Genomic DNA, 131,968 nt, shown 5'->3' with positions numbered 1-131,968 from the left:
CAGACCTCTAGTCCTTTTTGTTTTAGTTATTTTCCCAATTGGGTTTGGCTATTCTCCCTGGACCATCCTGGCTCACTATTCTTATTCAACCTATGGACCTGGCATGACAGACATGTTATATATCACTGCACCCACTTTTTAGAATTGGTTTAGATGGGGTCTTTAGAACTTTTTCCTAAGCTGCTCTTGAACCTTGGTTCCCTGGATCTCAGCTTTCCAAGTACCTAGGATTATAGGCATGAGCTGTTCATTCCTTTTTTTTTTTTTTAAATTGTGTTTAGGGCTCAAATGATCTTTTTTTTAAAGGAATATTTTTTTTTTATTGTAAAGATACTATACAGAGAGTTACAGTTACATGAGTGAGGTAATGAGTACACTTCCTCTTGAACATTGTTACCCCTCCATTGTTTTCCCCCTACCATCCCCTCCCTCCCTCCCTTCCCCAGGTTCTTTTTTTTTTTTTTTTTTGATTGTGATTAAGTGATTACATAATTTCTGGAAATTCACAGTATTGTGGAATAATGATGCTCATTTAAAGTCACAAGTTCATTCTAACTTTCCTGGAGCAAATTGTCTATCACAGTCTGTAATATATAACGGTGTTCACATGTTATATACCATATATGTGATCAGCAGCATGGGGATATTTAGTAGTGGTTCAACCAGATGAGTGGGAGTTCTTTGTTTCTTAAGTCCTGTTAGTTTTGTCATATCACCTAACATTTTGGATTTAGCATCCACTTATCAGGGAGACCATGTACCGTTTGTCTCTTTGTTCTTGGCTAACCTCGCTCAACATGATTCCTTCTAGCTCCATCCATTTCCCTGCAAATGCCATTATTTTGTCATTTCTAATGGCTGCATAATATTCCATTGTGTATAGATACCACAATTTTTGGATCCATTCATCTGTAGTGGGGCATCTAGGTTGTTTCCATATCCTAGCTATTGCGAACAGTGCTGCAATAAACATGTTCATTCCTTTTTAAAGCAGTTATTTCCCACTGCATGCACATACCATGTGGGATGAATGGTTGGTCCATTCACCAGCTGATCGTGTTTGGACTATTTTTTTGGCTAGATTTTTGTATAAGCATGTTTTTTCTGCTTGTGGCTGTACGTCACAGAGTAGATTGCTGGGTTATATGTTTTATTTTGTTTTGTTTTGTTATATCCTTTTCCCTATGGTGGCACTGAGTTTGAACTCAGAGCCTCATGCTTACTATGCCAATACTCTACCACCTGAGCCATGCCTTTTTGTCAGTCATGAGGCTTGAACTCTGGACCTGAGCGCTGTCTCTAAGCTCTTCAGCTCAAGGTGAGGGCTCTACCACTTGAACCACAGCGCCACTTACAGTTTTCTGGAAATAAGAGTCACAGACATTCCTGCCCAGGCTGCTTTGAACCAATATCCTTAGATCTCAACCTCCTGAGTAGCTAGGGTTACAGGTGTGAGCCCCTGGTGCCCAGCCCAGTCTGGCTTTTTGCTGATTATTTTTAAATAGAGTATTGTGAACTCTTCTGCTTTGGGCTAGCTTCAAACCATGAGCCTCCAGATCTCAGCCTCTTGCATAGCTAGGATTACAGGTGTGAGGTACCAGTTCCAGTCTGGTAACTGAGCAAATGCCTGGCTGTTTTACAGAGAGACTGTATTATTTTACATCCCTACTAAAGATTTTACTTGGGGCTGGGACTGTGGCTCAGTGGTAGAGTGCTTGCCTAGCATGCATGAAGCCCTAGGTTTAATTCCTCAGTACCACATAAACAAAAAAAAGCTAGAAGTGGTACTGTGGCTCAAGTAGTAGAGAACAAAACTTCAGCAAAAGAAGCTCAGGGACAGTGCCCAGTCCCTGAGTTCAAGCCCCAGGACTGGCAAAAAAAAAAAAAAAAAGAGTTGACTTTACTTGTCCTGGGCTGAAGGTACAGCATGGTATTCGAGTGTTTTCCCAGCATGCACAGGGCTCTGGGGTCCATCCTCAGCCCAGAAGGATGGAGGCAAAACCAGCTTCTCTCACAGTGGCTGGGAAGCCACAGAGCACGCTTGTCTGTCCATTGCAATCCTCTCAGCACTTTACAATACACAGACGTGTAAGACACCAAGCCCCCCCCCAAGTACCAGGCAAGGAACAGGCTACACGGAGACAACCTGTGGAAGTTTGTCTTATTCAGTTCCTTAATGTTGGGCCTCCAGCCCCAGCCTTCCTCTGTGCCTTCTGCAAGTGGCTGCGATCACGGCCTCTGGGCCAATGGCTCTCTTGCCACAAACCTCAGCTCCTGACCAGAGCTGCAGCGGGAGAGGCCACCACCTGCTCTGCCACATCTCCCCAACATGTCCCGCCGGCCCTCACACACACAGCGCGGCCCCACGCGAACCTGTCACATCTTCGTGTCCCTGCTTCCTCTCCCACCTGCACATTCCCACAGCGTGAACCCCTGGCACCCATTCAGGGGGGTGCTCCCCTCACTTGTGGCTCGGGGCTGGTCCTCAGGAATAGTCTCCTGAATGCATTCATTCAACAAATGGGCACAGAGGCCTACTGCAGCCACAGTACCAGGATCTGGACTTGTCTGTGTCTTTCTCCACTACCTCACACACTCTGGCCCTCCCTCCCTTCCTCCCTCCCTCCCCCGCCTCTCCATTAAGATGAGTGCCCCCCCTCCTCCCAAAAAAGATGAGTACCAATGGCACCTGCAATCCTAACTACCCAGGAGGCTGAGATCTGAGAATTGCGGATCAAAGCTAACCTGGACAGATGCATCTGAGAGACTACCAGCCCTGAGTAAAAAAAAAACTAAGTGCTAGTGAAAGGCTCTTGAGTTCAAACCCCACTGTCAGACAAAAGAGAGAACAGAAAAGGATCACCTTTTTAATCTGTTTATAGTAGTTATATAGGAGAGGATTTCACTGTTAACATCTCCAAACATTTTATACTCCAATCAATCTCATCCCCTCTATCACACTCCCTGCACCCTTTCCTTTATTACAAAGCATCCACTTTGAGTTTTCTGGTGTGTTGGGTCTTCGTCCATCCCACAAAAGACAGACGGGTGTGAGGAAAGGTAAGTGCGGCGCTAGCGCCCATTCCCCAGCCTCCCTCAGCCAGGGAGACAATCAGACACAGAGGGAAGGCAAATCAAGCAGGTAGAAAACTCGTTTATTAACACAGAGCAGCCCTTTTTAAAGCCAAAAAGGGCGGGTGGGGAGGAAGAGGAACCAATCACTGTCAAGGTCACACCCTATCATGCACCTAAGCTTTCACGGACTGGTTACACATTGATCTCGTAAGGCAAATTGGGCTCTGCCCACTCAACTCCCTCTCAGCGCCATCTTTGCTGCCTGTGTTCCCCACACTGGTGGTTGGAGATTATAGTCTCATGGACTTTTCTGCCCAGGCTGGCTTTGAACCTCAATCCTCAGATCTCAGCCTCCTGAGTAGCTAGAATTATAGGCATGAGCCAGGCACCCAGCTAAAGTAGATTGTTTCTAACTATGAAAACGAAACAAGCTGAGCACCAGTGGCTCACACCTGTAATCCTAGGTACTCAGGAGGCTGAGATCTGGGGATTAAAGTTCAAAGCCAGCACGGGCAGGAAAGTCTGTAAGACAGTTATCTTCAATCAATTAATCACAGAAATGGTGCTGTGGTTCAAGTGGTAGAGCGCTAGCCTTGAGCAAAAAATGTTCAGGGACAGCATCCAGGCCCAGAGTTCAAGCCCTAGGACTGGCAAACGGAAGGAAGGAAGGAAGGAAAGAAGGAAGGAAGGAAGGGAAGGAGAAAGGAAAGAGGGAGGGAGGGAGAAAAAGAAACAATCTATTTTGTCAGCAATCTTCTTTATCCTTTTGAGAGTATACCTCTTTTCCCCATCTACTCAGTCTGTTTCTTTTCTTCTCATCCTTTACTGAGCATCATCTTTTGCTGAGTTTCTCTGTGCTGTTCTCATAAACATCTGCAATGTGTTCCATTATTCACTCTCTTGTTTTTCCATTCTCCTCTTGTTATACCGAAATTCGGGGACCCCCAGAAGACCACCAGAGACCACAATCAATATAAGCAACAAAAAGCCGGTTTATTGCAAGCTCGAGCTTGGTCCTCCACGCACACGGTAACCGGTGACGCTAAGAGTCCCTGAGCATAGAATCACTGCAGTTTTTATAGTATTGAACAAACAACTTTTTTTTTTTTTTTGGGTCCGGTCATGGAGCCTGTACTCTGGGCCTGGACACTGTCCCTCAGCTCTTCAGCTCAAGGCTATCGCCCTACCACTTGAGCCACAGCACCACTTCCGGCTTTTTTCTTTTTGCTTATGTGGTGCTGAGGAATCGAACCCAGGGCCTCAGGCATGCAAGGCAAGTGCTCTACCACTGAGCCACCTTCCCAGCCCTGAACAAACAACTTTAAGGAACTTTTACATAAGAAATTACATGATTGGTTAACATTTACATTTAAAGCAAGCTAAACTGGGCAAATAATGATTGGTTGATCTTTACAGAAAAAATGTCCTTGGTCCATAGCTTGACTGAAAAAGGTTACGAGTCACACCCAGACCAACAGAATGCATGGCATGTCTCGCCCCGGGCTCTGAAGAATGGGTTGGTTAGAAACTCTTAGTCCTAGGTGGGTGGGGGGCAACACCACTTGGGGGCTAACACCTGCCTTAAGCAAACGCCATCTATGGCTCCAAGAATTGTGCATGGCTTTCTGTCATAAATTCCTAGCATTGGGGCTAAAGTGGATCACGAGTCAAGTCGCAGAACTAAGATGGAGTGTTAAACAAAAATGGAGTTGCTTAGGTTTCTTAAAACTTATATTTCTTCCCTAGGGCCTTACAGCCTCGGCCTCCAGGAGGGGCGTTGCAGCTGTGGGGATAATTCTGAGGACTTTGCCCCCTTGGTCAGGGCTGTAAACCCTTTGAAGTCTTTTACTAAGCAACTCTAGGCTCCCAGGCTGACATTCCACTACTGAGTAACTAAAACCAGTCAGTTAAAATCATACAAAAACCATACAACCATCTAGCACAAAGCAGTTCATACAGAAGCAAAAATGGGTGTTAGGTGCTGTCATATATATATGTATATATATATATATATATATATATATATATACATATATATATATATATATATACACACATATATGTATAATTATTTTTTTACGTTCTTCACTCTCTCCTTCTGAGTAGTCTCCTAGCTTGATTCATGTTCTGTTTCATCATATAAGTAATTGTGTTTATGGATAATTATATTCATGTCAATGTCCATGAATATGTATCTTTTATTGGCCCAGCTTCTACACATGAATGAAAACATACATGTTTTATTTTATGAGCTCAGCTTGGTCTTGCTTAGTCTTGCTCAGGATGTCCTCTAAATTGTGCTCGTTTTCTGGATGGCATGATTTTGTTTTTCTTCCTGGCTGTGTAATATTCCAATATAGTCCATCTTTTTTATTTTTTTTGTCAGTCATGGAACTTGAACTCTGGGTCTGGGCACTGTTCCTCAGCTCTTCAGCTCAAGGCTAGTGCTCTACCACTTGAGCCACAGCACCACTTCCAGTTTTCTGGTCGTTAATTGGAGATAAGAGTCTCACAGACTTTCCTGCCCCAGGTGGCTTTAAACCATGATCCTCAGATCTCAGCCTCCTGAGTAGCTAAGTGTGGGCCAATGTCACTTGGCTAGTCCATCTTCTTAATCCATTCATCTGTGGTGGAGTAATACAGCTCAGTTTGGCCTTGAACTGTAATCCTCCTACTTCAGTCTCCCTAGCACTGGGATTATAGCACCACCAAGTCTGGCTTGGGCTCTGCCGCTTTGTTCATGGGCAAAGTGTTTAGTCTCTCTGTGCCCCAGTTTCTCATCTTTAGAACGGTAACTAAAATCATATCCACTCCGAAGACTGGAGTGAAGTGATGTGTGGCCCATATAGGAGTCTAGACAAAGCTGGGTGCTGGTGGCTCATGCCTGTAATCCTAGCTACTTGGGAGGCTGAGATCTGAGAATGGTGGTTCAAAGCCAGCCTGGGTAGGAAGCCTGTGAGGCTTTTATTTCCAATAAACTACCAAAAAACTGGAAGTGGAGGTGTGGTTCAAGTGGCATATCACTAGCTTTGAGCATTAAAACAAGCTTAGAGAGGGCTGGGAAGGTGGCTCAGTGGTAGAGTGCTTGCTATGCATGCATGAGGCCCTGGGTTCGATTCCTCAGCATCACATAAGCAGAAAAAGCCGGAAGTGGCGCTGTGGCTCAAGTGGTAGAGCACTATCCTTGAGCTGAAGAGCTGAGGGACAGCGCCCAGGCCCAGAGTTCAAGCCCCAGGACTGACACACATAAAAAGGTGTTGGGGTGACTGTTCCCTTTACTGAACCAGCCATAAGTATCTATGAAGCTTCACTTAGTGGTGAATCCTCACCACTAAGTTCTCAAGTGTTGCTACACCTGGCATAAATATCCACCATTCCACATGAAAGGGGTGTGGGTTAGAATGAAACATGGCTTCTGAGAACACAGGCCACCCACTGGGGTGGGCCTCCCCGTTCTGGCCCACTCCAGCATCTCTTCCCCGGCTATACCTGGCCCTGGTGCCCTCCCGGCTGATGAGATGACACCACCTGCTGGTGGGAAGCTAGGTGTGCAGCCAGATCTGCCCTTGTAGTGTTGGGTGATTCTGGTCCTGGGCTCTCAGGCAGTGGGGGGGTCAGGGAGCTCTATTACTGATGGGCCTCCATACTACACTTTCTCCCTTGCCAAATCCAAACCATTTCTCCTTTTTGCCTGGGAAAAGGCTCGGACTCCTAGTCTTCCTCCCCTGCCTCCTATTCTGTTTGTTTGTTTGTTTGTTTGTTTTTTGGTCGCTCGTGGGGCTTGAACTCTGGGCTTGGGCACTGTCCCTGCGCTCTTCAGCTCAAGGCTAGTGCTCTACCACTTGAGCCACAGCGCCACTCTGCCTCCTATTCTGTAGCCAGAGGATCTTGCTACAATAGTCCACACTGGCCTTGAATGCTCCTGCCTCAGTTTTCTGAGTAACTGTGATAACAGGGTGCATCACCATGCTCAGCTCAGACTATTTCAAAGATGATTCTGGCCATCGAGATTTCTGCTTACAACTTACTGGTCTCATCTCAACAATGTCTAGGGGCTGTGTATCTGTAGTGAGCAAAAAAGACAAGGCCAAGGGCATGGGAGTGGGGTGGGGGAGCCAGAAAGACCAGAAGTGAGGATTCAGCCTGCCATTGTTAGTTAGCTTTGGAGATTCTGTCACAGAGGCAAAAGCCAAACTCAAATTCCATTTCTCCATCTCTGTTGTCACAATGAAGTAGACAGTGACCTCTCTAGGCAAAGGCACATTACGGCACCCAGTTGCTGGAAGGTAGCGTTCTGGGCCCCCACCCCCCCACCCCCTATCAGTTGCCAAAAAGTGGCCAGGTGGGAATGTGGAATGCGAGTTGGGTGGCCTAGGCGGCGCCATCTGAATGGATAGTAGGAACTCCACAAGACATTATTCTAAATAACAATTCAGAAGGGACAATGACAGGATGGCATAATTTCTGCACAATTAGAAAGGGATTGCCTACCTTTCACAAGTTGATGTCTTCTGCCTGACCTTTTGTATATCTGATTAATGCCTATTTTGTGTATAACCCAGGGTTATACCCAGGTTTTCCCCTTCCTTGGTATCTGAACTTCTTTCTGGCACTATCCTGGTTGGGTCGCTAGCAATAAACTTTATCCTCTCTGAAAAGTGGTCTTGATTGTGCTGGTCTGCATTGCTGTGACAACAAAACAGGTTACTGTGGCACTTTGGACAAACCCCACCCACCAAGAAACAATATAAATTCAGCCAGGTGCCTGTCCCTGCATTGGGTTCAGTTCCAATTCTTCCCTGTGGGTTACTGTAGACCCATGGGTGGAAGGCTCAGTCCCCAGCACGCCCCTCCCTACCCCCACCCCCAGATGCCAGTGAAAAGTGCTCATTGGTTTTATCTGCAGTTCTGAACAACCAGCATCAATTAGGGTTCCCATACCTCTCCTTGGGTTCAACTAATGTACTCAGGGAAAGACAAGTTTTCTGGTTTAGTATAAAGAATGGATACAGGTAAAGAGAGGAACAGGAAGGCCCACGGGGAGTTGAGGAGCTCCAGTGCCATGTGCTTAGCTTTGGGCCATGTGCTTTCCATAGCTTTCTGGGCCATCCTTTTGGGGTTTTATGGAGTCTCCACACATAGCATCGATAGCCAGGGAAAATGTGACTGTACAATATGAGTGTGATCTGGGTCAGCAGAACAATCCAGCAAGGCCTGTCTAGACAGCATTCCTTCCTACTGGATACCAGTAACAAGTTCAGGGAAGGGCCTCACCTGGGGCAGTCTTTGATCTGCTGTCAGAGCTGGGGTGCAGCTCCATATGGACAGCTGGCCTAAACCTCACAGGGCCCTGGGGGTCCATCCCCAGCACACAAAAGAAGAAGGAAATTATGGTCATGTCTAAGGCAGAATATAGGGGAAAAGTCTAAGATATGCTCTTAATTTGCATGGCTCACTTTAAAGGAAAAGAATTGTAGCGTCTACAGCCTGCCTTAGAGAGAAAAAAAAGGGCAGGAAAAAGGAGGCTGAGAGAGAGAGAGAGAGAGAGAGAGAGAGAGAGATTCTTTATTTCTGAGGCCTAACTTGTTCTTAATATTATAGCAAAAGACTGCTCTGAACTGATTTCTAACCTGTGCTCAGAATCAAAACCAAAATGTTAAGAGTTTTAACCTTAGGGTATCATGACCAAAACCCAAACATCAAACTATCACAGAGAGGCAAGACAAAGCAAATGCTAGTAGAAGCTGGAAAAGGGAGACAATAGATGTCCTTAAAACTGCCAGAAAGGATTCTGGGACCCCAGTAGCTCATATCTATAATCCTAGGTACTCAGGAGGCTGAGATATAAGGATAGAGGACTGCGGTTCCAAGTAAGATTTCCAGCCCAGGCAGGAAAGTCTGAGATTCTTATCTCCAATTAAAGACCAAAAAGTTGGAAGTGGAGCCCATAGCCCAAGTGGTAGAGCACCTTGAGCAAAAAAGCTAAAGGACAGTACTCAGGGTCCTGAGTTCAAGGCCCAGGACTGGCACTGGAAAAAAAAAATGAATAATTTGATATGGGAACTTTATCCCAACAAATTCATTCTTTCATGGTGAAGACTGAGAAAGTTACTTTAAAAAAACAAAACAACTTTGCCTTGTTTTCCCTCAATGAACTGAATTTCTAGGTAAGCATATAAGCTTAGCTGATGAGGCAAATTCTTGTTTCTAGAAGAATTCCAGGAATGGGGAAAGAATAATAGAATCAGAAATGCAGTGAAATCGTTGACTCCAAAGAAGATCTTCAAAGCCAGGTGTGGTGCTCCCACCTGGAATTTTAGCTACTGAGGACCTGAGGATCTTGGTTCCAAGCTAGCTCAGGTGGACAAACCCAAGAGACTCTATCTCCAGAACCACCAAAAATCCAGTAGTGGAGTTTGGCTCAGGGGGTAAAGCACCACCAGCCTTGTGTGGAATAACGCTGTAGAAGAATGCCCAGGCCCTGAGTTCAAGCCCCAGGACCAACACACACACACACACACACACACACACACACACACGCACGCACACTTTAGGGTAAAGATTGGTGTAAATATGACCAAGTATGCAATGAACTTCGGGCTGGGCCAGGCCATGGTAAGCATTGAACAAACACGTGGAAACTGTTACTGTTCTAGTTGGGACAGGAAACCGAGGCAGGATTATAACGGGGACAATTCTAAGAATAGAAGTACTGAATTGTAGAACTTTCCCCCCTCTTTGGCGGTTCTGCGGTTTGAACTCACGACCACGCTCTCCTTAGGTAGGCGCTCCACCACTTGGGCCACGCCCCCAGCCTAGAAGGTTGAACTTTTGGATAGCCAAGCGCAAGCGCCAATCTGCTGTGGCACGCCGGGCGCGAGCTCTGCGCATGCGCCGGAAGTCGCAGCTGGGAAGCCGGCGAGGTCGGTTCCGCCCGACTCTAACATGGCGGCGCCCTTTGTCTGCTCTGAAGTGCTGTCGCCGGCCTTCTCGCGGCCCTGATGCACCTCCCTCTGCGGCCGGGTTCGGGACATGGCAGGTGAGGGTCGGCCAGCTCCGCGGTCCGGCGGAGTCGCGGGGGCCGGGACCGAGGCGCCGGAGGATGGGGCGCGACGGGACGCCGTGGACGGTTGTGTGGGGGAGGGGAGGGAGGTGGAACGGGACGGGAACCGGGGCCCGGGGGCACCGCGGGGCGGCCGGGCGGCGGCGGGGCGGCCGGGCCGGGAGCGGGCGGCCGGGCCGGCCCCTCGGCGCGGCGCGGGGCGCTCGCGTCGCCTCCCGGGCCGGTGACACCTCGGCGGGCCGCCCCTCCGCCCCCGCCGCGGGCTGTCACCGCCCCCTGACCCCGCGCGCCGCGGCGGGTGGGCGCTCCGCCGCCGCGAGGGGGCGCCGGGCCGGGCCGCCGCGGGCCGCCGCGGGGCGGGCGCGGGCCGCCCGGGCCTCGGAGGTGGCAGCCCGGCTCCCGGGTGCGGTGCTTCATTCATTCGCTCGCTCTTGTCGCCGCGGGCCCTGCTCGGTGCTGCGGCGGGGAAGAAGTGAGGCCGGCGCGGTCCCGGGGTTAGAGCGAGCCCGCTTCCCGCCTCCCTGCCCGGTCTCCAAGCCAGCACTCCACGCTCGCCCGCCCGCGACTCCGGACCCTTAGGACCGGAGGTGTGGCTCAAGCAGTAGAGCCCCGGCCAAGCAAGCATGGTAACCAGACTTCAAACTCCAGTACCGCTCCCTCTCCCACCCCCCACAAAAACAGCGCAGATGATAACAAATCTGCCTCCTGAGAGGGTTGAGGATAAACTGAGGTCATAGGTGGAAAATGCCCACAACACTTAGGGCTGCCTAGTGAAGGCTGTGTAAGTGTTGCTGTTGCCAATTTAAGTGATCAATACAACCACTACCACCCAGAGCAGGAGACATAAAGGTCCCCACTGGGCTAAAAGGACTGTCCAGGCTCTGGAAACACAAACTAGATAGATCTCGCTCAATCTCTAGGTGAATGCAGAGACTTCTGTTCCCTAGAAGACTGATAAAAATGCTTAGCTGGATGCAGGTGGCTCATGCCTGTAATCCTACTTACTGAAGAAGCTGAAATCTGAGGATTGAGGCTACAAGCCAGAGCAAGAAAGTCAGTGAGACTTTTTTTTTTTTTTTTGTCGGTCGTGGGGCTTGAACTCTGGGCCTGGGCTCTGTCCCTCAGCTCTTCAGCTCAAGGCGAGTGCTCTACCACTTGAGCTACAGCGCCACTTCCGGTTTTTCTGGTGGTTTATTGGAGATAGGAGTCTCACGGTCTCTCCTGCCCGGGCTGGCTTTGAACCGCGATCATCAGATCTCAGCCTCCTGAGTAGCTAGGATTACAGGCATGAGCCACCAGCGCCCGGCTGCGCCACTTCCAGCTTTTTTTCTTTTTTCTTATGTGGTGCTGAGGAGTAGAACCCAGGGCCTCGAACATGCAAGGCAAGTGCTCTACCACTGAGCCACCTTCCCAGTCCCAAGTGAGACTTTTTTTTTGGTCGTCTCTTTGTGGGACTTGAACTCTGCTTGTCCCTGAGCTAGTTTTGCTCCAGGTTAGTGTTCTACCACTTAGAGCCACAGCTCCACTTCCAGTTTTCTGGTGGTTAATTGGACATAAGAGGCTCACAGACTTTCCTGCCCAGGCTGGTTTGGAACCTCAATCCTCAGATCTCAGCCTCCAGAGTAGCTAGGATTACGGGTGTGAGCCACCAGCACCAGGCTAGTTCAGCTTTGTGATTTTTGCTGATCGACATTGTACCTTGTCTTTCATCAGGCTTGAGTTCCAGTTGGGACTGAGACTGAGTTTTTCTCCTTGTGTCCCCTGTGTGGCAAGTTGTCTGTCATGCAGCAGGCCAATGATAATACAGTCTAGCATGTATTGAGCATTTAACTTTGTGCCAGACTCTATGCCAGATACTCTGCATTTGCCTGTGAATGAAAAAGCTCTTAGGAAGCCAAGTAGGACCCTTGCAAAGTTCTCACCAGAGTTTTTACTTGGGTATCTTTATTCAGGTAATGAGCTGGAGGAAGGGAGCCAAGCTGGAGTTTCTGCAGACAAACTGTCAGAGAAGAATAGCCCGGGCGATTTGGAAGTCTGAGGTATGTCTGTAACACTTAAGAGTGGAACATTGAAGTGAGTTTTGTCATCCTCTAGACTCAGTAGCATTCCAGTAACCTTTTCTTCTCCTCCTCCCCTCACTTGTCTTCTTCCACCCCTCTTTTTCAGTATTGAGGATTGAACTAAGTCACACTAGTTAAAAAGCACTCTGACACTTGAGTCCTAGCCCTTCTGCATTTTAGTTTGTTTTTTCAGAGAGACTCTCTAACTTTGCCCAGGCTGGCCTCTAGCCATAGTCCTCCCTCTACTTCCCACCATGCTTGGCTTCTTTTTGAGATAGGTGTCACTAAAGTTTGCCTGGGCTGACCTCTTGTCTATGCCTCTGGAGTGGAAAGGATTATAGGCTTGGGATATCACACCCAGCCTCAAATAATTCTTTCAAGTTAGCTTTTTCTTTAAAATCACTAATGACGGGCTTGGAATGTGGCTTAGTGGTAGAGTGCTTGCCTGGCATGCATGAAGCCCTGGGTTCGATTCCTCAGTACCACATACACAGAAAAAGCCATAAGTGTAGAGTACAAAGCCTTGAGCAAAAAAGATGCTCCGGGACAATGCCCCGGCCCTGAGTTCAAGCTCCAGGACTGGGGGGTTGGGAATGGAGGGGTCAGGGGGGAGGGAGAATCACTAATGACATCCTCATTACAATTTGATTGGGAGATTGTTGATACTACTTGGTACTACTTCTACCTCCTCCCCACACAGTGGATTATTTACTGTGCCTGCTTACATCTCTTTGTTTGGTGCAATCTGAAATGCTCTAACCAGCTGGGGGCTAGGGGTTCAGGCTTAAAAATCCTAGGTATCAGGATGCTCAGATCTTAGGATCATGGTTCAAAACCAACCCAGACAAGAAAGTCTATCAGATTCTTAGTGAGACTCATCCCAGAAAACCAGAAGTGGAGCTGTAGCTTAAAGTGGTAGAGCGCTAGCCTTGATCATTTAAAACCTCAGGGACAGCACCCAGGCCCCTGAGTTCAAGCCCCATAACTGACAAAAATAAATAAAATGCTCTAACAAGGATGGGGTATAGCTCAGTGATAGAACTCGAGTGTGTGTGTGTGTGTGTGTGTGTGTGTGTGTGTGTGTGTGTGTGTACACGTGTACGTGTACATGTGTACATATACCTGTACTTGGGTTTGAACTAAGGGCATGATACTCCCCTTAGCTTTTTTTGCTCTGGTCTGGTGCTCTACTGCATGAGCCACAGTTTCACTTCCTTCCAGCTCTTTGTTGGTTAATTGGAGATAAGAACCAGCCAGGTCTGGCTTTGAACCTCAATTCTCAGATCTCAGTCTCCTCGGTAGGCAAGATTACAGGCACAAGCCATGGTTCAGTAGTAGAGCTCTTGTACAAGGCCCTCAGTTTGATCCCCAGAACTGCAAATAAATTAAATAAAATGCTCCAATAAGCAGTCACAAATATTATAGCTGAAGTAAAATAGTAGTTTTATTCGCCCTCCTCTAACAGTGTAGAAGTATACAATCCAATACTGGTAAAGCAGGTCACTTTACCATGAGGCCTCGCTGGATACAGTACTTCTTTAATCACATGGCTCTTGCTCAAACCCAGGCATCCATTTCATGGTCCAAGATGGCTGTTCCAGGTCCTGCCATCATGTATGAATTCCATGTGGCAAAAAAGGGAAAGATAGTAGGGAGTACATGCTCATTCCTTTTAAGGTTTGAAAGTTTAAAGAGACATATTTTTGTATTGCGTGGTCACCAAACATAAGCTAGTTATTGCCTCTGGTATGTACCCAGAAAATGAGTCATGTCTCTTCAGTGCTGGAAGAAAAACCAGCTGAGAGATGGGATCACTGAGGTGGGCTGGACCTGGCAGGAAGTCCACTGAACTGGTAAGGGAGGGAGGGAATATGGATGGATGGATGGATGGACGGATGGATGGACATACAGATTCACTCACTCAGTGTCACCCGCTTACTCGTGGCCAGGCTTCTATCTCTGCATGTCAGGCTGCTGTGGCTTTTAGCAGGTTTACGATGCTTGGATTAGAGGGCTTAGGCTTGTTCATACATGTAGTGTGGACTGTGTCTGCTGTGTGTCACACGAGGCTTTGTCAGGAGCACAGTCCTGCATAAGATTGGGTCCCAGGAGCAAGGTGCTCCTAGCCACATGGATAACCACATGCCATGCAGAAACACCATCAAAGCTAAGAGTGTGAGGCCACCTGGGAGCCTGACCAGCTGATGCTGCAGGAGTCCTGGGCGCTTGGAAAAGACCAGGTGGCCCGTTCCAAACAGTTAGGGAATCTTCAGTTTATACTTCAACCAACAAACAGTTCTGTCTGTGTCACATACTGAAAAAAACAGTTGTTAAATTTTCACTGCACTGATGAGAGTAACTCATATTCGGGTTTTTTTTTGTGTTTTTGTTTTTTGTGCCAGTCTTGGGGCTTGGGCACTGACCCTGACCTTTTCTTTTTTTCCTTAAACTTTGTGTGTCAAGGTGACCTGGTGTTGGGTGTTGTTCCTCACAGCAGGGAGCTCCAACCCTTAAAACCTAAAGGTCTAGGTGTGTTTTGACACAGACACATTGTTCTGAAAATTGTAGTGATCAACCCAAGAGTAAAACTGTTGGTATGTAGTGATCTGAGCATATGGGGCATGTGTGTGTGTGGCATGTCAGCATGTGCTTGGCACGATCCTAATGAGTGTCTGTAGCAAGCTGAACCATCCCAGGGCCATTAAAGCTGACCTCAATCCTGTCATTGGCCTTGACATATGAAAAACCAGGGCTTACTCTTGTTCTGCATGGGAGACAAACGTGGTTCTCAAGCTTAGTAAGGAAGCAGCAAAGTGCAAAGTGAGAGTTGGGAATCTCTTTTTCCATCCAGATCACAACAGGGACAGAGGCCCAGCCGTGGGAATCCAGCAGACAGGGAGAGACAGGCCAAAAAGCTGTCCTGGGGGGCTCATGGTCACATTCGGCATATGCCAGCTTCTGGTCCTGAAAGGTCTGGGGGTAGAGTCTACTTCCTGTGCTAGAACTGTCAGTAAGGGTCATTGTTCTGTCCTAGGTGAAGGCTCTGCTCCAGGCTTACTGCCCGGCCTGGGGGGAGCTGGGTCTCGCTAGCTCAGAAGGCAGAGAGCAGAGAGGACACTGCAGTGGGCCTTTCCAGTCCCCTGTTGCTCCATAAGCTGCCCTTGCTCTCCAGTTTCCATGCAGAATAATCTTCAGAAGGAAGAACAAGCAGACATGCCCCCATCCCTCCACCACCCAGCTTATAAAAATGCTACCCTGACCTGCAGGCCATCCATCACCCTGCCATCATGAGCTTTCCTTCATCTGTCCTTCTCTTTCTTTCCTTGGAGTAGTTTTACTACAGCTGTGTTGCTAAACTATGTGTCTTTAACTTTGTACATTTTGTGTGTGTGTGTGTTTGAACTGTTATTTGAACTAGAGGCCTTGATGTTACTCCTTAATGAAGGCTGATGCTTTACCACTTGAGCCACACCTCCACTTCCAGCTTTTTGCTGGTTAATTGGAGATAAGAGTCTCATGGATCTTCCTGTCTGGGCTGTCTTTCAACAGTGATCCTCATATCTCAGCTTCCTGAGTAACTGAGATTATAGGCCTAAGCCACCTGTGTCCAGCTCTGGCTGTACAGTTTTTGAATTTAATATAAATGTAATACTGTGTTCTGCAGTGACTTAGATTTTTTGCTTAATGTATGTTCTTGAGCTAGTCCACATCTGCTTCATTTTCACTGATGGAAATGTCCCTATCATCTTGGTGGCCATTTGGATTGTTTGCAGACTGTGCTGCCATACTGGGGTGCATATGTGGTTTCAGGGTACATACCTGGGGTGAACTGAGTCACAGGGTATCTGACCAAATGCACATTGTTTCAAAAGTTGTTTCGTGAGATTATACATCAACCAGTATGTGTCTGTGTCACATACTGAAAAGTTATTAAAATTTTTACTGCATTGATGAGAGTAGCTTATATTGGTTGTTTTTTTTTTAACTCATTTTTGTTTTTTTGTGGGGCTTGAACTCAGGGCCTGGGCCCTGACCCTGAGCTTTTCTTTTTTTCCTCAAGGCTAGCACTCTACTACTTGAGTCACAGCTCTACTTCTGGCGTTTAGGTGGTTGAATGAAGATAAAAGTCTCCTGGACTTTCCTGCCCAGGCTGGCTTTAAATCACAATGCTCAAATCTCAGCATTCTGAGTAGCTAGGTTTACAGGTGTGAGCTACTGACACTAGGCTTTTGTTGGTTTTTTATTTTGGAGACTGACTTTTGTACAGAATATATGGCAACTATTTATTTCCAACTTTTGGTCTATTTTCCTTTAGGGTTTTAGGCTTTAAAAGAAATTAATGGTTTTTTAAAAAAGTGTATTATTTTAAAGATGATATACAGAGGGATTACAGTTATATGAGTCAGGTTATGAGTCAGGTTATGAGTATATTTCCTTTTATATAATGTCTTCCCTTCCCTCACTCTCTCCCAGTTCCTCCACCCATGAGTTATATAGTTCACTTTCATCACTGTCCAATGATCACTGGTGTTGCACTTTTTTGGTCAATTTCTGTACCCTCCTCCCCACCCTCCAGGAATTCTAAATTTTTTGTGCCTGTCATGGGGCTTGGACTCAGGGCCTGGGCGCTGTCTCTGAGCTTCTTTTGCTCAAGGCTAGCACTCTATCACTTGAGCCACAGCACCACTTTAGGCCACATTCCCAGCCCCAGGAATTCTAAATTTTAATTTAATTTATCAATTTATCAATTATTTTTATTTTATAGGTGACACTTTAAGAACTTCCTCCCAGAGCTGGGAAGGTGTCTCAGTGGTAGATTGCTTGCCTAGCATACATGAAGCCCTGGGTTTGGTTCCTTGGCACCACATAAACAGAAAAAGCTGGAAGTGGTGCTGTGGCTCAAAGGGTAGAGTGCTAGTCTTGAGCAAAAGAAGTTCAGAACTTCTTCCCTATATGTATATGTATATTGTCTTGTGAACATTTTCTTATTTTATCTTTTACCTCAAATCTTTTAATCCATTCATAATAATTTTTATGTACGGTGTAAGATAAAGGATTGATTTCTTTCCTTTTTAAAAAAAAGCCAGGTGCTGGTGGTTTACACCTATAATCCCAGCTACTCAGGAGGCTGAGATCTGAGGATCAAGGTCCAGTTCTAAGACAGCCGGGGCATGTGACTCTTGACTCTATTGGAGGTAAGAGTCACATAGATTCTATGTGACTCTTATCTCCAGTAAACTACTCTGAAAAAGCCAGTAGTGGTGCTGTGACTCAAGTAAGGGGTAGAGCGCCAGCCTTGAGCACAGAGAGGGGACAGCACCCAGGCCCCAAGTTCAAGTCCCAGGGCTGGCCAAATATTAAAAATAAAATGGTTTGTACCAATGATCAAAACAAACAACAAAAAAACCCACCAATATCTCTTCACATGGATCTGATCTGTCACCTAACCAGCAACCATCAGTATCAAGGGTTCACAGCTATGAGCCTATTTGTGTCTTTGTGTCAGTGCCATGGTGACTTCATTATTACAGTTTTCCTAATAGCTCTTGTTGTCTGGTAAGGCTTTACCTCCCTTTTTGTTCCTTCATGTTCATTTTATCAATTGATTGACCGCTTAATTAATTGCAATACTGGGTATCAAATACATGGCCTCTCACATGCTAGGCAAGCGTTCCGTCACTTGAGTTCTACCCCCAGCCCACCTGCCTCCTTTTAGAGCATACTTATAAAATGCCGTAAGTATTGTTGAGATGTTTATTAGAATTGCTCTGAATTTTTTTTTCAGTCTTGGGCACTTTCCCTGAGCTTCTTTTGCTCAAGGCTACTTGAGCCACAGGGCCACTTCCGGGCTTTTTCTGTTTATGTAGTACTGAGGAATCAAACATAGGACTTTATGCACGCTAGGCAAGCACTCTACCACTAAGCCATATTCCTAGTCCCAAAAGGGCAGTTTTAATGATTGTCTTTACACTATGCAATCCAACAGTGAAAGACTGAAACATTCGATGTTTTTGAGACAGGGTCTTACTGTTGAGCCCAGGCTGGTCTGGAACTCACCCTCATCCTCCTGAGCACTAGGCTCGCAGGCTTGGGTTACATCCTTTAAATCTTCACTCCCTCCTTTGCCTTGAATCTGCAGATGTGTATTTTAGTTCTTTGAGAAGTTTTCCAAAGCATCATTGGCTCCATGTGTGTTTGGGTTTCCTTACTTCCCTCACTCCTCATTCCTTCATGTCACTCATGCTTCCCTTCTGGGTCACATTGCATCTGCCTGAAGGTAATCAATTGATCTGGGCCAGAGTGCATTTGGGGGCCAGCTCATGGTTACACCTCTCAGGAAGTTTTCTCCCTCCTCCATGCAGTGCTAGATCTGTCTTGGCCTCTGGGGTAACAGGTGTGAGCCACTGGCCTTCAGCCTGGATTCTCAGTCTTCAGGAGAGACTTGTGACAACTAGTCCTGCTTTGAGATTGCCATGCCCTGTCACTAGCTTTTTTTTTTTTTTTTTTGGTCGGCCGTGGGGCTTGAACTCTGTGCCTGGGCGCTGTCCTTCAGCTCTTCAGCTCAAGGCGAGTGCTCTACCACTTGAGCTACAGCGCCACTTCCGGTTTTCTGGTGGTTTATTGGAGATAGGAGTCTCATGGTCTCTCCTGCCCGGGCTGGCTTTAAACCGCGATCCTCAGATCTCAGCCTCCTGCGTAGCTAGGATTACAGGTGTGAGCCACCAGCGCCCGGCCTGTCACTAGCTTTGTGGGAGTGTAACACCTGTCTCTTTCTCAGTGAAGCTTTTCTGCTCCTTTGTAGAAAGGAGGCCAAGGCACCTGGCATTGTCAAGCACCCAGGCTTTGAACTGTATTACCAGAAGTGGAGTGAGCACTGGTCTTTTCCTGACTTTTCTAGCTGGTTGAAACCATCTGATGGGATGCTGGGTTGTTGGTGAGATTTTTTTTTTTTTTTACATCTTTACCTATGTGGGGTTGTGTATGTATGTGTTTATGTTCATGTGCATGTGCGTGCATGAGTGTGCCAGACTTGGGGCTTGAACTTAGGGCCTGGGTGTTGTCCCTGGGCTTTTTTGCTCAAGGTTAACATTCTACCACTTGAGCTGTAGCTGCACTTCTGGCTTTTTGCTGGTTAATTGGAAGGAGATAAGAGTCTTGTAGACTTTACTGCTCTGGCTAACTTCAAATCTCCATCCTTAGATCTCAGCCTCCTAATTAGCTAGGACTACAGGCATAAGCCACTGGTGCCCAGCTGTGCATCTCTGTTCAGAGGATCAGTTGGATGAGGTTGGGTGGCAGGGCCCCTGTCTCCCTTTTCTTCAGACATATAGCTAACAAAGGGTTACGTGCACAGGTTTACAGCAGCTTTATGCTGGAGAAACCTACTAGGTCAGAGATCTGTGCACCCCTGTCCTTGATCCTCGATTAGCTCTGCTGGGTTCTGGGCCTGGAGGCTATGGCTGGTCCCAGAGTTATCTGTGGAGGGCAGTGGACTCCAGCATTTCTGTGCCTACCAGGAGGGTGCTACCTGTTACTCTGGGGGAGTCCTTGTAAGGGATTCCTGCTCATAGACTTTCCTTGTGTGACACATTCTCTGAACAGATTACCATTGTTTTCCATTTCTCTCAGGAAAACCTTTTTCTGTTGAGAAATTTTTACTCACTAGGTCTTTTGAAAATGTGTTAAAGGTGTTATGGCAGATAGATACGAATAGAAATAAAGATTTGGATCTCTGACTCTGTTGGTTCTCTTTCTCTCCCTCCTTCCTTCCCTTTCTCCCTCCTTCTTCCCTCCCTCCCTCTCTTTGGTTCCTCTGTTTTAATTTTTTAATGGAGAATATTTACAAGTAATGAACAGGAAATCATTGAGAATTGTGCCCATCCTCTCTGCCCTGATCCTCTTGGGGGAGTCCCATTGTGACTTTCTTATTCCCCAAAGATGTGGGTGTCTGCTCCCAAAAGTGAGTCAGCTCTGTGCCTCACCTGCACTGTGGTCCTGCACAGCCAGGGCATGCTAGGTGGCTCTGAACACCCTAGAAGACACACTCAAAACCTTCAAGAATGTTATGGTATTTCATAGCAGGGTCCTTGATCAAGTTGCTCAGAGACCCAGAAAAGTGTGATGGGATCTAGGGGTAGTAGTAGCACATAATGTGATCCCAGTACTCAGGCAGCCAAGGCAAGAGCAGTACAGATTTGAATCCAGCTGACATTGTGAGACTTTGTCTTTCAATGGGTAAACAATAACGACAAGGTACATCGGGTTGTGGATACCAGCTAAACCCTCCCAGTGCCAGCAGGGTGGCATTGTTCCCCTTTTCATGTCCCAAGGGTCTATATGCTGTGAGACTTCCCAGCATGCTTGTTAACTTGGTCTCCACCTTTGACCCCTAGCTATTTTCCCTCAGTCTTCCTCCACACTGCAGCTGCTCTCACCTGGCTTCACCTGTCCCCGACCTGCACTATGCACTCCTCCACAGCCCATGCTTTCCTGTTTCACCGTCCTTCCTGCCTTTGCTTGAGTATTTTTTCCTTCTTCTTCCTTCCACCCCTCCCCTAACATGCTCACCTGTGTTAGACATGGCAGGTGCCTATGTCCTTCTGGGCGGCACTTGCCCCTCAGTTACTCTCTCCCCTAACAGGAGATCCTTCTCCCACTTCCCTCCTCAGGCTTTGAGCCACCACTATGCTGCCTCAGGAACTCAATCTGGAGCCTCTGACTCACTTCCCCTTTTGTTAATGGTATGATCTCAAACTTGTGATAGAGAAGGTTCTAGTTCCACTTTGCCAGTATTGGAGCAGCACTTTCTGTCCACTGTAGACTCTCTTTTCTTCATCCAGTTATCCATACCCTTAATTACCATCTCAGCCTTAGCTGCCCCAACAGAGCTCTTTGTTCCCTGAAAGATCTCCACATAGTCCCCCCCCGCCTCCCCCATTACTCCTCCTCTGGGGTGCAGCGCCACCCCCAGGCCAGCTTCTCAGGCCAGAACTTTGAGCAGGGTCCTTGGCTTCTTGACCAGCCAAACCATCTCCCTAATCTGAGCACTGCATTTGCCACCAAGGTGTGGCCACTGCACCCCTTAATCCCCTCTGCAGTGGCCTGTTGGCTGTCTGCTCTTGTCCTTGGCAGTCTCTCTTACACTGCAAGGGCCCTTTGAAAGTTCTCTGTTCCATTCTCAACTCTCAGAGCCAAGGCATTCAGAAGAAACGCCAAAGCAGTGTCCCTCAGGCCCTGAGAAAGCTCAGCCTCTGCTATAACCAGCTTCAGCTCCTCTTCCTGCCTGCCTGCCTACTTATCCCTCTCCAACATACCCACCCCTCGGCCAAAGTTAGACTGCCAAGGGCAGGCTCTTTTTGTGTCCATAATGGTCCCTGGGCTTAACAGTGTCATGGCTCACTCTGGCACTTCATTCAGGTCTTGCTTAAGGCAACCTCCTCAGAGAAGTTCTCCGCATTCCTTTCTTTGATTATTAAATAGCCTCACCTCTGCTTCCACAGTACCTAATACCTGACAACATTTATTATATTGATTTAGGACCTGTCTTTCCCCAGCTCCCAGCTCCCAGCTCCGATGCAGTACCTCAGACACACACGTGGAGGCACTCATGAACTGCTTGTGAAATCACTGGTCTTTGTACTTGAAAATTTATGGGCTGTGGAACTACAGAGGGCAGTACAATAACTTGTGTAGCTGTATCACCCTGCTGTTCTTCTCTGTACCTGGGAAATTTCCCACATATGTGCATGGAATCATTTCTCAAATGCATATTGTTCTGAGGTTTGGGGGGGTTTTTCGGCCTGTTTTTTTGTGTGTGTGTTGCTATAACAGAATACCATAAAGTGGGTAATTTATAAAGAAAAATAATTCCTCATAATTCTGGAGGCTGGTAGATTCAACATCAAAGTGTTGGCATCCAGTGAGGGACTTTATGTCATGTCCCTGCATGACAGAAATCAGAAGAGCAAGACAGCATGGGGTACTGAACTCCATCTTTCTTTCAGGAGCCCTCTCCCATCTTGCTATGTGCAAGAGCTAATCCTTTGCAGGTTCCCACCTCTTCCCCTCTCCCACCCCCACCACTTTTTGGGGCAAGGTCTTCCTATGTAGTCCAAGTTAGCCTTGAACTTGTGATCCTCCTGACTTAGGTTCCTGAGTACTGGGATAACAGGCATGTACCTCCATACCCAGCAAGGTCCTGTCTCTTCATATTGTTACATTGGCAATTAAATTTCCACATGAGTTTTGGAATGCACAGACATTCAAATATAGCATATATAGCATATACAGATGGTGTGATTAATAGAACAGAAATTCATTTCTGAGTGACTTTTGTCTATTATTTGCTCATTTAAATATCACAAGTAAAGGGCTGGGAAGGTGGCTCAGTGGTAGAGTGCTTGCCTTGCATGCCTGAGGCCCTGGGTTTGATTCCTCAGCACCACATAAGCAAAAAGAAAAAAAAGCTGGAAGTGGCGCTGTGGCTCAAGTGGTAGAGCACTAGCCTTGAGCTGAAGAGCTGAGGGACAGTGCCCAGGCCCAGAGTTCACGCCCCACAACCGGACCCAAAAAAAAAAATATCACAAGTAAAGCTATCATTTCATAAGGATCAAGGGAATATTTTGACATCAAGTTAGTCATACTCAAAAAGACCAAGATCTGGGGCTGGGAAGGTGGCTTCAGTGGTAGAGTGCTTGCCTTGCATGCATGAGGCCCTGGGTTCGATTCCTCAGTACCACATAAGCAGAAAAAGCGGAAATGGCGATGTGGCTCAAGTGGTAGAGCGCTAGCCTTGAGCTGAAGAGCTGAGGGACAGCACCCAGGCCCAGAGTTCAGGCCCCATGACTGGCAAAAAAAACACCAAGGTCTCTACCTCTTGATCTGTAACTACTCAAGAATAGAGTCCTGCTGGGCACTGGTGGCTCATGCCTATAGTCCTAGCTACTCAGAAGGCTGAGATCTGAGGGCCATGGTTTAAAGCCATCTTGAGCAGATAAACCCAAGAGTCTCTTTATCTCTGATGAACCACCAAAAAGACAGAAGTGGCAGTGTGGCTCAAGTGGAGTGCCAGCCTTGAGTGGGAAAGAAAAGCCAAGCAAGAGCACAAGCCCTAGTACTAGTATTACCACCCACCTGCCCCCTCCCCCAAACACACAGAATTGATTCTTGGGTTTATAATACCTGCAAGGGAGACTTAGAAGTACTTCCTCCTGACAGTGCACTTACTACACTGGTAGGAAGACGAGGCAACACACTAACTTCAGCCTGGGGGAAGTGGAAAATACTCGGCTATGCTTATGTACCTCGTGTTCCAGTTTTGCCTTTCAAAAGGGAAGCTCTTATTTTACTCTCAATGATCTTCATGAGCCTCCGGAACCAGGTGTGGTTGTACACACTAACAATTCCAACCCTGAGGAAGTGAGGGCAGGATCATCTTGAGTTTGAAGTCAGTTGGGCCTAAATAGCAAGACCCGTCTAAAAAATGCCAAACAAGAAAGAAAGAAGGGAGGGAGGAAGGGAACCTTCTTTTTATAAAAGCTGCAGACAACTGAAAAAGTTTCTACCAGCTCTGAGTCGGCAGGATTGCGTAGGAGGTAGAGGCTCCCAAGGCAGGGTGGGCACTATCCACTAGAAGATAATTATCAGAATCTAGAGTGTTAGAAGGAGCTGAGTTTATCTAATAGAGAGAACTTGATTTTTACAGGTAGTAGAGCTGAGGAGGTAGTTCAGTGATTGAATGCTTAGCTAGCATTCATGAGGCCCTGGATTTGATCCCTAGCACTGCAATAACTAAATAAGATGGAACATCTACTGGGCACAGAGGACTGTGCCAACAGGGCTGGGTGTCTTGGTGGTTGCCATCTTGGGAGGGGGTGGTTAGACAGAGGTTTCAAGCTCTCTTTCTTCTACTTTCCAAGTGCTAAAATTACTGGTGCTGACCTCCACTTTTGAAAAGTGCACCACAAGGAGAAGGCCTGCAGAGCTGGCCTGTGCTGACATGAGGGCATGACTCCCACCCGCTCACCCTAGCCAGCCATATGCTCACGGTAGCTTCGGGCACAGGCCAGTAACTCATCCTGGCCAGCTGATGGAGCTGGAGCAGCCTGGGCTGCAGCCACCTGTGACAGAACATCCTACAGTGTCCCTCTCCCCTGTCCAGGAGCAGCCCAGGGCAGCTGTGGCAGAGCTGTCTGCAGAGGAGAGGTTCACACCTGGCCAGGAGCTGCTGGTAGAGAAGCCCCTCCACTGCACAGACCCTGGTTCAGGTGCCATAGCTGCCCCTCTGCTTGGTAGTGTGTTCTCAGGCAATGGGTACTGGCTTTTATTTTGAAACATTCCAGAGTTGATTCTTTCTAGAAGGAAAGGAACTTGTTTCCTGCCCATCTTGAGACAGATTGCAGAGGTGCTGCGAGGGCAGGACTGCTGCTCTAGATACTTATGGTCATGGTCTCTATAGCTCCTAATTCAGCATGGGGACTCTTCTGAGCATGCTCAACAGTTTGGGATGTCCAGGCCTTAGGTGAGGAGCTTGGCAGAGAAGCTGCCAGGCCAGTAGCTCTTGGGATCAGGATTGGAGTTGCTGGGCCTCCTGGCAGATTCACCAGATCAGAAGTTTCTGGAGACAGAGCGTTCCCCAGCTTTATGCCATTCTCTGAGCCCCTGAGAGAAAGATCCTTATCTCAGCCGGGGGAGGGGAGGGGGCTCATGCCTGTAATCCTAGCCGCTCAGGAGGCTGAGATCTGAGGATCGCAGTTCAAAGCCAGCCTGGGCAGGAAACTCCATGAGACTCTTATTTCCAATATACCACCAGAAAACCGGAAGTGGTGCTGTGGCTCTAGTGGTAGAGCACTTGCCTTGAGCTGAAGAGCTCAGGGACAGCACCCAGGCCCAGAGTTCAAGCCCCATGACTGACCAAAAAAAAAAAAAAATCCTTATCTCATGGTCTTGCTTTCTTTGGACACAGGAATTTGCACAGGGCCATGGGGGCCATGGGTCAGGGACTGTTCAGAATGATCTGGTGATCCAAGAGCCACATTGCCACCTTCCTGAACAGATCTGTCACTTGTCCATGAAAGAATGAGAAAAACAACCAAAATAGGTCAGCTGAAAGCTAAGTGTATCCATTGTTACATTTGCCCTTTATTATTAAGATTATATGGTAAAGTTGGGCACCAGTGGCTTATGCCTGTAATCCTAGCTACTCAGAAGGCTGAGATCTGAGGATCACAGTTCTAAGCCAGCCCAGCCAGGAAAGTCCGTGAGACTTTTATCTCCAATTAACCACCAGAAAATCAGAAGTGGCTCTGTGGCTCAAGTGTAGACTGCTGCTAGCCTTGAAGAGTTCAGAGACAGCACCCATTCCCAGAGTTCAAGCCCCATGCCCCATAACCAACCAAAAAAAAAAAGATTATATGTTAGGTTCTTTTTGAAAACTGTCAAACTGACCCTGTGTTTTCTTTTGCTTTTTTTCTTTTTGTCAGTTGTGGGGCTTGAACTCTGGGCCTGGGAGCTGTCCCTCAGCTCTTCAGCTCAAGGCTAGCACTCTATCACTTGAGCCACAGAGCCACTTCTAGCTTTTTCTGATTATGTGCTGAGGAATCAAACCCAGGGCCTCATGCATGTGAGGCAAGTGCTGTACCATTGAGCCACCTTCCCAGCCCGACCCTGTGTTTTCTCTGTTGAAATGACAGTATTGTTTTGTTTTTGCCTCTTTGCTCTTTTGACTCTTTAACATCACATTACCTGGCAAGATACAATAGTGGCTATTGTTATGTTGGTCCCTCAGAGAGAGAGAGAGAGAGAGTGTGTGTGTGTGTGTGTGTGTGTGTGTACGTGTATGTACGTGTACATGTACGTGTGTACTCATCCTGAGGCTTGAACTCAGGGCTTGGACACTGTCCCTGAGTTTTTTGCTCAAAGCTAATATTTTACCACTTGAGTCACAGTTCTATTTCCAGCTTTATGGTAATTAACTGGCGATGAGTCTTAGAGATTTTCCTGCCCAGATTGCCTTCAAACCATGATCCTCAGATCTCAGCCTCCTGAGTGGCTAGGAGTACAGGTGTGAGACACTGGCACCTAGCTCCCTCGGTACTTTTTGATTTGGGGAACTTCCTCTGTTCAGTAACCCAAGGATTCTAAGAGCCATTGTTTCATGTTGGCTTGCTGCAGCTATTGGTAGTTCTTGGTGGAAATGCTCCTCCCTTGGTGGAAATGCCCTTCCTTTGTTTCATTCTCCCCCCTCCCCTGTGTGTGTCACCTGGGGACTGGGGTTAGCAGATGGGTCAGCAGGTGCCTGTCCCATGCTCATAGAGGCGCTGTGGCTCTTACAGCCATGGACTTCCCTCAGCACAGCCAGTACGTCCTGGAGCAGCTGAACCAGCAGCGGCAGCTGGGGCTTCTGTGTGACTGCACCTTCGTGGTGGATGGTGTTGACTTTAAGGCCCACAAAGCAGTGCTGGCAGCCTGCAGCGAGTACTTCAAGATGCTCTTCGTGGACCAGAAGGACGTGGTACACCTAGACATCAGTAACGCGGCAGGTACCCCGTCGGGGCCAGGGAAAAATTGTGGAGGCCAGAAGCTGTAGCTGGCCTGGGATGTGCAAGGCCCTCTGGGGGCAGCATCTACAGGCCTCGCACACAAGCCTCAGGCTCTGAGCCTGTGGGTACCAAGTTCCTGCCATCTTTTGGTTTAACTGGGAATGGAGTGGTAAGAGGAGAACTGGCAGCTGGGCTCATGGTAAGCTCTAGGCCACAGCTAACAGGGCACAGGTCTCAGCAGGAAGACAGAATGGGCTGGCCCAATTAGCAGCCCTGGAGCCGCTATTGCGGGCTAACCAGGGGTGGTGACAGGTGGCTATGACAGGGCAGCCTGGGCTGGGGCTGACCTGGCAATTGAGGAAGGATTGGGCTGGTCCTGGATCGGGGCTCCAGCCTAGAACGATGAGAAACACTGTGAGAAGGTCAAGTAGAGGTGGTGGCAGAGTCTGAGGAAGCTGGTGGTGGGTTGGAGCATTGTCCAGTGAAGCGCAGTGTTGGGTTGCTAAGGTGGGAAGGGGGGACAGGTGGTATGGCTAGGAGGGGTTAGCAACACTGGTGGAGGCCTGCCACTCAGCTTTCTAGAACCCTTTGACCCTGCCATTGAGCGGAGGGCCCCTGAGGTGGGTCTGTGACGGCCATGCTGTCCTCAGCAGGCTTGGGTCAGGTTCTGGAGTTCATGTACACAGCCAAGCTGAGCCTGAGCCCAGAAAATGTGGATGATGTGCTGGCCGTAGCCAGCTTCCTCCAGATGCAGGACATCATCACAGCCTGCCATGCACTCAAGTCACTCACCGAGCCAGCCAGCAGCCATGGGGAAAATGCAGAGTCTTCAGCCATGGAAGGTAAAATTACTGGCAGGCTGTTCCTGAGAGGTGGCCCAGGAACCTAGCTTCCTAGTTATTTACATTTTTTGGGGGGGTGGGGGGGGGTCAGGTCGTGGGGCCTGAACTCTGGGCCTAGGCACTGTCCCTCAGCTCTTCAGCTCAAGGCTAGCGCTCTACCACTTGAGCCACAACGCCACTTCCTGCTTTTTTCTTTTTGCTTATGTGGTGCTGAGGAATCGAACCCAGGGCCTCAGGCATGCAAGGCAAGCGCTCTACCACTGAGCCACCTTCCCAGCCCCTTATTTGCATATTTTCGCAGTGCTGGGGTTTGAACTCAGGGTCTTGTGCTTGCTAGGCAGGCCCTCTACCACTTGAGCTGAGCTCAGTCTGAAACCTGGCTTTTGATGGTGCCCTAATTCTGCCTCCAGGTCACCTCCCTGGGTCTTAGTTTCCTGCCCTGTCTTTGCCTTGGGGTGATAGTGAAGAATGCCACAGTCACAATTTGGAAGGGTCCTTGGTCCTGCCCCTTTTCCAACTCTGGGCAGCAGAAGATGGGAGCCATGCCTGAGTCACTGCCAGAGCACGTGGCAGGACTAACTCCTAAACCCTCCCAGACTGTCTTCCCCGAGCTTCCTTCCTCCCCTTGACATCTGAGGAATGCCCTCAGATGCCTGTGTGGGCCACGGGCCACACCAGTGCCCCTTCAGAGGACCATGGCCTCCCTTCCAGGCACTGACCCCTGTCAGTGCCCCTGTGGCCCCTGTGAGTCTGTCTCTGTCCCCGGCTGCTCTTCAGCCCCACAGAAGCATGAGCTGCCATGGCTGAATTCCCAGGGCCAGCGACAGTGGGCATGGAAACAAAACAAACTACTTCTTAGATGTAGGCCCAGGAGGACCCAGAAGAGCTAGAAGGTTCTGGGCCACCCCACACATATACCCCATCCCCCCCCACGCAGTGGGCGTGATGGGCAATGGCAGGTCTGTCCTGTTCCATCTCCAGGAGCAGATAAGAGAGCCAAAGAGGAGAAAGCCGCAGCCGCTGCACTGAGCAGGCTGGACCAAGCGAGGAGCAGTGTGCCCACAGGCCTAGGCAGGGAGCCCAAAGAGGAGCGGGGTGGCCAGGCCAAGAGTGCAGCCAGCGGTGAGTTGTGCCAGGAGGTCAGGCCTGGGAAGGAGGGCCCGCAAGGCACGAGGTGGCATGGGCCCCTCCACTTAGCAATTCACAGCTACCGACAGACCCATCATTTGATGTGCGGTGTGCACTAGCTGGACACCGGGTCCATGCAGCGTCTGGTGCCCCTCCAGGTGCGGAGCAGACGGAGAAGGCCGATGTCCCCCGGGGACCCCGTCCTGTGGAGCTCAAGCCCGGCCCCACGAGCAGCATGGCGGCCGCAGAAGCTGAGGCCGCCTTGTCGGAGAGCTCTGAGCAAGGTGCCCCCTTCCTGGCCAGCCCCCCCCCCCCCTCCGCCGGCCCCTGCAGCGCTGCCCCCGGCCTCAGTAGGCGTCAGTCTTGAATTCAGTGTCGAGGTTAAACCCCGGGGCCGGGTTCCCGCACAGCCCCGTGCTGTGCACCCACCGAGGGAGTCCTGTGCCCAGCCCCGGCCGGCCCCAAGCAGGGGTGTCCCTGGTCTCCCTGCTGGGAGAGGAGCCGCAGGCCGGGCCGGCCCCAGGGGTGCTGTGCCCCTGTCTTGTAGAAATGGAGGTGGAGCCGGCCAGCAAAGGGGAAGAGCGCGCGGAGGAGGGGCCCGCGCCCGGCGCGGTGCAGCTGCAGGGAGCGCGGCCGCCGCTGGAGAACGGCGAGGGCGAGGGCCCGGAGGACACCGAGGGCTCGGCGGGCACGGACTCGGGGCAGGAGCTGGGCGCCGAGCCCCGGAGCCTGCGCTCGGGCACCTACGGGGACCGCACGGAGTCCAAGGCCTACGGCTCCGTCATCCACAAGTGCGAGGTGCGGGCCGGGGGCGGGCGGCGCCCCCTCCCCCCCGGCCCCGCCACCCCTCACGCGCCCTCGCCCCGCAGGACTGCGGGAAGGAGTTCACGCACACCGGCAACTTCAAGCGGCACATCCGCATCCACACCGGCGAGAAGCCCTTCTCCTGCCGCGAGTGCAGCAAGGCCTTCTCGGACCCCGCCGCCTGCAAGGCGCACGAGAAGACGCACAGGTAGGCCGGCGCCGGCCCCGCCCCGGGCCCCCCTGCCGCCGCCCACCCGCAAGCCCCTGCCGCCCTCGTCCCCGCAGCCCCCTGAAGCCCTACGGCTGCGAGGAGTGCGGCAAGAGCTACCGGCTCATCAGCCTGCTGAACCTGCACAAGAAGCGGCACTCGGGCGAGGCCCGCTACCGCTGCGGCGACTGCGGCAAGCTCTTCACCACGTCCGGCAACCTCAAGCGCCACCAGCTGGTGCACAGCGGGGAGAAGCCGTACCAGTGCGACTACTGCGGCCGCTCCTTCTCCGACCCCACGTCCAAGATGCGCCACCTGGAAACGCACGACACGGACAAGGAGCACAAGTGCCCGCACTGCGACAAGAAGTTCAACCAGGTGCGGGGGTGCGCTCGTGTCCGTGCCTCCCCGAGGCCTGCAGGCCAGGCCTTGGCAGCCGGGGGCGGGGCAAGGGGGGAGGGCCGTGGATGGTCCCGGGCAGAGGTGGCGCCCGGCCCCATTCCCGATTGGCATCATCGGTGGGAGGGGCCGGGAGTCCAAGGCCACGCTCCGTGGGGCCTTCTGAGCCCCTACCTGGCGCAGGTGGGGAACCTCAAAGCACACCTGAAGATCCACATCGCCGACGGGCCCCTCAAGTGCCGGGAGTGCGGGAAGCAGTTCACCACCTCAGGTAGGCCCCGCTCCTACCCCTCGTCCTACCTGCACGATCCCCACGCCTCCACCCTCACCTTACCTCGCTCTGGTCTGCTCTGGTCTGCTCCGGCTCCCACCAGAACGCTCATCATTCTCTCCACGCCCCGCCCCCACCACACCGCAGCCCCCCCCCCACATCCTTCCCTCTACACACCCGTACAGACTCAACCATTCTCCCTCACCTCGCCCTCCCTCTCCCCCAGCCAGCCCTCACCCGAGTTCTCACCACCCTTGCCACGCCCTCGCCCCCACCACACCCTCATTCTCGCCTGGCCACAGGGAACCTCAAGCGGCACCTGCGGATCCACAGCGGGGAGAAGCCGTATGTGTGCATCCACTGCCAGCGGCAGTTCGCAGACCCCGGCGCGCTGCAGCGGCATGTCCGGATCCACACGGGTGGGTGGCCAGAGACAAGGGGGGGAGCGAGCGAGAGGGGCAGAGGCGGGCGCCAACGCACTCCCCTGCTCCTCCCCAGGAGAGAAGCCGTGCCAGTGCGTCATCTGTGGCAAGGCCTTCACCCAGGCCAGCTCTCTCATTGCCCACGTGCGTCAGCACACAGGGGAGAAGCCCTACGTCTGCGAGCGCTGCGGCAAGAGGTGCTCCCTACCCTGCTCCCCTAACCCTGGCGCCAGGGGCCCAGGCCCTGCTCCCCACTAGGCCAACCAGCGTGAACCCTTGTCTTGCAGATTTGTCCAGTCCAGCCAGTTGGCCAATCACATCCGGCATCATGACAACATCCGCCCGCACAAATGCAGCGTGTGCAGCAAGGCCTTTGTGAACGTGGGAGACCTGTCCAAGCACATCATCATCCACACTGGTGAGCATTAGGTGCTGGCCCTTCGTCACAGGACCCTTGGGAGCAGTTGGCTTCAGACCAGGCCAGGGCCTCTGAGCTTCAGGAGCATCTGGCTGCCCTGGTGTCTGCCCTGCTATTTTGCGGGAAAGCTGGGGCGCTGGGGCTGTGCAGGTTAGAGGCCTCCCACAGCCCCCCCAATGCCCCTCCCCGAGGCAGGAGAGAAGCCTTACCTCTGTGACAAGTGCGGCCGAGGGTTCAACCGCGTGGACAACCTGCGCTCCCATGTGAAGACGGTGCACCAGGGCAAGGCGGGCATCAAAATCCTGGAGCCAGAAGAGGGTGGCGAGGTCAGCGTGGTCACTGTGGATGACATGGTCACGCTGGCCACGGAGGCACTGGCCGCAACCGCCGTCACTCAGCTCACAGGTGTGGGCTGCTGGCAGGAGGGGGGCCGAGGCGGCGGACCGCAGGTGCAGCGGTGGGCGGGTGGGCGTGCCTGCCCGTGGCTGCTGCCTCAGGCCCTGCTGACTCTGCCCTCAGTGGTGCCAGTGGGGGCTGCAGTGACGGCTGACGAGACGGAAGTACTTAAAGCGGAGATCAGCAAGGCGGTGAAGCAAGTGCAGGAGGAAGGTGAGAAGGGCACCCAGGGTGCGGACGCTGGTGGACCCAGAGCCTTTCCCACACTTACTGCAGCCTCGCCTCCACAGACCCCAACACCCACATCCTCTATGCCTGTGACTCCTGTGGGGACAAATTTCTGGATGCCAACAGCCTGGCTCAGCATGTTCGGATCCACACGGCCCAGGCACTGGTCATGTTCCAGACCGATGCGGACTTCTACCAGCAGTACGGGCCAGGCAGCACCTGGCCGGCCGGGCAGGTGTTGCAGGCTGGGGACCTGGTCTTCCGCCCTCGGGATGGGGCCGAGAGCCAGCCCGCACTGGCAGAGACCCCACCTGCAGCTTCTGAATGCCCACCACCTGCTGAGTGAGCCGGTAGCCCTTCTGAGTTTATTTAAGGATGGATGGCCCCCTCGAACTGAGATGGGTGCCCCGCCCCCCCTTCCCTAGAGAATAAATTTGATTATTTTCTAATGCTGCTTTTAGGTCCCTGTGGGGGGTGGGAGGGTTGCCGGCCGGAGCCACAGAAGGGCTGCACCACCCTGGAGCCAACCTAGGGAAGCCCTGCTGTCTGTTCCTCCTGCAGAATGGGACTGGGGCCCCGGGATCCAAATGTGGCCCAGGTTGGGGTGTGGGAAGAACCTAGTCCCAGTACCCCAAGCCTGTGCTCTCCTCAGAGCAGTGTTGTAACCTGCACCCCTCCCTGCTGCCTGCTGCTGGCTGCTCCAAGAACCCAGCCTCAAGGTCTCAGTGGCTTTACCCTCTTTGGTCACTTCTGGGTTTATGCCAGGCCCAAGCCCAACACGCCACCCGGAGCAGTGTTGCAGCTTTGTGCTTAGTTCACCAGCCACCCTTGCTGGAGCAGAGGCCAAGCCAATGCCGTGTGTGTGCGCATGTAAGTGTACGTACATGTGCCCAAAATGGGACTTGAACTCAGGGCCTCACAAGCTCCCTTAGCTTTTTCATTCAAGGCTAATGCTCTACCACAAGAGCTTTTCAGTAAATTGGACAAGAGTCTCACAAGACTTTTCTACCCAGCTTGGCTTAGAACCACTGTCTTCACCTGTCAGCTTCCTAAGTAGATGAGATTACGGATGTGAGCCAGCTCAGGTGCTGCCAGTAGTCTTTCAGAAGCATTTACTTGCCCTGGTGGGTTCTGAACCCATCACCAGGCTGTCCTGGAGGGACCAGAGGAGCAAAGTGGAGTTTTTGGTGGGCTCATAGTAAGCAAGGCTGTTCCCCGACCCCCCTTCCCCCCCCAAGCCTGGAGTTCCTGCCTCTACCTCCTCCCCACAGCTTGTCCTAGCAGCTGGGACCCTTCTTTCACAGGTAAAAGTGTGCAGGCCTGTTTTTGCCCCGCTAAGCGTAGTGATGTTCCTGAATCCTGGTTTCACAACTGAACTGCAAGGGAACCTAGACCGAGCCCCCTCCACCCTCCTGTCTACATGGGAACCACCGGCACCCTACTAGCAGACAAAGGAAGGGAACCCTTAGGCTCTGAGTTTGCTGGGTGTGTGCATGTGTTTCTGTATTGAGACCTGCCTGAAGTGCCTTCCACATTGCCTGGGGACCAGCAAGGACAGAAATATCACCGGTACCCATGCTGCTACAATGAAAAATATTTCCTGAGTTCAGCACTCATGACAAAATCCTCGTGTATTGGTAAAATGCTCCTTGGGGAGGAGGCCCCTGTTTACAGATTTGGGGCAGGGCAAAGAAAGCAAAGCTGGGTGAGGGCTATGTTTCTATTTTAAGCCAGGGACCCTGCTGTTCCCACTCCGGCCACGATCACACTCATTCACACTTGAGGTGTTTTGTATTTTTTAATAAAGTTTGTAATCCAATGGACACACAAAACAAAACTGCGCTGAGGAAAACAGTTTCATAAATTAATAGTGTTAGGAGGTCTGGGGGCGGTCCGGGTCGCAGGAGGAGGGACTGGCCGGTCCTGTACAGATGCTGGGTGACAGACACTTCCACGTGGCAGGAAGACCCGGGCTGCGGCGAAGCGCACTGAGACAATGAGTGACGGTACAAAGTCTGAGTATGAAAATAAGATTTTCTTTGAAAACACATTTTTGGCACAGATTAAAAAAAATGTATGTCGGGGAAATTGATTTTTAAGTCAGTATTATATATATTTATATATATTATATATTTATATATACACACCCCCAAGTTCTGCATGTCCCACCAAGAAAGGAAATCCTTCTGTTTGCTCGTTTGATTGTAAACTGTACATCCTCGTGAGTCAAAGGTGGTGGCGGCAGGAGAATTAGGAAAGGTGACACATCCAATGAGCAGGGAGGGGAAGAGGTGGGGCAAAAAAATCCCAATGAAATGTTCCTTGACCCCCAAGGTTCCAGCATTAGAAGTCCGTGATGTGTGTTCATGTACACCAAGTGTCCAGTGTCACAGCCTATCTTCACTGTGCAAAAAAATCCAAGTCACTAATTTAGTGCAAAGGCAGTTCTCTTGTTTCTTAAAAAAAAAAAAAAAAAAAAAAAAAAACCCAAAAAGCCCAAAACAAAAAAAAAAAAAAAAAAAATTCGTTCCATTGCTCTGTTCCTTTTCTCCCAAAAGAGGAGACAGAAACCCAGCCCCTAGGAGTTTGCAAGTCTGTCCATCCATCGGTGGTCTGTCCTGGGTGAAAGTGTCGTGTAAACATACAAAGTAGCAGCACCTCCGCCCAGAGGTCTGTCCCTTGGAGCTGAGTGGTGGGCGAGTGCAGGAAGCTGGCGCCGGGCAGCAGTCTGTCCCCATCAGCAGCTTCCCCTCGCCTGCTGGGCTGTCCTGTCCGGTGTTGGGTGCATTTTCTGCAGCAGGGCCTCGGGAAGATACCTCGGGTGATGACCACTCGATGCCTCACACGGAAGCGATGACAATCATCAGGTGGGGGGAGATGTTGGAGATGCTGGCAAGGAGGTCAGGAGCCAGGCGGGACAGGTGACTCTCAGAGAACTCACAGGGTGGGAAGATCTGCAGCACGTAAGCAGGCTGGAGAAGGAGAAAAGAGTGGGACTCTTGGCCTTCACATCACCCTCCCCAACTCCACGTGGGTCTGACAAGTCCTAGAGAGGCAGAGCACCAGGGCGAGCCAGACCAGCTGCCCACCCTGGATCACCCCCACAGGCGGAACCCAGCCGGTGCCTGCAATCTTATTCCCAGGCACCAGGCTCCTGCCATCACTTCCGCAGCAAGCTCAGGACAGTCCTGTCAGTTCTCTGGCTTCTCTCAGGCACAGGCCCCTCCCTCGCCTCCTGAGAGCTTAGCCTGGCAGGCCAAGACCACCCCTCCTTCTGAACACACACCTGGGGTGAGGGGCCACAGGCCCAGAGGACCAACCTGATTGGAGCCAGGGTTGGGAACGTTGATGATCCCCGCTGCCTGCTTGGCTTGCAGGTAGGTGATGAAGGCAGCCTTGAGGGACTCTGTCTGGCTCACCACGTCCTCTTGGTCACGACCACAGGGCAGCGCTAGCAGTAGACAGTAATCTGTCTCCACCTGGGACAGAGGCCAGTGGTCAGGGGTCTCCTAGCCAAACAGGAGCACATGTCCAACCCAGTGTCAAGTCCACCGCACCCTTCATCTATAGGATATGGTGTCATAAGCTCACCCTAATTGTTCAAAGCAAATGGCCTTGCTTGGCGTCTCCAAGTTATCTCACCCCCACCCCCACCCCCACGGTAGAGAAATGTCTGTTATTATCCACTTGGAGAATGTCAGGAGACAGGGTGGCAGTGGGGAGGAGAAGGGAGTAGTGTTTCCCTGGGGCCCGGCGTCTTACTGTCATCCTTCGAGCAACCCCTTCTAGCTGTGATGCCTCCAGCCGCATCCTCTGGGCAATCCTCAGCGGGGGGCCTCCTTCAGAGAGGGGCAGCGAGCGATGGGCCAGGACGTTGTTGCCAGAGACAAAGTGGAGCTGCACAGCAGCTGTGTCGTTCTTGAGGGCCAGCAAGCCCTGCCACACAATGGGATACTTCTGCTCAAGGGAAAAGAGCGCACAAGTGAGCCGGTGGCCACACTGGACAGGGCCGGACCCAGGCTGCAGACTAGGGGTGGTAGGGCAGCGGCAGCCACACTTACCTTCAGAAGCTGGACCATGTCCACAGGTCTCTGGGAAGTTAGGTGCGGAGAAGAATCTTGGGTAGGGGCTGACTGGGTTTCAGTGTGCGGCAGAGCCAGTCCTGGTGGGGTGCTGGGGCCTGAAGTTGTGGGGATAAACAACGGCTGCTTTGGGGCAGCCTGAGGGGGCAGGGCCGGGAGGTCAGGCTTCATGGTGACCGACACAGGGGAAGGGTGAGACGCCGGGCCTGTTTCCGCCTGTGCCCGCTGAAGCTGAGCATGGGGCTCTGAAGGCCTGCTTGCAGGGACAGCCGGGAGGCGAGGCTGCTCTGCTCCTCCAGTCTGGGTCCCCTTTGCCTCCTGGGAGACCTGCGGCTTCTTGCTGCTGGGTGGCTGGCCAGGCTGGCTGAGTGGCAAGGGCTGGCAGGAGGGCATAGGCGGGACAGGCTGTGCTGATGACATGGGTGAGGCAGGCTGTGCGGAAGGTATGGATTGCAAGGGCTCACCTTCCGGGGGTCCCTAGAGGTGGGAAGGCAGAGAGGGACAGTCAGTGTCAGCTACACACAAGCCCTGCCACCAACCCAACCAAACCCCCCCGGGACCCGGGAAAAGGCTCCTCTGTGTGCCCGGGAGGGAGCGAGCATGAGCCAGCAGCGTGGCTTCTGGCCAACTGCTTGCCTACTACCTCCCTCTTGACTCCACAGGCAGGATCCACCGGGCCAGGCACTCCCACGAAGCTCCTCCCCACAGCCAAAGCTCGCTCTGTCACGATCTGACCCTCTCACACGCGACCACCACTGTGGATAGGAAGCCCCTTTGGAGGGCCTGTGTGGCTCGCCCGCACCTCGCCCACCATCTTGACTTCCTGGTATCTCCACCTCAATGCCATGGGGGATGCCCGAGTGCACGCACAGAGCAAGTTGAGACTGCCTGGGCTCACCTGGGCCGGAGTCTTGGTCCGGGAGGGCAGGCCGATGGAGGAGGCCACGGGAAACTGGGTGTGGGAGAGCTGGGCTGGAGCATGGTAGGTGCGGATGTCGCCGTACCGGTATTCTTGGAAGAGCTCTCCGCTGGAGTGCACGATCTGCACCCCATGGGTCACAACCACCGGTGGGGTGAGAGGCAGCCCCTGGAGCTGGTTGCTGGGGGTGACGGTGAGGATGCGGGCCTCGCCATGAGGAGCTGAGGTGGGGGCCGGGGCTGCTTTGGCATCTGATGTCTTGGCAGCTTCCTTGGCTGGCTGCTGGGGGGCCTTGCTGGCAGGGGGCACCTTCACCACGCCCTCGGTGGCCCTGGGCTGCTCGCTGACCGCAGTCACGTGTGGGTGCACCATGATCCTCACGTCGCGGGGCACGGTGTATGGGTGCAGGCGGTACTCAGACTGCATGACCAGCACCTCGGACTGCACGGGGGCTGCGGCTCGGGCGACGGGGAGGTAGTGCACCTCCTCCTCAGGCGGGTGTTGGGAGGCCAGGGCGGGAACGCTGGCAGGGGCCGGCTGGGGTGTGCCAGCCCGGGGCGGGGCCCTGACCTCTATCTGCTGGGGCTGCAGGGGGGCCCGAGGAGGGTGAAGGGTCTCTGGGCGGATGCTGTAGGTGATGCTAGGCAATGTGGGTGTGTTCATTCTCACCTCGCCCTGGGACAAGTGGCCAAGGGACACGGTCTGGGTGATACTGTGGGGTGGCATGATGACGGACTGCTCAGGGTGGATACTGGAGATAAACTGAGGCACGGGGATTCCTGCAGCCAGCATGACCGTGGCGTTGGTGGAGAGCGCGGTGGACGCGGTGCTGCTGGGGTGGCATGCCCTCGGGAAGGACGGCGTGGGCCCGCTGGGTCGAGGAGAGTGGGCCTCTGGCTTGGTGGCTGCCAAGTGGGAGACCGCCCGCTCTGCCGGGGTGCTAGGTCCTGAGGTGACATGGTTCACTTCCGTCGGGAGCTTGCTGGGCAGAGCTGGGGGATGGTGGGGGGCGAGTGTGGAGCCCAGGTTAGCTGGCTGAAGGACCTTGGTCTCTATCTTGAGAGTGACAGGGTCAGCGAGCTTCTTGTTGGCGGTGACTATGCTTGGGGTGAGGACCAGTTGGTTGTGCACCAGCACCGGGGACGTGTTGATGCCCTGCGTGAGAACCTTCACTGTGCCACCCTGGGTAACGGGCGTGGACACAGAGAGGTGAATGGGCTCGGGCTTCTCCAGGGTCGGACGGTCGGCCTTCACGGATGAAATGACAGGAGACGCGTTGTAGGTCTGCGCCGTCAACACCAGGGTGGAATGGGTGGCCACGTTGGCAAAGCCAGAAGGGGCCTGAGGGCCTTTGGGCGTGGGCTGCGAAGGCGTGACGCAATCGGCCTTCGCCTGGGACTTGGACACGGACTGCTGGAATTCAATATCCACGGCACTGGCTGCAGGGATCTGGCTGATCTTGGCGCTGATTCTCTGTGGGCCCTCAGTCTTCTGCCCAGAGTAACTCAGCAACACAACCCCTTCCGAAGTGTTCACACGCAGCCCCGGGCCGGAGCCCGTGTCAGCGGGCCGGTCATCGATCACAGACATGGCCCCGGGGTGGAAGCGGTTGTTCTCGCTGCTGCCTGACCTCTGCTTGCTTTTCGCCACCGGGGTGGCGGCGGCGGCGGCGGCGGCGCCTGTCATGGTCGTCACGGTGGTCACAGTCGTCGTGCCCGTTGCGGCAGTCACGCCCCCAGAGGCAACCGTGGCGGCTGTGACTGTCGCTGCCCCCGCGGCAGTGTTCACCGCGCCCACCGTGGCATTCACCGGCGTGGTGAGGACGTTCACAGGCCCGGTGAGGACGTTCACGGGCCCCTTGAGGACATTCACGGGCCCCGCAGGGGTGCTCACCAGCCCCTTCAGCGTGGCCACCGAGCCCTTCACAGGGCCCTTGAGGGCGTTCACAGGGACCAGGGAGACATTGACCAGGCCCGTCAGGGCACTCACCAGGCCTGTCAGGGTCTGAGGTGCTGGTTTTGCCAAAGTTATCTTCTGTGAGTTCTCCAAATCAATGCTGACAGGCATCCGGCTAATAACAGATGTGATTTTGGGGGCGATGACTGGAGCCACCTTCTCCTTGTCCGAGGTCACGGGGAGCTGCAAGGCCTGCGTGTCGGCGGCTTGCGTGGCTGGAACCACGGGGCTTTCTTCTAAGGGAGGCTTCTTGGCTTCCACTGGAGGGGGCAGTGCCGTGTGCAGCGCAGGGGCGGCGCTCACAGGCTCCGGGATAGCTGTGGTGACGCTGGTGGACGTGATGCCTGTGGCAGACACGTATTTAGGGTCCATAAGGATCTTCCTCAGCGTACTGGAGCTGGTATCCACATCAGAGGCCTTTGTGTCCGGGGGAAGAGCTGGAGACGGGGTGGACTGAGGCCGCGGCTCCTCCTGCCTTGTGATCCACTCTGTTAGCTTCGTTGGGGGGCTCTGGTGTGGGACAGCCCCGGAGGGGACAGGGGCAGCAAGCTTAGCTACAGTCACAGGAGGAAGTATGGGCAGGGGTAGACTCGAATCACTGGGTGGGGTCACAGGGTCACTTTCAATGATTGAATGTACCTTGAACCTGGCCTGGGCCTCGTCATCAGCCAGCGCTGGCTGGGACAGGGAGGGGAGGGCCGGGGATGTGGGCACTTTGGAGGGCGTCTTCTCTTCAGCATTGCTGTCTTCAGGCAAACCCTCTGTGGGTGGAGTCTTGGTCGGGTCAGAAGCACAGGCCTGAGGAGGGGTAGTTTGGGGCTTTTCAGTCTGTGTGTCTTCCTGCAGTGAGTCTGGGGGTTGGATCGTGGTCTCCTCATTCACAGTGGGGCTCTCGCCTTGAGCCTGGTCAGTCTCTGTCTCTACGGTGGCAGGGGGGTCGGCTGCAGCGCTGGGAGGCTCGGCTGCAGCGCTGGCCTTCTTATTTGTATTCCGTCTACGGCGGGACCTTGTAGTCTTTTGGCGCCCTTTGTCTTTGCGGACAAGAGCGACTGCTCCTTCCCTGGACCCTCTGGCCTGCCGGGGCAGGCGAGAGGTGTCACTGCCATCTCCCCCAGCCTCCTTGGCACCTGCTGAGGGGACAGGGGCACTGACTGCAGGTCTAGAAGACTCCAAAGCAGCTTCTACGATTCCAGACACGGCCTGGTGGGTCTCAGGCTCTGTGGCTTCCCCTGGGGACTGCAGATCTGTCTGAGAGTCCGCAGGGAAAGGGGGCGGGGCAGGGGAGTCACTGATGTCACTGATGATGGAACCAATGGCCGCAGCCAGTTCTGTTTCACTGGCCTGAGGGGCGGGTTTGTCCCTGTCCTCCGTAGTAGGACCCACAGCTCCCATAGCTGCTGCCTTGTAAGTGCCACGGGGGGCCGTGTCAGCAAGCTTTGCGATATTCTCCACAGCCCGCTCCAACTCCATCCGTTCCAGCTCCATCTGCTTGGCCAACTGAGCCACCTCTGCAGACAGCCGGGGGGCAGACAGATCCTCTCTCCCCGACTCCCTGTCGGGATCCACTGGAGTGGTTTTCAACTGGGATGAGGAACAACTCTCCTTTTGGGGACTCTCGCTTTTCTCGGGGGAGACTGCCACAATCCCAGCTTCCCTGTCCACTGCCTGCCCTGGCCCCCCTGCAAGGGCCACACTGGGACTGGCGGCCACTGCCACACTTCTCAGATGCGCAGCTCTGTCCACCGCACTGCGTGCATTTCGAGATCTTCCTCTCTTTGATTTGGAGTTTTTTTCGGGGACTGGCCTTTTTTCCATGGCTTCAAAGTCAGGCACATGTTTGTTGGTGACCATTTCCTTTCGGTCTCGTTTCGGGTCACTTCCTGCTTCCTCTTTATCCCCCTTGGATCTGGTGTTGCCCTCTTTCACGTTTACCTGGTGCCGCGCCTCAGCAGCAGCCTCTGCTCGCTCTGCTTCAACTTTAGGCTCATTTCTCCCCCTTTTCCCTTGATGGCCACCAGCTGCTGCTTTCTGAGCCCGCGGGGACCTCCACCCCTCAGCTGGTCTGGGTGTTTCTGCAGGCTCTTTAGTCTCAGCTTCATCGTCCTCTTCGGCTCGCCGGCGTGTTTTTGGAGGTCGTCCTCTCCGAGGGGTGGCGGGAACTACAGCAGCCTCCTGAAGCTCTCTCTCTAATCTCTTCCTGGTCACTCTCAGCTGCTCTGTGGGCTCTTTGGCTGGAGAGCGGCTTTCGTGGTCACTCATAGTTGCATAAACACTCCTGACATTCCGACGCCTCGTTCGGCTGACTGGAAGACTTGGTTCAGGGTGCTCCGTGTCCCCAGAAGAGTGTTTAGAAGCAGTCCTTGTAATCTTCTCTGCCTCCATCTTCAGTTCTAGAAGCTTCTGTGCTTCTCCCCGCGGAGAACTGGACCGTTTTAGCTTTTCCCGGTCAATCCTCTCACTCTTCCTCGTGACTGGCTTCTCCACGATGCTTGCTGCAGTTGCCTGAACTGGCGTCTTGGAGCGCTTACTTTTGTTTGGCTTCTTATCTTTTGCAGCAGTGGGAGGATCAATCTCTGCATCCTCAGAAGCTTGAGGCTGAGCCTCGGGAGCAACTTCAGCCTTCTGATTGATTCCAGGGTCAATGCTCGAAGCTATGTCTAGCCTTTCTGCTTTTGGCTCTTCAGCGTCCTCAGTCTTCTGGCTCAGTTTGGAAGGCAGTTGGGGACTCTCAGGCTCTGGATCCATATTGCTTTCCACCTGGGAAAGTGAGGGCCCTGGAGTGGGAGGCTTGGCGTCCATACTTGGTGGGGGGTCCATAGGTGAGGTATCTTCCACAGTGAGAGGTGCCACGGGAGCCTCGTGGCCACTGTCTGCTCGTGGGGGCACATCTACTTGTTCAAGCTGTTCCCCAGAAACAGGTGCCAGCTCAGCTCCTGGTTTTATCTCTTCGGGAACAGCAGCTGGTTCCACAGGCTTCTCTTCCAGAGGCACTGGAGATGCCTCGGCTACCCGCTCACTGGTCTTCTCTGGCATGGATGATGCTGTTTCTGCAGTTACAGCTGGGACACTGGGAAGCCTGGCTGGGAGTAGGGTTTTCAGCTCCGACTCTTTGTTCTCCACAGCAGATTCTGGGGTCTTGGGATGGTTCTCTGTATTGTCCTGCTTCTCAACCTCTTTGGGTTTTTGGTCTTTTTCTTTTTCTTTCTGTTGCATTCTTGTGAGCTCCATGAATTTGCTGTGGAAGAGAACGACCGGTTCCTGAACTGACTCGCTTGTGGTGTGTGGTCCGTCAGATACCTGCCTCCCATAGGACCTCCCAGGAGGGAGGTCGGAGTCTTCATCCTTCCTCTCTAAATGCTGCAGCCGCTTGGAGTCCTGTTCAAAGATGGAGCTGTGTAAAAAACGAGAGGCAAACAGTTCCTGTCTTTCCTGCTCCTCCTCCTTATGATCATCTTTTTTATCATCCATTTTCCCTTCTGAGTCAGTCCTGATCTTTTTCTTTTTCATGTACCAAGATGGAATAGGCCTTGGAGCAGAGTCAACCTTTTCTTTATCTTTGTTGTTTCGAAAATTAGCAAATCGGGAGTCCCAGTCCAGAAAAGACCAATTCTCTTCTCGGGATGAAGAGAGAGATTTCGCTCGTTCAAGCAAAGCTTTAGTGTCTGGTGTGATTGTCTTATCCAGTGCAAAAGAATAAAATTTGTTCCTTTCTAAAGAACCAGAAAGTCTTTCTTCCCGATCACGTGGTTTGTCTTCTCTGTCTCTCAATAAAAAAGACAACCGGGAATTCTCATACACTGCAGAAGCCCGGGGCGAGTGGGATTTGTGCTCACCATCTTCGTCCGAATCAGAAGGCACCTCCCCAGGCTCCAGATCACGCACACATCTCTTTCGCAGGCTATCTCTCTTAATGATGCTGTTTGGGAAGCTCACATCAAATCTGCTGGCATCTTGTTTCATTTGAGAGTCCCAACGATTTAACTCATCTTCAGAATTCAAGACAGACAGCTTTATTCTGGCCATGTCTGCCATCTGTTCTCTCCGGCTAGAGTCATAAGGATTAAATTTTAAGGACTCTTCTCTCACTGTTACATTAGAATAGGGGAGACCTTTTTCATCTGCTTTAGGAGACCCTTTTACTGCTGTAGGCCTAGGAGAGCTGAGGGGGTCATCATCTTCGTGGAAGGAACTATGGCGGAGGCTGGGAGAGCAGCCAGTCCTTTCAGAATCCTCACTGACTTGGCGTGAACTTCTGTAATTCCTCTCTCTTTTGGTGCATATATCAAAATCAACATGATCCATCCTTTTCTTTTTGCTGGGGGGTGAGTCATCGGTGACATCCTGAGGGGGTTTGCCCACCTCGTGAACAAGGCTACGCTTTTCATATTCGTCAATGTCTTTTTTAGGACTGCCGAACTTTTCAGACTTGGCCATTTCCATTTCCATCTGCTGTTTTCTACGACTCTGCTCCATTTGTTTGCGGTAACTCTGTGTGTGATCAATGTCAATGCCAATTTTTTCTTCAGTATTTACCACATGTGGTTTCTCTTGGCCTGGTTTGCGTTCAGATGTTTCTTCACGAAGACTGCAACAGTTTTTCCTGCCATCCTCTCTCTCCGGTCCCTGATCATCTGAGAGCTGCAGCTGTTTGAGCTGTGGTTTGGAGGGGGTGACTTTTTTTGACTGAGATTCTTGATTTTCCACAGATTCACCCCCTGGTTCTCCCAGTCTTGCTTGCAGGTCTGAGCTAGGCCTTGAGCCAGACCCAACAGAGACACTAGCAAGCTCCTGACAGTCTTTAGGGCTGGGAGCGGTGTTAAGTCTGTCCAGTTTGATTTTTTTAGATTCTCTTTTAAGAATTTCTTTTCGCCCAGGCTTCCTTTCAGACTCCCCCTCCCGCAGCAGGATGACATCTCTCGATGACAAGTCAGCTTGCTTTTTTAAAAGTACACGAGCATCTTCCATGTCAGGACTGCTTTTCTTGACTTCTGGTTTTTGCCTTTCTGCTTTCAAACTGGAATCTGCAAATCGCCTTTTCCTGGCTTCCAGCTTCTCCAGGTCCACAGCACTCAGGCCCTCAGGGGTCTGCTCTGGCCTGAGAGGCTTCCTGGGCTTAGGCCTGCCTTCCTTATCTGCTACCTCCATGTGGCTAAGCACCTTTTCCCTCACCACTTTTCCTCTAGCAGGTTCTGCTTTAGAGTCAGATTTTGCAGGCTCTGTCTGGGAGGCCTGAACTTTCTGGTCCAGGACAGAAGACTTGGCGGAGTCGGTATCAAGCCTGGCTTTCAGCTTTTCCAGTGGAGTGTGGTCAATGACCTTCCCTTCTTTCTCTTTTACTCGAGTCAAAACCACACAAGGCATGAGCTCCAGGCGGTTTTTCCCCACTCCTTCTTTGTCAGTTTTCTCTCTGCTCAGTTTACTAGAACTCCTTGACTTCTCAGGGCTCTGTTCGCGCTCATTCTCCTGGTCAGTTTCTGAAGACTGAGAACTAGGGGAATGAAGTTTTCCTTTTCGTCTCTGTTTGTCAGGTTTGTCCTTTTCCACTTTCTCCTTCCGTGTTAAGCGCCTCTCTCTTTCCATTCTCTCAGGATCGAAAATTCGTTCTTTATCTGTCTTTTCACTTTTTGTATAGCGCTCCAAACGAGACTTGTCCAGTTTATCGTACCGTGGGGGGGAGAGTGAGCTGCAGCTGCCACTCCGCTCTGAGGACCGGCTATACAGCCTCCTCTCTGAGTCACTCGGCAACCTCTCTGACTGCGAGGGAGATACTCCAGGACTCTGTGGATGTCGCAAGTGCACAGGACTCTGACTTCGCTCAATGGGCCTTCTCTCATGGTCTCTGTCCCGCTCAGAGTCAAATCTTTCACGCTCTCTCTCTCGTTCTCTTTGCCTGTAACTATATTCCCGAATGTCCTGTTCATAGGGATCGCTTCTGTAATCCCTGTATTCTCGAGGATCATCGTAGTAGCGGGACTCATAGTAGTCTCCTTGGTATGTTTCCCACTCTGAATAAAATTCTCTTCCTCGGGCTGGGTAGTCCCTCCGGGAGTCCTCGGGATATGTACCTGGAGTCCGAACACTCTCGTAATACGTCCGATCTTGGTTATAGTCATAGGATCCCCTTCGTTCCTCTCTGCCAAAGACAGATTATACCTAGCGTTAGATGTGTGAGATCAGAGAGTTCTATGTTTTAAACTCTGGTGTCAATTAATCACTTGTTAAACTGTACCAGCTCTCCGCTCCTAACCCCATGTAGCTCTGAGCACTGAAGTTTGGCTAGTCCATTTTTATAAAGAATTTTGGAAATTAAATCTCAACAATTGAAACAGAAAGTTGAGTGCCAGTGGTTCATACCTGTAATCATAGCTACTCAGGAGGATGAGACGTGTGATCACAATTCAAAACTACTCAGGGCAGAAAATTCCACAACACTCCTTATCCCCAATTAACTAGCAAAAAGCCAGAAGTAGATGTGTGGTTCAAGTGGTAGAACTCCAGACAGACTTGAGTTTAAGCCCCTGTATAGTGACACTGCCCTAACAAATTTTACCCCCCTCGCTTTAGGAGCTAAAGGCCATTGGACAGGGATAAATAAAAGAACCACTGAATTGTCCTGGAAATTAATGGAACCTAACTCTGACAAAACAGTAACACTTTCAAGTTATAGGAGAATTCAATGAGAAATCAAAACAGTATCCTAACACTCTTGCAAGCCACATGAAAACTGCATTCACAAAATTAAACCTGTGTTTAAAATTTATTATCTTCTTAGGTTGGGGATGTAGCTTATAGGTACAGTGCTAGTCTAGCATGCACAAGGCACTGGGTTGATTCCCAGTACTGGAAACAATTAATACACAATGAAGTAACAATACCTTCTTTCTGTTAACATTTCATAAAAGTCTCTGATATCTTGGCCTGACTTCTCCATGCAGTGATAAAATGCCAGCTGACTTTCCCGATTCGCAAAATCAACCTCAAAAAAAAAAAAAGAAAGAAATAGGTAACCTAAATTTCAGATTTTAATTATGAAAAAGAATTATCAAACTTGAAAATTTTTCACATTATATCCCTGTTGAACACTCAGAAAACAGCAATTTACTTCAAATGAAACACTAACAGAAACTAAATTTTGTTAACTTTAAATGTTTCAAATTGTACAGAAATCCTGACAAATGTAATTTAAGAGCACCATCCAAAGACTAGGAAGGTCAGGTTAACATCAGCTTTCTGGAGGCTGGAACAGGAGAATAATAAGTTCAAGGCCAGAGTTGGCTTTTTATTTTAATTAATTTTTTTTTTTTGGTGCTGGTCCTTGGTTTGAACTCAGGGCTTGGGTACTGTTCCTGAGCTTTTCTACTCAAGGTTAGTGCTCTACCACTTCAGCCACAGCTCAATTAGTAGTTTATTGGAAGTTAAGAGTCTCATAGACATTCCTGACTGGGCTGGCTTCAAACTGCAGACGTTCAGATCTTAGACTTCTGAGTAGCTAGGATTATAGGTATGAGCCACTAGCACTGGCCTTTTTACATTTTTTTAAATCTTTTCTCAAAAAGAAATAATAGCAGTAGTAATAAAAATAAATAACAAAAAAACAGAAGGGTACAGGCATGGCTCAGGTGGTAGAGAACCAGCCTTGCAAGCTCCAGGTCTTGAGTTCAAACCCCAGTACTACTTAAAAAAAATATTGAACACTAGTAACTCACACCTGTAATCCTAGCTATTAAGGAGGCTGAAATCTGAAGGTAGAGGTTCAAAGCCAGCTGGGCAGGAAAGTCTGTAAGACTGTTATCTCCAATCAACCAGCAAAAAGCCAGAAACGAAGCTGTCACTCAAGCAGCAGAGTGCTAGCCTTGAGGGAAAAAAACAAAACAAAACAAAAAAACCTCAGGGACATCATCCTGAATTCAAGCCCCAGGATGGGCACAAAAAGAAAGAAAATAAAAAGTAAAATGGAAAACGGAAACAAATGTCAGGATTCTTGATAGGCAATTAAATAACTGCATCCGTTAAGTCAAGTGATCTGTATTATACACAAAATTGAAGCCGGGAGAAGTGGCGCTGTAGCTCAAGCGGTAGAACGCTCACCTTGAGTTGAAGAGCGCAGGGACAGCGCCCAAGCCCAGAGTTCAAGCCCCGCAACCAACCAAAAAAAAAAAAAAAAAAAAAAAAATGAAGCCAGGCACTGGTGGCTCACATCTGTAATCCTAGCTACTCAGGAGGCTGAAATCTGAGGATCTCTGCTCAAAGCCAGTTCAGGCAGGAAAAGGAAAAGTCTGTGAAACTCTTATCTCCAATAAACCACCAGAAAACCGGAAGTGGCGCTGTAACTCAAGTGGTAGAGCGCTAGCCTTGAGCTGAAGAGCTGAGGGACAGCGCTCAGGCCCAGAGTTCAAGGCCCACAACTGATATATATATATATATATACACACACACACACACACACACAAAATTGAGAGAACAATTCCAAGAGAAAAAGGGAGAACGTTTAAACTTTATTCAAACAGGCAGACCTCAGTCACTAAAGCATATGGTACCTATTTATCTAACAGTATCTTTACCATTTTATTTCAATCTATCAGTTATTAAGAGTATTGAGTCCATGGGGCTGGGAAGGTGGCTCAGTAGTAGAGCACTTGCCTTGCATGCATGAGGCCCTGGGTTTGATTCCTCAGCACCACATAAGCAAAAAGAAAAAAGCCGGAAGTGACGCTATTGCTTAAGTGGTAGAGTGCTAGCCTTCAGCTGAAGAGCTGAGGGACATCACCCAGGCCCAGAATTCAGGCCCCATGACCAGACCAAAAAAAAAAAAAAAAAAAAAGAATATGGATTCCCTCCAACCTTAACTATCATGTAAGCAAAACAAACTAAGCATATAGTGCTTATAATGTCTTCCCACTCTTGAGAAGTAAAGAGGAAGACAGGTCCTTAGAGAAGCTGACCACTGACGCCATACCCCTGGTGTGCAGATACTCAGAGATAGAACCTATAGGTGGGCTTGCACTAAGTCAGGTTTCCAAGGGAGGGAGAAGATGCTTGTTTGAACTAGAGAACATTATGAAAAGTACCTGTGCCTACTGCCAAACACAAAAATCTCAATATCCTCCTAAAACTAAGGACATGTAAGTCATGTTCTATAAATCATTCTTCACTGGCAGCCTACAAATTCCAGTTATTAATGGAGTGATGTTTGAAGATAATTTTTTTTGCATTTACTTAAAATCATTCTGCATACCTTAATCTTATTCCCACCGATTTTCCTCCCCTTGGTCTCTTTTACAGCTGCTTGTGCATACTCAATCTCATTGTAGAGAACCAGGGCCATGCCTTTTAAGCGGTCAAATACCACCTGTAAAAAAACAAAAACCAGTAAAGATCCTCATCCACTGGGCTTAGTGTCAGCCCCAATGATACACTAAGTCCCAAGAATGCTGCCAAGAAAATTCATTATGTACATTTTGCCCAACACATTTCCAGGCTTTTCCTGATGAAACACAAAATAAAATGTAACCACTTCAAATCATGAATATTGTGACTTGAGCTATGTTATACCTTTATTTTTTCCTATTTTACTTTGATTTCCATATTGACTGACTATTGTACTTTAAGTAAATTGTTTTTCTTTTCTTCCTTGTATGTGCTTACACTGGGAGGATTGACTCAAGACCTTTGCACTCTTGTTTAGCTTTTTCTCTCAAGGCTGTTCTCTACCACCTAAGACACATTTAACTTGAGCCTCCATTTGTATTGCTGGTTATAACTGGAGATAAGAGGTAAGAGACACACAGATCTGTATGCCCAGACTGACTTAGAACAGGGATCTTCAGACCTCAGTGTCCTCAGTAGCTAGGATTACAGACATGCCATTGCCACTGGACTATTTTCTTCTTTTCACTTTAAAAAAAAAAAAGCCATGCGCCAGTGGCTCACACCTGTAATCCTAGTTACTCAAGAGGCTGAGATCTGAGGATTGTGGTTCAAAGTCAGCCCGGGCAGGAAAGTCTGTGAGACTCTTATCTCCAATAAACTACTACTACCAGAAGTGGCACTGTGGCTCAAGTGGTAGAGCGCTCGCCTTGAGCTGAAGAGCTGAGGGACAGTGCCCAAGCGCAGAGTTCAAAAGCCCCATGACCGATTAAAAACAACAACAACAGTCAGGCGCTGGTGGCTCATGCCTGTAATCCTAGCTACTCAGGAGGCTGAGATCTGAGGATAGTGGTTCAAATCCAGCCTGGGCAGGAAAGTCTGTGAGACTCTATCTCCAATAAACTACCAGAAAACTCAATTGGTGCTGTGACTCAAGTGGTGGAGTGCTCACCCTGAGCTGAAGAGCTCAAGGACAGTGCCCAGGCCCAGAGATCAAGCCTCACAACTGACCAAAAAATAAAAAAAAATTAAAAAGCCACTGTAGCTCATGCCTTTAATCTCATCACTCGGGAGCTTTTGCAAGTTCCTAGAGCTTAGTTATAGGCCAGCCAATTTCATTAAATATATGGCAAGATCCTGCTTAAAAAAGGAGGAAGGGCTGGGAAGGTGGCTCATGCCTCATGCCTTGCATGCATGAGGCCCTGGGTTTGATTCCTCAACACCACATAAGCAGAAAAGGCCGGAAGTGACACTGTAGCTCAAGTGGTAGAGTACTAGCCTTGAGCTGAAGAGCTGAGGGACAGCACCCATGCCCAGAGTTCAGGCCCCACAACTGACAGAAAAAGAAAAAAGAAAAAGGAAGGAAGGAAGGAAGGAAGGAAAGAAGGAAGGAAGGAAGGAAGGGAGGGAGGGTGGGAGGGAGAGAGGGAGAGAGGGAGAGAGGGAGAGAGGGAGAGAGGGAGGGAGAGAGGGAGGGAGGGAGGGAGGGAGGGAAGTTAAGTATGTAGATGGGTGCGAGTGACTCATGCCTGTAATCCTAGTTACTCAGAAGGCTGAGATATCATTCAAAGTCAGCTTAGGCAGTTGGGTCCATAAGACTCATTATCTCCAATTAACTACCAAAACACCAGCTGTGGAGCTGAAGCTCAAGTGGTAGCGCAAAAAAGCTCAAAGGACACCACCTTAGAAAGGGGGGGCGGGGGAGACAAAGGGGGGGACGGGGATAGGGATGGGGACACAACTCTAAAAAACATTTTATTTAACTTTGGAGCAGTTTCATAAATTTCAAAAGTCTCAGCTAGTTCAAAACAGTTTCCTCCTTTCCCGCCTCCGGTTTCCTTTCTACAGTGCCGTGGACTGAACTCAAGGTTTTGTGCATGCTAGGCAAACACTATCACAGAGGAGTACTTCCAGTCCTTCAAAATACTTTTCTAAATCCAGTCTCAGACACAAATGCCTGAATGGACAAAATATGACACAAGTTACTGAATGGAAGGAAAAAGGCAGCACTAGAAACTGTGACTGAAAGGAAAGAACACCAAGGGAGTCAGAGCAAATAACAGCCTCCCCCCACCTACCTTCACCACAGGCCCATATCGGCAGAAATGTCGTGTTAAATACTGATCTGACACATTTGAAGAAAGCCCATCTAGCCATACACAGTTTGTAGGCATGCTCTTTCCAAAACCCAGCTGAATATAAAAAGAGAAATCTATTAGTAGACTTACAATTACTATTCAACTATCTTATCAATTACCAATGTGTATGTCTATACCCAGAGCCTCACACATGCACAGTACTACTGAGCTCTGTGTGTGTGTGTGTGTACCCAGAGCCTCACATATGCTAATAAACAGTATTACTGAGCCACACCCTAAACTCCCCAAATCAACATCTTAAGTGAGAACAACCTGACTAAAACGAAACAAGAGTGCCACCTGCCTGCCTAAGAATGTATCAGTCGCACTAGTCTGATGGTATGAAATGCAAGGAAGTGCGTCTCCTTTGTGGTTATCTAAAACTATTAACCCTTAAAAATTCAGATAAGGCACAAAATCTCCAGATCTTAAAAACAAAGCAAATCTTAACAGCACCATAAAAATACATTTACCTTGAGGCGATTATTTCCAAGGTATTCTCCATCCATCTTCTTAATAGCTTTGCAAACACTGGCGATATCGCAGTATTGCAAGAACGCATACTGAGGTACTCCATTTACTTTCTTAATATCAATATCCTTTAAAAAAGTGCATCAATACCACTTAGTAATAAGCTAACAAGAAAAAAACCAGAATAACTCGTCTATACAGAGTACCTATTTCTCCAAAGAGTTATGTTCCCCATAACCACTTAGTTCACAAACCATGAAACCCATCCCACCTAAAGCTTTCTGCAGAAGAGCAACTGCACTACAACTCAAAATTACAAGCTTAAATCCATGATACCAGAATTACAGAGAATTTATGGTAATTAAGAAAGAGAGTCAAGCCCGGCACCAGTGGCTCACACCTGTAATCCTAGCTACTCAGGAAGCTGAGATATGAGGATCATGGTTCAAAGCCAGCCCGGGCAGCAAAGTCCATGAGATTCTTATCTCCAATAAACCACTAGAAAATCAGAAGTGGTGCTGTGGCTCAAGTGGTAGAGTGCTCGCCTTGAGCTGAAGAGTGCAGGGACAGTGTCCAGGCCCAGAGTTCAAGCCCCACGACTGACCAAAAAAAAAAAAAAAGAGAGGAGGGGAAGGAAGGAAGGAAGGAAGGAAGGAAGGAAGGAAGGAAGGAAGGAAGGAAGGAAGGAAGGAAGGAAGGAAGGAAGGAAGGAAGGAAGGAAGGAAGGAAGGAAGGAAGGAAGGGAAAATTAGTCATAGTCAATTAGTAAAAATCCTAATAATTCCCTTCAGTAACCTTTATTAGGAGCTGAGTGCCACTGGCTCACTCCTATAATGCTAGCTACTCGGGAAGCTGAGATCTAAGGATCATGGTTCAAACCACCCCAGACGGGAAAGTCTGTGAGAATCTTTTTTTTTTTTTTTTGGTCCGGTCGTGGGGCCTGAACTCTGGGCCTGGGCACTGTCCCTCAGCTCTTCAGCTCAAGGCTAGCGCTCTACCACTTGAGCCACAGCGCCACTTCTGGCTTTTTTCTTTTTGCTTATGTGGTGCTGAGGAATTGAACCCAGGGCCTCGAGCATGCAAGGCAAGAGCTCTACCACTGAGCCACCTTCCCAGCCCATCTGTGAGAATCTTATCTCCAATAATCTACTAAAAAAGCTAGAAGTCAGTGATGGAAGAGTACTAGCCTGAAGCTGTGGCTCAAGTGGTACAGTGCTAGTCTTGGGCAAACAGGGATAATGCCCAGCCCTGAGTACAAACTCAGGGATAGTGTCAAGGCACTGAGTACAAGCTCCTGAACAGGCAAAAAAAAAAAAAAAAAATCCCTTTAGGAATTAAGATCTTTTAAGACATACTGAGAAAAATGTTACCAATAAAGAAATAAGAAATGTTTTTAAACCATGGGTTAAAACATGAAATCTTAGCCGGGCACAGGTGGCTCATGAACCTGTAATCCTAGCTACTCAAGAGGCTGAGAGCTGAGAATCACAGTTCAAAGCCAGCCCAGGCAGGAAAAAAAAATCCATGAGACTCATCTCCAAGTAAACACTCAAAAACTGCAAGTGTGAGCAGTGGTAGGACACTAGCCTTGAGCAAAAGAGCTCAGCGACAGCTCCCTCAACAGACGACAACAACAAAGCAGCAGCAGCAGCAGCTCAGGGACACTACCCAAGCAGTAGCATGCATGTGTTTGTGTGTGTGTGTACATGTACACACATATGTACATCCTAAGGCTTGAACTCAAGGCCTGAGCACCAGTCCTTGGCATTTTTCACTCAAGCAGAGTGTGGAAAGCCCAGGGTCAGTTTCAGGACTGGCACCAAAAAAAAGCAAATGAGAAAAATATTTATTACAGCAATAAATGTCTTTCTTATGCTTTATATTTCATGAAAAAAGACTTAGAATTGTGTTATCAAAGCAACATACCACGATTTCTCCAAAGCGCTGGAAGATGTTGCGAAGGTCATGGTACGTGGTGGTCTTCTCAAGGTTGCCAATGAACAAAGTCCTTGTTGCTTTGGGGTGAAACTCATCTATCCTTTCATCCAAAGGGCGAAATTCATTTTCACTTTCTGTTTCTGCAAGTGGCATGGGGAAGAGTAAACAGAGAAGGGAACTGCAAGGTATACTTACATATATGTAAAATCTGCTTACAAACTCATACCAGGTGTGATGGTATACACAACTATAATCCCAGTACCCAAGGCCAAAAGGTCAGCCTAGGCTACACTGCAAGACCTTGTCTAGAGTAGATAGAAGATAGAAGAGGAAAGAGGGAGAGGGAGAGAGAAAAAGAGAGGGAGAGGGAGGGGCGGAGGGAGAGAGAACAAGTGAGAGAGAGCACACAAGCACACTAACTTGGATTCAGAGAGTGAGTGAGGGGCTGGGAAGGTGGCTCAGTGGTAGAGCGCTTGCCTTGCATGCTTGAGGCCCTGGGTTCTATTCCTTAGCACCACATAAGAAGAAAAAAGCAGAAGTGGAGCTGTGGCTCAAGTGGTAGAGTGCTAGCCTTGAGCTGAAGAGCTGAGGGACAGTGCCCAGGCCCGAAGTTCAGGCCCCACGACCGGACCAAAAAACAAAAACAAAAACATGAGCTCAGAAAGAATGGGATTAAACAAACACTTCCACAAACTGAAAAACTGTAAACACCATTAGCACAATGGCTTCCTTATTAACTGAGAAATAGGAAAACAAAGGCTGAAGAAACCTACTACAAAAAAGTAAGGTTGAATTGAATTTGCTTAGATTTCAACATAGAAAATGGACTTAAGGGTCTGAGGGTGGCTCAAATGGTAACATACTTGCCTAGCAAGCATGAGGCCCTGAGTTCAATACCCAGGTTCCATATTGATTGTAGGTATGTATATCATAATGAAAGCCCCCTTGTATAACTAATATATGCTAATTAAAATTTTTTAAAGAAAATAAACTTGAAATTGAATAACATTTCAATGTGTTAAACTTGAACTCAAGGCCTTTCATTTCCTAGAGAAACACTGTTATCTATTTAAACCACACCCTAGCCTGAAGATGATACTTACCCATTTAGTTTTATTGATTTTGACTGATTTATTTATTTTGCAATACTGGAGTTTGAACTCAGGGCCTCATACTTAGTAGGGAGTAATTCAACCACTGAGTCATGCCTCCAGCCCTTTTTTCTACCAATTATTTTATGTGTGCGTGCTAGTTCTGCACCTGAGTGCTATTCCTGAGCAACTCCCATGCCAAGGCTAGCACTCTTATCACTCGAGCCACAGTTCTACTTCCGACTTTTTACTGGTTAACTGACGATAAGAGTCTCACAGACTTTTCCTGCCCCAGTTGGCTTTGAACCAGGGATTCACAGATCTCAGCCTCCTGAGTTGCTAGAAATACAAGCATTAGCCACCAGTACCCAGCTCTACTGGTCATTTTTGAGATAAGGGTATCAATTTCTGTCCAGGTACAGGTATGGTTTTGTTTTTTGTTGTTTTTTTTTTTTTTTAAATCACACCTGTGGTGACAGTCAAGCAAGAAGGAGTCTCATGAACTATTCTGCCTGAGTTTGAAGCCAGAAGTGGACCTGTGGCTAGCCTTGAGTTCAAAAGAGCTCAGAGACAACTAACAGGCCCCAAGTTCAAGTCCCAGGACTGGCACCAAAAAAAAAAAAAAAAAAAGAAAGAAAGAAAGAAAGAAAGAAAAAGAAATAAAAGGAAAAAGAAAAGAAAAAGGGTTGTATCAGATTCACAAGGTGTCTTCAGAATTTTAATATCTGTATTAATTTACTTACATGTCACTTTAAATCAGATACTCTCAAATGGATGTTTTGAATTTTGACTTCATTAGCTCATATAGGGTCAGAGTCTCAGACTTCTTATATTAAGTCTTACAGCTTCAACCTAGTAAAATATTCCTTAAAATTCTCAATGGGCCCTATCTGTAAGACTTAATCCAGCTTCTGTTACTTATATTTTAAGATCATCTAGAAATATCGGTGTCACCTACAATAATAGATCCAACTATATTGGAAATATATTTCTGGTCTATCACCTAGAATAATGGATCCAATCTGTGCTGGTAATAATGGAAATAAAATTATCTAATGAATCCCTCACAACAGATTAGCATGTAACCTGCTTCCTAACTCAAGGTGATTCTACTGTCATTCTAAATAAATCAAATTCAACCCTTCTAGGAAGCTGCTTCCAAAACTGGTCTTAAGTACCACCTTTTTGTTGGTGGTGGTGGTCATGGGGCCTGGATTCTGGGCCTGGGCGCTGTCCCTCAGCTCTTCAACTCAAGGCTAGCGCTCTACCACTAGAAAGACAGTACCCCTTCCCGCTTCTTCTGCTTATGTGGTGCTGAGGAATGGAACCCAGGGCCTCATGCATGGGAGGCAAGCACTCAACCACTAAGCCACCTTCCCAGCCTCTAAAGTACCACCTTTAGACTCACAAAGGTCAGCATTTTTCTATTATAGAAACAGAAAAATTACTACCCTTCCCATCCAACACAATAATGTTTTTTATTAAAGTGAACAATAAATATACTACTCTTTAAAAACAAAGATATAGAATTATGTCAATGAGTAGAGCTAGCAAAGTGTCTATACTCAGGATAAAAATGCTATACTCTCATAAGCAGACAAAAATTGTAATTGGAATTCAACTTGTCTCTTACCTGGCCCTATCCATGCAGTTACTTCAATCTGCATTCCAAAGAAAAGCTTTCCCTTTGATGCAGTTAGTGCTTTTTCTTGGTCCTCTTGCTGCCGAAAGAATACCAGTCCATACCTCTCTTCTGAAGTTCCATGTATCTGTACTGAAGTCACCTTGCCAAACTTCTTAAATTCATGGAAAAGGCCATCTTTAAGGCTTGTATCTAAATTCCCAAAGACAAGTTAGTTTTTCCAGTGTAATACAACTTAATAAATATGCAACTAAATCTCTGGCCTGGTGTTTGGTTTCTGGCATTCCTGGAGCTTGAACTCTGGGCCTGAACACTGTCTCTGAGCTCCTTTTTGGTCAAGCCTCGTGTTCTACCAGTTGAGCCACAGCACTACTTCTGGCTTTTTCAGAGTAGTTTATTAAAGATAAGAGTCTCACAAACTTTCCTGCCTGGGCTAGCTTCAAACCACCATCCTCAGATCTCAACCTCCTGAATGAACAGCTTGAATTTACAAGCAAGAGCCATCAGCGCCCAACTCTCCCTTGGTATTTATTCTAAGTTTTGTTAAAACATTACTTCTGGGCTGATAGCTTCCAAAGTGACTAAATTCTTTTGTTCTAGCATTCTACCACTTGAGCCACAGCACCACAAGTCTATCTCATTCCTCAATAGCAGCTAAAAGAAAGTGTAAGTCACATAAAATTTTACCTGTAGAGCGTACTGGCAGATTCTGAACTTTGATCCCAAAACTTTTACGAGGTTCATCTTTTTCGAGAGATGAAAGCAACTGGGAAGTGGGTGCAGGGACTGCTGCCGACTGAACGGATCGGGCTGGAGAGTCATCACTTGAACTGCTGCTGGAATCGCTGCTACACACGGGCAAAAACAAAACCCACAAATTTGAGTGCAAACATGAACAGTAAAATGAGTAACATATAAAACTTCTTAAGGTTAGTGACAGCAGACGGCTTTAAGACTGAGGTTTCATTGACTCCACCTATCATTTTCAATCTTCAGAGGTGGCACAACAGAAAACACTGGCCTGAGAACGCTGAAGTAACAGAACATAGCTGTAAGTGAAAAAAAATGCTGAAATCAGAGTGCGCTCGCTCTCGCTGTCTCTCTCTCTCTCTCTCTCTCTCTCTCTCTCTCTCTCTCTCAGTCTCTCTGTCTCTCTCCTCAACAACATATGTCACCCAAAAGACAAGTATTGTTTTTTGTTTTGTTTTTTGGCTGATCCTGGAGCTTGAATTCAGGGCCTGGGCACTGTCTCTGAGTCTCTTTGTACTCAAGACTTGTGTTCTAGCCACAGTGCCATTTCTTGCTTTTTCTGAGTATTTCATTAGAGATAAGAATCTCATGGACTTTTCTGCTGAGACTGGCTTTAAACTGTGATCCTCAGATCTCAGACTCCTGAGTAGCTAGGATTACTGACATGAGCCAGCAGCATCTGGCTCAAATATTGTTTTCCATGAGTAAAGTGAATACTTTTTCTCCAAATGAAGTAAGACCCAGTGAGAGCTGAGGTCTGGTCTTGAACAGCAAGAGAACGCACATATCCAAGACCAACAAGTCCAGCCTGGGCTACATGGCAAGATCTTATCTCAATGTATGCATGTGTATATGTACATATGTGCGCACACATGGAAGAGATATACAACAGAAAGACATGGAGAGAAAACTAGTGAATGTAATTCACACGATAATAATAGAAAACAATGGCTATAAACCTAGATCCAGAGATCTGTTTTTTTTTGTTTATTTATTTATTTTTGTCAGTTTGGGGGGGGGGGGCTGAACTCTGGGCCTGGACACTGTCCCTCATCTCTTTAGCTCAAGGCTAGGGCCCTACCACTTACTTGAGCCACAGGCCACTTAGGCTTTTTTCTGCTTATGTGGTATTGAGGAATCAAACTCAGGGTCTCATGCATGCGAGGCAAGCACTCTACCATTGAGCCAACTCTCCAGCCCCAGAGATCTAGTTTTAAATCTTGGCTCAGCCCCAGATGTAAAACAGAAATAATAAAAACAGTATTGATCCCACAGGGCTAAATATAGTTGTGGGGTTTGAACTCTGGGCCTGGGGGCTGTCCCTCAGGTCTTCAGCTCAAGGCGAGTGTTCTACCACTTGAGCCACAGTGCCACTTCCAGTTTTCTGGTGGCTTATTGGAGATAAGAGTCTCAGGGAGAACTGGGAATGTGGCTTAGTGGTAGAATGCTTGCCTAACATGCATCAATCCCTGGGTTCGATTCCTCAGTCCCATATAAACAGGAAAAGCTGGAATTGGTGCTGTTGCTCAAGTGGTAGAGTGCTAGCCTTGATCAAACGAGGCTCAGGGACAGTGCTCAGGCCCTGAGTTCAAGCCCCAGGACTGGGGGAGGGGGGGAAAGTCTCAAGGACTTTCCTGCTCTCAGGCTGAGTTTAAACCGTAGTCCTCAGATCTCAGCCTCTTTAGTAGCTAGATTACAGATGTAAGCCACTGGCGCCCAACTGCCATAGGGTTTTGAATACACCAAGCACTCAATATATTATTGACACTGTTCTTACTCCAGCCTGAATGGCCCTTTATTTGAAATGCTTACGAGCAGAAACACTAGGATTTTCATGTGATATCTCTGGAATGGGACTTCAGTCTGAACATTAAATTCATTTACATTTCATATGTATCTTAACATTCATGTAACTGTGTACAGTATTTTTATGAATTTTACATACGAAAGTTTAATAGTAGTATAATAGAGTAGTGTGATGTTGAAGCTCAGAAAGTTTCATATGTTTTGAACATTTCTAATTTTGGATTTTTCTAATTATTTTTTGTCAGCATGAAGTTTGAACTCAGGGCCTTATGCTTGCTAAGCAAGTACTCTACCACATAAGTCACACCTCACCCCTTTTTGCTTTATTTTTATGGCCAGGCTAGCCTCAAACTACGTACTGTTCCCTGATCCCAGCCTTCCAAGTAGCTAGGATTTCATGCTTGACCCCCCTCACATTAAGGATGTTCAGCGAGGAAGAGAAAAAGAAAGAGAGAAAGAGGAAGAGGAAGGCCGGGCGCTGGTGGCTCACGCCTATAATCCTAGCTACTCAGGAGGCTGAGATCTGAGGATCGTGGTTCAAAGCCAGCCCGGGCAGGAGAGACCGTGAGACTCCTATCTCCAATAAACCACCAGAAAACCGGAAGTGGCGCTGTAGCTCAAGTGGTAGAGCGCTCGCCTTGAGCTGAAGAGCTGAGGGACAGCGCCCAGGCCCAGAGTTCAAGCCCCACGACCGACAAAAAAAAAAAAAAAGAGGAAGAGGAAGAAGAGGAGGAGGAGGAGGAGGAGGAGGAGGAGGAGGAGGAGGAGGAGGAGGAGGAGGAGGAGAAGGAGAGCGACAACGACGACGACGATGACCACCTCATTGGTAAATTAATTTTTAGGAAATAAAATACCCAAAATAATTTTTCAGGTAATTTTGTTTATAAGTGTTTGAAGTTCTAATGAAAAAGTACATAATTGACTTGAGAGCTGTGCACTGTGTGACTTATGCCTGTTTTTAAAAAAATAAGCTGAGAAGGTGGCTCAAGTGGTAGAGCGCTAGCCTTGAGCTGAAGAGCTGAAGGACAGCACCCAGGCCACAGTTCAGACCCCACAACTGACCAAAAAAAAAAAAAAGGGGAGGGGGGGGATAAATGGTTATCTACAAAACCAAATTAAAAGAGGGAGTGTGTGTGTATATGTGCGCGCCAATCCTAGGGCTTGAACTCAGGCTTGTTTTTGTTGTTGTTCAAGGCTAACACTTTACCACTTGAGCCACAGCTCCACTTCCAGGTTTTTGGTAGTTAATTAAAAATAATAGTCTTAGGGACTTTCCTGCCAAGGCTTCAAACCATGATCCTCAGCCTCCTGAGGAGCTAGGATTACAGGCATGAGCCACCAGAGTCCAACTTGAGAGGGATACATTTTTTTTTTTGTCCGGTAGTGGGGCCTGAACTCTGGGCCTGGGCGCTGTCCCTCAGCTCTTCAGCTCAAGGCTAGCGCTCTACCACTTGAGCCACAGCGCCACTTCCGGTATTTTTCTTCTTGCTTATGTGGTGCTGAGGAATCGAACCCAGGGCCTCAGGCATGCAAGGCAAGCGCTCTACCACTGAGCCACCTTCCCAGCCCGAGAGAGAGGGATACATTTTTATCTTGTCTAATATATCTAAGAACTGTAAGGAACACAAAATTCTCTGTTTAGTACTGGCTGTACAAGACTATTATAATTTTTAGTTTATTTACAGTATTTTCAAGCAGATTAACAGCAGGTACTGCTATCTTTATGAAATGTTGCTTCATACTTTCCTCCCTGCGATGGCAGGCTCTTCTTGTCTCAAGCAAGTAACTCTCAGGGATAATCTATCGTACCCACATGAGCTAGAGGAAATGGCCCATGGTAGTTTTTGTCATTTGTACTAAGACTACAAATTTCATATCCAAGACAACCACTAAAACATCCAGATAAATCAGTCGTGTTTTAGTGGATAGAACTCTGGTGCTATTTGTTTTTCTTTCAAAAATTAAAGACAAATACTGTGGTTTCTTTCTTACATAAAACTAAAGCTATTTTTAGAAAACTAGGAATTTACCCCCATATTCATTTAGCCCTCGTATGTTAAAGATGCAAACTTTACGAGGTTACTGCCAAAAAGTTCACTTTCTGCTTGTAATCCTAATTCATGGTTCAAGGCCAGCCTGGGCAGGAAACTCTGTGAGACTCTTATCTCCAATAAACCACTCAGAAAACTGGAAGTGGTGCTGTGGATTAAGTGGTAGAGTGCTCACCTAGAACTGAAGAGCTGAGGGATAGTACCCCCAGGCCCAGTTCAAGTACCACAACCAACAACAAAAACTCACTTTCCACACTTTGAAATGTAGGGAAATAAAGCTATGTTAAGAGAGAACCAAAAGGAAGGAATTAAACTACAATTAAAGCTGACATCGTTTTGCTTTTGTTTTCTGGTGCTGAGGATCTAACCCAGAACCTCAGGCAGGCTAGGCAAGTGTTCTAGCTATATCCTCAACCCAACAAAGGAAACAAAGACTTGAGATAAAAGTCAGGTTCCAGCCGGTTGCCGGTGGCTCACATCTGTAGTCCTAGCTACTCAGGAGGCTGAGATCTGAGGATCTCAGTTCAAAGCCAGCCTGGGCAGGAAAGTCCTTGAAACTCTTATCTCCAATAAACCACCAGAAAAGGGGCTGGGAAGGTGGCTAAGTGGTAGAGCACTTGCCTTGCATGCCTGAGGCCCTAGGTTCGATTCCTCAGCACCACATATAAGCAAAAAGAAAAAAGCCAGAAGTGGCACTGTTGCTCAAGTGGTAGAGTGCTAGCCTTGAGCTGAAGAGCTGAGGGACAGCGCCCAGGCCCAGAGTTCAGGCCCCATGACCGGACCCCCAAAAAAAACAAACAAACAAAACCAAAACACCAGAAAACCAGAAGTGGTGCTGTAGCTCAAGTGGTAAAGCGCTAGTCTTGAGCTGAAGAGCTAAGGGACAGCGCTCAGGTCCAGAGTTCAAGGCCCATGACCGACAAAAAAAAAGTCAGGTTCCAGCGGCTCACAGCTACTAAGGAAGCTGAGATAATTCAAAACCCAGTCTAGGCATCAAAGTCTATGAGACTGTTATCTCCAATTAACCACCAAAAAGCTAGAAGTGGAGCAGTGATTCAAGCTCAGGGGCACCGCCCAGCCCTAGGTACAAGCCCTAGAACCTGCACGCAGGCATACATTCACACATACACACAGACTTGGGGTAAGAGCTAAGTAGCTATGAATATAAGGCAAATAAAAAACCTTGAGTCAATAGTAGACAGTCATAGACAGCTCCAGAAGTAGACAGCCTGACTAGCAAGTACCAAGTACAAGGACTTGAGTACAAACCCCAAAAGGTAACTTTCTAGGGACTGAAGAATGTAGCTTAGTAGAAGACTGCCTGACTAGCATGAGCAAAGCCACAAGAGCCGGGTGCCAGTAGCTCACTCCTGTAATCCTAATCCTCGCTTATTAGGAGGCTGAGATCTGAGTCCATGAGACCACCTGAAAACTGTAAGTGGCACTGTGGCTCCAAGGGGCAGAGCACTAGCCTTGAGCAGAAGAACTCAAGGCTAGTACTCAGGCCCTGAGTTCAAGCTTATGACCAATCGAAATAAAAAAAAGTCTGGGGGGGGGGGGGGGTTTAGAGGCTGGGAAGGGATGGGAAGGGGAAACAAAGGAGGAGGCTACAATGCTTAATAAGAAATGTACTCACTATCTTGCCCATGTGCTTGTAACCCCTCTGTACAGTATTTTCACAATAAAAAATAAATTAAAAAAAATTTTTAAAAAGTCTCAACGGGGCTGGGAAGGTGGCTCAGTGGTAGAGCACTTGCCTTGCATGCATGAGGCCCTGGGTTCGATTCCTCAGCACCACATAAGCAAAAAGAAAAAAGCCGGAAGTAGTGCTGTGGCTCGAGTGGTAGAGCGCTAGCCTTGAGCTGAAGAGCTGAGGGACAGTGCCCAGGCTCAGAGTTCAGGCCCCACAACCGGACCCCAAAAAAAAAAAAAAGTCTCGAGGACTTTCCTGCCCAGGCTCTTTAAACTGATCCTCAGATCTCAGGCTTCTAAGAAGCTAAGAATACAGGCATTAAGCCACCTATGTCCAGTAAGAGTTGGTTTTAAATGATAAGGACTTTATAAGAAACATAATTTAAAGAAACTCTATGCCACATGGAGTTGGTCTGCCTGTAGTCCCAGCTGCTACAGAGGTGACACTGGGGATCACACATGGGGATCACATGAGAACCAACCTGGGAAGTGCAGAAAGCCCTATCAAGGAGAGAGTAATACAAAGTAGAGCTGTGGCTCAAGTGGTAGAGCAGAAAAAAACAAAAATTATCTACTTACACTTCTCCTAGATATATTTCATAGGACAATGATAAATTATTTCTTACATTTACTTAGAAGAATAACTTTTTGTGTGTGCTGGTCCTGGGGCTTGAACTCAGGACCACGTCCCTGAGCTTTTTGGCTCAAGCTAGCACTTAGCCACAGCTCCACTTCCAGCTTTTTGGTGATTAATTGGATAAGAATATCAGGCCAGGCACGAGTGGCTAACACTTGTAATTCTACTCAGGAGGCTGAGATCTGAGGATAGTGGTTCAAAGCCAGCCAGGGAAAGCAAAGTCTGTGAGACTTTTATCTCCAATTAACCACCAGAAAACTGGAAGTCACACTGGAAGTGGTAGAGTGCTCACCTAGAGCTCAAGAGCTCTGGGACAGTGCCCAGGTCCAGAGCTCAAGCCCCATGACCAACAACAACAATAACAACAAAGAGTCTCAAAGACTTTCCTGCCCCAGCTAGCTTCAAACTGCTATTTTCAGACCCTCAAATCTCAGCCTCCTGAGTAGCTAGGCTCACATCCGTGAGCCACCAGTGCCTGGCTAAGAATAATAACTTACAATTATGACTACTAAGACTAAGATTTTCATTAACAAATACGAAAGCAACCAGATTTGTGTGTGTGCGTGTGCATGTGCGTGTCAGTGCCTCTCCTTATCAGCCCAGGCTGCACTTTAATTTCTGATCCTCCTGTAGAAGCCTTTCAAGTGCTAGGATTACAAATGCCCTCCCTCCCACTCCCCAAGGTCAGGACAGGAAGCTCAAGATATATTTACATATCCTTTTTTTTTTTTTTTTGAGGAGGAATGATCATAGGGCTTGAACTCAGGGCCAAGGCACTGTCCCTGAGCCTCTTTGTGATCAAGGCTAGGGCTCTACTACTTGAACCACAGTGCCACTTCTGGCTTTTTCTGAGTAGTTTGTTGGAGGTAAGAGTCTCACAGACTTTCCTCCCCAAACTGGCTTCAAACCTCCATCCTCAGCCTCCTCAATAACTAGGATTACAGGCATGAGCCACCAGCACCAAGCAAGGATACATACATATTCTTGAGATGGAGATACAGATCAGTGATAGAATGCTGGTATGCACTGAATCAAATGTATACTCAAGGACTTTGATTCAATCTCCAGTAACACTATACTCTCCCTCAAAAAATCTTGGTAGCAAACAGAACATAGGATATTAGTAATTTTTTAAGTCCCATCAATAACCTGATTGAGCCAGGTGACGGTGGCTCATGCCTAGGCACTCAGGAGGCTGAGATCTAGGAATCGTAGTTCAAATCCAGCCTGGGGGCAAGAAAGCCCATGAGACTCTTATCTCCAATTAACTACCAAAAAAGTCCAGTAGGTCAAGTGGTAAGAGCACTAGCTTTGAACAATAAAGCTCAGGAACAGTGCCTAGGCCCTGAATTCAAGCCCCAGGACTGGCATAAAAAAGTAATGACCTAAGTCAGGCGCCAGTGGCTCACACCTGTAATCCTAGCTACTCAGGAGGCTGAGATCTGAGGATCACAGTTCAAAGCCAGCCCGGGCAGAAAGTCCATGAGAGGGCTGGGAAGGTGGCTCAGTGGTAGAGCATTTGCCTTGCATGCATGAGGCCCTGTGGCGCTGTGGCTCAAGTGGTAGAGCGCTAGCATTGAGCTGAAGAGCTGAGGGACAGTGCCCAGGCCCAGAGTTCAGGCCCCACGACCGGACCCCCCACCCAAAAAAAAAAGTCTGTGAGACTCTTATCTCCAATAAACCACTACAAAACCGGAAGTGGTGCTATGGCTCAAGTGGTAGAGTGCTCGCCTTCAGGTGAAGAGCGCAGGGATAGCGCCCAAGTCCAGAGTTCAAACCCCACGACAGACCAACCCCCCCAAAAAAAAAAAAAAAACGTAATGACCTGATTGAAAAAAAGGCTTTTAGGCTGTTAATATAGACCAGCAGGTAGACCAAGCAATGGCAATTGGACGGGGGCGGGGGGGGAGGGGGGGCCGCACACACTGGTATTAAAATGTCTAACAAAGACCAGGATCTGGATGGCTATTTTATTTCATTTATAAATCCTCTACTCCATTGGGAATAGAACTGTTGTTGCCTGCATTTTGTAAGTATCTAGTATTTGAGAAGCCAGGAATTTTGTCTAATGTCCTGCAGTACACAGGACAGTCCTCACAACAAAGAATTCTCTGGTCTCAAAGGTGAACAGTGGCTATAGTTGAGAAACCCAGGCAAACAGAATTGCTTTGCTTTCTCTTCTTTTGAAAGTCAATGTGAATTTCACACAGTAATCCAAATACAGAATTTTTCTTTTCTTGGTATTAATGGATAGTTATAACAGATACTTATGTTGCTTTTTCTGATTAGCACTGACTCCTTAGTTGAGCCTAGACATTAACTAAAAGTAGGAGAAAGGACAGGCATCTTTGCCTCCATTTTTGGATGTGGGTGCTATAAGCCATTCACCTTGAATGGCAAACCACCTTGAAATCCCAGAAGCACAACAATAACCAATAATGTATTTATAAGGATGGATGGTCCAAAAGGGAAAAAGCAGAGCCTCAGGGACAGATATCACACCACTCAACAATGGTTTGCTTATCCTGACCAGACTACTCTGATAAAGTGGTACAGGAGATATAGGAACCTCTCCCAAAACCGTAACAGGTAATGATCAATCAGGTCTCACAGTGAATGGGACTATAACAATGCATAGCTTTCATGCCCAGCAACTAATCCTTTTTCTTGTAAATCAAAAGCTTGTGTGTGGCCAGGTGCTGGTGGCTCAAGCCAGTAATCCTAGTGCTACTCCGGAGGCTGAGATCTGAGGACCACGGTTTAAAGCCAGTCTCACAGGTAAGTCCTTGAGACTCTTATCTCCAATTAAGTACCAGAAAAAGCTTGAAATAGAGCTCTGACTAAAGTGGTAGAGCACTAACCTTGAGCAAAAAACCTCAGGAAAGCACCCAGGTCCAGAGTTAAAGGCCATGAACCAGTACTACCAAAGGGGGGGAAAAAACCTTATGTCTGTACCCCGAAGATGGTTGCAAATGGGTTAAAGTACTTTCTTCCCAAGGCTGTGTAGTTTGATAAACTTCCTCTAACCAAACATCATTACTGAGCTCTGTTTGGTATGGCTGGAGCTATGACCAAACTAGACATAGGGAACCACTGGATTTGGTCTTATGCCTAAAATTCTAGGTTAACTATTTCATAAAAATTACTAAAATGAAATGGTATCACTTCTGCATACCTTAATAATAACAATAAAATTATACTTAAAAATTATTAAGCCAGGTGCCAATGGCTAATGCCTATAATCCTAGCTACCCAGGGAGGCTTAGATCTGAGGACTGTAGTTTGAAGCCAGCCCCACCAGGAAAGTCCATGAGACTCTTATCTCCAATTAATCACCAGAAAACTGGAAGTGGCACTATAACTAAAAGTGGTGGAGCACTAACTTTAAACAAAAAGAGCTCAGGGGGCTGGAAAGGTAGCTCAGTGGTAGATTACTTGCCTTGCATTCATGAGGCCCTGGGTTCAATTCCTCAGCACCAAATACTCAGAAAAGCCAGAAGTGGTGCTGTGGCTCAAGTGGTAGAGCGCTAGCCTACCACTAGCTGAAGAGCTGAGGGACAGTGCCCAGGCCCTGAGTTCAGGCCCCACCACCGACCAAAAAGAGGGGAGGGGAGGGGAGGGGAGGGGAACAAACAAACAAAGAGCTCAGTGGCAGCAGTCAGGCCCCAAGTTCAAGCCCCAGGGCCAACAGGAAAAAAAAAAGGTGCATTGTACTCAAACTGACATGGTAAATTCAAAGCCCTTTGTAAAACTACTTTAAGACAAAAATGAAGGGCTGGGAAGGTGGCTCAGTGGTAGAGCGCTTGCCTTGCATGCCTGAGGCCCTGGGTTCGATTCCTCAGCACCATATAAGCAAAAAGAAAAAAAAAAGCCGGAAGTGGCGCTGTGGCTCAAGCGGTAGAGCGCTAGCCCTGGGCTGAAGAGCTGAGGGACAGCGCCTAGGCCCAGAGTTCAGGCCCCATGACCGGACCCCCCCCCCCAAAAAAAAAGACAAAAATGAAGTAAGCTTACTGGTGGGACCAGGAAGATGTCAACTTCTAGAGTTAGACTAAAGAGGCTGGGATCCAAAACAAACTGGCATCATTTGAATTTGGAATTAAAAGGTAAAATGTAAATAGTTCCCCCTCTTCTGTTGTGATGCAAGGGAATAAAACCAAGTCCATATACGGGCTAACCAACTGCTATACACCTTTAAACCACATACAAGTTTTTTTCTAACTACAAGGGTTTTGTTTTTTTTTTTAATGTTTATGTTCTTTATCCTGTATATAACAAATTCCAAGTATTAGCAGACAAAAACATTCTGAAAGTTTTTTATTTTATTTTACTTTTTGCCAGTCATGGTGCCTGAAGTCTGGGCCTGGACACTGTCCCTCAGCTCTTCAGCTCAAGGCTAGTGCTCTACCACTTGAGCCACAGCACCACTTCCAGTTTTTTCTGCTTATGTGGTGCTGAGGAATCGAACCCAGGGCCTCAGGCATGCAAGGCAAGCACTCTACCACTGAGCCACCTTCCCAGCCCTCATTTCCAGCTTTTTCTGTTTATATGGTGCTGAGGAATTGAACCCAGAGCCTCATGCATACAAGGCAAGCACTGAGCCACCTTCCCAGGCCTTCTGAGACATGTTAAATTTACCTTAAAAATAATGATGTAACAAAAACAAACTAGGTGCTGATGGCTCACGTCTGTAATCCTAGCTACTCACAAGGCTGAGATCTGAGGATTGTGATTCCAAGACAAGGAGTGTGAGTGGGGTTGGCAGTAAAGTCCAGGGGACTTTTACCTCCAATAAACTACACAGAAAAAAATGGAAGTAGCACTGTGACTCAAGCAGTAAAGCATTAGCCTTGTGCAAAAGAAGGTAAGAGACAGTGCTCAGACTCAGAGTTCAAGCCCCAAGACCAGCAAATAAATACATAGATAAAACATGAGCCAAAGAGCCAAAGACACATTTCTAGAGCTAAATAAATGCCCAAAAAGAAAATGAAAAGCGCCGTGCACCAGTGGCTCACGCCTGTAATACTAGCTACTCAGGAGGCTGAGATCTGAGGATCATGGTTCAAAGCCAGCCCAGGCAGGAAAGTCCGTGAACTCTTATCGCCAATAAACCACCAGAAAACTGAAGTGGTGCGGTGGTTCAAGTGGTAGTATGCTTGCCTTGAGCTGAAGAGCTGAGGGTCAGAGCCCAGGCCCAGAGTTCAAGCCCCACGACTGACGACAAAAAAAGAAAATGAAAAGCTGTTCAACCTCAGCAATGATTAAGGAGATGGACAGGGTATGGTGACCTACACCTATGACCCAGCACTCAAAGAAAGATCTCTGGCACTTCCAAGCCAGCTGGCCACACAATACCTTCTTAAAAAGTAATCTCTTGTCAGGCACCAGTGGCTCATACCTGTAAATCCTAGCTACTCAGTAGGCTGAGATCTGAGGACTGGAGTTTAAAGCCCCTAGGCAGGAAAGTCTGTTGAGACTCTTTATCTCGAACTGACTAGCAAAATACTGGAAGTAGACGTGTGGCTTAAGTGGCAGTATACTGGCATTGAGGGACAAAGCTCAGGGACAGTGCCTAGGCCTTGAGCTCAAGTCCTCGAGACCTGTACAAAAATCTGGGGGCCAGTGGTTCACACCTTACTTCCAGCTACAGCAGGAGGCTGAGATCTGAAGATGGCAGTTCAAAGCCCAAGCAGAAAAGTCAGTGAGACTCCTATCTCCAATTAAACACCAGAAAACCTGAAGTGCTGAAGCTCAAGTGGTAGAGTGCTAGCTGAAGAGCTGAGGGACAGTGTTCAGGCCCACAGTTTAAGCCCCATGACTGATTTTAAAAAAAAAGACAAAAAGCTATGTGTGGTAGCACATACCTAACTACCCAGATTGGGGGGAAGGGGGCTTGGACACCTGAGACTGGAAAGATAGAATTCTAAAACAGTCTTGGAGAAAAATTGCTCTTGAGACTCCACAATCTTAACGGGGCAGTGGGGGGGGGGGAGAGTGAGCATGATGATACACATCTGTCATCCCAGCTATGACAGAAAGTATAAATAGTTCCCTATGCTTTATTGGCTTTTTTTCCTCAAAGCTAGTGATCTTGAGCCACAGCTCCATTTCATGGATTTTACCTGCCTGGGCTGGCTTTGAACTAGTATCCTCAGATCCTCCTGAGTAGATAGGATTACAGGTGACCACCTGTAAAGAGCCACCTGTGCCTGGCTAAAATAGTAAGAATAAAGGCCAAAATAATAATAAGTGATGATAATGATAAGGAATATTATTCAACAAAGGAATGAATTTCTGATGTGGTTGGGTGTGTGGGTCAAGTGGTAGAACTTAGAAAGCAGAAGGCTCTCAGTTTAAACCCCCATACTACCAAAAAAACAAAAAAAAAAATCTGCTGAGTATAGTGGCTCATGCCTGTAATCCTACTCAGGAGGCTGATAGATAAGGATTGCAGTTCAACACTAGCCTAGGCAGGAAAGTCTAGTGAGACTCCAAATCCAATTCACCAGCAAAAAGTATGATTCCGTGGAAGAGCACCAGTGAAGCAAGTCAAGTGAGTGGGAAGTCCCAAGTTCAAGGCTCAGTTACCAGCAAAGAGGAGGAAAAGGAGCTAGAGGTGTAGCTCAAGTGTAGAGAGCTGGCCTTGAGCAAAAACCCCAAGCAAGAGCCAGAGTTCAAGCCCTAGAATCCACACACATAGAAAAAATGAGGGAGGGTGGGTGGGAGGGGGTAGTGGGAAGAAGGGAGGGAAAGAGGGCACAATACAGTAGTTTCAGAATAAACTATTCTAATAACTGCAAAAAATGGAAAGGCTATGCTTTGTTAATTTAGTACTATGAATCACATGACATTTTCAAAAAGGTATTTTTTACTGGACACTAAAATTCCATTGCTAGCTTTAAGAATTATATACAAGCCAGATGCTGGTGGCTCACACCTATAATTGTTGCTACTCAAGAGGGTGAGATCTGAGGATCACAGTTCAAAGCCATCCCAGGCAGGAAAGTCCCCATGAGACAGACTCTTTATCGCCAACAAACCACTCAAAAACCAGAAGTGGCACTGTGGTTCAAGTGGTAGAATGCTAGCCTTGGTCAAAAAGAGGCTCAGGGACAACCAACAAAAGGAGGAGGAGGAGGAGGAGGAGGAGGAGGAGGAGGAGGAGGAAAAGGAAAGAAGAATATGTAAGATCAACTATGGTCAGATTCTGACATAAAAACTGTGGTAAGCACAAACTTCAAACTAGGTAAAGTAGAAAATTATTTTCCTAGGCATTACCACTTTTCAAAACAACCCTTGGTCCTAAAATACTTTGTTTAAATTCCAAAGAACCATGGCCTATGGCTGACAGCCCCTTAAGATTCAGGAAACCTGCTACTCAATTCAAAGCAAAACCCATCAACCATGAAAAACAAGAAAACCTTTCATGGTAGTGTATTAGAGCATCCCAAGGATTAAAAGAAATTTACTGTCAATTACAACATATGAGACTTGCTCCTTCTCTTGCACACTATGTAAAAATCAGGTATATTTCTTCTGTAAGCAACTAAAATGCTTCAAAAAGTATAAACCCAAGATAGCACAGGTACCCAAATGGAATTCCAACGTAATACAATTCATGTAGCCTTTATCAAACTCGTAAGTAAATATACTTTGCAGTTTTTGTCCTTTTCCAATTTAATTTTGTTGCTAATCACATCTCATAACCCACCTAAAATGAGAGAAAAGATTGCCATTTTCCATTTCTAATCAAGAGATTAGAAAGGCACCTACCCACAAGGTAGCCTAAGCCATCTACCATTTGGGGCACAGGTTTGTTTTTTAAAGACCTAAAAATTACTCATTAAGAAACTCTAGCCCAGCCGGGCGCTGGTGGCTCACGCCTGTAATCCTAGCTACTCAGGAGGCTGAGATCTGAGGATCACGGTGCAAAGCCAGCCCGGGCAAGAAAGACTGTGAGACTCCTATCTCCAATAAACCACCAGAAAACTGGAAGTGGCGCTGTAGCTCAAGTGGTAGAGTGCTCGCCTTGAGCTGAAGAGCTGAAGGACAGCGCCCAGGCCCAGAGTTCAAGCCCCACGACTGACAAAAAAAAAAAGAAACTCTAGCCCATAGCAAACTCTAGTCACAGCAAACAACTTCCCTGCCATTCTTTCTGTGATAAAACAGAGCTACAGTCCAAAATGGCTCCAAGCACCATGACACAGCACATTCAAAAGGTGTCTGTCCTTCCCCTACTCCTGCAACCATCACACAACTACCCTAGTTTTATATACAAACACACACATACATACATACATGTATATGTATATATACCATGTCTAGGAACAACCCATGTCTATTAACTTTTCTAAAAACTCCACCGTATGTTAACAGACACATTTTAAAACTCTTATGATAATATTAGCTATTACTTTAAAATAACTTTCACATTAAAGTTCTCTCTTCCTCCACACACCCCCACCCAGCATGGTGGTCTATGTCTACAATCCCGGTACCACGGGGATCTCAAAGATCAGGTCAGCCTGAGCTACATACCAAGACCCTGAGAATATAGCTGGATGGTAGACTGCCTGCTGACACACTAGAATACCCTAGGTTTGAGCTTCTCCCCTGCAACACAGCAAAAACAAAAAGGGGGTGCAGAAGGGAGAAAGGGAGGGAGGGAGGGAGGGAGGGAGGGAAAGAGAGAAAGAAAGAAAGAAAGAGAGAGAGAAAGAGAGAGAGAGAGAAAGGAAGGAAGGAAGGAAAGAAAGGGAGAAAGAGAAAGAAAGAGAAAGGGGGGGGAGGAAGGGATGGGAAGGGGAAACACAGGAGGAGGCAACAATGCTTGACAAGAAATGTACTCATTATCTTGCCCATGTAATTGTAACCTCTCTATACAGTATTTTACAATTTTAAAAAAAAAAGGAAAAAGAAAGAGAAAAGAGAAAAAGAGAGGGGGCAAGAAGGGAGGGAAGGAAAGGAAGGAAGAAACGTAGAGGGGAATTACTATTTCAAAAAGAAGAGCATCTAGCCGGGTGCTGGTGGTTCATGCTTGAAATCCTAGCTACTCAGAAGGCTGAGATTTGAGGATCATGGGTTACAGCTAGACCAAGCAAGAAATTCTATGAGATTCTTATCTCTAATTAACCATTTTAAAAAGTGGAGCTGTGGCACTAGTGATAAAGCACTAGCCTTGAGATGGGGTAGGAGGGAGGCTCAGGAACAATGCCCAGGCCCTGAGCTCAAGACCCAAGAAAGACACCACCCTCAAAAGTAAAAAGCAGGAGTTGGGAAGGTGGCTCAGTGGTAGAGTGCTTGCCTTGCATGCATGAGGCCCTGGGTTCAATTCCTCAGTATCACATAAAAAGAAAAAGCTGGAAGTGGTGTTGTGGCTCAAGTGGTAGAATGGTAGCCTTGAGCAAAAGAAGCTCAGGGACAGCGCCCCAGGACTGGCAAAAAAAAGTAAAAAGCAGAGCAGCAGTCTCAGATCATAATCCTAGCTACTCAGGAAGCTGAGATCTGAGGTCTGGAGTTCATAGCCGATGAGCAGGAAAACCCATGGGACTCTGATCTCCAATTAACCATCAAAAGAGCTGGAAATCACCGGTCACCAGTGGCTCACGCCTGTAATCCTAGCTACTAAGGAGGCTGAGATCTGAGGATAAAGGTTCAAAACCAGCTGGGGCAGGAAAGTCCAGGAGACTCATCTCCAATAAACCACTCAGAAAATCAGAAGTGGCATTGTGGCTCAAGTGGTAGAGCACTAGCCTTGAATTGAAGAGCTGAGGGACAGTGCTCAGGCACAAAATTCAAGCCCCACAACCACAAAAGAAAAAAAAAAAAAAAAAAAAGCCAGAAGTGGCACAAGTGGTAGAGCACTAGCACAAAGCTCAAGGACAGCACCCAGGCCTTGAGTTCAAGCCCCAGGACATTCACAAAAAATAAAAAAGAGTTGGAGGGGTAGGGGAGGAGGGCAGGAGAAAAGAGAAAAGGGAGAAAGTAATTTTAGCTCCAGGGTATTTGCCACTGCAATTTTTTTTAATTTAATAGTATTAACAGAAAGCAAAACAGTTATTAAGGAAACCAGATCTATTTTTTTTTTGTTTTTATGGGGGGTACAGTCGTGGGGCGTGAACTTTGGGCCTGGGCGCTGTCCCTCAGCTCTTCAGCTCAAGGCTAGCACTCTACCACTTGAGCCACAGCGCCACTTCCAGCTTTTTTCTTATGTGGTGCTGAGGAATCGAACCCAGGGCCTCAGGCATGCAAGGCAAGCGCTCTACCACTGAGCCACCTTCCCAGCTCTAGGCCTATTTTATTAAGTAAATTATATTATGTTTCCTACTTGTTTGTAAGAAAATGTTCTTACTTTTTTTGGGAGGGTCGTTCATGGGACTTGAACTCTGGGCTTGGGCGCTGTCCCCGCACTCTTCAGCTCAAGGCAAGCTCTCTATAGCTTGAGCTACAACACCACTTCCAGTTTGAACCATGATCCTCAGATCTCAGCCTCCTAAGTAGCTAGGATTACAGGCATGAGCCACCGGAGTTCGGCTTGTTCTTACCTTTTAAGGCAGGGTTTTGCCATATAACCCAGTATCCAACTTTCAGCAAACATTTTTTTTTGGGGGGGAGGGGGTCCAGTCGTGGGGCCTGAACTCTGGGCCTGGGCTCTCTCCCTCAGCTCTTCAGCTCAAGGCTAGCGCTCTACCCCTTGAGCCACAGCGCCACTTCCGGCTTTTTTCTTTTTGCTTATATGGTGCTGGGGAACTGAACCCAGGGCCTCATGCATGCAAGGCAAGCGCTCTACCACTGAGCCACCTTCTCAGCCCTCAGCAAACATTTTTCTTTTTTTTTTTTTTGAAAGGGGAGGAGTACTGGGGTTTGAACTCAGGGGTCTTGCACTAAGCAAATACTCATGGTTCTAGCCCTTAACACATATTTCTAATCATGTTTTCTTTTTCCATTTTTTTTTTTTGGGGGGGGGGGGGAGGAATTGGTCGTGAGGTTTGAACTCTGGGCCTGATTGCTGTCCCTCAGCTCTTCAGCTCAAGGCTAGCACTCTACCACTTGAGCTATAGCACCACTTGCGGCTTTTTCTGTTTATGTGGTGCTGTGGAATCAAACCCAGGGCCTTATGCATGCAAGGCAAGCACTCTTACAACTGAGCCACTTTCCCAGGCCCCTATAATCATGTTTTCTATGCTAAAGAAAAATTCATAGTATGAGTGAGATTTTTAGGAGAAAACTACTTTGCAAAAGTTTTTTGTGTGTGCCAGTCCTGCGGTCTGAACTCAGGGCCTGGACTGTCCCTGAGTATTTTGCTCAAGACTAGTGTTCTACCATTTAAGCTATACAACTCCACTTCTGTCTCTCTGCTGATTAATTGGAGATAAGAATCTCAGACTTTTGTGGCCAGGCTGCCTAGGAACCACAGTCCTCAGACCTTAGCCTCCTAAATAACTAAGACTTTTATACCTAGGCTGCCTTGGAACCACAGTCCTCAGACCTTAGCCTCCCGAGTAACTAAGATTGCAGGCATGAACGCAAGTGCCTGGATTGCAAATTATTTGGAGGAGGGGGTGGTCAGTGTGGGGCTTGAACTCAGGGCCCAGGTACTGTCCCTGAGTCTCTCGGTTCTCAAGGCTAGTACTCTACACCCTTTTTTTTTGCCAGTCCTGAGGCTTGAACTCAGGGCAGGGTATGGTCCCTGCACCTCTTTGTGCGCAAGCCTAATGCTCTATAGTTCTTTGAGCCACAGCGCCACTTCCGGGCTTGGGTTTTTGTTTTGTTTTTTTCAGTCCTGGATTTGAACTCAGATTCTGGGTACTCTCCCTGAGCTTCTTTTGCTCAAAGCTAGGGCTCTATCCTTGAGCCACTTCAGGCTGTTTCTGTTTATGTAGTATTGAAGAATCGAAACCCTGGGCTTCATACATGCTAGGCAAACAATGTACCACTAAGCCACATTCCCAGCCCAACTTCCAGTTTATGAGTGGTTATTTGGAGATAAGTGTCTTACCAGGACTTTTCTCCCTGGGCTGGTTTCAAACTGCTATCTTCAGATTTCAGCCTCCTGAGTAGCTAGGATTACAGGTGTAAGCCACCAACACTACTAGCTCCAAATAATTTTTAAGAGCTATTTTACTTAATATTCTTTCTATCTGGAGAGTTTAGTTTGCCATAAAAAAAAGTTAAAGGTATTTTAGAAAAATAATTTCCTACTGTCAGAAGTAAACTTACCTGATATATCATTTACTAAGGAAGTATAATAGTTTTTTGTAGGTAATACCAATCAGTTTATATATAATTTTTTTTGGGGGGGGGGGGTCGGTCATGGGGCTTGAACTCTGGGATTATAGGCATGAACCACCACACCCAGTTCAGTTTATATTTTAAAGTACGGATTTAAAAGATTATGCACAATGGGGCTGGGAAGGTGGCTCAGTGGTAGAGTGCTTGCCTTGCATGCATGAGGCCCTGGGTTCGATTCCTCAGCATCACATAAGCAAAAAGAAAAAAGCCGGAAGTGCTGCTGTGGCTCAAGTGGTAGAGCACTAGCCTTAAGCTGAAGAGCTGAGGGACAGCGCCCAGGCCCAGAGTTCAGGCCCCATGACCGGACCCAAAAAAAAAAAAAAAAAGAAAAAAGAAAAAGAAAAAGATTATGCACAAAAAATCTTGGCTAGTTCTAATTTTCTGAAAACATTAATGTTCCTTTTTAAATGACAATGCCATTTTCCTTACTTCATAAAAGTTTATGCAAGAAAATCGAACTGGGGTTTCTGAAATGAACATAGAAAGGTTCTAAGTGAACACAACCCAGAAGGGGTAACAGAACAAGATTGAGTAAAAATACCTGATACAGGTTTCAATCTCACTCCCGAACATGAGCAAAGCTTTGGAAACATGAATTTTCTATACAGCACAAACCTGACACCCAACATGACAAAAACAAACGTGTTCCTTTATTTGTAGCTTGGCTATAACGTGTCTTGGTAATGTTATGGTGACTCTCAGAAGAAATTAGGCCATGCTTAGTCATCTACTCCCTTATTCCTCAGAGAAACTTTATAAAGTAGTCAGAGTATTAAAAATTTGCCGCTTATGCATAATACTGATTTTTTAAATGATGTATATTTTGTTTCCAAGTAAAATAATACAATTTAGATTGGAATTTTTAAAATTATCCTATTTCTCTTCTAATAAACTTTTTTTTGGTTGGTTGTGGGGCTTGAACTCTGGGCCTGGGCACCGTCCCTTAGCAATTCAGCTGAAGGTGAGCACTCTACCACTTGAGCCATAGCACCACTTCTCGTTTTCTGGTGGTTAATTGGAGAGAAGAGTCTCACTGACTTTCCTGCCTGGGCTGGCTTTGAACTGTGATCCTCAGAGCTCAGCCTCCTGAGTAGCTAGGATTACAAGTGTGAGCTACTGGCGCCCAGCAATAAACTTTTTTTTAAACTTAAAAAAGACTCATTCTTTAGAACTTTAATTTGTTGAATTAATGTATTAATGTTAATCTTTGAAGCAATATTAAATTTTACATAAGAACTAAACCCACAAAATATCAAGTTATAGCTTTATCCCTCAACCTAATTTCATTCCTTCAGCCTAACAAAGAAAACAAGCAATAGCACAACCCAAGCAGAAAGGAGGGGGAGAGACAACTAACCTAACTAAAAGCAAAGTTCCTAGGAACTTCAGTAATAAATACCTTGACTTGCAGTGCTATAGCAAAGCAGAGCCAAGGCAGAAACAAATTTTCAAGCCTTAGTTTTTAAGGGGCAGAAGAGAGAAAGTTAACGTTAAAGAAAGGGTTAATAGATGAACAGAGCAGTGAAAATCACAGTTCCCAGCAGCTTCCATGCCCTCCCACAGCATACCCAGACAGCTGGCACAGAGGCAGCCCTGCCCTCCAGCCCGGCAGCCCTCTAGCCCTGAAGTGGCCCTCTTCCTCAAGGTTGAGCACAGTCAGACAATCCCTGGCAAAAAAAAAACCATGAGGAAGCCTCTGGGAGGTGGCAAGCAGCCAACTCAAAACTGGATGGTTCCAGTTTAGGCTGGTTCAAATCACAAGCAATTCTCAGCTTCTCTACAACACTCGGGCACTAACATGCCCACTGAGATTCTCCTTGCCATTTTCATCTACCTAGTTCTCGGTTCTCTAACAGCAGAGCAAATATGGGTCAGCTGAAAGATATAGTCACACCAACTGGGCCCTGACAAACATACCTACAATAATAATTTTTTAAGCTTACAAAATTCTGTATTCAACAACATTCTGAAAAAGCAGAGAGAAAACCAACCTGTTTAGTATAGACCTATGTCCACCAAAGCAATTAGTAAGCACACATTTTTCCATTTTCCATATTTAGCACAAGCAAGGTTTGGCTAGCTAATATGACCTCAAAAGACAAAGGTTGTGGGTAGCTTGTTGAGTAGTAACAAAACTATACAGTAGCCTTAAAAGGAATATTTTCACAACAGAACTCTTAGGTGACCCCTGCTACTGATGTATCAGAAATTTTCCTCTTAATGGATTCTCCAAAGCTTGTTCTGTGCTCTAAAATTGCATCATGCAGGCAAGACCAAATCTTGATTTTGGGGAGTCATTTTAGGGCAGTCAAGACCTACTGGTTTTCAATCACAAGATATTCTGGCTGCTCCAGAATATCTCTTCCCCAACAACAACTTTCCCTCTAAAATCATGTTTAAAAGAATTTAGCACTATTTTAGAAAAAAAACAATAATTACACAGTCAATAAAACTATTAATTGGCTAAGCACTGGTGGCTCATACATGTAACCCTAGCTACCCAGGAGGCTGAGATCTGAGGATCTGAGGATCAAAGTCAGCCTAGGCAGGAAAGTTCATGAGACTATTATCTCCAATTAACCACCAGAAAACCGGAAGTGGTGCTGTGGCTCAAAGTGGTAGGGCACTAGCCTCGAGCAAAAGAGCTCAGGGAGGGCTGGAAGTTGGCTCAGTGGTAGAGTGCTTGCCTTGCATGCATGAGGACCTGGGTTTGATTCCTCAGCACCACATAAGCAGAAAAAGCCAGAAGTGGCGCTGTGGCTCAAGTGGTAGAGTACTAGCCTTGAGCTGAAGAGCTGAGGAAAGCGCCTAGGTCCAGAGTTCAGGCCCCATGACCAATCAAAAAAAAAGGGGGTGGGAAAAGAAAGAGAGAAAGAAAGGGAGAGAGTAAGGGAGCCAGGCGCTGGAGGCTCAAGCCTATAATCCTAGCTACTCAAGAGGCTGAGATCTGAGGATCATGGTTCAAAGCCAGCCCGGGCAGGAAAGTCTGATGAGACTCTTATTTCCAATAAACCACTAGAAAACCAGAAGTAGTGCTGTAGCTCAAGTGGTAGAGCACTCACCTTGAGCTGAGGAGTGCAGGGAGTGCAGGGAAAGAAAGGGAGAAAAGGAGAAAGGGGGAGAAAGGGGGAGAAAAGGGAAGAAAGGGGGAGGGGGAGAAAGGGGAATGGGGGAGAGAAGGGGGGAGAAAGGGGAATGGGGGAGAGAGAGAGGGAGAAGAGAGAAAGAAGAAAAAACAAGCTAACAAAAAATCCTAGAACTTGGTCAATATTCTAATTACTATAAGTAAGTATACAGTTTAGCCATATTCAGCTAAAAGATTTTTAAATTGGTTGATATAAGTTTTAAAGTATATACACTGCAAATAATACCATCAGAAGTAAAAATATTTTAACTTGTTTCAATAAAAGGAATATTCCTTTATTTTTGGCAAGGGTGAGTGGTTCTGCAGTTTGAATTCAGAGCCTTGCACTTGATAGGCAGGTGCTACCACCTAAGCTTCAAAAATTAGATTGTTCTAATGGAATGGTAATACGTCAATAATGAATTCCATCTTAACATAGCAAAGCATCTGGCTAGATATAGAAGCACATGCCTGTAAACTCAGCCTGCTGAGATTGAGGCAGGAAGATTGAGAGTTCAAGGCCAGCCTGGACTACTTTCTTCTTCCAAAAACTAAATAAAAGAAGAAGAGGAAGAATAAGGAGGAGGAGGAGGAAGAAGAAAGACAGACGAAGAGGAGCCAGGCGCCGGTGGCTCACACCTGTAATCCTAGCTACTTAGGAGGCTGAGATCTGAGGATCGAGGTTCAAAGCCAGCCCGGGCAGGAAAGACCATGAGACTCCTATCTCCAATAAACTACCAGAAAACTGGAAGTGGCACTGTAGCTCAAGTGGTAGAGCGCTCGCCTTGAGCTGAAGAGCTGAGGGACAGCGCCCAGGCTGAGTTCAAGCCTCATGACCGACCAAAAAAAACATGTTAATGTCTGGACTGGGAATGTGGCTTAGTGGTAGTAGAGTGCTGGCCTAGCATGAATGAAGCCCTGGGTTCAATTCCTCAGTGCCATATAAACAGAAAAAGACAGAAATGGTGCTGTGGCTCAAGTGGTAGAGTGCTAGCCTTGAGCAAAAGAAGCTCAGGGACAGTGCCCGGGCCCTGAGTTCAAGCCCCAGGACTGGCCAAAAAATAATAGTAATGTCAAAAAAATTTTAAACAACAACAACAAAAAAAACTGGCTCTACTTAGGGAGCTCCCTCCAACCTGTACTGATCAATCTTATTTCATAAGTCTGGTATACAAAAAGGGCATTTAAGCCATGCATTGGTGGCTCACACCTGTAATCTTAGCTATTCAGGAAGCTGAGATCTGAGAATTGTGGTTCAAAGCCAGCCCAGATAGGAAAGTCATGAGACTCTTACCTCCAATAAACTACTCAGAAAAAGTAGGAAGTGGCATTGTGGCTCAAGTGGTAGAGAGCTAGGGGCTCAAGGACAGCACCAGGCCCTGAGCTCAAACCTCGGGAGGACCAGCAAAAAACAGGACAAGGAGGAGGGGGGGGGGGGAGAGATTTATTAAATGGATGGTCAAATGTAAACTCAAGTAAATTTTAGCTTACAAGGAGATTTAGAGAAGTAAACTGCTAGAGGAAAGGAGTGAGACCAAGATGATCTTGGCTACCTATCACTCTTCCATCATTTTCCAGCACTCATTCAATAAACTTTAGGCTACAGAATCTGACAGGAACCTTTTCTAGCAATCTGGTGAAGATGTGGCAACAGTCTTGAGAATAATGTTTCTAATACATAAAGTAAAATAAGAATAAGGAAATTAGCTGCACGCTAGTGGCTCACACATGTAATCCTAGCTACTCAGGAGGCACAGACCTGAGAATCACAGTTCAAAGCCAGCCAGGGCAGGAAAGTCCATAAGATTCTTATCACCAACCAACCATTAGAAAACCAGAAGTGGCACTCTGGCTCAAAGTGTGAGGGCACTAGCCTTGAGCTATAAAGAGTTCAGGGCTGGGCACTGGTGGCTCACACCTGTAATCCTAGCTACTCAGGAGGCTGAGATCTGAGGATCACAGTTCAGAGTCAGCCAGAGCAGGAATGACCATGAAACACTTATCTCCAATAAACCATCAGAAAACTGGAAGTGGCACTATGGCTCAAGTGGTAGAGCACTAGCCTTTAGCTGAAGAGCTGAGGGACATCACCCAGGCCCAGAGATCAAGCCCTACAACAGACCCCCTCCCCCCCCAAAAAAAACTCAGCATCCTGAATAGATAGCCATGGCCACATACTGTTTGTTTCCTAATTTCATAATTAGTTACAGGTTAGAGAAAAGATACATAGTGTTTTACAATTCCAAATTCAGGGATTCCCCAACCTGCCAAATTACCTTTTTTCTTTTCTTTTCTTTTCTTTTTTTGACCGGTCCTGGGCTTGAACTCGGGGGGGCCTAGGTGCCGTTCCTGAGCTCCTTTTGCTCAAGGCTACTCTACTACTTGAGCCACAGTACCACTCCTGGCTTTTTCTGTGGTTAATTAAAGATGAGAGTCTCACAGACTTTCCAGTCTGGCTTCGAACAGCACTCCTCAGATCACAGCCTCTTGAGTAGTAAGGATTACAGACATGAGCCACCAGCACCCAGCCTACAGTATACTTTTGAAAGGAAAATTGACTAATTGAGAGACCTACAGCAACACAAAAGCAGTGCATAGAAAAGTTTATCATGAAGCCCCAGTTCTCTCTCACCACTTAAATTCTGTGAATACTTGTGCAGACATGGGAGGTGTGTCATTTATAAGGACTTCACAACTAGACTACCATTAATCCATGTTTATTCATTTGATACGCACTGCATCAAAGCCGCAACAATTAAGAGGATGGAGGGCTGTTAATTCTTCAGTCATGGATACAGAAAAGAAACCTAGATATATTTTGTCCATCAGACTAGTATTAATTTTAAGCAACTTTAATGAGATTTTAGAACTGTTACAATTCTGCTATGGTAAAAGTTTGAAAATTACAAAAAAGAGCTTATTTCTTCCAAAAGGAAATTGAACATTATGAGTTTATGTAACATTTCAATGTATTGCACTCTGCATTCAATATAACTGTAGAGGAAAAGAGGTATCAGATGAAAAGAATGAAGCCGGGCGCTGGTGGCTCACGCCTGTAATCCTAGCTACTCAGGAGGCTGAGATCTGAGGATCACGGTGCAAAGCCAGCCCAGGCAGGAGAGATCATGAGACTCCTATCTCCAATAAAACCACCAGAAAACCGGAAGTGGCGCTGTAGCTCAAGTGGTAGAGCGCTCACCTTGAGCTGAAGAGCTGAGGGACAGCGCCCAGGCCCAGAGTTCAAGTCCCACTACCGACAAAAAAAAAGAAAAGAATGAAACCAGGGACACGAAATAGGCTCTAAAAACCAGGGTACTTAGGCACCCTTGCTTCTATCTCTATTTAATGGCCAAATGTGTACCAATTCAGCTTTATCCTTCAGTTTATTAAGTATTATCTAAGTCTTTCAGTAGATTCTGGGCAAGTACTCCGAGAAAGGAACTATACTACTAGTCTGTCAAATTCAGGACAGTGCTAAAAGCCAAAAAGCCAGCATAAACTGACCCAACACAATGTGTCCCACCCACCTCAAAGAGGCACTCTTGGCAATCCAAGTTGTCCTCCAGAGTTTGCTGGATCAAACCCAGGGTCTCACAGGTTTGACAAAGTATTCTATCATTGAACACCAACTCTACAAGTTGCCTTTCTGAAGGACAGACTTCAACAGCTATGACCATTCTAAATCTCTGTGTAAAGAATAAAATCCTAAATCATTAGCATAAACTACTTTAAATTACCTGCTGGTCTCAAAACATTCTTCTACCTACTTCTGTGTTGTTGCTTTTGCCCACAATATTACCCCTCTGAAATAAAAACCTTCTCAAGTCCTATACATCCTCAGAGTCTCAGATCTCCCCCAGGAGTCTAAATAATTCTCTTTCTGCTCTCCCACCATTCTACATATAGATACAAAAGGGCCATTGTGTAACCCTTGTCACAAGTAAAACTAGACGGAAATCAATGAGCTAATGAAAAAGGTTCAGGTAATGAAAAAAGAAAAAAATAAAATAAAAAGCAAACTTCAGTTCATAGCCAGCCCTGGCAGGAAAGTCTGTGAGACTCTTATCTCCAATTAACTACCAGAAAACCACAAGTGGCACTGTGGCTCAAAGTGGTAGAACACTAGCCTACAGTGGAAAAATCTCAGGGACAGCACCCACACCCCGCATTCAAGCCCCCCAGTTGACCCAAAAAAAAAATTCCAATAATCTAGTGAACTCTAACTTGTGAAAAGAGACTGAACACAAACAGAAAGAATAATCTCTGCAGACTCAGGAGAAAGAAAAGGAATGATAGTTCTTCCTTTAAGCCCAAGTCAGTATATTTTAGAACACTTACCTTCTTGCCAGTTACAGTAAAACAATGCAAACAAAGAGAAGAAACACACAAGGATCCCAAATTTGGCCTTTTAAATAAAACTTCAGGGTTTTGTTTTGTTTTTTGTTTGTTTTCATTTTGTTTTGTTGTGCCAATCCTAGGACTTAAACTCAGGGTCTAGGCACTGTTCCTGAGCCTTTTTTTTTGTCCAAGGCTAACACTCTACCACTTGAGCCACACAGCTCCACTTTCACCTTTTGTAGTTAACTGAAGATAAAAGAGTTTTGTGGCGGGCACAGGTGCTCTTATCAATAATCCTACCACTTAAGAGGCTGAGATATGAGGATCACCGTTCAGAGCCAGCTCCGGCAGAAAAGTCCCCTTGCGATTCTAATCTCCAATTAAACACTCAAAAACTGGAAGTGGAGCTATCGCTCAAAGTGTGTTACTCTTGAGCAAAAGAGCTCAGGTACAGGGCCCAGGTTGAGTTCAAGCCCCATGACCAACAACAACAAAAAAGTTTCATGGACTTTGCTGCCTGGGCTGGCTTTGAACAATGATCCTCAGATCCAAGCCTCTTGAGTAACTAGGATTAAAGGAGAGAGAGAGCCACTGGCTCAGGCAACTACAAGTTTTAAGTATTGATGATAACTTAAATATGAAACACTGTACAGGCAAATTAAACTTGTCAGCTGGTCAGAGGCCGTCTAAATGTCAAGGTTACCTATTCATTGTATAAATAAACCAAGCTACCATACCATAACTTAAAGTAAATCAAGCCTTTGCAGTCATCAACTTTTTTATTATGATTTAGTCCTCTGTTACATTTTCTTGATATATCCTGCCTTTCTAGCAGTTAACTGCAAAAAGTGAAAATGTTCAGAAGCATAGACTTGCTTTTATTTATATAAACATGGATTAGCACCATCAAATGCATCAGTTCATCTCTGGGTTTAAATTTCTGAGTCTATAATTCATAACTCCTCCAAAGTACAAAATCTTCGAGGCTTAGTATCATTAATTCTTCTCTGGTTTCAACTCTATTATAAGCTATTGTTTTCAATAAGTTTTAATCCAATAGAATGCAGTAGCAGTCCCTTCATGAGTAAAGTTTCAGTAAAATGACTAAAATCTGAGTATTTTAGACAGTTCTATGCAGGAAAAAGTGAAACACACAGCATTTTATAATAGTTTATAAAATTTAAATGAAGTTCAATCATTTAACCAGACAGTATAGCAGATGAAACCAAGAAATTAAGGGTCTTCATGTTACAGAGCAGCAAAACTGGTGCCAGAGCCTAAGTACTTGTCTCATTTTATTTTTTTGCCAGTCCTGGGGCTTGTACTCAGGGCCTCTGCACTGTCCCTGAGCTTCTTTGGCTCAAGACTAGCACTCTACCACACCATTTCTGGCTTTTTCTGTTTGTGTGGTACTAAACAATTGATCCCAGGGATTCATGCATGCTAGGCAAGCACTGTACCACTAAGCCACATTCCCAGTCAGTTGTCTCATTTTAGTATTCAAAAATTCCTAGCCAGGAGCTGATGGCTCACACCTATAATCGGAGCTACTCAGAAGGCTGAGATGTGAGGATTGCTGTAGCTCAAGTGGCAGAGTACTATCCTTAAGCAAAAGGAGCTTAAGGACAGCAAGCACCCAGGCCCAGAGAGTTCAAGGCCAGGATTGACAGGGAGGGAAAAAAAAAAATCCCAAATGTTTGAATTATATCTAAGCAAGAAGAGCTCAAAAAAAAAAAAAAAAAAAAAAATGTTTCCAGCAAGGGAAGAGTGGAGAGAAAAAAAAAAAAAGTTTCCTTTTAAATTATAAAATTTAGAAAGAAAAAAAAAAAACCACTGAAGTACATAATTATTTGATTTTCTTAAAAGTAGGAAGGCAAGCCGGGCGCTGGTGGCTCACGCCTGTAATCCTAGCTACTCAGGAGGCTGAGATCTGAGGATCACGGTTCAAAGCCAGCCCGGGCAGGAGAGACCGTGAGACTCCTATCTCCAATAAACCACCAGAAAACCGGAAGTGGCACTGTAGCTCAAGTGGTAGAGCGTTCGCCTTGAGCTGAAGAGCTGAGGGACAGTGCCCAGGCCCAGAGTTCAAGCCCTACAACCGACAAAAAAAAAAAAAAAAAAGTAGGAAGGCAATACTTAAAGGAAAATAATCTAGTTCTTTTTAATCAGGTCAAAGCAGGTGTACCATGTTAACTTAAAACACCATCACCTAAATTTAAAACTAGGGCATCTGGGATTTGAAGACTACTGAGTATCAACAGTAAAGGAAAATAGATATACCCAAAGATTATAAGCATCTGAGTGTAAGCAACATGTAAGGAATAATAGTTACTTATTATTAGGGGCAATATTTAATATGTACTGGATATCAATACAAGCACCCTTTACTTTCAGAATTCATTTTAATCTTCACAACAATTTTATAAAATAAGGCTGGTCAGCTAGGTACTGGTGGCTCACACCTGTAATCCTAGCTACTCAGGAGGCTGAGATCCAAAGATCAAGGTTCAAAGCCAGCCTGGGCAGAAAAGTGCCCATGAGACTCTTACCTCCAATTAAATTAACTACTCCCAAACCAGTAGCAGAGCTATGGCTCAAAGTGGTAGAGCACTAACCTTTAGCAAAAAGAGCTCAGGGACAGTGCCCAAGCCCTGAGTTCAAACCCCAGGACTGACAGGAGAAAAAAGAAAAAAAAAAAAGACCTGATCTTTTCCCAGGGCATCAGCAGCTCACACCTATATCCTAGCTACTCAATAGGCCAAGATCTGAGGATTGTGGTTCAAAGCCAGCTTGGGCAGGAAAATCCATGAGCTTCTTTTTTTTTTTTGTCAGTCATGGGGCTTGAACTCTGGGCCTGGGCACTGTCCCTGTGCTCTTCAGTTCAAGGTGAGTGCTCTACCACTTGAGCCACAGCATCACTTCCAGTTTTCTAGTGGTTTATTGGAAATAAGAGTCTAATGGATGTTCCTGCCCGGGCTGGCTTTGAACAGCAATCCTCAGATCTCAGCCTCTTGAGTAGCTAGGATTACAGGCTCCATGAGCCTCTTATCTCCAATAAACTACGCAGAAAAGGCTGGCAGTGGCCCTGTGCCTCAAAGTGGTAGAGTGTTGGCCTTAAGCAAAAAAAAAAAAAAAAGCTCAGGAACAGCACCCAGTCCCTGAGTTCAAGCCCCACAATTGATCCAAAAAAAAAGATGGGAAAATGAAGCCACAAAGAACATAAGTAGGGCTGGGAAGGTGGCTCAGTAGTAGAGTGCTTGCCCTGGGTTCAATTCCTCAGAACCACATATGCAGAAAAAGCCGCAAGTGGCACTGTGGCTCAAGTGGTAGAGCACTAGCCTTGAGCTGAAGAGCTGAGGGACAGCACCCAGGCCCAGAGTTCAGACCCCACAACCGGCAAAAAAAAAAAAAAAAAAAAAAAGAACATAAGTAAACTGTCCCAAGGTTAGTAAAAGTAGTCTGTACTAATCTCTTTCTTATGATTACTCTCTCATTTTTTATCTATAGAACACTCCTGAGTTTAAAAAAACAATTCCCAGAACTTTACAACTTTGGTGGGGGGGGGGGGGGGTTGGGGGTGGTGAGGCTGGGAAGGGATGGGAAGGGTAAACAAAGGAGGAGGCTACAATGCTTGATAAGAAATGTACTCACTACCTTGCCCATGTAATTGTAACCCCTCTGTACAGTATTTTCATAATAAAAAATTAAAAAAAAAGAATCCTAATAAACTGAAGAATCCTGTTTAAAAAAAAAAAAAAAATTCCCAGCTAGTAAAAGTTGACTCAGCCATCACAACTTGCAATTAAAGAAAATCTTCCATTTGCATTTATAAATTTGGCTGCTATACCTGTTAAAACATGACCTAAATTGATTTAGTCACTGATAATGTGTCCACAATACATTTCACCAACACACACTTAACCAAACAGCTTTTACAATGTTCAACCAAAACAGTAAATTGGTAGTACACACCTAAAAGAAAAAATTAACAACTTCAACAGTTTCAGTGTGTCTCATAGCCAGGCACCAGTGGCTCCTGCTTATAATCCTAATCCTAGCTACTTAGGAGGCTGAGGACCATGGTTTAAAGCCAGCCCGAGCAGGAAATTCCATGAGACTCTTATCACCACCAGAAAGTGGTGCTGTGGCTCAAGTAGTAGAGCGCTGGCCTTGAGCTGAAGAGCTCAGAGACAGCACCCAGGCCCGGAGTTCAAGCCCCACGATCAACCAAAACAAAAAAGATCTGTCTCACACAGCTGAAGTCACCATTTTCTTCTTTTTGGCAATTTTAATGTTGATCATCTTAAGGATAAGGAATGTCTGGCCCAAAGGTTGTATTAAGGCCTGTGAAATCACTTAGTATATGATGTGTTAGACATATATGTTTCTCCACAGCTGCCCAGAGCCTGTATGCCAGGATTGACAATTTTGAATGGTCCAAAATGATGTCATAAATATCCAATGGTATCATAAATAAATATCCCAGTGGCCCTTTTCAAAAAAAAAAAAAGGGTTCCCTGCCCGACAGAAGATGAAACAGCATTTGCAAATTACTTGGCTGAGTGCTATTCAGGTTTTTTTTTTATCCAATATACATATATATATCCCAAGATTACTTTTTTAAAAACAACTTTTAAAAAAATAATAACTATGTTAAAAACCATTACCACAGATCACTGAGAATTTGAGAATGTATATCTGTTATAACATAAGGAAAAAAAACCTACCTGTCACTGCTGGTACTACTGCTGCTGCTGATTGAGTCACTACTAGACGATCTACTCCTAGAGCCGCTGCCGCTAGGGGACCTGGTGGGTCTAGACGCTTGGCTAGCCAGTCTCTGAGGAGACTGATTTCTAGACTGGGATGAATGTGGTGAGCGACTCCTGCTGTGCTGGTAATTCCGCTCTGGCCTTCTGCCTCGTACCTCCCGGGTCAAATCATCCCTGTAGATATCCCTGTGTACCACACTGGGCAGTGTAAACTGCTCCCGAGCCCTAGGTTCATATCGGGGGTCATGAGCATCAAAACGGTTTGGACTTCGACTCCGAGATGTATAATAGAGCCCATGTTGTAAAGTCCGCTCTCGAGGATCTCTATAGTAATCCTGATCGTAATGTCTTGTCCGATCAAATGCTCCCGTCCCCCGTTCATGGTGTCCATAGGCACTATGTTCATAAGCACGCTCCCTGTTATCTGAAGCCCTGCATTTAGGAGGGGGAAAAAATATTTAATCAGAATAGAGCAAGTAAAACTAAAAGCAAGTCATGCAAACATTCACTTCAGAATTGTCTTTGCACCTAGTTATTTTCTAAACAGCATTAACCTTAGTAAGCAAATACTAACAAGCTTAACATTTTATACTTCACCCCCAAAGTTATTTTCATAGCTGAGTGATCATTATTTTACTTGTATATCAGGCTTTCATGAGTGATGTTCTGCAGCTCAGATGTTTATTACAGATTTTCTGGCTTGTACACACAAACACACACATGCACACAACAAAATCTCTCTCTTTCTCTCTCTCATATCAGATTCTTGCTATGTAGTCCAGGCTGGCCATAAACTCATGATCCTACTTCCTCAGCCTCCAAAGTACTATAAATACTGACATGCACAACCATATCCAGCTATACCATCTTTTTTAAAATGGAAGTTTTTTATACTTTCATCTAAATAGAACCTGTATTTACTTGCAAATATTTTCAGCCATATTTGCACACTACATTTAGACAAAAGACATGAAAGCTGGATGCAATGCACATTCTACAGATAAAAGAAATGTCAAAAGAAAGCCATAAAAAATTTAAGTTCAACTTTTTCCTTTTTCCTCAGTCATTTCTGTGTGCAAACACGTACAAGCACACACACGCACACGCAGGCACACACACGCACGCGCACGTGCGCGCGCACGCGCGCGCGCGCACACACACACACACACACACACACACACACACACACACACACACACACACACACACACACACACACACACACACACACACACACACACACACACTACTCCTGGGGCTTTAACTCAAGGAGCATCTACTGTTCATGACCTTTTAAGCTCAAAACTAGCCTCTACCAGTTAAACCACAGCTTCACTTCCAGCTTTTGGTGGTTAATTGTAGAGAACAGTCTCAAATGGGCTTTCCTAGCTGGGCTGGCTTTGAACTACAATTCTCAGATCTCCACCTCTTGAGAAGCTAGGGTTACAAAGTGTGAGCCAAGGGCGCCCAGCTTTCAATAACTTTTGTTTTATCTTGTGGTCATGGGGCTTGAACTCTGGGCCTGGGTGCTCTTCAGCTCAAGGTGAACGCTCTACCACTTGAGCCACAGAATCACTTCCAGTTTTCTGGTGATTAACTGGAGATAAGAGTTTCACGGAGTTTCCTGGCTGGGCTGGCTTTGAACACTGATCCTCAGATCTCAGCCTCCTGAGCAGCTAGGATTACAGATGTGAGCCACCAATACCTGGCTTTGTTTTGTTTTGAGACAGGGCTGTGCTCTGTAACCTAAGCTGCCTTGAATTTGCACTTCTGCCGCAGCATCCCCAGCTGAGACTGCTTTGATTAATTTTTTCTTAATTACTGGACTGCTTAAATTGCCTAAATAATGTTTAATAATAAAAACAAAATCTTAAGAACACATGAGATAAAAAAATACTGGCTATTATGTGTTATTCTATGCAAATTGACCTAAGAGTAAAAGTTATCTTCTTGTGCTATCCTTGTAATTTTTAAGCCATCTATGATGTCATGATTCAACATGTTAATATAGATACTTAATATGATAAAAATTAACTCTACAGTTTTTAGCAATGATTTAACTTACTAGTACCCCTCAACATCCTACCTTCCCAGTGCTGGGGATCCAACCCAGGCCCTCTCGCACATGCTAGGCAAGCGCTCCACTGCTGAGCCATATGCCCAATCCTTCAGAATTTTTTCACTAGGATATCAATGGCCACCAATCTTGGAGAATAAAAACTATTCCATTATAATAACATTTGCAATTATGTGCTAATGTTAAAAACTAATTCTATTTATATAAGAAACTGTAAGTTCTCCATTTTTACACAGAACTGGAATTCAGTTCATGCATTTTTTTTTTTTTTGGTCAGTCATGGGGCTTGAACTCTGGGCCTGGGCACTGTAGCTGTTCAGCTCAAGGCACATACTCTATAACTTGAGTCACACCGCCACTTCCAGTTTTCTGGTGTTTAATTGGAGATAAGAGTCTCATGGAGATTCCTGCCCAGGCTGGCTTTGAACCGCAATCCTCAGATCTCAGTCTTCTGAGTAGCTAGGATTACAGGAGTAAGATAACAGCACCCAGTTGATTTCTTAAAAGACAAATCACTTGGATTTTTTTATTCAACTTCATCTTATATAAATCTTCTATAGAAAAGAATTAAGGGAATCAAGCCAGTGGCTCACACCTGTCATCCCAGATGCATGAAGAAAGGCTCCAGGTCAGCCCTAGCAAAAAGAGTTTGTAAGATCCCACCTCAACAGAAAAGGTAGGCCATGGTGGTACAAATCTGTAATCTCTGCTATGAAAGGAAGCATAAATAGTAGGCTCATGTTCCAGGTTACAGGTTTGGGCAAGACTCTATCTCAAAAATAACCAGAGCAAAACGATCTGGAGCTGCGGCTCAAGACAGGAGAGCACGAGTCTAGCAAGCATGAAGCCTGGGGTTCAAATCTCAATACCACCCCTAAAAAGAAAAACACTTTTAAAAAGAAATTGGGATAAAGAATTTAAATCTCTCCAACAAAAGGTATATGGAAAAATTCTGTAAAATGCAATACTATTTTCCCAGTCTTCTCCAGGAATGGGAAATCTCTAACATTTCTTTTTACCCATCACTTTACTACACCACAATCCCACTTCACTAGGCTATTTTTCTTTTTTTCTACTGCTATTGTAACAAACTGACCTAACCCTCTGCCCCCTAAAAAAAAAATCATACCCAAATGATTTTCTCCTTCACTCTTTGCTATAATTCTGAAATTTGGATACTTCAATGTCTAACAAGGTTTCCTTTGAAACTTAGGAGAAAACTTCATAAATAATTCATTTAGTACCCTATGAAATGTTTAATCAGTGAAAGCCATTATTAATGGTATAACAAAAGCAAAAAAAAAGGCAAAAGCTCTAGAATTACTGCTACTACTAATATTCTGTAAATATGCAACATTCTTATCCATTAGGAAGGTACAGAAGGCAGGCACAAGAGCTAGTATAGCTGAATCTAATGGCTATTCTTTGACTCATCTATTAGTACTAAACATTTCTAGAGTTAGTGGGGAAAGAGAGTTCGACTTAGGTTAGGAGAGGGACTAAATACACAGGTCAGGACATACCAACCTTTTCCAACTGTGGAAACACGACCTATAATCCCAATTAAATCTAGGGAGAGAATTGTGAACATAACTTCCCCAATTTTGGCCCCTCTTACAGGGGTAATCCACCTTCTTAATGGGCAAGGGTGTCAAAATGATATTTAGATGAACCACAAGAAAAAAAAAATCTTAGTGACCAGACAAAATAATTCCACTGGAAGCAAGTAGTCCCAAACAAACTGTAACTCTCAAACCCCCAGACTTCTTTCTTGAGATAGTAGACATTATAAATTGATCCACATTCATAAATATCCAGCCCTAAGTATTGATCAGGCAGCTGGCAAGAAAAGGAAATATCCTTTAAAATTCCAACAGATGAAGAAAGTATGAGTGCTCGCCAATTGTTTGCCTTTGTAGCCATCCAACCCAGTCAGTTTTAACAGCTGTATCCACAACTGATAATCACCATGCGTTCAAAACTAAAGTTTTCTGGACCCAACTTGCTTAAGAATGACATAGTAATCCTCTTCCCCTGGGCTAATTGGAATCTTGAGAGCATGACATCCCATACATTCCAGCATGTAGGAAAAAGTAGCTATATTCCAGCATTAATGAATGTCCATCGTCTCAACTTTCCCCCATTCAGCCAAGAAGTATAATTCCAACACAGAACTCGGGTAGATCCAAAATGGAAAACTCAAACACTGCCTTTGCTCTTCCTCATCCAAGTACATATTTCCATGTTAAAGTATTGTTTGTAGAATCCAAATGCTGAATCATTATGGTCTGCTAGATTATTTCGCAACAATCCAATTTGTAGACTTCGTGTAGTGAAAACCAAGAAGCAGGTATTGACTTCTAAAAGGATCTGTCAGCTCTAATATTCCAGAAATATTCCAAATAGCAGGACCAGGAAACCTGTAGCCAAATAGCTCCATCAGGTAGAAGGTATATATATATATCCACAGAAGGCCTTGATATCCCAAAGGAGTAATTAATTCTAGAAGACAAATAACTCCAAAAATGATACTGCCACAGGAAATCTTCCATCATGTTATAGTTCAGGAGTAGATAATCCAATCCACTGAAGAAAATAATCCTCTAGGATTCCGTAAGACACCAGCCACTGGGACAGAAAGCACTTCTGTTTCCAACCCAAAATAGGAAACATTGAGAATGCCCAAAACTTTAAATCCATCTGGGGCCCCTAGATATGAGTTTCTGGTTCTCACCACATCAAATACAAGACACCTGCCTACAGAAACCTTGGAACTTACCCATCAAGTCTCCGCTCATAACGTCCTTCTCGTGCATGAAGTGATGGTGGGGGGCCATAAGCAGGCCCTCCACCACCTCCTCTGAACCCAGAAACCTCTCTACTACGAGATGCTATGGAAACTGTATCATCCAATCCCCGAGCAGCACTTGGAATAGTGCCTGGTTCATTGTAATCCGTGCGGAGGTCTCTATCTCCCATTTTGTTGACTGAGTTGTGAGCTTTCTGTGCACTTTTAATGTCCACAAAATCCACAAAGGCGGCCACTCCTCCTTCAGAGCCCCTCTTGGGGAGAATTTTGACACTTTCCACACGGCCATAGCTGGAAAAAAATAAAGTCAACATTATTACTACATATTATTATTGCATATCAATTATTTTCCAAAATGTTTTTAAAATACTTCTTAGAAAATTTATATTATATATAATATAATTATGGGAAAAAGGTTACACATGACTTTTTAAATAGTTCTTTCTTATTAACAAGTATGTTTTCCATTTTCCTTTGGAAGAAATATTTGCACCCCAGTATTATTCTCCAAAGGCTTAAATTCAGGGCCTGGGCACTCTCCTTGGGCTCTTTGCTCAAAGCTAGTTCTGGGGTTTTTTTTGCATTTTTGTTTTTGTTTTTGGTGGCTGTGGGGCTTGAACTCAGTGTCTGGAAGCTGTTCCTTCACGGCTAGTACTTTAGCACTTTGAGTCACAAAATCACTTCCAGTTTGTCTGGTGGTTAATTGGTAGAGTCTAATTGGTAGAGTCTTTCGGACTTTTTTATCCTCAGATCTCTCAGCCTCCTAAGTAGTTAGGATTACAGGCATGAGCCACCAGCACCAGGCTTCAAGGCTAGTTCTTTACCATTTGACTCACAGCTCCACTTCTAACTTTTTGGTGGTTAGTTGGAGATAAGAGACTCTCGGGGGGCTGGAAAGGTGGCTCAGTGGTAGAGAGCCTGGGGGGGGGGGGGGGGGGACTGGGCATCCTTGGTTCCCGCCTGTAATCCTAGCTGCTCAGGAGACTGAGATCTAAGGATCACAGTTCAAAGCCAGCCCAGGCAGGAAACTCCATGAGACTCTTAGCTCCAATAAACCACTCAGAAAACCAGAAGTGGTGTGGTGGCTCAAGTGGTAGGTGGCTAGGCTTGAGTTGAAGAACTGATAGACAGTGTTCAGGCCCAGAGTTCAAGCCCCTAATGACAAAAAAAAAAGGACTTTCCTGGCCAGGCTGGCTTCAAACTGCGATCCTGAGATCACTAGAATTATACATAGGATTATAGGCATGAGCCACTGGCGCCCCATTAACTTCCTAAACATAATATTTACTAAACTATCCTTAACCTTTTTTTTTTTTTTGTCAGTTGTGGGGCCTGAACTCCAGGCCTGGGCGCTGGCCCTCAGCTCTTCAACTGTAGACTAGCGCTCTACCACTTGAGCCTCAGCCCCACTTCCGGCTTTTTCTGCTTATGTGGTGCTGAGGAATCAAACCTAGGACCTCATGCATTCAAGGAAAGCACTCTACCACTGAGCCACCTTGCCAGCCCCTCCTTAACCTTTCTGTAACACTTATCTGAAATGAATCTCAAAAAGGCTGAGGGCCAAGTACTTAGCTATAGGGAAGGCTGAAATCAGAGGATTATAGTTCAAAGCAGCCCACACAGACAAAGCTAGAGACTTTTTTTTTTTGTCGGTCAATGGGTCTGAACTCTGGGCCTAGGTACTGTCCCTAAGCTCTTCAGTTCAAGGCTACTGCTCTACCAATTGAGACACAGCGCCACTTCCGGCTTTTTCTGTTTATGTGGTGTTGAGGAATCAAACCCAGGGCCTCATTCTTGTAAGGCAAATACTCTACCTCTGAGCCACCTTCCCAGCCCAAAGCTAGAGACTCTTTATCTCCAAGTTTTAGGAAGACTGGGAGGATAACTCAAGCATGACTATTTTTTAAGCAATTGTTAAGCAATTTTTAACTCTAAAAATAGGTTATTAAACCTAAAATGGAATAGAAATAATTTTAAAATCTTGGGCTGGAGCCAAGTAGCAGTGGTTAACACCTGTTATCCTACTCAGGAAGCTGAATCTGAGGATCATACCACTTGAGCCACAGCACCACTTCCAGCTTTTCTGCTCACTATGTGGTGCTAAGGAATCAAACCCAGCGCCTCATGCATGCAAGGCAAGCACTCTACCCTGAGCCACTTTTCCAGCCACCCCATTTGTAATTTTTAAGAATAAAATGCAAGTTTTTCTTAAATAAGAATATAAAGCTGGCCAGGCCCAGTGGCTCACATTTATAATCCCAGCTACTCAGGAGGCTGAGATCTGAGGATCATGGTTCAAAGCTAGCCCAGGTAGAAAAATCTGGGAAACTCTTATCTACAATAAACCACTCAGAAAACCTGAAGTGGGTGGAGCCAAGTGGAGCCGGCTGCCAGTGGCTCACACCTGTAATCCTAGCTACTCAGGAGGCTGAGATTCGAGGATCACGACTCAAAGCCAGCGTGGGCAGGAAAGTCCATGAGACATAATCTCCGTTAAAGCACTAGAAAACCGCAAGTGGCGCTGTGGCTCAAGCGGTAGAGCTCTCGCCTTGAGCTGAAGAGCTGAGGGATAGTGCCCAAAAGCTCTGAGGTCAAGCCCCACGGCTGACAAAAAAAAAGAAAGAAAAGAGAAAAGAAACCGGAAGTGGCACTGTGGCTCAAGTGCTAGAGCACTGGCCTTGAGCTGAAGAGCTCAGGGACAGCGCCCAGGCCCAGAGTTCAAGCCCCAGGACTGACACGCACAAATGAAAAAGAAAAAAAAAAAAAAAAAAGGCAGATATTCAAGTTTTTCATATAAAATAGAAAAGTAAGACTAAAGGTATGGTTCAGAACATAGAGTGCCAGCCAAGCAGCAAGCTAAGAAAGTGTAAGGTCCTGTTCAAACACCAACAGGTAGGTAAGTTTATAGATAGACAGGCAAAGTATTTATATATACTACATGAACATCTTCCCATATACTTTTTCTTTATGGTGGTACTAGTCAAGAAACCCAGGAGCTTGGACGTGCTAGAAAAGTGTTGTTCCACTAAACTGTATTTCCAGCCTCTTCCCTTTTTTTTTTTTTGGTCGGTCGTGGGGGCTGAACTCAGGGTCCCTCAGCTCTTCAGCTCAAGGCTAGCGCCCTACCACTTGAGCCACAGCACCACTTCCTGCTTTTTCTGCTTATGTGGTGCTGAGGAATCAAATCGAGGGCCTCATGCATGGGAGGAGGCAAGCACTCTACTACTGAGCCACCTTCCCAGCCCCCTCTTCCCTTTTTATAAAGCTGTCTCATTCTATTTCCCAGACTAGCCTACCCTCCTATCAAACTTCCTGCCTCAGCTTCCTGTGTAGCTTTTTCAAGTACCTTAAACTATCTCTAAATACTTAGAATATCTATTATAATGCATATAGCTGTTGCACTGGGGTCAGAGCCTGGGGTTACAGCTTACTGAAACACAGGCTTAGCAGAATCCAAGCAGACCTGGATTCCAAGAACCAAAAAAAAAAATTTTTTTTTAAAGAAAAATATTTGTATATGTTCACTGCAGATGGAATTTTTCCCAAATACTTTCTATCCATAGTTGGCTGGATAAAGAAGGATGACTAGCCGGGCACTGGTGGCTCAAGCATGTAATCCTAGCTACTCAGGAGGCTAAAATCTGAGGATCATGGTTCAAAGCCAGCCCGGGGAAGAAAAGTCCATAAGACTCTTATCTCCAATAAACCACTAGAACACTGGAAATGGCACTATGGCTCAAGTGGTAGACCACTCACCTTGAACGGAAGAGCACAGAGACAGCACCCAAACCCAGAGTTCAAGCCCCACAATCGACAAAAAAGTGACTATATCTCCTAAATTTACAATAAAAATCTGCCTAAAATGTTTGCTCTCCTTACAACATTTGACAATATTTAAAGTAAGTATTAAAGTCCTTAGAAGTTCCCTGAAGAGGGCTGGGATTGTGGCTTAGTGGTAGCCTGCTTGCCTAACATGCATGAAGTCCTGGGTTCAATTCCTCAGTACCATATGAACAAAAAAGGCTGGAAGTGGCATTGTGGCTCAAAGTGTAGAGTGCTAGCCTTGGGTGAAAGCAGCTCAGGGACAGTGCCCAGGCCCTGAGTTCAAGCCCCAGGGCTGGGGGAAAAAAAGAAAAATAGTTCCCTGAAGAATGTGACTTCAGATTTTACATTTGAGAGCAAAGTGGGAAGTGGGAAATGAGGCTATGAGAAAAGACTACAGTTGTGATTTTAACAGTTATTAATTACATGGCTTTAAAAGATGACGTTCTAAGCTCTTGATATATACTGGGAACAAAACAGAAGCCTCATGAAATTTATTTACAATTTTCAATTACCCGATAGATGAAAAGGTTCTCCATCTCACCCAGACTCTAATACTGTTTCATTAACCGCCCCCCCCCATAAGAAACTTATTTAAGAATTACCAATGTACACTACTCAGTAGACTGAGATCTGAAGAGGAGCTGGGGCAATAAAGTTTATGAGACTCAACTCCAATTAACCACCAAAAAGCCAGAAGTGGAGGTGGCTCAAATGATAGTCTGGCCCTGAGTTCAAGCCCAGTACTGGCAGGAGAAAACTGCCAAACAAACCTGAAAATCACTGGTTTGCCCCAGAAAGGGGGAAGGGGACTCAGCAGGAACCATTAGTATGTTAAAACCCCAGTGAATTCCTCAGTGTGCCTTTTCAGAAAAGCCTGCAAGCAACCTTCATTGTCTGGGTTATCAATAGGAATGCAATGGCAATTTTAATCCAGCTTTTGCAACTGACCTACTAATAAGCAATAGTGTGAATTGCCACATACTTCATTTGCACAGAAGTTCTCCTACTAAAGACAACAATCCTCCCTGAGTCATTCTAGAAACAAAACAACAGAACTACACCTCACTAATGAAAATAGCACATTCAAGTTTTGCAACTAATCCCTCATAGCCAGTTAACTCCCACATCTGATAGGTTGGGGACATGCACAACATGTTGTGTTTGATCCCTAGCACCACACATACATATATATACATACATACATACACACACACACACAGACACACACACACACACACAGTCTCACTCCCACCTCCCTTTACTTTCCTTGTTGGTCCCCTCCCCACATTAGTTTCCATGGAAGGACAGAGGAAGGGGAAGCCATGCAGAGGCTATAGAGACAATGTCCCCAGAGGTAGCAGAGGAGTGGGAGGCAAAGCAGTTGGGATACTAGTTCCAAGGGGCACACAATTGACTGAGCAATGAAGTAAATGTATCATGAATAATGGGAGTCAGGATTTCACTGAGAAGATATTTACAAACATGGAAACGGGAAGATTAGAACTCAACTCTGCAAAAACAGCCAAACTGAGTACCTAGAAATTTTTTTTCTAAATAACTACACTAGAAGAAGCAGGGTATCTCAAAGGACAAAAATACAAAATAACCTTTGTAATGCCTAAAATAAAAACTTAGTGATGAAGCTGGGCACTAGTGGCTCATACCTGCAATCCTAGCTACTCAGGAAGATGAGATCTGAGGATCACAGTTTGAAGCCAGCTCTCTCGGGCAGGAAAGTCCATGAGACTCTGATCTCTAATTAATCGCAGAAAAAGCCAGAGGTGGAGCTGGGATTGTGGCTTAGTGGTAGAGTGCTTGCCTAGTATGCATGAAGTCCTGGGTTCAATTCCTCAGTACCACATAAACAGAAAAGGCTAGAAGTAGCATTGTGGGCTCAAGGTGTAGAGTGCTAGCCTTGAGCAAAAGGAGCTCAGGGACAGTGCCCAGGCCCAGAGTTCAAGCCCCAGGACTGGTAACAGAAAACTTAATGAGCTAAATGCCAATGGCTCACATCTGTAATCCTAACTACTCAGGATGGCTGCCCAGGCCCAGAGTTCAGGCCCCACTACCGGACCCAAAAAAAAAAAAAAAAAAAAAGCCGGAAGTGGCACTGTGGCTCAAGTAGTAGAGCGCTAGCCTTGAGCTGAAGAGCTGAGGGACAGCGCCCAAGCCCAGAGTTCAGGCCCCATGACCGAACCCAAAAAAAAAAAAAAAGGAAAAAAATTACATACAAATTAGTAGAGTTATATGCCTGTTGTGCAGGTAATGGGGCTTAAACTCTGGGCCTGGGTGCTGAGTTATTTTGCTAGAAGCTAGTCCTCTACCACTTGAACCACATCTCCACTTCCAGCTTTCTTTTTTGTGGTTAATTGGAGATAAAAGTCTCATAAACTTTCCAGCTAGGACTGGCTTTGAACCACAACCCACCGATCTTAGCCTCCTGAGTAGTTAGGATTATTGTCATGAGCCACAGTTGCTCAGCATGCCTTTTTTTTAAATGCATTAAATAAAAGCATCAAGCGTCTATGAAATTCACTTTTATTTATCTTTGTGTTTGTATTGGTACCTCATACTTTAACTTAGCTTTTTCCTCTCGTAATTGGTGCTTTACACTTGAGTCATGACTCCAATCTAGCTTTTTGGTTATTTGGAGCTATCACCTAGGCTGGCTTCAAATATCAATCTTCAGATCTCAGCCTTCTGAGTAAATCAGATTACAAAATAAGCCAGCACTTAGCTCACTATACAATATAGAAATGTGAAAATCTATGAACCAGATATGGCAATGCACACCTGTAATCCTATCACTATGGAGACTGAGGTAGCAGGATGGCAAGTTTGAAGCCAGCCTAGGCTTCAGTTAAGATTTTGTCTCAAAAAAATGTAAAACATAAAATTCATCTCTATATTGGACATAAAATCACAAGTAATTAAATGTGAAACAAAAATCGCTACATTTAAGTTAGGATATTATAATCATTCCACTGTGATTTTAGACACTGGCACGTTCCAACTTGACCGAGACAAGGACACTGTAGTATGAACACCCCGAAGTAGGGTACTTTATGGATCTGGGTATCTTTTCACTACACTCCCACACTAGTCACCAGCTATACAGCACTCCAAAATTGCACGGTTTTTAATCATTTACATTTGGCTTCTATAGTAAGAGTATGCTAATTTCATTCAAAACATAAATAGCTACTAAGTGAATAATAAATTAGCTTTTTAAAGGTAAGGAAGATTTTTTTTAAAAGATTGGAAATTACAAGCCAAGGTTTCAGTTTTTTTTTCTTTGTTTTTTTTTTTTCAAGGGAGAAGGGAGAAAGGAAGAGAACGAGGAAAAGATGGATATAGGAGAAGGAAAGAGATAAGGAGAGAGAAATAATAGCAAAAGACATTTGTGTCCAAATTAAATACTCTCTTTAGTTTACAGATTTCAAACTAAGGGGAACGAGAGACTTGGAAGCCCATACAGAATAACTTTCACTCACATTACCATCATCTAGGTAGATTTAAAATGGATGGATGGATGGGGGCTGGGAAGTTGGCTCAGTGGTAAAGCGCTTGCCTTGCATGCATGAGGAGGCCCTGGGTTTGATTCCTCAGCACCACATAAGCAAAAAGAAAAAAGCCAGAAGTGTCGCTGTGGCTCAAGTGGTAGAGTGCTAGCCTTGAGCTGAACAGCGCTCAGGCCTAGAGTTCAGGCCCCACGACCGGACCCAAAAGGAATGAATGAATGAATGAATGAATGAATGAATGAATAAAATGCATGGATGGATGGATGGATGGATGGATGGATGGATGGATGGATGGATGGATGGATGGATGCTGGTAGCTCACACGTAGCTACTTAGGAAGCTGAGATCTGAGGATCACAGTTCAAACCCAGCCTGGGCAGAAAAGTCTGAGACAATTAGCCAGAAAAGCCATAGTGACCAGCGCAGGCACGCATGCACGCACACATCCAATAGATCAAGTCTCTTCTCCTTATAAGCATTCCAAACAATCCCAACCAACCAAGAACCTACAACAAAGGTAAATGGGAAAAAGCACCTTCTACATGTCAAATGCCACCATCACCATTCTTTGCAATGACTGGTATATTTTCCCTCAGTCTGCCACAGGAATTCCACTCAGAAGACAAAAATACATTTCAAGCATTCTGTATTAATGTTAATATAGCTCAAGATAAATGAATTTTTGTGTAATTTTTGCAACTTTTTAAAATATTCAAAAGCCTATCCTGCCTGAGAACAGATATTCAAAATCACATTCAAAACTAAAAACAGTTTCATAGAAACTGTCTGGTCTCTAATGATATTCTAATGATGGGTATAAATACCTACTGACTGTAAGGACAAGGAAACTTCTTTGTATTATGTGACCAAGATTCTGGAATATATGCTAATGTATATTCCAGCTCTTTAAACTCAAGAGAATCATTATGATAAAACAACTAAAATGAACAAAATACATTTTTAAGTGGGTTTTATTCTTTGAAAATAATTTTGATGAGGGACAATCTATCATCCTCCGAATATTATTGGTTTGGTCCATAAAAGAGGGTGGGGAGAAAAATCTGAAATTCAGACATAAAAAGAATTTTTGAATCTTTAAAGGGTTCCATTCATTTGCTCATTCTAATTCAAAGTGTCGCCTTTGCACACACCTCTCTTTTACAACTGAAAGACAACAACCAATTGTGTAACTCCCTTCCCCCTTCAATCCAGCTAACATACAAAGGAAAGGACTTTCTTTATTGTGCTCCCGTAATGAATCTTTGTTAACTAAAAATCGATTCAGAAAGTCTTCCTTTAATTTTTTTTATTTCAGCATTTAGAAAGCTGTGGAGAGAATGAAAACAATAGTTTTTTTTATTATGTAAAAAGGCATAGCCAATTTTTTTAATACTCTGATTATATTCTAAGGCTTTGGTCTTCCTTTGGCACTGAGGGGAAAAAGCCAAATCAGCATCCTTCTCAATGTATTGTCAAACAAAGACACTGAATCAAAATATAAACTGGACAAAAAATTGACTCTGACCTTCCCCCCCCCTTTAAAATGTCAGCTGTCTAGTATGCCCCCCCTTCTTTTTAATCCAAATACTGCAAAAGCCTAATCATTGTTAAGAGAACATTCATCTTGAAAACGTTTTATATAATGTATTCCCAGTGTACACCTCTTAATCCTGTAAAACAGTTATTAGTTAATGTTGTAATTAGCTAGGGAAAAGGGCAGAAGGAGGCACTTAAGCTTCAGTTTTACCGTAAGTATTGCATGATTTTTCTCATTGTGATTTCTACAAGACACCAGAGGTGAATACCATTAATTTTTCTTTGCAGAGCCATCATTCTGATACAACTACCTCTCATCCCTTTCATTTAAATTACTCAATTCGATTTTCCTTCCAGACTCAACTTTTTTTGGTAAAGCAAATTCCACAATGGGGATAAAAGGCTGGTCCATTTAGCGCCAATTTGGACCAGCAACAACATTTCTATTACAGGGGAAGACAGGCAGGAAAGCGGAAACCTACAGTAGCTTATTTGTGGGGAAAGGGAGAGATAACAGAATTAGGGGTGATGGGGAGATTATTAGTTGTAAACCTTTCTATGCTCTTTGAACCCATTAAAAATGCACTACCTACTCAAATAAAAGTATATTCGTTTAAAAGAGAAAAAAATCGCCCTTAAGATAAAGGAGTTGCAGGGACACACACGTCTGCTGAGTTTTAAAATAACCTGTTTTTATGAGTAGCTTTTATGAGTAGCTTTTGTTCTGCGATACGTAAGGTCTGCCTCGAAATGCAGTGGAGAGCAAGGTGCCAGCTAGGCCCCCCGCGATCCTCGGGCTCCCCGCGGGCTGCGGCTCGCCGGCCGGTCGGCCGCCCTCCGCGCATTCCGAGCGCCGCCCCGCCGATTCCCACATAAAGTGGGTCCCGGCCGCCATTTTAGAGTCATTCACACGAGCCGGACCGCAGCAACCCTCCGCTCGGAACGGGCTGGCTCGGTGTCCTCAGCCCTGCCCTGGTCGCGCCAGGGGGTCAGGCTGCCGCCAGAGGCAGGCCGAGCCCCGCGAACCTGCGTACTGCGAAGTGACACGTCCGGCCACCTAACCCCGTTGCGGCAGTGCACGTGCGAGCACGTCGGCGCGGACCGACGGCCGGGCCCACCCCCGAGCAGAAGAATGCGAGCACAGCCCCGCGGCTTCCCGCTCCCACCGTCCGCAGCCCAGGGTTTTTTGTTGTTTTTTTTCCACCGAGACACTGACGAGGTGGAAGGGGGAGGAGGAAGGGGAGGAGGAGGAAGGGGTGGAGCACCACCGAGACGGAAAGTTCCCATCGGCTCGCCGCGGTCTCCCCGGCGTCCCCCGGTGCCCCTTCGGCTCCGAGGCGAGCCCGGAGCAGCGGACCTCCCACCCTCCCCCGGGCCTGCGGACAGCCTGCCGGTCAGGCATGGCCTCACGGTGCGGGCTCCTGTTCACACGCGGGCGGGCACGCGCACACGAGCGCTCCGTGGCGAAGACCGGGTCTCGGTAACTGCGACGGCCAACAGAAGCAATGGTTCTCCACCCGGGGGACGGAGGCGCCCGGCGGCCTCCGCGCTCCACGTCCTCAGCCAGGCGGCTCTGTTTTCCTCCCTGGCTGACTCACTAATAAGCACGTTCCATCATTTCCTCCGCTCTCGGGACAGAGAGGGGAACTGAAGAGCGAGCCCGACGTGGAATCTTTCTTGAGCCTCGGCAGAAGCGCACGGCTGCGTTCCTTCTTGGCGTGCCCGTGTGGACACACCGGCCCCGGGAGCGGGGCTGCGCGCAGAGGCCTCCTCCGCTCGCTCGGCGAGCGCGAGCCACGACCAAAAAAGTAACCTGTGGCCAGGGCGACGTTTGCGCCCGTTCCGCTCGCCCCAGGACCCGGGGCGGGCGCCAGCGGCCGCCCGGGAAGGTTTGCACTTTCCAGTGTTCCAGGAGCCCACAGTCCCCAAAGGCCACCGTGTCCACCGGTCCCGCGCTCCGCTAGCCCCCGCCTCGCCAGGCTCCCGGGTGGGGTGCGGGGAGGACGCAGGGCGAGAGCTCCCCACTCCCGGCCCGGTGCGTCCCTACGAGGCCCCCACCCCCAAACCCGACGGAGCGTCCGCCACTCGGTCGGGGCCTCCTGCCTCGGGTGCCCCGTGAGCGGGCTCAGAGCCAGCGGCCGGACCGCCTGCCCTGTGTTACCCACCGGGACCTCGGCGTCCGCACGACTCTCGCTCTCCAGGGCTGACATCTCCGGCGCGGGAGTGGTGCGGATCGGGGCTCCCGGCGTCGAGCCGGGCTGTCCGGCGTGCTCGGGTCCCCGCCCGGCCGCTCCGGACCAAGGAGCGGCGGACAACAAGGACGCGACCCCGCGGGCGAGCTCGGCGAGAGCGCGGCGCCCACCGCTCCTCCGCGGACGCTGGCGCCGGCCTCCTCCCTCCGAGGCTGGGAGGCGGCGGTCGGTGGCCGGTTCCGCCGAGGCCCGACGCCGCGACGCGGGCCAAGGGGACGACGGACCGGACAGCCTGGCGGGGCCGCACCGCCCGAGGGTGTCGGCGGCCGGGATCGCCGCGCCAGTTCCGCGCACGGGGAGGGGCCGGCAACGGGCCGGAGCGGCAGCGGCGCCCGCGGAGCGAGCGCGGCCCCGGGCCGCGTGTCACTCACCGTTTGAAATGTTCGATGATCTTCTCCTCCCGCACGTTCTCCGGTAAGTTGCCCACCCAGAGGTGCCTGGTTTCCCGCACCATGCTGGGCGGCGCGCCGGCGGCCGCGGTGGCTGACTCCCCCTCGCCGGCTTCGTACTCGGCCGTCAGCGCCGGGAGGCGGGCGCCGGGGCGGCGGCGGCGGCGGCTGCGGCGGTGGCGTCGGCAGCGGCGGCGGCTCCTCCGGCTCCCCCCCGTGCAGAGACCATCCCTCTCCCCCAGGTTCTGACTCTCGGGCCTCGCAGCTCCGCTCTGCCGCCACCACACACCCGAAGCCGACCCTCGCGCTCCGGCGGCGCATGCGCGCGGGCGGCGGCGGGCGGGGGGAGCGGGAGGAGGGGCGAGCGGGACCCGGGCGGCCGCGACTACGACGGAGCTGGCGCTGTGGCGGCCGGACGCTTCCCACCGGCGCGCGCGGCCCGCCTCTCGCCGCCTGGCCGCCGCCCCCTCTTCGCGAGCGCGCGCGCGTCCGACCGCCCTTCGCGGCCCGGACGCCGAGTTCCTCCCAGCCGCGGCGCGCAGGCGCGCGGGGCCGGGCGGGGGAGGAGGAACGCGGAGCCGGGAAGCGGAGCGCGCGCGCCCGGCCGCAGTGCGCAAGCGCGCAGCCCTGCGGGAGGCCCCCGCCTGCCCACCCGCCCTCCGGCGTTGCTCAGTCCTCCCGTACACGCGCCGCGTGACGCTGGGGCGGCCTGCAGCCCCGCCGGGTATGCGTCCCAAGGCTCAGGCCTGGGGAAGAACAAAGAAAACCGGGCTGGTTCCGACACGTTTGTGGGTTAAAGCGGCTCCGACCAGGCGGAACCCCTGCGCCTGCTCGCCCTGCAGCCAGTGCCTGGCAGTTTCCGGGCGCTTGGATTTCCCCGCCTGCTTGGGAAAGTGGTCAGGACGAGGCTGCCGGCTCACCGCCCAGCCCGGCAGCCACCGCCTCGGAAACCCATCCCTCCCAAGAATCATTGGCTTGTAATATTAAGCAACTTTCTAATATAGGACCTTGTGAAACGTCTTGCCAAGATATCCTTGCTCATCCTTACGGTATAAAAGGAACAGAACTGAACTGAGACAGTTAGGCGGCTACTGCGCCAATCACGGGGTAATTTAGTGTCTTATGTTTTTAGCAGGAGTGGATTGTTCCTCCGCCGTCCCCCCCCCCCAGGTCTAGGAATTTACAAAGCTTCAGTTGTACTTTACTATAATGACCAGCTTGCTGTAACCTGTCGCCTTGACTTTGGAGAAAATTCACAATTAAGGAACTACAGAATGGAGAACAATCAAGTTAATGAGGACAGTCAGCAATTCAGTTTTTGTTTGGTTGTTGTTGTGGGTTTGTGTTGTTTTTTGAAATGTGGTCTTGATTCACCTGCCTCAGCCTCCCAAATGCTGGGAGTGCACCATCACCCCCATTTCTTAACATTTTTCATACACATAAATAATAAAGAAATACTTAAGGTATAGAGGTACAGAACACATAAATATCTGGTCTCACAGTGCCCTTAAAAACAAACTACAAGCCGGCACCAGGCTCACACCTGTGTCTTACTGTAATCCTAGCCATTCAGGAGGCTGAGATCTGAGGATCACGGTTCAAAGTCAGCCCGGGCAGAAAAGTCCATGAGACTCTTTACCTACAATAAACTATTCAGAAAAAGCATGATGTGGCACTATGGCTCAGGCTGTAGCGTGCTAGCCTTGAGCACAAAGAGGCTCAGGGACAATACCCAGGCTCTAAATTCAAGCCCAGACTGGCCAAAAAAAAAAAAAGAAAAAACTACATCTTTTTTTTTTTTTTTTGAGTGTCCAGACTTGCCTCCAAACCCTCCCATCAGGATTACAGGCCTTAACAATACCACATCTAGCCAAGCTACAATAATTTCTACTAGAAAACATTGCTGGTGGTGGATTTTTTTTTGTTGTTGTTATTTTTTGTACTGCAGTTTGAACTCAGGGCCTTGCACTTGTCAGTCAGGCACTCTACCACTTGAGTCATGCCCCAAACCCCAGTTAATTTCAAGTAATGGGTCAAGTTTTTGCTTTTGCAGAGATTTGTCTCAAAACTCCATTCTCCTACCTATGACTTCCTTCTTGCATTACTAGGATAACAGGTATGCACCACCATTCCCAGTTATAACCCCCTGGCCTCAAACCTCAGTCCTCCAGGATTTCCAACTCCTGAGAACATGTAAGCACAAGTGTGAGCCACCATGCCTGGTTGAACATGTTTTTAAGTTGTTTGAAGTTTTAACTTCATAAGAAGCAGAAACAGGAAGGAAAAATACTTTAAAGACTGAAAACATGCTTGAATTTAAACACATGCCATTCTTTCATCCAGAAGCTAAGAGACAGAGATAAAAATCAGAAAAACAAATATTGGAAACAGGAAAAAAAGAAAGTACTATTAGTATTTGTAAACAACATAGTGAAACTCATTCACAATTGAATTCACTTATGGTATATGCCTCCAAAGAGATTTTTGTCTCCATGCAAAATAATCATTAAGTGATTAGAAACTTTGAATCTTAAAAATTATATACAGGCTCATACCTGTAATCCTAGCTACTCAGGAGGCTGAGATCTGAGAATTTTGGTTCAAACCTCCTGCAGAAAAGTCCATGAGACTCTTATCTCCAATTAACCACCTAGGAAGTGGCACTATAGCTCAAGTGGTAGAGTGCTCACCTTGAGCTGAAGAGCACAGGGACAGGGCCCAAACAAAACAAAACAAAACAAAAAAAACAATTAACTTCCTAAAAACTGGAAGTGGAGCTGTGGCTCAAGTAGTAGACCACTAGCCTTGAGCATAAAAGTTCAGGGACAGTGCTTGGCCCTAAGTTCAAGCCCCAGGACTGGCAGAAAATAAATTGATTGGGCTGGGAAGGTGCCTCAGTGGTAGAGTGCTTCCCTTGGAAGTATGAGGCCCTGGGTTCGATTCCTCAGTACCACATAAGCAGAAAAAGCCAGAAGTGGCGCTACAGCTCGAGTGGTAGAGCACTAGCCTTGAGCTGAAGAGCTGAGGGACAGTGCCCAGGCCCAGAGTTCAGGCCCATGGCTGGCCAAAAAAAAAAGAAAGAAAGAAAATAAATTGATTAATTAATTTAGAATTGATTCCTTAGCAAAACTGAAAGAAAACTAACCTACATTAAGATGTAGGATTGGAAATTGGGTTGTAGCTCAGACCCTCAGTTAAAGTCCTAGCACCTTCAAAAAAGGGAGGGAGGGAAGAAGGGAATTTGACTATTTACATTTGGCCATTTCTTTGTCAAACTGCCATGGTAAACCATAGGATACAATGTGTGTATCATCATGAACTATAGACTACTATGTTGTGGCTGCAGTTAGAAAATGCTGAAATGACATGTGTTTCCTGTGAAACAATTTCACTACAAATGCCCACAATTTAGGGAACACTTTAAAATACATTGTACATTATTCACTGAAAACCAGATAGGTACTGAGTATGTCAGTGTATATCTTTTTTTTTTTTTTTTTTGCTTATGTGGTGCTGAGGAATCGAACCAGGGTCTCATGCATGCAAGGCAAGCGCTCTACCACTGAGCCACTGTCCCAGCCCATCAGTGTATATCTATAATTGCAGCAATTAGGAGTCTAAGGCAAAAGAATCCAACATTTGAGGCCAACTGGGTTACCAAGTAAAAAATCTGCCTAAAAAGAAAGAAGTTAAAACTCTGGGAAAGTATCACTATGAAAACCAGAAAAGACTGGGCACTGGTGGCTCACACCTATAATCCTAGCTACCCAAAAGGCAAAAATCTGAGGATGAAGGTTCAGAACCAGCCTGGGCAGGAAAGTCTGTGAAAGTTTTATCTCCAAGTAACTAAAAAGCCAGAAGTGGCTAAGAAGCCTAGCTGTAGCTAGGATTACAGGCGTCAAACACTGGTGGGCATCTGGGAAAAACAATTCTTACTTCAGCCTCCTAAATATTGGGATTACTTGCTTGCACCACCATACACACACTATAGCCTAATTTTTTTTTTTTTTTGGTTGGTCGTGGGGCTTGAACTCTGGGCTTGGGCACTGTCCCTCAGCTCCTCAGCTCAAGGTGAGTGCTCTACCAGTTGAGCTACAGTGCCACTTCCGGTTTTCAAGTGGTTTATTGGAGATAAGAGTCTCACAGACTTTCCTGCTTGGGCTGACTTTGAACTGCAATCCTCAGATCTCAGCCTCCTGAGTAGCTAGGATTACAGGCATGAGCCACTAGCACCCAGCTCCTAATTTTTTTTTTTTTTTGTCCAGTCATGGGGCCTGAACTCTGGGCCTAGGCGCTGTCCCTCAGCTCTTCAGCTCAAGGCTAGTGCTCTACCACTTGAGCCACAGCGCCACTTCCGGCTCTTTTCTTTTTGCTTATGTGGTGCTGAGGAATCAAACTCAGGGCCTCATGCATGCAAGGCAAGCACTCTACCACTGAGCCACCTTCCCAGCCCCTACTAATTTTTTTTAAATGTACTTTTCCTAGATTATCATAAGGGCTATGTTACGTTGGTGCTGTTTCTCCATGGAAAAAAAGCAGAGCAGATATTTGCTCAATTTTTTTTTCCCTGACCTTTTCTATTGCAAAAGCTCTTGGTAACAACTCTGATAAGTTCATGCCCTTTGCACAGTTCCAAAACAAGTGTTTGATTTGTGAGAGTTTTTCATTTTTGCTGGCAACGCATCAAGAAACACTGGAAAAGCTTTACTCCATTTAGAATCTTGTTACAATATTTACAAGGGCAGAATTTCTGCATAAGCCTGTATGTATGCCTGTATGTTTTCAATAGAAAGGAAAAACAAAGGAAGATAAGAAAGGCAACCTACTCTGTTATTCTCTGATGAGTTTGTTTTTATAATCTTAACAATTAATAATTGATGCTCATTGAAGAATAAAAAGTGTGGGGGCTGGGGTTGTAGCTCAGCGACAGAGAGCTTCCTAATGTGAAAGGCCTTGGATTTCATCCCCAGTACCTCAAAAACAGCAGCAACAGAAAAGTGAGGTTGTGATTTATCTATAATGTGTGGTAAAATGAATTCCCTCATTTGAATATTAAAGGGAATTCAGGAAGGTGACATTAAAGCAGAGCCATTTGCAAAAGGAACTAAAATAGATTTGCTTTTAATCAAGTCTTATTTTCACACTGTGAGGAGCTGCTGTATTTAGCATGCTAGACATGCTCAAAGAGTTCAGTCATGCGTAATGGAAGCTCAGATGGGGAAAGCATCTGAGCCTTAAATCCATGCTTTGAATGTGAACTTAGTCACTAGAGCAGATAAATTCATATTGCCATTTATACATTTACCAGATACATTACAAGAATTCAGTTACAAATTGGGTTCAAGGGTATTAAAATTCAGCTGTTTCATGAGAAAGCATACACAAAATATAAACATTTTTTCAAAAAGGCATATACAAATATATTAATTAAATTGACCTCAGTTGGTGGCTCATCCCTATAATCATACTCAGAAAGCTGAAATCTGAGGACTGACGTTTGAAGCTATTTGGGGCAGACAAATCCAAGAGTATCATTTGCAATTAACCTGTAAAAACTCTGAGTCTGAGGTGTGTCTCAAGTGGCAGACCACCTAGAAAAAGGCAAGCTTGGGGGCTGGGAAGGTGGCTCAGTGGTAGAGTGCTTGCCTTGCATGTATGTGGCCCTGGGTTCGATTCCTCAGCATCACAAAAGCAGAAAAAGCTGGAAGTGACGCTGTGGCTCAAGTGGTAGAGCACTAGCCTTGAGCTGAAGAGGTGAGGGGCAGTGCCCAGGCCCAGAGTTCAGGGCCCAGGACCGGCAAAAAAAAAAAAAAGAAAGAAAGAAAAAGGCAAGCATGGATGGTCTCAGTTCAATCCCCAGTACCAGTGCACACACCCACACATACACACACACACACACACACACACACACACACACACAAAATGACCAAAGTCCTGACCACATGACTAACCAGATGAAGACTTAATCTCGTGTGTGTGTGTGTGTGTGTGTGTGTGTGTGTGTGTGTGTGTGTGTGTGTCTATATATATTAGAATCAGTTAGGTTTTTTTTTTCTCTCTTTTTCTTTTGCCAATCCCAGGGCTTAAACTCAGGGCCTGGGTGCTGTCCCTGAACATCTTTTTTTTTTTTTTGTCAGTCATGGGGCTTGAACTCTGGGCCTAGGCACTGTCCCTCAGCTCTTTAGCTCAAGGCGAGCGCTCTACCACTTGAGCTACAGCGCCACTTCCAGTTTTCTGGTGGTTTATTGGAGATAGGAGTCTCACAGTCTCTCCTACCCGGGCTGGCTTTGAACGGTGATCCTCAGATCTCAGCCTCTCCTGAGTATCTAGGATTATAAGCATGAGCCACCAGCGCCCGGCTCCCTGAACATTTTTTGCTCAAGGTTAGCACTCTACTACTTGAGCCACAGCTCTGCCACTGTCTCTTTGGGTAGTTTGTTGGAGATAAGAGTCCCATGGAGCCAGGTGCTGATGGCTCATGCCTGTAATCCTAGCTACTCAGGAGGCTGAGATCTGAGGATTACAGCTGGAAGCCAGCCCAGACTCTCATCTCCAATAAGCTACTCAGAAAAAGCTGGAAGGTGCTGTTGCTCAAGTGGCAGAGTGCTGGCCTTGAGCAGAAGCAGCTCAGGAACAGTCCCCAGGCCTTGAGTTCAAACCCCAGGATCAGAAAAAAAAAAAGTCTCATGGACTTTCCTGCCCACACTGGCGGTAAACCTCACATCTCAGCCTACTAAGCACCTAGGATTACAGGCATGAGTTTTTTTTTTTTTTCAAGAATACTAGAAAATTAACTTGACACTATGTGGAAAATAGACTATTCAACTTGTGTGGGAAGATGGGAGGGAAAAATTGAGAGAGAGTGAGGGAAGGAATGACATTGTTCAAAAAGAAATGTACTCATTACCTGGCTTATGTAACTATAGTCTTTTTTTTTTTGGGGGGGGGGGAGGTCAGTCTTGGTGCTTGAACTCTGGGCTTGGGTGCTGTCCCTGAGCTCTTCAGCTTCAGGCAGGTACTCTACCACCTGAGTTACAGCGCCACTTCCAGTTTTCTAGTGGTTTATTGGAGATAAGAGTCTTATGGACTTTCTTGCCGGGGCTGGCTTTGAACCATGATTCTCAGATCTCAGCCTCCTGAGTACCTACGATTACAGGCATGAGCCACTGGCACCTGGCAAAACCATTCTTTATATGACCTTTATAATAGTAAATTTTTTTTCTTTTTTTGGGGGGGGAGGGGGGAGTCTGGTCCTGGGGCCTGAACTCTGGGCCTGGGCACTGTCCTTCAGCTCTTCAGCTCAAGGCTAGTGCTCTACCACTTGAGTCACAGCGCCACTTCCAGGTTTTTTCTTTTTGCTTATGGGGTGCTGAGGGATTGAACCCAGGGCCTCAGGCATGCAAGGCAAGCGCTCTACCACTGAGCCAACTTCCCAGCCCCTATAATAGCAATTTTTAAAAATGAAGGAAAAAAAGAAAACAGCAACTAAATATGGTGATGGACACCTGTAATCCTAGCTGAATCAGGAGGATTTCAAGTTTGAGGCCAACTTACCCTGCATAGCAAATGCCAGGCCAGTTGGGCCTATATAACGAAATTCTGTCTAATAATAATAATAACAGTAATAGTCATAGAAGATAAGACAAATGCCACTGTATTATTATCTCTGAGGGCCAATAGTGAGAATGAACAGTCTACTACTACATTCAATATTGAAAGTACATTCTGGGGGGCTGGGAAGTTGGCTCAGTGGTAGAGCGCTTGCCTTGCATGCCTGAGACCCTGGGTTCAATTCCTCCAGCACCACATAAGCAAAAAGAAAAAAGCCGGAAGTGGCGCTGTGGTTCAAGTGGTAGAGCACTAGCCTTGAGCTGAAGAGCTGAGGGACAGCGCTCAGGCCCAGAGTTCAGGTCCCAGGACCAGACCCAAAAAAAAAAAAAAAAAAAAAGCCTAACAATGTGTGCTATGTAGGTGGAACCAGCTACATTTTGCAATAGTTCCTAGTTGACTTAACATCACATGAGCCAGGTGGACATCTCTAAAAGCATCTCCAGAATCCAGTGGGAAGATGGACCCCATGATTGTCTATACATATGTTACTTGAACAGCAAAAGGTTGAAAGGATAATAGTGATCTTTCAGGAAGCTAGTACTTCATAAGCATCTTCTTTACTATTTAGGTCTCCAGGAAAGCTAAGTAATTTATTCTATGTTATTTTTAGTTTTCGATAAATTAAAATAGAATTGCTGATTTTTTTAAAGGAAGTTTCCTAAGTTTCTGCCATTCTTTTCTTTTTTTGGTCATGGGGCTTGAACTCTGGGTCTGGGCACTGTCCCTCAGTTTTTCAGCTCAAGGCTAGTGCCCTACCACTTGAGTCACAGCACCACTTCCAGTTTTCTGGTGGTTAATTGAGATGAATCTCATGGACTTTCCTGCCCTCAGATCTCAGCCTCCTGAGTAGCTGGGATTACAGGTGTGAGCCACCATCACCAGGCTTCTGTCATTCTTAATCCCAGAGAGAAACTGCTGAAGTTAACTTATTTTTTAAATTAATTTATTATTTATAAAGGTGATGTATAGAGGGATTACATGAGTCAGGTAATGAGTACATTTCCTTTTGTGCAGTGTCTTCTGTTCCCTCACTCCAGTCCCTCCTCCCCCTTAAGTCTTTAAAAAGTTAAGTTTTGCCAGATGTTGTGATACTAAACTCCTGTAATACCGGCAGTCAAGATGCTAACACAGTCTGTAATCCTAGCTACTCAGGAGGCTGTGATCTGAGGACTGAGGTTCAAAGTCAGCCCAGGGAAGGAAAGTCCATGACTCTTACCTTCAATTAACCATAAGAAAACCACAAGTGGTGCTCTGGCTCAAAATGGTAGAGCTCTAGCCTTGAGCAAAAGAGCTCAGGGACAATGCCCAAGACTTGTATTCAAGCCCCATGACTAACCAAATTTAAAAAAAAAAAAAAGTCTGGAAGTGGAACTGTGGCTCAAGTGGCCTTGAGCTGGTTAAGACATAAGTTAAGACATAACACCTAGTCCCTGAGTTTAAGACCCAGTACCTGCACGCGCGCACACACGTTCAATTTCAATATTTTGCTAGAAAACATATAGACAGATTTTATATTGTTTTCTCTTATTTCTTTTACTTATTGTTTATGTAGTACTGAGAAATTGAACCCAGGGCCTCAAGCATGCTAGGCAAGCACTCTACCACATTTCCAGCCCCTAAACAGAATTTTTTTTAATGTTATATAATACAAATGTCCTGGGATCCATCTGGTTGGTATTTGGAAAATATGGCAGGAAATAGAAACTTTATTGGGGGGGGGGGGGGAGTAATGGGCCTTGAACTGGGAACTAGGCATTGTCCCTGAGCTCTTTTGTGCAAGGCTAGCACTTTACCTTTTTTTTTTTTTTTTTTGGTCCAGTTGTAAGGCCTGAACTCTGGGCACTGTCCCTCAGCTCTTCAGCTCAAGGCTAGTGCCCTACCACTTGAGCCACAGCGCCACTTCCGGCTTTTTTTTTCTTTTTGCTTATGTGGTGCTGAGGAATCGAACCCAGGGCCTCAGGCATGAAAGGCAAGTGCTCTACCACTGAGCCAACTTCCTAGCCCCAGCACTTTATCATTTGAGCTACAGCACCACTTCCAGTTTTCAAGTGGTTAATCAGAGATGAGTCTCACAGATTTCTCTGCGTAGGCTGGCTTCAAACCATGATCTTCAAATCTCAGCCTCCTGAGTAGCTAGGATTACAGGCATGAGCCACCAGCTCCCAGCTGGGAAACTTTCTTTGAAGAGTAATTTGAAATATTTTAAATATTTTGTGATTGTGTGTGTGTCTGTGTGTGTGTACTGAGGTCTGAATTCAGGGGCACCCACCCTTGTTTGGCTTTTGCTACTTGTAGCTGGTGCTCTCCACTTGAGTCACATCTGTAGTTCTAGCTTTTGCTGGTTAATTGGAGATAAGACTTGGACTTTTCTGACTAGGCCAACTTTGAACTGTGATCCTGAGATCTCAGCTTTCTCAATAGCTAGGATTACAGGTGTGAGCCACTGGCATCTGGCTTGAAATACTTTTTCTAATTAAAAAGTCAGAATCAATAAAGAGTCATAGCTAAAGATGTCAATGTAAATGGCTAAAAGAGTAGTTGGATTGAAAGGTGGCATATTTTCCTTATACCACAGGTTAAACACTCACCCAAGCACATGACCTTTACTTTTTGAAAAATTCACCCATGGTTCATGCCTGTAATCCTAGCTACTGGAGAGACTGAGATCTGAGGATTGCAGTTTGAAGCCAGCCCCAGCAGGAAACTCCTTGAGACTCTGATCTTCAATTAACTACCCAAAAAAGCAGCAAGTAAAACTGTGCCTAAAGTGGTGGAGCACTAACTAGCTTTGAGCACAAAAGCTCAGGCTCAGCACCAAGGCCCTAAGTTCAAGCCCCAGGACTGGCACTAAATAAACAAATGGCAAATGTTTTCTCTCATATGGGGAAGATCGATCTAAAAATACACTGGGACATAATAAATTACACAGGACTCTAGGCATTCAAACACAGTGAGACCAAAGGAGGATATACTTAGGAGAACACAAAAACACAATGTTTATGTGCAACTGATCACATAAAATAATATTTATTGAAATTAACTCCAGGAAATAGAAAAGAGGTTTTTTTTCCCCTCTGTTGCTCTTTTGTTTTCTTTTTGTCTTGTTTGTTCATTCATCTGTCTTTGAGAGGGTAAGGTGGGGGCACAGAAATGGAGGTACAAGAGTGAACAAATAACAGTAGTGGTACTCACTAGACACTGTTGAAAATGAACTGTACAACTTGTGAGTGGGTATGGGGTGGGAGGACTGGGAGACAGTGAGGGAAGGGGTGACTTTGTCCAAAAATAAATATACTCTTGGAAGTAGCATTATAGCCCAAGTGGTAGAAGGCTAGCCTTGAGCAAAGGAGCTCAGGACAACACCCAGGCCCTAAATTCAAGCCCCACAATCAACAAAAAAAAAAGAGAAAATAAAAAAAAAAAGAAATGTAGTCTCTCTGACTTATGTAACCGTAACTACTCTGTATATCACCTTTATAACAACAATGAAATTTTTTTCCTTTTTTTTTGTCTGTCGTGGGGCTCGAACTCTGGGCCTGGGCACTGTCTCTGTGCTCTTCAGCTCAAGGCGAGCGCTCTACCACTTGAGCCACAGCGCCACTTCCAGCTTTTTCTGCTTATGTGGTGCTGAGGAATTGAACCCAGGGCCTCATGCATGCAAGGCAAGCACTCTACCACTGAGCCACCTTTCCAGCCCCAACAATGAAATTTTTTTTTGTTTTTGGTTTTTTTTTGGTCTGGTCGTGGGGCCTGAATTCTGGCCCTGGGCGCTGTCCCTCAGCTCAAGGCTAGCGCTCTACCACTTGAGCCACAGCACCACTTCTGGCTTTTTTCTTTTTGCTTATGTGGTACTGAGGAATCGAACCCAGGGCCTCAGGCATGCAAGGCAAGCTCTACCACTGAGCCACCTTCCCAGCCCCAATGAAATTTTTTAAAAATAAATAAAACTAAAACTCACCTGAAGGCTAGGGCCAGTGGCTCAGGCCTGTAATCCTACCTACTAAGGAGACTGAGATCTGAAGATCACAGTTCAAAGCCAGCCTGGGCAGGAAAGTCCATGAAACTCTTTCCTCCAGTAAACTCAGAAAAAGCAGGAAGTGGTGCTGTGGCTCAAATAGTAAAGTACTAGCCTTAAGCACAAAGAAGCTCAGGGACAGTGCCCAGGTCCAGAGATCAAGTCCCAGGACCAGCAGAAAAAAAGAAAAAGCTAATGGACAGTAGTGAGTGCTCAGACCCTTGTGTTCAGGCCTCAGTAGTGGTGCACATGCGTGTGTGGACACACACACACACCACGAAAACAGTGGCTTTAAACCAGAATACTTTTTGCCCTTCGTATGAACTCTGGGCCTGGGCGCTGTCCCCCAGCTCTTCAGCTGTAGACCAACACTCTACCACTTGAGCCACAGCGCCACTTCCGGCTTTTTGCTTATGTGGTGCTGAGGAATCGAACCCAGGGCCTCATGTATGCAAGGCAAGCGCTCTACCACTGAGCCAGCCCGATATGTCTATTTTAAACTGTAAAGCTCTTCTCCTTTCTATGGTGTTCGCCCACTGTGGGAAGCGATCGGAAGAACCTAGTAACCCTGCTGTATATCAAGACCGAATCTACACCCGAGTCTTCCATCGGAGGAACACTGGGCCTGGCCTTTTCCAAGCCTCAAATCACAGCCTAGGTAGCAGAATTCTGTGACTTAACAGTGGAAGTCCACAGCTTCTGGACAGATTTAACTAGAGTTCGGGTAGAGCCTGGGCACCACCCCGCCGTTCCCACCGGGGAGACACTGAGCTCCCTCCCTCCGCAGGGCCCCAGGGCGGCCCCGCCCCGAGCTGACCTCGCCCGGCGGCCGCGGTCAAGGCGCACACGCACCTGCCGGCCAGTTCGCCCGGCCCCAGGGGCTGCGGGGCCCAAGCACGGCCAGCAACCTCGGAGCCCGGATTGCGGGGGGCCAGGGTGCGGGTTTCACCCACTCGCAGCCCTCTTACAGCCGTCGCTCCCACGAGGACCGACCCATCGCCCACCGAGGCAATTATTGCGGGGGACCGTGTGCGCGTGATGGGAGGGGGTTCGGGGAGGCGAGAAACTTCGGATTTCAAACTCTGGGTCAGATTACAGGACCACAGGGCCGGCGTATGCTTTATAAGTGTGTGTGTGTGTGAATGGAGAAGCATTGTGCACTTAACCTGGCACGTTGAACTGAAGCCCCAAGATAATACAAAAATAATTACCTCCAAGACACCCCCTCCCCTGCCAGCCCTGACCGTAACTCCCCCCACGCGGTTAGGTCACTGCGGTGAGCACTGTCTGGGGCGGGCGCGGCCTGGCACCCATCGAAGCCACCCTAGTCCCGGCTGGGTGAAGGAGAACTCTCGGCAGTGCCAGGTGTGAGCCAGCCCGGGCCCCGCCCCGGCCTCGGGGGCTGCTCCGCGAGGGTGGAGGAGGTCCCACCACTCTCCAGACACCGAAGCCAATCCCGAGGCGCGCAAACATGGCGCGGGCCGGAGTGGGAGGAGCGCCAGCCAAGACTCCATCCCGGCTCAGCCCCGAGGGCACAAAGGGAAAGCTCGACACCCCCCCCACGGTTTCCGCCAGCGGGAGTAAACGAGGAGTCCAGGAGAAACTGGCTGCTCAGACACATTAGAAATCGAAGACGCCAACCGAGCCGAGCGCCGCGAAACAAAACAAAACAAAAACACACACAAAAACGGCGCGGCCAGGAGGACTCAGTGCGCAGGCGCGCGGAGCCCCCGCCCAGGCGCCACGGGCCGCCCCTCCCCCTTTCTCTCAAAGATTAGGGAAATTGCCTCAGTGCGCCTGCGCAGTGACGGAACGATTTGGGGGGGGGGCAGGGGGGAGGGAAAACCTGTTCCCTTCATTGTGAGAGCGAACTGCCCCCTCCGGAGGACACGCGCGCCCGCACCACTCTCACACTCTTTACCTCCTACCCTGCGCGCGCCTCGCTCCTCCGCCCGCCTCACTGCGCATGCGTCAGAAGGAACGCGGCGAAGGCTGAGCCTGCGGCTTTTTTGCTGAGTTTCCCTGAGAAGTTTCTGGAAAGGAGGAGACCAAAGGGAAGCTTGGGGGGGGATGGGAATCGCAGGGAACCGGAGCGTTTCGGAGAGAAGAAAACGAAAAATCCAACACACACCGCCCGGCCTCCAACCATCAAAGCCATGGCCGGGCTCCTCGGGACCCGCCCGAGAAGGGGGCTCGGGGCCCCGCGTTAACGTCCCCCACACCTGACGCGTCTGCCGCTGTGGGATCCGGAGACGGGCTGCCGCCCCTTCCGCCCGCCCCTGGGAGAGGGCAGCTTCGGGGCGTGGGAAGGAGCGGGGCGCCACTGTGGCGTCGCGGGGAGGGACCCCGGGCGCCCCGCGTCTCCCACGCCCCCACGCGCCGGGGGCCGGGCCGGCTGCCATTTTGTGGCGCGGCGGCCGCCATTTCACGCGGAGCCCGGGGGCGGGGCCAGGCGCGGCCCCTTTGTTCTCCGCCCGGGCCTCCAGGCCCGTCCCACCCCCTCCCCGCCACTGCGTGCGCGTGCGCGAGCGCGCACCCTGCGGCGTGTGAACCCGGGCGCGTGCGGGACTCAGTTGCAAGTCCTCGGGAATCGGGGCGTCTCGCCCCATCCCCGGTGGAAGATAGTCATCTGGGTAGAGACGGTGCTTGACCTAACAAAGGTGCTGAAATCTCTTGTAGCTGGGTGGTTGGTTTCTTTAAACACACACACACAAGGTGGAGTGTCTGGTGAGCTGAGCTGGCCGTTCATTGGCTGGCTCTCGGCACGCACTGCGCAAATAGTTTCAGATAAGGTTTGTAGCCCATTACCTCGGACCCATAAGCTTGAACAATAGATTGGGATCTCTCCTGACTGTCTGCTGACAGCAGTTCCCATTTTAATTCCTTTCTAAAAAATCCTTTATGAGTGTTTAACACCGGATACAATGAAATATGCCTTGCAACATCATTTCACATCTTGAAAGAGCTTTTTTTTTTTTTCTGGTTTCAGAGGAAATATTTAAATGTAAGTCTCGGTGTTTTTTTAATGCTAGCATGTTGACCTCGAATCAACAAAGCCAGGAAATTCGAGAGTAATGTTGCTAAATTTATCTCCATGCCTTTTGTGCAAGGTTTTTTGTTTTGTTTTTTTTTTGGTTTGGGTTTTTTTGTTTGTTTCTTCCTTCACAACAGGCCGTGCTCGTGAAGGAGCCAGCCCAGCCCTTCCTGGCTCAAGTCTATTGGTGTGTCATCCATAGTAGGCTTTTGGGAGAATTTTACTCCCTGTATAATTACAGGGATTCGTTAGCTGTTTCAGTAATGGGAGGGTAAAGCTCCCAATTAGACGAAAAGGTCAAAAACTGTTGGAGATGTAACCGACGGGATTGATTGCTGCCAATGAAAGACTATGCTGCGAAGAGCCTTTTCTATCCCAGATTTTATTTTTAGTTCCATTGTGAGTAGGACACTGCTTGGTGCTTTACATTTTTATATTGTGTTCTTAAGATTCAATAAGCCTTTTGAAATGATCATCTGTACTTCCTTGCACAGTAATTTCTTGTATTTTTAATGCGGATTTCTTTTTTGCCTGTACATGTAAAGTTTAAAATCAAACAGTTGAAAAGGGAAATTATCTTAATAACTGGAAGAATATGTTCTAAGTTTGGGACTTGAAATTCAGAGGTTGATAAATTTTCTTTGTACAGATTAGATAGGTCTGTTTAATTCTAGTTGTTGTTTTTTTTTTTTAATAAAATATGTAGCCAAGCACTGGTGGCTCACACCTATAATCTTAGCTACTCAGGAGGCAGAAATCTGAGGATCATGGTTCAAAGCCATCCCAGGCAAAAAAGTCCCCATGAGACTCTTACTCTAATTAACCATTCAAAAATCAGAATCGGGGGCTGGGAAGGTAGCTCAGTGGTAGAGCACTTGCCTTGCATGCATGAGGCCCTGGGTTCGATTCCTCAGCACCACATAAGCAAAAAAGAAGCTGGAAGTGGTGCTGTGGCTCAAGTGGTAGAGCTCTAGCCTTGAGCTGAAGAGCTGAGGGACAGCGCCCAGGCCCCACAACCGGATACCCCCCCCCCCAAAAAAAAATCAGAAGTGGCACTGTGGCGCAAGTGGTAGAATACTAGTCTTGACCACAAAAGAGGCTCGGGACAACACCAAAGCTCTTGAGTTGAAGCCCCACAACTGACCAAAAAAAAAAAAACAGTATAGCTGGACACCAGTGTTCCCCCTGTAATCTAGCTGAGATTTGAGAATCTAGGTTCAAAGCCAGCCTGGGTAGAAAAGTCTGTGAGATACTTTATCTTCAATAAACTATTCAGAAAAAGCCAAAAGTAGTGCTGTGGTTCAAGTGGTAGAATGCTAGCCTTCAGCACAGAGGCTCAGGGATAACACTCAGGCCCTGAGTTCAAGCCTAGGACAGGTTTTTAAAAAAAAAAACAAAACTATGTTATGACACTAACCATTACACTTAACAAAAAAATACCTCCCCCGCCTTTTTTTTGTTCTTTTTGTCAGTTGTGGGGCTTGAACTCTGGGCCTGGGTACTGTCCCTGCACTCTTCAGCTCAAGGCTAGCACTCTACCACTTGAGCCACAGTGCCACTTCCTGTTTTCTAGTGGTTTATTGGAGATAAGAGTCTCACAGACTTTCCTGCCTGGGCTGGCTTTGAACGGTGATCCTCAGATCTCAGCCTCCTGAGTAGCTAGGATTACAGGGGTAAACCCAGCCCGCCCTTTTTTGGGGGGGTCACAAAAGTGATGCCAATTTGTATTTTCCTTGAGTAGGTTTTTGCACTATTGACACCTACCTCCCTTATGACCAGTGGCTTATATTTGCAAAGCAAATAGGCGAACAAAAATCCAGGGATAACCTCCTCCCCCTATCCTAATATTGGCTTCAAAACATTTTCCAGCTTCCTAAGCCTAAAAGCCCAAACATTGTTGAACAGGTGAACTTTGTTCAGAGAGCCATGTTCAAATAAATAGACTTTGAATCTCCACAATCTCATGATCTGCATCAGGAGTGAAAAGGCCTTTGTATATGTAGTCCTAAATCTCATTTGAGTTTGTCCAGCCAGACAGGACTAGTGAATTCCAGAACAGCCAATTCATTGTTCCTTTAGATTTCTTTCTTGTTCTAAAACGGAGGTGTCAGAATTAATTTGTGTTTCCTAAAAGAGGGTAGGTGTTAACCAAAACCTTTAGTGTTACCCAGTTTCTAAAGATCATACAGAATAGAAATCACATGTGCTTGGGCCCCTTTTGGTTCATGTCTTCAGATTTATTTGGGGGCATTCAGTGAGATTTTGTGTATTTCTCTTTTGAACAATAAGAAACCCTAGGTTTCTCTATTCATTGTTTTAGGAAAGGACAGTTTTCCTTGCCAAATTCTGGTTTCAGAGGGAATTTAAAACAATAGCAATAATAGTAACTTCTTGGTAGGGGCAGTTGAGGTCTTTTCCAGACCTTAGTAATATGGGAAGTCCTTCAGAATATTTTTGGCAGTAGTTTCCACTCTGACATGCTGTAATGAATTTTCCTCTTGAGGCAAACCATTCAGCTTAGTTGCTTGTAAAATGCTTCCATGCTCAGAAGCATTGAAGTTCAAGGAAAAAATACTCCCAGCCAGCAGCTTTGTGGAACACATCTATATAAGAAAGATATTCCTAAGACACCCAGTGTTTGTTTGTTCTTAGTCCAAATGGTCCTCCCTACAGTAGAATTCCATCTGACAACCAGGTAGATGACATACAACCTGAGTATTTATCATTATACTATCATGGTTTATGTAGCTTCATTGCATAAGCCATCAAAGACTTTTAACAGGATTTTAAGGCATTTATTTAGCTATTTTTGAGTATCAACCATGTGCTAATCCTACTTCTGCTGCTTAGAATGCTAATCTTCTGCCCCTTAGAATGGATCATTGAATGACACAACTATGTTCTCATGAAGGTTTTTTGTTGTTGTTTTTGCCAGTCTCGGGGCTTGAACTCAGGGCCTGGGCACTAGCACTCTACCACTTAAGCCACAGAGCCACTTCTGGCTTTTTCGGTTTCTGTGGTAGTGAGGAATCTAACCCAGGGCTTCATGCATGCTAGGCAGGCACTCTACCACTAAGCCACACCCCTCTACCACATGCCCACAGCCCTTCATGAAATTTATCTTGGTGGATGAGGCAGACAAGTTCCCAAATGGGGATATAGTTTGGGGTACAGTGTAATGGGTCCCCAGTGCCACCAAAGAGTGGTAGGGAGAAAACATAGAAGGACAAGAGTGTCCTGATGCCGGGCACTAGTGGCCCACACCTGTAATCCTACTACTCAGGAAGCTGAGATGAGAGGATCTGGGTTCAAAGCCAGCTCAGGCAGGAAAGTCCGTGAAACTCTTATCTCCAATAAACCACCAGAAAACTGGAAATGGCGCTGTGGCTCAAATGGTAGAGCATTAGCCTTGAGCTGAAGAGCTGAGGGACAGCGCTCAGGCCCAGAGTTCAAGCCCCAGGACCAACAATAAAAAAAAAAAAAGTGTCCTGAGCCCAGGTACTGGTGCTCAAACCTATAATCCTAGCTACTCATAAGATCTGAGGATCATGGTTCCAAGCCAGCACGGGCAGGAAAGTCTGTGAGATTCCAATTAAATGTCAAAAAACTGGTAATAGAAGTATGGTTCAAATGGTAGAGCACTAACCTTGAGCGATAAAAGTGAAAGACATTTATGGAGTGGTCGGGGTAGGCCTAGATAACAAGGAGATACTAGGGAGAGGAGATTTGCAGGAGCCAAGGAAACAATCATGTGGAAATTTAGGGGAGAGTTTGCAGGTCGAGCCCTTAGCTGGTAGTGTGACTAGTTCACGGGAAATAGAGCAAGGAAAGCTGTACAGTTGAAACAGTGAGCAAGGGGGAGACTGGAGCGTGTGCCTCATGTCAGAGGCAAGCAAGAGGCAAAACATATATATATGCAGGACCTGGTAGGCCATAGTGGGACGAATCTGGCTTTTTTGTGGACCTAGCGATTGAACCCTGGGCCCTAATTACTTGCCTGGCTAACACCACTACCTCTGAGCTACATCCATTGCTCTTTTATGGTATTTATTTTGCATAGCAGTATTGCATGATATGACTTAGGTTTTAGAAGGGTTTTGTAGATTATTGAGAATTAAATGCTAAAGAATAGAAGGAGACTTGTGATCAGGTTGAACAATCCAAATAAAAAGTGAAGCCGGGCGCCAGTGGCTCACGCCTGCAATCCTAGCTACTCAGGAGGCTGAGATATGAGGCTCACAGTTCAAAGCCAGCCTGGGCAGGAAAGTGGGTGAGATTCTTTTTTCTTTTTTTGGGGGGCAGGGGTGGGGTCCGGTCGTGGGGCCTGAACTCTGGGCCTGGGCGCTGTCCCTCAGCTCTTCAGCTCAAGGTTAGTGCTCTACCACTTGAGCCACAGTGCCACTTACGACTTTTTTCTTTTTGCTTTTGTGGTGCTGAGGAATCGAACCCAAGGCCTCATGCATGCAAGGCAAGCGCTCTACCACTGAGCCACCTTCCCAACCCTCTTTGAGACTCTTACCTCAAATAAACCACTAGGAAACCAGAAGTGGTGCTATGGCTCAAGTGGTAGCGTGCTAGCCTTGAGCTGAAGAGCTGAGGGATAGCACCCAAGCCCAGAGTTCAAGACCCACGACCAACCAAAAAAAAAAAAAAAATGAGTTCTAACAACCAAAATATATTTTGAAGGTAAGTCCAAGTGAGGTTTTTCATGGGTCGAACTTGGACTAATAAAAGAAATCAGGATGAAGGCTGGGAATGTGGCTAAGTGGTAGACTGCTTGCCTAACATGCATGAAGCCCTGGGTTCAATTCCTCAGTACCACATAAACAGAAAAAGCTGGAAATGGCACTGTGGCTCAAGTGGCAGAGCGCTAGCCTTGAGCAAAAAGATGCTTAGGACAGTGCTCAGGCCCCGAGTTCAAGCCCCAGGACTGGCAAAAAAAAAGCCAGTCACCGGTGGCTCACGCCTGTAATCCTAGCTACTCAGGAGGCTGAAATCTGAGGATCACGGTTCAAAGTCAGCCTGGGCAGGAAAACTCTGTGAGACTATTATCTCCAATAAACCACTAGAAAACTGGAAGTGGTGCTGTGGCTCAAGCAGTAGAGTGCTCGCCTTGAGCTGAAGAGCACAGGGACAGTGCCCAGGCCCAGAGTTCGAGCCCCACGACCGACAAAAAAAAAAAAAAAAAAAAAGAGGATGAACCCAGTGATTCCAATCTAGAGTCCCTTGTAATCAAGGGAATCTGGATAAAAGTTTTGTAGGGGAATATTAGGACTTAGATCTTCAGTTTGGGCATGTGCTATTGGGATGTTTATTAGATATTCAGATGGGGACAGTTGGAGTACACTCCAACGTTAGTTCTTTTTTTTTGGGGGGGGGTCCGGTCATGGGGCCTGAACTCTAGGCATGGGCGCTGTCCCTCAGCTCTTCAGCTCAAGGCTAGCACTCTACCACTTGAGCCACATCGCCACTTCCGGCTTTTTTCTTTTTGCTTATGTGGTGCTAAGGAATTGAACCCAGGGCCTCTGGCATGCAAGGCAAGCGCTCTACCACTGAGCCACCTTCCCAGCCCCTCCAAAGTTAGTTCTAAACATAAGTATGTGTGTGTGTGAGAGAGAGACAGAGAGAGAGTGACAGAGACAGAGTCCTAAGGCTTGATGCTGGGCCAGGATGCTGTCCCTAAGTTTCTTTTGCTCAAGACTAGATAGCATTCTACCACTTGAGCTACAGTGCCTTATTGGAGATAAGAGTCTCATGGAGGGGCTGGAAAGGTGACTCAGAGATAAGAGTACTTGCCTTGCATACATGAAGCTCTGGGTTTGATTTCTCAGCACCATTTAGGCAGAAAAAGCTGGAATTAGTGCTGTGGCTCAAGTGGTTGAGCGCTAGCCTTGAGCTGAAGAGTTAAGGGACAGTGCCTAGGCCCAGAGTTCAGGCCCCATGACCAACCAAAAGAAAAAATCTCACAAAATTTCCATCCCAGGATTGCTTCAAATTTTGATCCCCAGATCTCAACCTCTGGTGTAGCTAGGATTACAAATTTGATCCACCAGTGCCTGGCTCATAATTTTTTTTTAACCAGTCCTAGGGGTTGAACTCAGGGTCTGAGCACTGTCCTTGTCCCTGAGCTTCTTTTGCTCAAGGCTAGCACTCTACCATTTGAGCCACAGAGCCACTTCTGGCTTTTTCTATTTCTATTTATGAGGTATTAAGGAATTGAATCCAGGACTTCATTCATGGTAGGCAAGCACTCTACCACTAACCACATTCCCAGCCCTCCATAAGTATTTTTTTTTAAACAATTTTATTTTATTGTAAAGTTGATGTACAGAGATGTTACAGTTACATATGTCAGGTGAGTACATTTCTTACAGAAGTGTTACCCCAGCTTTGTTTTGTTTTATTGGTCCTGGGGCCTGAACTCTGGGCCTGGGCGCTGTCCCTCAGTTCTTTAGCTCAAGGCTAGCGCTCTACCACTTGACCCACAGTGGCACTTTCAGCTTTTTTTTTCTTTTTGGCTTATGTGGTACTGAGGAATCGAACCCAGGGCCTCATGCATGCAAGGCAAGCGCTCTACCACTGAGCCACCTTCCCAGCCCAATTCTGGCTTTTTTAATTGTTAAAGATGATGTGCAGAGGAGTTAAAGTTAAGTCAGGTAAAAGGACATTTCACTTCTGGCTTTTTGCTGATTAACTGAAGATGACACTCATGGGCTTTCCTGTTTGTGCTAGCTTCTAACTGTGATTCTCAGATCTCAGCCTCCTCAGTAGCTAGGATTACAGACTTGAACCACTGGCACCCAGCTTGGATTTTTAACTTTCTGTTAACATCATAGTACTTACACAAACTAAGATGACCACAGTGTCCATAGATGAGATCAACAGTGCCTTCTTTTTTTTTTTTTTCCCGTCTGTCGTGGGCTTGATCTCTGGGCCTGATCACTGTCCCTCAGTTAGCACTCTACCACTTGAGCTACAGCACCACTTCCAGTTTTCTGGTGGTTTATTGGAGATAAGAGTCTCATGGACATTCTTGCCCAGTCTGGCTTTGAACTTTGATCCTCAGATCTCAGCCTCCTGAGTAACTAGGATTACAGGCGTGGCCCAGTACCTTCTTTTATATTGTCCTTCATTTGACCTAACAATCTTGTACTGTGCAAGACTTTGTACCTGTGAGTGTGTTTGGGGGATGTGTCAACCAACAGGTAACATGAAAAGCCTGGAAACGGGATGGGAATCACCCAAGTAGAGATTGAAGGAAAGAGAATTGAGGAAGCCCTGGGGCATGTCATACTAAGTCATGAGGAGACTGGAATTTGCGAAAGAGCCAAGAAGGAGCAACAGGTTTGGTAAGAGGAAAGGCCAGCCAGGATGGTGTTCAGAGTCAAAAAAGAAAAAAAAGAAAGCCAAGCAATGACCCCATGTAGAATGCTGCTGAGAGATTAAGTCATTGCCTGGGAGTTGAGAGTTGTCAGTAACCTTGACCACAATAGCTCTTGGTGGGGCAAAAAGCTTGATTCCAGGGAACTAAAAACATTTTCAATAAATTAGCTTCAGGAAAGTTCACCAGTGGAGATTGGAGAAGATGCCAGAGACTTTGTGATATTGAAAAACAAGCACATAGCTGGGCGCCCGATAGCTCAGGCCTGTAATCCTAGTTACTTAGGAGGCTGAGATCTGAGAATCACATTTCAAAGCCAGCCAAGACAGGAAAGTCCTGAGACTCCTATCTCCAATAAACCACTCAGAAAACCACTCAGAAGTGGCACTGTGGCTCAAGTGGTAGAGCACTAGCCTTCAGCTGAAGAGCTGAGGGACAGTACCCAGGCCCAGAGTTCAAGCCCCACGACTGACAAAAAAAAAAGAAAAACAAGTACCTTCAGTTTTAAAAAAATCTGTGAGCACTGGGCCATGGAGGCTCACACCTGTAATCCTAGCTACTCAGGAGGCTGAGATCTAAGGATCAAGGTTTAAAGCCATTCTGGGCAAAAAAAGTCCATGAGATAACTTTTTTTGGGGTGGGGGACAAGGGACAATCCTGGGGATTGAACTCAGGGCCTGGGTACTGTCTCTGAGCTTCTTTTTGCTCAAGACTAGCATTCTACCATTTGAGCCACAGGGCCACTTCTGGCTTTTTCTGTTTATATGGTGCTGAGGAATAGAACCCAGGACTTCATGCATGCTAGGTAAGCACTAAGCTACATTTCCAGCCAAGACTGTTTTTGTTTTTTGTTTTGGTTAGTCATGGGGCTTGAACTCTGGGCCTGGGCACTGTAGCTCAGCTCTTTAGCTTAAGGCTAGCATTCTACCATGTGAGCCACAGCTCCACTTCCAGTTTTCTAGTGCTTAATTGGAGATAAGAGTCTCCAGGCTAGGAAGGTGGCTCAGAGGTAGAGTGCTTGCCTTGCATACCTGAGGCCCTGGGTTCAATTCCTCAGTACCACATAAGCAAAAAGAAAAAAGCCAGAAGTGGTGCTGTGGCTCAAGTGCTAGAGCACTAGACTTGAGCTGAAGAGCTGAGGGACAGCGCCCAGGCCCACATCCCAACCCCCAAAAAAAAAAAAAGAGTCTCATGACTTTCTTGCCCAGCTAGCTTTTTGAACCATGATCCTCAGATATCAGCCTTCTAGGTAGCTAGGATTACAAGCATGAGCCACCCAAGCCTGGCCAAGATTTTCTTTAACAAAACAGTTGACTTGAAATGCTTTTCTGGGTGTGCTTGCTTGCCAATGGTACACACTTCTGCACAAAAATAAAATTTTGCCTTGCTAAGGAAAAAAAATACATTTCTGATTCGGATGAATCTGCTGCTGGTAGGTGGAGAATGTCTCAAGAAAGTTCTACCTCCCTAAGCCGGGCGCTGGTGGCTCACGCCTGTAATCCTAGCTACTCAGGAGGCTGAGATCTGAGGATCACGGTTCAAAGCCAGCCCGGGCAGGAGAGATCGTGAGACTCCTATCTCCAATAAACCACCAGAAAACCGGAAGTGGTGCTGTAGCTCAAGTGGTAGAGCACTCGCCTTGAGCTGAAGAGCTGAGGGACAGCGCCCAGGCCCAGAGTTCAAGCCCCATGACCGACCAAAAAAAAAAAAAAGAAAGTTCTACCTCCTTGAGAGAGCCAAGAAAAATATTTAAAAATTTAAAAAGTTTTATGTCTCTTTTCAAAGGGTGAAAAAGTATGGTATCCATTATATTGAGGAAATTGAAAACATTCATACAAATATTACTCTGGATTTTTCCCCCCTTTTTAACCATTATAATCCTCCCTCATTTTATTTTCTTTCTTTTTTTTTTTTTTTGTCGGTCATGGGGCTTGAACTCTGGGCCTGGGCGCTGTCCCTCAGCTCTTCAGCTCAAGGCTAGCACTCTACCACTTGAGCTACAGCGCCACTTTTGGTTTTCTAGTGGTTTATTGGAGATAGGAGCCTCACGGTCTTTCCTGTCCAGGCTGGCTTTGAACCGCGATCCTCAGATCTCAGCCTCCTGAGTAGCTAGGATTACAGGTGTGAGCCACCAGCGCCCAGCTTCCTCCCTCATTTTCAAAGAAGCAACTTTTGTTTTGTGCAAGTTCTGAGATTTGAACTCAGTGCCTGAGTGCTGTTTCTTAGCTTTTTTGCAGAACGCTTACTTCTGGATTTTTGGTGATTCATTGGAGACAGAGTGTCATGGCCTTTCCTGTCAGTGCTAACTTCAGACTGTGATCCTCAGATCTCAGCCTTCTGAGTAGCTAGGATCATAGGCATAAGCCACCAGTGCATGGCACTCTGCTGAGGTTGTATTCCTCAGAGAAGCCCTGGGTTGGTCCTGAGACATATCTTCAAGAAAGGAATCAGCTCTTAGCACCATTTTCACATTTTTTCATTATCACTAGAGACCAACACATTACATAATTAGCCAAAGTCATCTAAGAGGATTCAGCGGAACAATTTAGGATTAAATTTAGGAATTGGACATTAGGAACTCATTGAGGTTCCCATATGTGTTGTGAAGTGTTGCAATCTAGAGATGCTTAATTAGGTTTTCAGCCTCATTCCTGCTGTTACCTAGCACCAGGCCTTTTAGGATTAATTAGGGAGGAGGGAGGAAGCCCAGTTCCCAGAAAAATCTCAGATGCCAACTTTAGGGAGGGCAAGGATATGTGTGCCGTGCCAAGTAATGCAAATTCAGTCCCTTTCCTTGCAAAACCGGAAGTACAAAATGTGTTTTTCTAATTAGCAACCACTAGATTTCCCCCCCCCCCCCCATGCTTGTGTATGATGGAGCTAATCATTTTGCCCCTGGGGATTTATGCATCCTCAGTGAAATATCTCTGTGCCAGCTGACGTGAGAATCTGAGTGGATGTCTGTCCTGTGGCCCAGTTCTACAGCTTGCAGAAAGCCATGTGATCTCATCCTCAGCAAACAGCAGCAACCGTGGGTGATGCCCACAAAGCATAGCTCCCCTTCCCTCAAACACCAGTCCATCTTGCCTCTTGCCAAGGGTAGTATTCCATCCGAGGGATTTCAAAGCCTTTGACAAACATTAATTATATTTCATAAATACCTCATAGAAACTAGGCTGTAAGCCCTACTAGCCCTGTTTTATGACTGGAGATCCTAGAATGGAAGCTGTAACCTATTCATCCTGCTCAGTTCAAGGACAAATCTGGGTTAAGGAACTCAGCTCCACTCACCTCCTTAACACTATCCCTTGGGCTCTGAGAACTAATTTCCCCTCTCTCCATGTCCCTTTGCTAGTTAGGAAACAGTGTGGGCACAGCTGAATGCCTACTTGCTTTTGCGCCTGATCTGGCCTTTTTCCTTCCACACTAGCTATGTGTATGGATGAATGTGTGCAGATGTGTGTGCTTCACTTTGGGCAAGAAAGAAAGCCTCTCAGATTTACACTATGAATGTATATACAAACATCAAAAGCAACTCAGGTCTTTTCGGAGCCATTCTCTCCCCCCACACACACCCATACACTGCTGTTAGGATAAGACAGTATGTTCTTTTTAGGTCAGAGACTAGGATTTCAACTCAGTACCTGACACTTTTGCTAGCACTCTACCAACTGAGCCACCCCTCCAACCCCAGGACAGTATATGCTATTCTGGGTCATGAACAGGAGGTTGAATTCCAGAGAACCCTAATAAGTGCTGCCCTCCTGCCAGGTTTCTGATGCAGCCACCAGCATCAATGCCTTAGAATTGGATAGTGGGAGAAAGGCAGAGAGAGAGGTGTACAGGAATCCTGCCTTGATAACATCAGTAAGCTATTATCCTAGCTACTCAGGAGGCTGAAAGCTGAGGATCATGGTTCAAAGCCAGCCCAAGCAGGAAAGCCCATGAGAGAAGGGGCACTGTGGCTCAAGTGGTAGAGAGCAAGCCTTGAACCAAAAGAGCTCAGGGACAGCACCTAGGGTCCAAGTTCAAGCCCTACAACAACAACAACAAATCTGCATATGGGAAGCCCATAAATAAATAGCCGATCTCATTTCTCACACTGCTTCTTAGGCCTTACTGACTGATGCTTTCTCCTCCTCTGCTCCCATTACCCTACCTTTGTCCCTTATTTATTTTCCTTCCCTGTGCTTATTTTCTTTTATGTATCTTGGGAGGTGATGGGGGGGAGAGTGGGGAGGGGGGGGACTGTGTGGGCGTGGGTGGAGGTGGGGGGAGGGTTGAACTCAAGGCCTGGGCACTGTCCCTGAGCTCTTTTTGCTCAAGTATCACTTTGAGCCACAGTACCACTTCCAGTTTTCTGGTTGTTAATTAGAGATAGTCTCATGAACTTTCCTGCCAGGACTGGCTTGGAACTGTGATCCTCAGATCTCAACCTCCTGAGTAGCTAAGATTACAGGCATAAGCCACCAGTGCCCGGCTAGTACCAGCCTTGAGTGAGAAAGCTAAGGGATTGATGGGGGCTGGGAAGGTAGCTCAGCAGTAGAGTGCATGCCTTGCAAGCATGAGGCCCTGGGTTCGATTCCTCAGCACCACATAAACAGAAAAAGCCGGAAGTGGCGCTGTGGCTCCAGTGGTAGAGCACTAGCCTTGAGCTGAAGAGCTGAGGGACAGTGCCCAGACCCAGAGTTCAGGCCCCATGACCGGCAAAAAACAAACAAACAAAAAAAAGAAAGCTAAGGGATTGAGTTCAAGCTCCAGTACCAGTATAAAACCAATAAAAAAAAATCACCCTGACCAGCCCTTGCTGGTCTCCAGCTGGTCTCAGAAGTCCTAGCTCCAGCACCATCCCTGGTTTTGGCCTGTATCTTACACAAGTTCAAGTTGTGCATTCTTCTCTCTCTGAGGCATCACACCCTTCCAGAGGCACTCTGCCACAGGGAACTGAAGACATGGACAGTTTCCCGTGAACCTAGTCACACCTCTCCCTCAACCTCTCAGTCCCTCTACGGCAACTCTCAGAATTTCCGCTTTGTTTTCTGGGGGACCTTCAGTTCTGGGTTCTCTTTACATAGCTACTTAGGAGGCTGACATCTGAGAATCACAGTTTGAAGCCAGCCCAAGTAGACAAATCTGTGAGACTCCAATTAATTACCAAAAACCTAGTAGTGTTGTGGCTCAAGTGGTAGAGCACCAGCCTGGAGCACAAAAGCTCAGAGAGGGGTGGGAATGTGGCTTAGTGGTAGCGTGCTTGCCTAGCATGCATGAAGCCCTGGGTTCAATTCCTCAGAACCACATAACCAGAGAAAAACTGGAAGTGACACTGTAAAGAAGCTCAGGGACAATGCTCAGAGCCTGAGTTCAAGCCCCAGGACTGGCAAAAAAAAAAAAAAACAACTCAAGTTCAAGCTCCAGGACCAGCACACACACAAAGAAGTCTGGCTTAGTACAAGATTCTAAGATGCTCAGTGCAGAGCTGTGGAATTCATACATTACCCTCTCATGCTGAGTCAGTCCTTAGAAAGAAGCAGAAAAGGGAGGACTCCCAGAAGGAACAGAATAGAAAATCTCCTGTCTCCTATGGAGGGTGAATGTACACGTTGTGACCCAACCTTTTCCCATTGTTATTTAGACAAGTGAATTACAAAACCTACACCTCCCACAGGAAATGCCTAAGAGAAAGATTTTGGGTAGATTACACAGGCTGCCACCCACAGATGACACTCTCAGCTGGTGTCAAAGTCCTTCCCAATACCCCAATACTTAAGCTCCTCAGAACTTCTTTTCTTTTCTTGACATAGTGGGCTGGAGTGATACAGTCTAGGGACAACACATTGTGTTCTTCTCTCTGCCTTTAGATACCACTAGAAAAAGGCAGGCAGGGTTTTGGGGGGCTTTTTTTTTTTTCCGCCAATACTGACACTTGAACTCAAGGTTTTTGTTTTTGTTTTTTTGCCAGTCATGGGGCTTGAACTCTGGGCCTGGGTGCTGTCCCTCAGCTCTTTAGCTTAAAGCTAGCGCTTTACCACTTGAGCCATAGCACCACTTCTGGCTTTTTCTGCTTATGTGGTGCTGAGGAATCAAACCCAGGGTCTCATGCATGCAAGGCAAGCACTCTACCACTGAACCAACTTCCCAGTGCCACTGAACTCAAGGTTTGGACACTGCCCTTTAGCTTTTTGCTCAAGCCTGGTGCTCTACCATTTTGAGCCACAGCCCCACTTCTGGCTTTTGGTAGTTAATTGGAGTTAAGAGTCTCACATATGGGCTGGGAATGTGGCTTAGTGGTAGAGTACTTGACCACACCAGCATGCATGAAGCCCTGGGTTCCATTCCTCAGTACCCATTAAAAAAAAAAAAAAAAAGACAAAAGAAAAAGCCCCCTGGGTACCGGTGGCTCACGGCTGTAATCCTAGCAACTCAGGAGGCTGAGATCTGAGGATCACGGTTCAAAGCCACCCCAGGCAGCCAAGTCCGTGAAACTCTTTTTTTTTTTTTGTCGGTCGTGGGGCTTGAACTCTGGGCCTGGGCGCTGTCCCTCAGCTCTTCAGCTCAAGGCAAGCACTCTACCACTTGAGCTACAGCGCCACTTCCGGTTTTCTG

The 131,968-nt window shown here is 47.1% G+C and overlaps 2 protein-coding genes across 4 annotated transcripts; one reads left to right on the top strand and one right to left on the bottom strand.

Annotated features, from left to right (window-relative positions):
• The first annotated feature begins 12,090 nt into the window (after window positions 1–12,090).
• Window positions 12,091–32,303, top strand: Zbtb17 (zinc finger and BTB domain containing 17). Of its 3 annotated transcripts, none has more exons than XM_042669773.1 (15): window positions 12,091–12,177; window positions 26,532–26,738; window positions 27,392–27,580; window positions 28,562–28,702; window positions 28,867–28,992; window positions 29,256–29,506; window positions 29,578–29,720; window positions 29,798–30,098; window positions 30,303–30,390; window positions 30,693–30,809; window positions 30,889–31,009; window positions 31,100–31,230; window positions 31,426–31,635; window positions 31,750–31,839; window positions 31,917–32,303. In XM_042669773.1, exons 2-15 carry the CDS (start codon window positions 26,534–26,536, stop codon window positions 32,198–32,200), a joined length of 2,397 nt encoding a protein of 798 aa, XP_042525707.1. In that variant the 5' UTR covers window positions 12,091–12,177; window positions 26,532–26,533; the 3' UTR covers window positions 32,201–32,303. The 3 variants fall into 3 exon arrangements, with proteins under 3 accessions (XP_042525707.1, XP_042525708.1, XP_042525709.1); XM_042669774.1 differs by having other exon boundaries at window positions 12,113–12,177; window positions 26,512–26,738; XM_042669775.1 differs by lacking the exon at window positions 12,091–12,177 and having other exon boundaries at window positions 26,651–26,734.
• Window positions 32,304–34,357: 2,054 nt separating this feature from the next.
• Spen (spen family transcriptional repressor) lies at window positions 34,358–103,469 on the bottom strand. Its single transcript, XM_042669772.1, has 15 exons — window positions 103,307–103,469; window positions 91,772–92,092; window positions 86,871–87,347; window positions 56,145–56,305; window positions 55,449–55,649; window positions 52,713–52,864; window positions 50,789–50,914; window positions 50,256–50,369; window positions 48,047–48,160; window positions 45,687–45,787; window positions 36,835–44,944; window positions 35,916–36,413; window positions 35,617–35,811; window positions 35,175–35,333; window positions 34,358–34,826 (listed from the first exon to the last, which is right to left on the bottom strand). Exons 1-15 carry the CDS (start codon window positions 103,387–103,389, stop codon window positions 34,695–34,697), a joined length of 10,944 nt encoding a protein of 3,647 aa, XP_042525706.1. The 5' UTR covers window positions 103,390–103,469; the 3' UTR covers window positions 34,358–34,694.
• Between the last annotated feature and the right edge of the window lie 28,499 nt (window positions 103,470–131,968).

The sequence above is a fragment of the Dipodomys spectabilis genome, unplaced genomic scaffold, assembly GCF_019054845.1.
Source record: "Dipodomys spectabilis isolate Male_0828 unplaced genomic scaffold, ASM1905484v1 ptg000504l, whole genome shotgun sequence".
Taxonomy (NCBI): domain Eukaryota; kingdom Metazoa; phylum Chordata; class Mammalia; order Rodentia; family Heteromyidae; genus Dipodomys; species Dipodomys spectabilis.
This window is presented reverse-complemented; position numbering and strand designations above follow the sequence as displayed.

Coding starts and splice junctions, on each gene's coding strand:
- Zbtb17 (XM_042669773.1), top strand. CDS start 26,534: ATGGACTTCCCTCAGCACAGCCAGTACGTCCTGGAGCAGCTGAACCAG. Junction 28,993..29,255: donor GTCGGAGAGCTCTGAGCAAG/GTGCCCCCTTCC, acceptor CCTGTCTTGTAG/AAATGGAGGTGGAGCCGGCC. Junction 30,099..30,302: donor GCGACAAGAAGTTCAACCAG/GTGCGGGGGTGC, acceptor TACCTGGCGCAG/GTGGGGAACCTCAAAGCACA.
- Spen (XM_042669772.1), bottom strand. CDS start 103,389: ATGGTGCGGGAAACCAGGCACCTCTGGGTGGGCAACTTACCGGAGAAC. Junction 35,334..35,616: donor GGGTTGCTCGAAGGATGACA/GTAAGACGCCGG, acceptor CCTCTGTCCCAG/GTGGAGACAGATTACTGTCT. Junction 34,827..35,174: donor CCAACCCTGGCTCCAATCAG/GTTGGTCCTCTG, acceptor CTCCTTCTCCAG/CCTGCTTACGTGCTGCAGAT.